Source organism: Oncorhynchus mykiss, chromosome 13 (assembly GCF_013265735.2).
Source record: "Oncorhynchus mykiss isolate Arlee chromosome 13, USDA_OmykA_1.1, whole genome shotgun sequence".
NCBI classification, from domain to species: domain Eukaryota; kingdom Metazoa; phylum Chordata; class Actinopteri; order Salmoniformes; family Salmonidae; genus Oncorhynchus; species Oncorhynchus mykiss.
This window is the reverse complement of record NC_048577.1, coordinates 8,000,517-8,144,695: the sequence shown is the minus strand read 5'-3', so window position 1 is coordinate 8,144,695 and position 144,179 is coordinate 8,000,517. Positions and strand designations below refer to the sequence as shown.

At 44.1% G+C, this 144,179-nt stretch overlaps 5 protein-coding genes across 7 annotated transcripts in view; 3 read left to right on the top strand and 2 right to left on the bottom strand.

Annotated features, from left to right (window-relative positions):
• Positions 1–25,552: 25,552 nt before the first annotated feature.
• LOC110518530 (aspartate aminotransferase, cytoplasmic-like) lies at positions 25,553–46,187 on the top strand. Its single transcript, XM_036940101.1, has 9 exons — positions 25,553–25,786; positions 30,547–30,728; positions 31,491–31,614; positions 32,636–32,748; positions 35,697–35,801; positions 36,781–36,931; positions 37,264–37,429; positions 40,613–40,755; positions 45,010–46,187. Exons 1-9 carry the CDS (start codon positions 25,678–25,680, stop codon positions 45,147–45,149), a joined length of 1,233 nt encoding a protein of 410 aa, XP_036795996.1. The 5' UTR covers positions 25,553–25,677; the 3' UTR covers positions 45,150–46,187.
• A 1,657-nt stretch (positions 46,188–47,844) lies between these two features.
• LOC110511650 (metal transporter CNNM1-like) lies at positions 47,845–63,316 on the bottom strand. Of its 2 annotated transcripts, XM_036940098.1 has the most exons (10): positions 60,392–63,315; positions 56,870–57,013; positions 54,671–54,811; positions 53,881–54,050; positions 52,989–53,079; positions 52,621–52,766; positions 51,793–52,033; positions 50,720–50,824; positions 50,459–50,566; positions 47,845–49,189 (listed from the first exon to the last, which is right to left on the bottom strand). In XM_036940098.1, exons 1-10 carry the CDS (start codon positions 61,824–61,826, stop codon positions 49,110–49,112), a joined length of 2,661 nt encoding a protein of 886 aa, XP_036795993.1. In that variant the 5' UTR covers positions 61,827–63,315; the 3' UTR covers positions 47,845–49,109. The 2 variants fall into 2 exon arrangements, with proteins under 2 accessions (XP_036795993.1, XP_036795994.1); XM_036940099.1 differs by lacking the exons at positions 47,845–49,189; positions 50,459–50,566; positions 50,720–50,824 and adding an exon at positions 51,519–51,734 and having other exon boundaries at positions 60,392–63,316.
• Positions 63,317–64,348: 1,032 nt separating this feature from the next.
• Positions 64,349–85,755, top strand: LOC110485610 (4-hydroxy-2-oxoglutarate aldolase, mitochondrial). Its single transcript, XM_036940100.1, has 7 exons — positions 64,349–64,583; positions 65,929–66,057; positions 66,941–67,068; positions 77,979–78,113; positions 78,745–78,841; positions 84,173–84,306; positions 84,886–85,755. Exons 1-7 carry the CDS (start codon positions 64,349–64,351, stop codon positions 85,033–85,035), a joined length of 1,008 nt encoding a protein of 335 aa, XP_036795995.1. The 3' UTR covers positions 85,036–85,755.
• Positions 85,756–111,775: 26,020 nt separating this feature from the next.
• On the bottom strand, positions 111,776–136,882 carry LOC110485612 (MORN repeat-containing protein 4). Of its 2 annotated transcripts, XM_036940096.1 has the most exons (5): positions 136,673–136,882; positions 134,297–134,375; positions 122,790–122,904; positions 114,389–114,498; positions 111,776–113,656 (listed from the first exon to the last, which is right to left on the bottom strand). In XM_036940096.1, the coding sequence occupies exons 2-5, from the start codon at positions 134,361–134,363 to the stop codon at positions 113,466–113,468; spliced, it is 483 nt and encodes a 160-aa protein (XP_036795991.1). In that variant the 5' UTR covers positions 134,364–134,375; positions 136,673–136,882; the 3' UTR covers positions 111,776–113,465. The 2 variants fall into 2 exon arrangements, with proteins under 2 accessions (XP_036795991.1, XP_036795990.1); XM_036940095.1 differs by lacking the exons at positions 134,297–134,375; positions 136,673–136,882 and adding an exon at positions 125,797–127,215.
• Positions 136,883–138,222: 1,340 nt separating this feature from the next.
• The window catches only part of LOC118938183 (ligand-dependent corepressor-like), an 80,541-nt gene continuing 74,584 nt past the window's right edge, over positions 138,223–144,179 (top strand). The window contains exon 1 of the mRNA XM_036940094.1: positions 138,223–138,351. Within this exon, the coding sequence (XP_036795989.1) occupies positions 138,255–138,351 (97 nt within the window). The 5' untranslated portion in view covers positions 138,223–138,254. The remainder of the gene's footprint in view (positions 138,352–144,179) is intronic.

Genomic DNA, 144,179 nt, shown 5'->3' with positions numbered 1-144,179 from the left:
AACGCAGCCTAAAACCCCAAACAGCAAGCAATGCAGATGTAGAAGCACGGTGGCTAGGAAAAACTCCCTAGAAAGGTCAGAACCTAGGAAGAAACCTAGAGAGGAACCAGGATCTGAGGGGTGGCCAGTCTTCTTCTGGGTGTGTCGTGTGGAGATTATAACAGTACATGGTCATTAAGGCTAGATTGTTCTTCAAAATGTTCAAGCGTTCACAGATGACCAGCAGGGTCAATAATAATCATATCGGTTGTAGAGGCTGCAACAGGTCAGCACCTCAGGAGTAAATGTCAGTTGGCTTTTCATAACCGAGCATCCAGAGGTCGAGACAGCAGGTGTGGTAGAGAGAGAGAGAGAGGAGGGGAGACAGAGGGAGAGGGAGGGGAGACAGAGGGAGAGGGAGGGAGGGTATAAAAGCTCCATCTGAATCACTGCAGGAATGCCAGGATGTGGCCACCATTTTGTTTTTGACTGAACACACACAGCTATGTTTTACTATACTTGTTGGGACCAACAATTGATTACCATTCAACATCCTGTTTTCCTTTACCACTAATCCTAAACCTAATTCCGTGCCCTAACCCTACCTCCTAAACCTAACCACTAACCCAAATTCTAACCATAAACTTAACCCCTAAGACTTAAATAGCCTTTTTGCCAGTGAGGACTGGCAAAATGAACCACAAGTATAGTTAAACATGTGCATACACACACACACACACACACACAGTTTTTTATTGCTATCCTTGTGGGGACAAATGTGTTCCCATCCAAAATCTTATTTACCCTAACCTTGACCCTTAACCCCAACCCCAACCCCAAACACCTAACCCTAAAACTATACCTAACCATAACTCCTAAACCTAACCATAACTCCTAAACCTAACCATAGCTCCTAAACCTAAACCTAACCATAACTCCTATACCTAAACCTAACCATAACTCCTATACCTAAACCTAATCGTAACTCCTAAACCAAATCGTAACTCCTAAACCAAATCGTAACTCCTAAACCAAATCGTAACTCCTAAACCTAAACAGTAACTCCTAAACCAAATCGTAACTCTTAAACCTAAACCTAATTGTAACTCCTAAACCAAATTGTAACTCCTAAACCGAAACAGTAACTCATAAACCTAAACAGTAACTCATAAACCTAAACAGTAACTCATAAACCTAAACAGTAACTCATAAACCTAAACAGTAACTCCTAAACCAAATCGTAACTCTTAAACCTAAACCTAATTGTAACTCCTAAACCAAATTGTAACTCCTAAACCTAATTGTAACTCCTAACCTAATTGTAACTCCTAACCTAATTGTAACTCCTAAACCAAATCGTAACTCCTAAACCTAAACAGTAACTCCTAAACCAAATCGTAACTCTTAAACCTAAACCTAATTGTAACTCCTAAACCAAATTGTAACTCCTAAACCGAAACAGTAACTCATAAACCTAAACAGTAACTCATAAACCTAAACAGTAACTCATAAACCTAAACAGTAACTCATAAACCTAAACAGTAACTCCTAAACCAAATCGTAACTCTTAAACCTAAACCTAATTGTAACTCCTAAACCAAATTGTAACTCCTAAACCTAATTGTAACTCCTAACCTAATTGTAACTCCTAACCTTATTTCTAACCCTAATTGGAACCCTAACCCTAAACCTAAGCCCTGAGCCTAAAATAGCATTTTTTTCTCATGTGGATCTTCAAATTATTTTTTGGATGTCTAGTACCCACAAGGATAGTTAAACAAAAACACACACAGAGGAAGGGCTGTACAGTGAACACACACATTTCATATAGAGAGACATTCCGTTGGGGTCACTTGGCAACCAGGCATACATCCCTGACCTCTCCTTCCACATCACACTGCATCGTGTCCTACGCTAGAGAATAGAATAGGATAATGTCATTTCATTATAACTGATTGCTTGTTTAATTAGTTTGCCATTTGAGTGAAATTGGAATACCTGGTTTTGGATGCTGATGTGGGCTTATCTAAAGGAAGAAAGGGAGAGCTGAGTGGAGGTCTTTATGATAAGATAGGGAGAACAGTGTGATCTTTATGTAAAGGAAGGGAGAGCTGAGTGGAGGTCTTTATGATAAGACAGGGAGAACAGTGTGATCTTTATGTAAAGGAAGGGAGAGCTGAGCGGTTGGCTGAGTCCCTCAATAGAGTGTTGATCTACCAGCGCTGAGTCCCTCAATACAGCAGGTGTAGATCTACCAGCGCTGAGTCCCTCAATACAGCAGGTGTAGATCTACCAGCGCTGAGTCCCTCAATACAACAGGTGTAGATCTACCAGCGCTGAGTCCCTCAATACAGCAGGTGTAGATCTACCAGCGCTGAGTCCCTCAATACAGCAGGTGTAGATCTACCAGCGCTGAGTCCCTCAATACAGCAGGTATAGATCTACCAGCGATGAGTCCCACAATACAGCAGGTGTAGATCTACCAGCGCTGAGTCCCTCAATACAACAGGTGTAGATCTACCAGCGCTGAGTCCCTCAATAGAGTGTTGATCTACCAGCGCTGAGTCCCTCAATACAGCAGGTGTAGATCTACCAGCGCTGAGTCCCTCAATACAACAGGTGTAGATCTACCAGCGCTGAGTCCCTCAATAGAGTGTTGATCTACCAGCGCTGAGTCCCTCAATACAGCAGGTGTAGATCTACCAGCGCTGAGTCCCTCAATACAGCAGGTATAGATCTACCAGCGATGAGTCCCACAATACAGCAGGTGTAGATCTGCCAGAGCTGAGTCCCTCTGTCATGTTGTCTTGTCTCTGTCCTTTCCCTTCACCCTGTCTCCCTCTGCTGGTCGTGTCAGGTTACCTTTTCTCCCCTTCTTTCCCCCAGCTGTTCCCTGTCTCCTCCTAACTACCCATTCACCCCGTTCCCCACCTGTTCCCTTTTTCCCTCTGATTAGGTCCCTATATCTCCCTCTGTTTCTGCTCCTGTCCTTGTCGGATTCTTGTTTGTTTGTGTTTCATGCCTGAGCCAGACTATCGTCATGTTTGCTGTAACCTTGTCCTGTCCTGTCGGAATCTGCCGGTCTATCTGAGCCTACTTATGTTTTGTTATTAAAGAAGCTCTGTTTAAGTTAGTTCGCTTTTGGGTCCTCATTCACTCACCATAACAGAAGAATCCGACCAAGAATGGACCCAGCGACTTCGGATCCTCTCCACTCAGCCGTCGGGATCCAGGGAGCGATGCTAGGCAGACACGAGCAGGAAGTGTCTGCTGCTCGACATGCCGTTGAGACCCTGGCCACCCAAGTCTCCAACCTCACAGAACAGGTTCACCATCTCCGCCTCGATCCACCGGCCACTTCCAGGGCTTTCGAATCTCCGGAGCCCAGAATCAATAACCCGCCGTGTTACTCTGGGGAGCCCACTGAATGCCGCTCGTTCCTCACCCAGTGTGATATTGTGTTTTCTCTCCAGCCCAACACTTACTCCAGGAGCACTGCTCGTGTCGCCTACGTCATATCTCTCCTTATTGGACGGGCTCGTGAGTGGGGCACGGCAATCTGGGAGGCAAGGGCTGAGTGTACTAACCAGTATCAGGACTTTAAGGAGGAGATGATACGGGTTTTTGATCGATCTGTTTTTGGGGAGGAGGCTTCCAGGGCCCTGTCTTCCCTATGTCAAGGTAATCGATCCATAACAGACTACTCTATTGAGTTTCGCACTCTTGCTGCCTCCAGTGGCTGGAACGAGCCGGCTTTGCTCGCTCGTTTTCTGGAGGGTCTCCGCGCAGAGGTAAAGGATGAGATTCTCTCCCGGGAGGTCCCTTCCAGCGTGGATTCCCTGATTGAACTCGCTATTCGCATTGAGCGACGGGTTGATCTGCGTCACCGAGCTCGTGGAAAGGAGCTCGCGTTCTCCGTTGCCCCCCTCTCCGCATCACTACCATCTTCCTCTGCCGGCTCGGGAGCTGAGCCTATGCAGCTGGGAGGTATCCGCATCTCGACTAAGGAGAGGGAACGGAGAATCACCAACCGCCTCTGTCTCTATTGCGGTTCTGCTGGTCATTTTGTCACTTCATGTCCAGTAAAAGCCAGAGCTCATCAGTAAGCGGAGGGCTACTGGTGAGCGCTACTACTCCTGTCTCTCCTTCAAGATCCTGCACTACCTTGTCGGTCCATCTACGCTGGACCGGTTCGTCAGCTTCCTGCAGTGCCTTAATAGACTCTGGGGCGGAGGGCTGTTTTATGGACGAGACCTGGGCTCGGGAACATGACATTCCTCTCAGACAGTTAAGGGAGTCCACGGCCTTGTTCGCCCTGGATGGTAGTCCTCTCCCCAGGATTCAGCGTGAGACGCTACCTTTAACCCTCACTGTTTCTGGTAATCATAGCGAAACCATTTCTTTTTTGATTTTTCGTTCACCTTTTACACCTGTTGTTTTGGGCCATCCCTGGCTAGTTTGTCATAATCCTTCCATTAATTGGTCTAGTAATTCTATCCTCTCCTGGAACGTCTCTTGTCATGTGAAATGTTTAATGTCTGCTATCCCTCCTGTTTCCTCTGTCTCTTCTTCACAGGAGGAGCCTGGTGATTTGACAGGGGTGCCGGAGGAATATCACGATCTGCGCACGGTGTTCAGTCGGTCCAGGGCCACCTCTCTTCCTCCACACCGGTCGTATGATTGTAGTATTGATCTCCTTCCGGGAACCACTCCCCCCCGGGGTAGACTATACTCTCTGTCGGCTCCCGAACGTAAGGCTCTCGAGGATTATTTGTCTGTAGCTCTTGACGCCGGTACCATAGTCCCCTCCTCCTCTCCCGCCGGAGCGGGGTTTTTTTTTGTCAAGAAGAAGGACGGGTCTCTGCGCCCCTGCATAGATTATCGAGGGCTGAATGACATAACAGTTAAGAATCGTTATCCGCTTCCTCTTATGTCTTCAGCCTTCGAGATCCTGCAGGGAGCCAGGTTTTTCACTAAGTTGGACCTTCGTAACGCTTACCATCTCGTGCGCATCAGGGAGGGGGACGAGTGGAAGACGGCGTTTAACACTCCGTTAGGGCACTTTGAATACCGGGTTCTTCCTTTCGGCCTCGCTAACGCTCCAGCTGTCTTTCAGGCATTAGTCAATGATGTCCTGAGAGACATGCTGAACATCTTTGTTTTCGTTTACCTTGACGATATCCTGATTTTTTCACCGTCACTCCAGATTCATGTTCAGCACGTTCGACGTGTCCTCCAGCGCCTTTTAGAGAATTGTCTTTTTGTGAAGGCTGAGAAGTGCACTTTTCATGCCTCCTCCGTCACATTTCTCGGTTCTGTTATTTCCGCTGAAGGCATTAAGATGGATCCCGCTAAAGTCCAAGCTGTCATTGATTGGCCCGTCCCTAAGTCACGCGTCGAGCTGCAGCGCTTTCTCGGCTTCGCGAACTTCTATCGTCGTTTCATCCGTAATTTCGGTCAGGTGGCCGCTCCTCTCACAGCCCTTACTTCTGTCAAGACGTGCTTTAAGTGGTCCGTTTCCGCCCAGGGAGCTTTTGATCTCCTCAAGAATCGTTTTACATCCGCTCCTATCCTTGTTACACCTGACGTCTCTAGACAGTTCGTTGTCGAGGTTGACGCGTCAGAGGTGGGCGTGGGAGCCATTCTTTCTCAGCGCTCCCTCTCTGACGACAAGGTCCACCCATGCGCGTATTTTTCTCATCGCCTGTCGCCGTCGGAACGTAACTATGATGTGGGTAACCGCGAACTGCTCGCCATCCGGTTAGCCCTAGGCGAATGGCGACAGTGGTTGGAGGGGGCGACCGTTCCTTTTGTCGTTTGGACTGACCATAGGAACCTTGAGTACATCCGTTCTGCCAAACGACTTAATGCGCGTCAGGCGCGTTGGGCGCTGTTTTTCGCTCGTTTCGAGTTCGTGATTTCTTATCGTCCGGGCTCTAAGAACACCAAGCCTGATGCTTTGTCTCGTCTCTTCAGTTCTTCAGTAGCCTCCACTGACCCCGAGGGGATTCTCCCTGAGGGGCGTGTTGTCGGGTTGACTGTCTGGGGAATTGAGAGGCAGGTAAAACAAGCGCTCACTCACACTCCGTCGCCGCGCGCTTGTCCTAGGAACCTTCTTTTCGTTCCCGTTCCTACTCGTCTGGCCGTTCTTCAGTGGGCTCACTCTGCCAAGTTAGCCGGCCACCCTGGCGTTCGGGGTACGCTTGCTTCCATTCGCCAGCGTTTTTGGTGGCCCACCCGGGAGCATGACACGCGTCGTTTCGTGGCTGCTTGTTCGGTCTGCGCGCAGACTAAGTCCGGTAACTCTCCTCCTGCCGGCCGTCTCAGGCCGCTTCCTATTCCCTCTCGACCGTGGTCTCACATCGCCTTAGATTTTGTCACCGGACTGCCTTCGTCAGCGGGGAAGACTGTTATTCTTACGGTTGTCGATAGGTTCTCTAAGGCGGCCCATTTCATTCCCCTTGCTAAGCTTCCTTCTGCTAAAGAGACGGCACAAATCATCATCGAGAATGTTTTCAGAATTCATAGCCTTCCGTCAGACGTCGTTTCGGACAGAGGTCCGCAATTCACGTCTCAATTTTGGAGGGAGTTTTGCCGTTTGATTGGGGCTTCCGTCAGTCTCTCTTCCGGCTTTCACCCCCAGTCTAACGGTCAAGCAGAACGGGCCAATCAGACTATTGGTCGCATCTTACGCAGTCTTTCTTTTCGCAACCCTGCGTCTTGGTCAGAACAGCTCCCCTGGGCAGAATACGCCCACAACTCGCTTCCTTCGTCTGCGACCGGGCTATCTCCTTTTCAGAGTAGCCTCGGGTACCAGCCTCCGCTGTTCTCATCTCAGTTCGCCGAGTCCAGCGTCCCCTCCGCTCAGGCTTTTGTCCAACGTTGCGAGCGCACCTGGAAGAGGGTCAGGTCTGCACTTTGCCGTTATAGGACGCAGACTGTGAGGGCTGCTAATAAGCGTAGAACTAAGAGTCCTAGATATTGTCGCGGTCAGAGAGTTTGGCTCTCCACTCAGAACCTTCCCCTTAAGACGGCTTCTCGCAAGTTGACCCCGCGGTTCATTGGTCCGTTCCGTATTTCTCGGGTCATTAATCCTGTCGCAGTTCGACTTCTTCTTCCGCGATACCTTCGTCGCGTCCACCCGGTCTTCCACGTCTCCTGCATTAAGCCCGTTCTTCGCGCCCCCGCTCGTCTTCCCCCCCCCCCCCCCCCATCCTTGTCGAGGGCGCACCCATCTACAGGGTCCGCAGGATTTTGGACATGCGTCCTCGGGGCCGTGGTCACCAGTACCTTGTCGATTGGGAGGGGTACGGTCCTGAGGAGAGGAGTTGGGTTCCCTCTCGGGACGTGCTGGACCGTGCGCTGATCGAGGATTTCCTCCGTTGCCGCCAGGTTTCCTCCTCGAGTGCGCCAGGAGGCGCTCGGTGAGTGGGGGGGTACTGTCATGTTGTCTTGTCTCTGTCCTTTCCCTTCACCCTGTCTCCCTCTGCTGGTCGTGTCAGGTTACCTTTTCTCCCCTTCTTTCCCCCAGCTGTTCCCTGTCTCCTCCTAACTACCCATTCACCCCGTTCCCCACCTGTTCCCTTTTTCCCTCTGATTAGGTCCCTATATCTCCCTCTGTTTCTGCTCCTGTCCTTGTCGGATTCTTGTTTGTTTGTGTTTCATGCCTGAGCCAGACTATCGTCATGTTTGCTGTAACCTTGTCCTGTCCTGTCGGAATCTGCCGGTCTATCTGAGCCTACTTATGTTTTGTTATTAAAGAAGCTCTGTTTAAGTTAGTTCGCTTTTGGGTCCTCATTCACTCACCATAACACCCTCAATACAACAGGTGTAGATCTACCAGCGCTGAGTCCCTCAATACAGCAGGTGTTGATCTACCAGAGCTGAGTCCCTCAATACAGCAGGTATAGATCTACCAGTGTTTCGATATAAGTCATGACTCATGAATGACGTATAAGAGGAAGTAGCAACCTAAATATAGCTCTCTTGTAACGAACCTCGTCCTCCTCTTCTGAGGAGGAGTAGTGAGAAGGATCGGAGGACCAAAACGCAGCGTGGTAAGGGTCCATAATGTTTATTTAAAAAAATAAACTGAACACTACATAATACAAAACAATAAACGTGACATTAACGAAACAGTCCCGTGTGGCGACTGACACGGAAGACAAACACCACCACCCAAAACTGAAACCCAGGCTACCTAAGTATGATTCTCAATCAGGGACAACAATTGACAGCTGCCGCTGATTGAGAACCATACTAGGCTGAACTCAAAAACCAACATAGAAAAACAAACAGACAACCCACCCCAACTCACACCCTGACCATACTAAAACAAAGATAAAATAACAGAACTATGGTCAGAACGTGACATCTCTAGCCTTCATATAGTTCCCTGTCTTAATATACCTCTCTAGCCTTCATGTAGTTCCCTGTCTTAATATACCTCTTTAGCCTTCATATAGTTAGTTCCCTGTCTTCATATACATCTCTAGCCTTCATATAGTTCCCTGTCTTAATATACCTCTTTAGCCTTCATATAGTTAGTTCCCTGTCTTAATATACATCTCTAGCCTTCATATAGTTCCCTGTCTTAATATGCCTCTTTAGCCTTCATATAGTTAGTTCCCTGTCTTAATATACATCTCTAGCCTTCATATAGTTCCCTGTCTTAATATACCTCTTTAGCCTTCATATAGTTAGTTCCCTGTCTTAATATACCTCTCTAGCCTTCATATAGTTCCCTGTCTTAATATACCTCTCTAGCCTTCATATAGTTCCCTGTCTTAATATACCTCTCTAGCCTTCATATAGTTCCCTGTCTTAATATACCTCTCTAGCCTTCATATAGTTCCCTGTCTTAATATACCCCTCTGGCCTTCATATAGTTAGTTCACTGTCTTACTATACCTCTCTAGCCTTCATATAGTTAGTTCCCATTCTTAATATACCTCTCTGGCCTTCATATAGTTAGTTCTCTGTCTTAATATACCTCTCTAGCCTTCATGTAGTTCCCTGTCTTAATATACCTATCTAGCCTTCATATAGTTCCCTGTCTTAATATACCTCTCTAGCTTTCATATAGTTCCCTGTCTTAATATACCTCTCGGGCCTTCATATACTTCCCTGTCTTACTCTGTACCCTGCCTCTCTCATGTTCTCAGTGGCCCTGAGGTGAGGACAACATGTTTTTGTTGGGTGGCGTTTGGACTAACTGAGCACGGAAAAGAACAGGTGGTGAGGTGTTGAGCAAGAAGTCTGATCAACCATGGTTACAAACACTTTGTGTGTTTCTCTTAAAACATCCTTTCGTGTTTATTTCATTTACTGATCATTTGGTTTTGAGCTTAATACAAAATGCCTGCCAGTAACAAGAGGAAAGGTTGATGCAAGTTCACAGCTTTGTATCCATGGCGATGGAGACTATTGTGTCTTTGCTGTCCATATAACTAAGCCATTCAGGCTTAGCCGTTGTGTTTGGGGGTGTGTGTGTGTTCATAGTGTGTGTGTGTGTGTGTGTGCATATACTATGTGTATCTCTGTGTGTATGTGTGTGTATCTTATTTGAAATGCTGACTGCATGACCTCTGTAGGGGTAAACATTTCAGCGGGAGAGAGACAGGCTGTTCCTCTCCCCCTGTGGCGTCCCAAATCAAAATGATGACTTGTTTTCGGAAGAGACCAGACTTCTCGTACATCAACCGCCAACGCTGTAAATAACAGACTCACTCACTCACGCTCAGGGCTCGTTTTTGGTTTCGGTCAAGGAAGGATTTCTTGAGAATGTTTTTGTGTATATGTATGTACACTGTGTGTGTATATGTGTATATATATATATGTGTATGAGAGAGAGAGGGGGGGGGGGGGGGGGGTCAGAGCGTGTCCACTGACCCACTGACCTTGGCCATGGGAGGGAGGGGGGCATCCAGCATGTAAAGGTGTACTGCCACCTAGTGGAGGAAATGCTCTTAGGACGTTCCCTCATGTACCTCTCTCTCTCTCCCTCTCTGTCCCTCATCCAGACCCCAGACACCCCAGGTCCCAGGGGCGGCTCGCTGGCAGAGAAAGAAATCATCTCTGTCGCTCTACTCTGGTCTGGACAGAGCTGCTCCTCTGCTACACATTGGCCTGGAAGTGGAGGAGGAGGAAGCCTTGCTGGTTCCCAAGAGAAAGTGACCCTCATGGCCTAGAAATCTAAATAACCGGTGGCCATGTTAGCCTTCACTGCAGCTGGCACGGAACACAACAATGAACCAATCCATCACGGGGTAGAGGTCTGCTGGTACAGCTCAGGGACCAACGTATCCTACTATCCTACCTTATATCCTGGCCTATGGTAAACTATCCTAACTTATTATATATCCTACCTTATATCCTGGCCTATGGTAAACTATCCTAACTTATTATATATCCTACCTTATATCCTGGCCTATGGTAAACTATCCTACCTTATATCCTGGCCTATGGTAAACTATCCTAACTTATTAAATATCCTACCTTATATCCTGGCCTCGCTACATTTATAGCCTCACTACTGTATATACCCTGGCTTTTTACTGTTGTTTTATTTCTTTACCTACCTATTGTTCACATAACACCTTTTTTGCACTATTGGTTAGAGCCTGTACAGTGCCTTGCGAAAGTATTCGGCCCCCTTGAGCTTTGCGACCTTTTGCCACATTTCAGGCTTCAAACATAAAGATATGAAACTGTATTTTTTTGTGAAGAATCAACAACAAGTGGGACACAATCATGAAGTGGAACGACATTTATTGGATATTTCAAACTTTTTTAACAAATCAAAAACTGAAAAATTGGGCGTGCAAAATTATTCAGCCCCCTTAAGTTAATACTTTGTAGCGCCACCTTTTGCTGCGATTACAGCTGTAAGTCGCTTGGGGTATGTCTCTATCAGTTTTGCACATTGAGAGACTGACATTTTTTCCCATTCCTCCTTGCAAAACAGCTCGAGCTCAGTGAGTTTAGATGGAGAGCATTTGTGAACAGCAGTTTTCAGTTCTTTCCACAGATTCTCGATTGGATTCAGGTCTGGACTTTGACTTGGCCATTCTAACACCTGGATATGTTTATTTTTGAACCATTCCATTGTAGATCTTGCTTTATGTTTTGGATCATTGTCTTGTTGGAAGACAAATCTCCGTCCCAGTCTCAGGTCTTTTGCAGACTCCATCAGGTTTTCTTCCAGAATGGTCCTGTATTTGGCTCCATCCATCTTCCCATCAATTTTAACCATCTTCCCTGTCCCTGCTGAAGAAAAGCAGGCCCAAACCATGATGCTGCCACCACCATGTTTGACAGTGGGGATGGTGTGTTCTTTTACGCCAAACATAACGTTTTGCATTGTTGCCAAAAAGTTCAATTTTGGTTTCATCTGACCAGAGCACCTTCTTCCGCATGTTTGGTGTGTCTCCCAGGTGGCTTGTGGCAAACTTTAAACGACACTTTTTATGGATTTCTTTAAGAAATGTCTTTCTTCATGCCACTCTTCCATAAAGGCCAGATTTGTGCAATATACGACTGATTGTTGTCCTATGGACAGAGTCTCCCACCTCAGCTGTAGATCTCTGCAGTTCATCCAGAGTGATCATGGGCCTCTTGGCTGCATCTCTGATCAGTCTTCTCCTTGTATGAGCTGAAAGTTTAGAGGGTCTTGGTAGATTTGCAGTGGTCTGATACTCCTTCCATTTCAATATTATCGCTTGCACAGTGCTCCTTGGGATGTTTAAAGCTTGGGAAACCTTTTTGTATCCAAATCCGGCTTTAAACTTCTTCACAACAGTATCTCGGACCTGCCTGATGTGTTCCTTGTTCTTCATGATGCTCTCTGCGCTTTTAACGGACCTCTGAGACTATCACAGTGCAGGTGCATTTATACGGAGACTTGATTACACACAGGTGGATTGTATTTATCATCATTAGTCATTTAGGTCAACATTGGATCATTCAGAGATCCTCACTGAACTTCTGGAGAGAGTTTGCTGCACTGAAAGTAAAGGGGCTGAACAATTTTGCACGCCCAATTTTTCAGTTTTTGATTTGTTAAAAAAGTTTGAAATGTCCAATAAATGTTGTTCCACTTCATGATTGTGTCCCACTTGTTGTTGATTCTTCACAAAAAAAGACAGTTTTATATCTTTATGTTTGAAGCCTGAAATGTGGCAAAAGGTCGCAAAGTTCAAGGGGGCCGAATACTTTCGCAAGGCACTGTATCCCTGTGTTTCCTGTCTCTCTGTACCAGTGTATTAATCCCTGTGTTTCCTGTCTCTCTGTGCCAGTTCATCTTGTATGTTCCCAGTCAACCAGTGTGTTTTTCCCGTGCTCCTGCATTTGCTGTTCTGCTTTTTCTAGTCCTCCGGGTTTTGACCCTTGCCTGTTCTGGACTCTGTACCCGCCTGCCTGACCATTCTGCCTGCCTTGACCACGAGCCTGTCTGCCACTCGGTACCTCCTGAACTCTGATCTGGTTTTGACCTTTGACCTGTCCACGACCATTCTCTTGCCGACCCCTTTTGGATTATTAAACATCTTAAACTCCAACCATCTGCCTCCTGTGTCTGCATCTGGGTCTCACCTTGTGTCATGATGATCCTAGCCTGTGGTAAACTATCCTAGCTTATGGTAAACTATCCTAGCCTATGGTAAACTATCCTAGCTTATGGTAAACTATCCTAGCTTATGGTAAACTATCCTAGCTTATGGTAAACTATCCTAGCCTATGGTAAACTATCCTAGCTTATGGTAAACTATCCTAGCCTATGGTAAACTATCCTAGCCTATGGTAAACTATCCTAGCTTATGGTAAACTATCCTAGCCTATGGTAAACTATCCTAGCTTATGGTAAACTATCCTAGCCTATGGTAAACTATCCTAGCCTGTGGTAAACTATCCTAGCCTATGGTAAACTATCCTAGCCTGTGGTAAACTATCCTAGCTTATGGTAAACTATCCTAGCCTATGGTAAACTATCCTAGCCTATGGTAAACTATCCTAGCCTGTGGTAAACTATCCTAGCCTATGGTAAACTATCCTAGCCTATGGTAAACTATCCTAGCCTATGGTAAACTATCCTAGCCTATGGTAAACTATCCTAGCTTATGGTAAACTATCCTAGCTTATGGTAAACTATCCTAGCCTATGGTAAACTATCCTAGCCTGTGGTAAACTATCCTAGCTTATGGTAAACTATCCTAGCCTATGGTAAACTATCCTAGCTTATGGTAAACTATCCTAGCCTGTGGTAAACTATCCTAGCCTATGGTAAACTATCCTAGCTTATGGTAAACTATCCTAGCCTGTGGTAAACTATCCTAGCCTGTGGTAAACTATCCTAGCCTGTGGTAAACTATCCTAGCTTATGGTAAACTATCCTAGCCTGTGGTAAACTATCCTAGCCTATGGTAAACTATCCTAGCTTATGGTAAACTATCCTAGCCTATGGTAAACTATCCTAGCCTGTGGTAAACTATCCTAGCCTGTGGTAAACTATCCTAGCTTATGGTAAACTATCCTAGCCTATGGTAAACTATCCTAGCCTATGGTAAACTATCCTAGCCTATGGTAAACTATCCTAGCCTATGGTAAACTATCCTAGCCTGTGGTAAACTATCCTAGCTTATGGTAAACTATCCTAGCCTATGGTAAACTATCCTAGCTTATGGTAAACTATCCTAGCCTGTGGTAAACTATCCTAGCCTATGGTAAACTATCCTAGCCTATGGTAAACTATCCTAGCCTATGGTAAACTATCCTAGCCTATGGTAAACTATCCTAGCTTATGGTAAACTATCCTAGCCTATGGTAAACTATCCTAGCCTGTGGTAAACTATCCTAGCCTATGGTAAACTATCCTAGCCTATGGTAAACTATCCTAGCTTATGGTAAACTATCCTAGCCTATGGTAAACTATCCTAGCTTATGGTAAACTATCCTAGCTTATGGTAAACTATCCTAGCCTGTGGTAAACTATCCTAGCTTATGGTAAACTATCCTAGCCTATGGTAAACTATCCTAGCCTATGGTAAACTATCCTAGCTTATGGTAAACTATCCTAGCCTATGGTAAACTATCCTAGCTTATGGTAAACTATCCTAGCCTGTGGTAAACTATCCTAGCTTATGGTAAACTATCCTAGCCTATGGTAAACTATCCTAGCTTATGGTAAACTATCCTAGCCTATGGTAAACTATCCTAGCTTGTGGTAAACTATCCTAGCTTATGGTAAACTATCCTAGCTTATGGTAAACTATCCTAGCCTATGGTAAACTATCCTAGCCTATGGTAAACTATCCTAGCTTATGGTAAACTATCCTAGCCTATGGTAAACTATCTTAGCCTATGGTAAACTATCCTAGCTTATGGTAAACTATCCTAGCTTATGGTAAACTATCCTAGCCTATGGTAAACTATCCTAGCTTATGGTAAACTATCCTAGCCTATGGTAAACTATCCTAGCCTATGGTAAACTATCCTAGCTTATGGTAAACTATCCTAGCCTATGGTAAACTATCTTAGCCTATGGTAAACTATCCTAGCCTATGGTAAACTATCCTAGCCTATGGTAAACTATCCTAGCCTATGGTAAACTATCTTAGCCTATGGTAAACTATCCTAGCTTATGGTAAACTATCCTAGCTTATGGTAAACTATCCTAGCCTATGGTAAACTATCCTAGCTTATGGTAAACTATCCTAGCCTATGGTAAACTATCCTAGCCTGTGGTAAACTATCCTAGCCTATGGTAAACTATCCTAGCCTATGGTAAACTATCCTAGCCTATGGTAAACTATCCTAGCCTATGGTAAACTATCCTAGCCTATGGTAAACTATCCAAACGTATTATATATCCTACCTTATATCCTAGCCTAACTTATTATATATTCTACCTTGTATCCTAGCCTATGGTAAACTATCCTACATTGTATCTTAGCCTATGGTAAACTATCCTACCTTATATCCTAGCCTATGGTAAACTATCCTAAATTATTATATATCCTATTATCCTACCTTATATCCTAGTCTATGGTAAACTATCCTACCTTATATCCTAGCCTATGGTAAACTATCCTACCTTATATCCTAGCCTATGGTAAACTATCCTACCTTGTATCCTAGCCTATGGTAAACTATCCTACCTTATATCCTAGCCTATGGTAAACTATCCTAAATTATTATATATCCTATTATCCTACCTTACATCCTAGCCTATGGTAAACTATCCTACCTTGTATCCTAGCCTATGGTAAACTATCCTAAATTATTATATATCCTATTATCCTACCTTATATCCTAGCCTATGGTAAACTATCCTACCTTACATACTAACCTATCCTTCCCTACACTACACTATCTTCTCTTGTCCTACGTTGCTATACCATTCCTCCACCTTACTTCAGCCATCCCCTGTTGAGCCTGGTGGAGGATTGATGACACGGTCCGTATTGAAAACAACCAGCAGACATGCTGCTTCTAAAGGTTGTCACTCAGCTCAGCAACCCTGACCCCTGACCTCTGACCCTTAACACACACAGACGCAGCTCTGTTTGTTGATGTGTACCTACCCACACGGGTCACTTCCTACAGGCATCCTCCTTGCCAGGCTAGACTCAACACAGACCGTCACACACACACGCACGCGCATGCACGCACACACACAGACATGCGCACACACACACACACTCACCGTCTAAGTATGCAAATGAGAGATGACAAGGTGTTGTGAGGTGTGGGTTTGGAAGAGGAGGGACAGAAACTTAGTCCAGTGTCATGAATATAGGAAAGACAAACACTGTTTTTTTTTCTCTCCAATTTCGACAAAGGACAATAAAGTGTTTTGGAAATGCTTTGAGCCAGAATCTTTGAATGTTACTCACCGTAACCAATTTAACTTTGTCAACTATTTAAAAAGTAAAAAAAAAACCCTGACCACAATCTAACAAGTGTTGAGCAACTACTGTATTTAGATAGAACCCAGGCAGAGTGACCACTGTTTAGATTCAGTGTAATCAATCTCCACTGGCTGACTATCTAACTGTGGAGGAGGAGGGGGTTATCATGACGAAGGTTATTTTCCCAGGAAGTTGGCACTGTGTGAAGTGTGTGTGTGTGTGTATGAGGGTGTGAGAGAGTGTGTGTGTGTGTGTGTGTGAGAGAGAGAGGGAGTGAGACAGCTTGTGTTGAGCCTTGTAAGGAACAAGAAGGGGGTGATGGAGGCAGGGGAGTAGAGGGGCTGCAACATTTCTTTTCTAAGCAGCTGTCAGTGTCAGCCCTGGCCATCGTCTCCCCAGGGGGCCGTCCTGTCAACCTGTCCCCAGTGATGGCTTCCCTCTCTGGCCGCGGCTGACCCGGAGGCCCCCTGCCTCCACCCGGCTCATGGAGCTCCCCTCACAAAGCTGATAATTACTGATCTGACAAGAGAACTTTCGTAATCTGCCCTCCGAGCCCCTCAGATCTCCACTATAGACCTACCTGGATCACCACTACACACACACACACACACACACACACACATAGATACACATAGATAGATAGATACACACACATAGATACACACACTTCGATAGACAAACAAAATGAAGATATTCATAGACACACTCACATGTAAAGACACACACCCTGCCTTGCCCTCTACTCCTCCCAGTGAGTCAAGAATGAAAACATCTACTGTAGGAGGGGTACCTGGTCGGGTGAGGAAGTGTGTGTGTGCGTGTGTCTGTGTGTGTGTAATGAGAGTGTAACCATGTAAGTGCAAGGCCCCCTGTCTGCCACCTCTCCCCCTTTCCCTCCCCTCTACTCCTATCTCCCCTCTCCCCCCATCTCTCATTTCCTCCCCCATCTCCCCTCTCCTCTCCCATCTCCCCTCTCCATCTCCCCTTTCCTCCCCATCTCCCCTCTCCTCTCCCATCTCCCACTTCCTCCCCCATCTCCCCTCTCCTGCCCCATCTCCCCTTTCCTCCCACCTCTCCCATCTCCTCCCCAATCTCCCATCTCCTCACAATCTCCCCTCTCCTCCCCAATCTCCCCTCTCCACCCCATCTCCCCTCTCCTCCCCATCTCCCCTTTCCTCCCCTATCCCCTATTCTCCCATCTCCTCCCCCATCTCCCCTCTCCTCTCCCATCTCCCATTTCCTCCCCCATCTCCCCTCTCCTCCCCCATATCCCCTCTGACCAGGGAGGTTGTCCTGGTATGAGGGTGCTGATCGAGAACAAACAGTATGGCCAGAAACAATGCAATCACCATGGAAACATGGGAAGTAGAACTTCAATAACAGACAGTGTATGTATAACATGTACAGTATGTATAACATGTACAGTGTGTATAACATGTACAGTATGTATAACATGTACAGTATGTATAACATGTACAGTATGTATAACATGTACAGTATGTATAACATGTACAGTGTGTATAACATGTACAGTATGTATAACATGTACAGTGTGTATAACATGTACAGTATGTATAACATGTACAGTATGTATAACATGTACAGTATGTATAACATGTACAGTGTGTATAACATGTACAGTGTGTATAACATGTACAGTATGTATAACATGTACAGTATGTATAACATGTACAGTATGTATAACATGTACAGTATGTATAACATGTACAGTGTGTATAACATGTACAGTATGTATAACATGTACAGTATGTATAACATGTACAGTGTGTATAACATGTACAGTGTGTATAACATGTACAGTATGTATAACATGTACAGTGTGTATAACATGTACAGTATGTATAACATGTACAGTGTGTATAACATGTACAGTGTGTATAACATGTACAGTATGTATAACATGTACAGTATGTATAACATGTACAGTATGTATAACACTGTTTGATTTTTAACAGGAGAGACATTTAAGCTCAGAAATTCTTGGACATCTGTCCTAGAGACAGAGAGAGGACACACACACACACACACACACACACACACACACACACACACACACACACACACACACACACACACACACACACACACACACAAACACACAAGACGTCCATCAGTTTGACAAATTGACTCAATAGTCTTCGTCCTCTCGGCAGCTTCTTGCCCTTTGAAATACAACACTGTTGATGGTTCAGTGGCAGCTTTTCTTCAGGGCCTGAAAAAGAGAGAGAGCGATAGAGGCCCCATATCAGACGAATGACAGAGTGGAAGAGGAAGTTGGAGATGAGTGTGAAGAGGTGTATGTGTGTACATGTCTTTTTGTGCATGAGTGTGTGTGTGTGTACATGTCTTTGTGTGTGTGTGTGTGTGCATATGTGTGTGTGTGTGTGTGCGTATGTGTGTGTGTGTGCGTGTGTGTGTTTGTGTGTGTGTGCGTATATGTGTGTGTGTGTGTGCATATATGTGTGTGTGTGTGTGTGTGTGTGCGTATATGTGTGTGTGTGTGCGTATATGTGTGTTTGTGTGTGTGTGTGTGTGTGTGTGCGTATATGTGTGTGCGTATATGTGCGTATATGTGTGTGTGTGTGTGTGCGTATATGTGTGTGTGTGTGTGTGTGTGTGTGTGTGTGTGTGTGTGTGTGTGTGCGTATATGTGTGTGCGTGTGCGTATATGTGTGTGTGTGTGTGTGTGTGTGTGTGTGTGTGCGTATATGTGTGTGTGTGTGTGTGTGTGTGTGTGTGTGTGTGTGCGTATATGTGTGTGTGTTTGTGTGTGCGTATATGTGTGTGTGTGTGTGTGTGTGTGTGTGTGTGTGTATATGTGTGTGTGTATACAGTGCCTTGCGAAAGTATTCGGCCCCCTTGAACTTTGCGACCTTTTGCCACATTTCAGGCTTCAAACATAAAGATATAAAACTGTATTTTTTTGTGAAGAATCAACAACAAGTGGGACACAATCAACATTTATTGGATATTTCAAACTTTTTTAACAAATCAAAAACTGAAAAATTGGGCGTGCAAAATTATTCAGCCGCCTTAAGTTAATACTTTGTAGCGCCACCTTTTGCTGCGATTACAGCTGCAAGTCGCTTGGGGTATGTCTCTATCAGTTTTGCACATCGAGAGACTGAAGTTTTTTCCCATTCCTCCTTGCAAAACAGCTCGAGCTCAGTGAGGTTGGATGGAGAGCATTTGTGAACAGCAGTTTTCAGTTCTTTCCACAGATTCTCGATTGGATTCAGGTCTGGACTTTGACTTGGCCATTCTAACACCTGGATATGTTTATTTTTGAACCCTTCCAGACTCCATCAGGTTTTCTTCCAGAATGGTCCTGTATTTGGCTCCATCCATCTTCCCATCAATTTTAACCATCTTCCCTTTCCCTGCTGAAGAAAAGCAGGCCCAAACCATGATGCTGCCACCACCATGTTTGACAGTGGGGATGGTGTGTTCAGGGTGATGAGCTGTGTTGCTTTTACGCCAAACATAACGTTTTGCATTATTGCCAAAAAGTTCAATTTTGGTTTCATCTGACCAGAGCACCTTCTTCCACATGTTTGGTGTGTCGCCCAGGTGGCTTGTGGCAAACTTTAAACAACACTTTTTATGGATATCTTTAAGAAATGGCTTTCTTCTTGCCACTCTTCCATAAAGGCCAGATTTGTGCAATATACGACTGATTGTTGTCCTATGGACAGAGTCTCCCACCTCAGCTGTAGATCTCTGCAGTTCATCCAGAGTGATCATGGGCCTCTTGGCTGCATCTCTGATCAGTCTTCTCCTTGTATGAGCTGAAAGTTTAGAGGGACGGCCAGGTCTTGGTAGAAATTTCCATTTCAATATTATCGCTTGCACAGTGCTCCTTGGGATGTTTAAAGCTTGGGAAATCTTTTTGTATTCAAATACGGCTTTAAACTTCTTCACAACAGTATCTCGGACCTGCCTGGTGTGGTCCTTGTTCTTCATGATGCTCTCTGCGCTTTCAACGGACCTCTGAGACGATCACAGTGGAGGTGCATTTATACGGAGACTTGATTACACACAGGTGGATTGTATTTATCATCATTAGTCATTTAGGTCAACATTGGATCATTCAGAGATCCTCACTGAACTTCTGGAGAGAGTTTGCTGCACTGAAAGTAAAGGGGCTGAATAATTTTGCACGCCCAATTTTTCAGTTTTTGATTTGTTAAAAAAGTTTGAAATATCCAATAAATGTCGTTCCACTTCATGATTGTGTCCCACTTGTTGTTGATTCTTCACAAAAAAATACAGTTTTATATCTTTATGTTTGAAGCCTGAAATGTGGCAAAAGGTCGCAAAGTTCAAGGGGGCCGAATACTTTCGCAAGGCACTGTATGTGTGTGTGTGTGTGTGTATATGTGTGTACTCGTGTGAAGCGGTAAGTGTGTGGCAAAGAAGCCAAATAAGTGGAGCTACACAGAGAGTAAAGAGTAAATGAGAGAGATAGGAAGAATAAAAGGAGAGAGAGAGGGGAGAAAGAGAGGAAGAGTAAAGGAGAGAGAGGGGGAGAAAGAGAGGAAGAGTAAAGGAGAGAGAGGGGGAGAAAGAGAGGAAGAGTAAAGGAGAGAGAGAGGGGAGAAAGAGAGGAAGAGTAAAGGAGAGAGAGAGGGGAGAAAGAGAGGAAGAGTAAAGGAGAGAGAGGGGGAGAAAGAGAGGAAGAGTAAAGGAGAGAGAGGGGGAGAAAGAGAGGAAGAGTAAAGGAGAGAGAGAGGGGAGAAAGAGAGGAAGAGTAAAGGAGAGAGAGGGGGAGAAAGAGAGGAAGAGTAAAGGAGAGAGAGAGGGGAGAAAGAGAGGAAGAGTAAAGGAGAGAGAGAGGGGAGAAAGAGAGGAAGAGTAAAGGAGAGAGAGAGGGGAGAAAGAGAGGAAGAGTAAAGGAGAGAGAGAGGGGAGAAAGAGAGGAAGAGTAAAGGAGAGAGAGGGGGGAGAAAGAGAGGAAGAGTAAAGGAGAGAGAGAGGGGAGAAAGAGAGGAAGAGTAAAGGAGAGAGAGAGGGGAGAAAGAGAGGAAGAGTAAAGGAGAGAGAGAGGGGAGAAAGAGAGGAAGAGTAAAGGAGAGAGAGGGGGGAGAAAGAGAGGAAGAGTAAAGGAGAGAGAGGGGGAGAAAGAGAGGAAGAGTAAAGGAGAGAGAGAGGGGAGAAAGAGAGGAAGAGTAAAGGAGAGAGAGAGGGGAGAAAGAGAGGAAGAGTAAAGGAGAGAGAGGGGGAGAAAGAGAGGAAGAGTAAAGGAGAGAGAGGGGGAGAAAGAGAGGAAGAGTAAAGGAGAGAGAGAGGGGAGAAAGAGAGGAAGAGTAAAGGAGAGAGAGGGAGAGTAAAGGAGCGAGAGGGGGAGAAAGAGAGGAAGAGTAAAGGAGAGAGAGGGAGAGTAAAGGAGAGAGAGGGGGAGAAAGAGAGGAAGAGTAAAGGAGAGAGAGGGGGGGAGAAAGAGAGGAAGAGTAAAGGAGAGAGAGGGGGAGAAAGAGAGGAAGAGTAAAGGAGAGAGAGAGGAAGAGTAAAGGAGAGAGAGGGGGGAGAAAGAGAGGAAGAGGAAAGGAGAGAGAGAGGGAGAAAGAGAGGAAGAGTAAAGGAAAGAGAGGAAGAGTAAAGGAGAGAGAGGGGGAGAAAGAGAGGAAGAGTAAAGGAGAGAGAGAGGGGAGAAAGAGAGGAAGAGTAAAGGAGAGAGAGAGGGGAGAAAGAGAGGAAGAGTAAAGGAGAGAGAGGGGGGAGAAAGAGAGGAAGAGTAAAGGAGAGAGAGGGGGGAGAAAGAGAGGAAGAGTAAAGGAGAGAGAGAGGGGAGAAAGAGAGGAAGAGTAAAGGAGAGAGAGGGGGGAGAAAGAGAGGAAGAGTAAAGGAGAGAGAGGGGGAGAAAGAGAGGAAGAGTAAAGGAGAGAGAGGGGGGAGAAAGAGAGGAAGAGTAAAGGAGAGAGAGGGGGAGAAAGAGAGGAAGAGTAAAGGAGAGAGAGGGGGGAGAAAGAGAGGAAGAGTAAAGGAGAGAGAGGGGGAGAAAGAGAGGAAGAGTAAAGGAGAGAGAGGGGAGAAAGAGAGGAAGAGTAAATGAGAGAGAGAGGAAGAGTAAAGGAGAGAGAGGGGGAGAAAGAGAGGAAGAATAAAGGAGAGAGAGGGGGGAGAAAGAGAGGAAGAGTAAAGGAGAGAGAGGGGGGAGAAAGAGAGGAAGAGTAAAGGAGAGAGAGGGGGGAGAAAGAGAGGAAGAGTAAAGGAGAGAGAGGGGGAGAAAGAGAGGAAGAATAAAGGAGAAAGAGAGGGGAGACAGAGAGGAAGCGTAAAGGAGAGAGAGAGGGGAGAAAGAGAGGAAGAGTAAAGGAGAGAGAGGAAGAGTAAAGGAGAGAGAGGGGGGAGAAAGAGAGGAAGAGTAAAGGAGAGAGAGGGGGAGAAAGAGAGGAAGAATAAAGGAGAAAGAGAGGGGAGACAGAGAGGAAGAGTAAAGGAGAGAGAGAGGGTGAAAGAGAGGAAGAGTAAAGGAGAGAGAGGGGAGAAAGAGAGGAAGAGTAGAGGAGAGAGAGAGGGGAGAAAGAGAGGAAGAGTAAAGGAGAGAGAGGGGGAGAAAGAGAGGAAGAGTAAAGGAGAGAGAGGGGGGAGAAAGAGAGGAAGAGTAAAGGAGAGAGAGGGGGGAGAAAGAGAGGAAGAGTAAAGGAGAGAGAGGGTGAGAAAGAGAGGAAGAGTAAAGGAGAGAGAGGGGGGGAGAAAGAGAGGAAGAGTAAATGAGAGAGAGGGGGGAGAAAGAGAGGAAGAGTAAAGGAGAGAGAGAGGGAGAAAGAGAGGAAGAGTAAAGGAGAGAGAGGGGGGAGAAAGAGAGGAAGAGTAAAGGAGAGAGAGGGGGAGAAAGAGAGGAAGAGTAAATGAGAGAGAGGGGGAGAAAGAGAGGAAGAGTAAAGGAGAGACAGGGGGAGAAAGAGAGGGAGAGTAAAGGAGAGAGAGGGGGAGAAAGAGAGGAAGAGTAAAGGAGAGAGAGGGAGGAGAAAGAGAGGAAGAGTAAAGGAGAGAGAGGGGGAGAAAGAGAGGAAGAGTAAAGGAGAGAGAGGGGGGAGAAAGAGAGGAAGAGTAAATGAGAGAGAGGGGGGAGAAAGAGAGGAAGAGTAAAGGAGAGAGAGGGGGGAGAAAGAGAGGAAGAGTAAAGGAGAGAGAGAGGGGAGAAAGAGAGGAAGAGTAAAGGAGAGAGAGGGGGGAGAAAGAGAGGAAGAGTAAAGGAGAGAGAGGGGGAGAAAGAGAGGAAGAGTAAAGGAGAGAGAGGGGGGAGAAAGAGAGGAAGAGTAAAGGAGAGAGAGGGGGGAGAAAGAGAGGAAGAGTAAAGGAGAGAGAGAGGGAGAAAGAGAGGAAGAGTAAAGGAGAGAGAGGGAGGAGAAAGAGAGGAAGAGTAAAGGAGAGAGAGGGGGGAGAAAGAGAGGAAGAGTAAATGAGAGAGAGGGGGGAGAAAGAGAGGAAGAGTAAAGGAGAGAGAGGGGAGAAAGAGAGGAAGAGTAAAGGAGAGAGAGGGGGGAGAAAGAGAGGAAGAGTAAAGGAGAGAGAGGGGGAGGAAGAGAGGAAGAGTAAAGGAGAGAGAGGGTTGAGAAATAGAGGAAGAGTAAATGAGAGAGAGGGGGGAGAAAGAGAGGAAGAGTAAAGGAGAGAGAGCGGAGAAAGAGAGGAAGAGTAAAGGAGAGAGAGGGGGGAGAAAGAGAGGAAGAGTAAAGGAGAGAGAGGGGGAGGAAGAGAGGAAGAGTAAAGGAAAGAGAGGGGGAGAAAGAGAGGAAGAGTAAAGGAGAGAGAGAGGGGAGAAAGAGAGGAAGAGTAAAGGAGAGAGAGGAAGAGTAAAGGAGAGAGAGGGGGGAGAAAGAGAGGAAGCGTAAAGGAGAGAGAGAGGGGAGAAAGAGAGGAAGAGTAAAGGAGAGAGAGGAAGAGTAAAGGAGAGAGAGGGGGGAGAAAGAGAGGAAGAGTAAAGGAGAAAGAGAGGAAGAGTAAAGGAGAGAGAGAGGAAGAGTAAAGGAGAGAGAGGGGGAGAAAGAGAGGAAGAGTAAAGGAGAGAGAGGGGAGAAAGAGAGGAAGAGTAAAGGAGAGAGAGGGGGAGAAAGAGAGGAAGAGTAAAGGAGAGAGAGAGGGGAGAAAGAGAGGAAGAGTAAAGGAGAGAGAGGGGAGAAAGAGAGGAAGAGTAAAGGAGAGAGAGAGGGGAGAAAGAGAGGAAGAGTAAAGGAGAGAGAGGGGAGAAAGAGAGGAAGAGTAAAGGAGAGAGAGGGGGAGAAAGAGAGGAAGAGTAAAGGAGAGAGAGAGGGGAGAAAGAGAGGAAGAGTAAAGGAGAGAGAGGGGAGAAAGAGAGGATGAGTAAAGGAGAGAGAGGGGGGAGAAAGAGAGGAAGAGTAAAGGAGAGAGAGGGGGGAGAAAGAGAGGAAGAGTAAATGAGAGAGAGGGGGGAGAAAGAGAGGAAGAGTAAAGGAGAGAGAGGGGGGAGAAAGAGAGGAAGAGTAAAGGAGAGAGAGGGGGGAGAAAGAGAGGAAGAGTAAAGGAGAGAGAGGAAGAGTAAAGGAGAGAGAGGGGGAGAAAGAGAGGAAAAGTAAATGAGAGAGAGGGGGGAGATAGAGAGGAAGAGTAAAGGAGAGAGAGGGGGGGATGTTGTTCAAATTCATTATTACATAATCAAAATGTGTTGTCGACAAAATAAAGAAACGGGTTGTCTGGTAGCATCAATAAATACACACAGACTTGTAGTTGAACAAGTCATTGTATGTATAGATTTTTGTTTACTTGACTTGAAAAATCTTGTGACTGAATTCAACTTGACAGGCTCTTAGAATGAAAAACTTAGACTTGACTGGCTCTTAGAATGTACGACTTGGACTTGACTGGCTCTTAGAATGAATAACTTGGAATTTGCATATTTATTAAATGCAAAGACAGGGTTGGGAAACCCTGGGATAAAATGACAGCATATCTTGCTTTGCTAGCTAAGGCTGACATCTAGTGGCGCAAAGAGTAATTGCATATGTTTAATAGCCCGTAATCAAACATTCAGAACTATGTTTACTCATTATGCTATTTATTTTGATGTAATTTAATCTTTATTAATCTATTCATAATCTCCTGTATAGTCACTTGCAGACAGTGTTTAATTTGCTCTCGGGACTTAAAGCCACAATTATGATATTTTCCTAAAATGTCAGATACAATACGTTTGATAAGTACAGTAGCTAAAATATATATCAACATACAGGATGTAAAATTATATCCAGTTGCTTTGACATCACCTACTCAAACAACCTAATCATTTCCATGTGTACAGCCATAGAGCTGCACTAGCCCTTGACCTTTCAGATGCTTGGCTCTCATTGGCTGTCTCGCAGCCCCGGTCAGTATTCCATGCTATCTCATTGGTCATTGGGTTGACGCCCGTTCCAGACATTGGTTCCAGTTTGCCTTGTAGACCTCCGTTCCGCCAGAAAGAATAAGCGATACGTAGCAAGAAAGGGGCAGGGCGCTCCTCTGGGTGTAAACTCTGTAGATTTGGAAACTAGAAGTCTGAGTAAAATGGACCCCCCTTTCAATGCAACACAACGTACAGTGCAATAAATGATATGAGAACACACACAAAACAATTGTTGACCAGGTAGGCTTTGCACTGTCTCTTTATTCTGACCCGGAAGTACTTAGTTATTCTTTCCTGCTTCACATTGGTACCTTGTAGCGCTTTGAAGGTGAAGCTCAATCGCCTGTCTCACCGCTGCAGCCTACCGGTGAGGTACTGAACAAGAACGAGTCTCTCTCCTGCTCTGTACCGGGATCCGTTATAATCATGTCTATATTCGCCGAAGTACCTCAAGCCCCTCCAGTGGCCGTTTTTAAACTGACTGCCGATTTCAGAGAGGACACTCACGCGCAGAAGGTGAATTTGGGAGTCGGAGGTAAGAGAGAGAAGCTCCAACAAGCTATGCTAACTTACGTTTAGAATGTGCAACACAGACGGGTAAACTGCTCGGACCACGGGCACTAGTCTGAGTAGCATGACATTAGAATGCTTGCCAACTAACATGGCTTTGACCTTCCTCGTTAGCATGCAGGCTCACAGACTAGTCGAAGTTTGACAGCAAGTGCAACCAGACTGCCGCATATATCAGCCATAGTTTTCTGCTAATACATGGGCATCTAGCTAGTATCTATCATGAAAGCATTTATAAAACGCTGCTCATTCTGGAGTTTGACATTTGGTGGACACTGGAAAGCAATGTGAGCTCAAGATTGTTTCTACGAGAACCCGTGCGGTCCATACAGAACAGATCAGGCAGTCCGCAATAGAAGTGTATTATAAACTGTTAACTTATCACCAGTCGTAGGGTGACACACCTTCCAAAAGGTCTGGGTCTGTGGTCATTCCTAAACATTGGAGATGAGGTCTGAATACCATTGTCATAGAATTAGGAATTGGATCTCTATGACCAGTGGGCTCTGTAGCTGATGGAAAGAAAATGATTCTGGATGCAGTACAGAACAGATAGTTATGCATGTGTTGGGTTTGGAATAGATCACTCTGCCTTCACTACTAGGTTATATTGTTACCCTTCCATTTCATTCATCAGTCTTCCAATGCCAAGGCTGTAGGGAATACATGATTGTATCTTCTCACTCACTGAGGGAGAACAGCAGGACTCATGAACTAGATTCTACACCGGGACCATTGTTTTTCTTGAGCCGATGGTCATTAGATGACAGCAAATTTATGGCAAGAAGCCCAAACAGATATAATATTTGACTAGAACATAATCACATATTTTCATATGATCACATATCTCACTATTGTGTAGTGCGTGGGAATACTTTGGAACAGATTTCCAAAATCATCAAAAAAAAAACAGCCTGCGGGCCAAATTCGGCCAGTTGGGGAACCTAGGAGTACAGCTATGACTGGAAGTGACTTTTTCATAGCAGGTAAGAAGAATTTACTCAGCAGGGTGGGAAAATGTACGTAGCAGGTTAGAAGACTTAGGTTAAGGTTAGGAAAAGGGATGGGGTTAGCGCAACCTGCTAGGGAAAGGGGATGGGGTTAGCTCAACCTGCTAGGGAAAAGGGATGGGGTTAGCTCAACCTGCTAGGGAAAAGGAATGGGGTTAGCTCAACCTGCTAGGGAAAAGGGATGGGGTTAGCTCAACCTGCTAGTGAAAAGGAATGGGGTTAGCTCAACCTGCTAGGGAAAAGGAATGGGGTTAGCTCAACCTGCTAGGGAAAAGGAATGGGGTTAGCTCAACCTGCTAGGAAAAGGGATGGGGTTAGCTCAACCTGCCAGGGAAAAGGGATGGGGTTAGCTCAACCTGCTAGGAAAAGGGATGGTGTTAGCTCAACCTGCTTGGGAAAAGGGATGGGGTTAGCTCAACCTGCTAGGAAAAGGGATGGGGTTAGCTCAACCTGCTAGGGAAAGGGGATGGGGTTAGCTCAACCTGCTAGGAAAAGGGATGGTGTTAGCTCAACCTGCTAGGAAAAGGGATGGTGTTAGCTCAACCTGCTAGGGAAAGGGGATGGGGTTAGCTCAACCTGCTAGGAAAAGGGATGGGGTTAGCTCAACCTGCTAGGGAAAGGGGATGGGGTTAGCTCAACCTGCTAGGAAAAGGGATGGGGTTAGCTCAACCTGCTAGGGAAAGGGGATGGGGTTAGCTCAACCTGCTAGGAAAAGGGATGGGGTTAGCTCAACCTGTTAGGGAAAAGGGATGGGGTTAGCTCAACCTGCTAGGGAAAAGGGATGGGGTTAGCTCAACCTGCCAGGGAAAAGGGATGTGGTTAGCTCAACCTGCCAGGGAAAAGGGATGGGGTTAGCTCAACCTGCTAGGGAAAAGGGATGGGGTTAGCTCAACCTGCTAGGGAAATGGGATGGGGTTAGCTCAACCTGCCAGGGAAAGGGGATGGGGTTAGCTCCACCTGCTAGGGAAAGTCACTTCCGGTCGTACTCCCTCGGTAGTAGCTACAGAACCCAGAGCCAAGGGCCTCATAACACCACACAGGACAATATCGACTGATTCTCGTAGAAACAGGGTGTGTTGAGGAACTGTTATAAAAAAACTAGTTGGGCTTGTTTTGTGACCTTGATGAATCAGTATTTGGTATTAATGAACTGCAGGAAGGGGGGAAAACAACAAAGAAAAGTAGCTTCTAACCAGCTAGCCTACATGTCTGTAGTTTCTCCTTAGACTAGACCAGGGCCTGGTGTAGGCCAGCCAGCTAGGCTACATGTCTGTAGTTTCTCCTTAGACTAGACCAGGGCCTGGTGTAGGCCAGCCAGCTAGGCTACATGTCTGTAGTTTCTCCTTAGACTAGACCAGGGCCTGGTGTAGGCCAGCCAGCTAGGCTACATGTCTGTAGTTTCTCCTTAGACTAGACCAGGGCCTGGTGTAGGCCAGCCAGCTAGCCTACATGTCTGTAGTTTCTCCTTAGACTAGACCAGGGCCTGGTGTAGGCCAGCCAGCTAGGCTACATGTCTGTAGTTTCTCCTTAGACTAGACCAGGGCCTGGTGTAGGCCAGCCAGCTAGTCTACATGTCTGTAGTTTCTCCTTAGACTAGACCAGGGCCTGGTGTAGGCCAGCCAGCTAGGCTACATGTCTGTAGTTTCTCCTTAGACTAGACCAGGGCCTGGTGTAGGCCAGCCAGCTAGTCTACATGTCTGTAGTTTCTCCTTAGACTAGACCAGGGCCTGGTGTAGGCCAGCCAGCTAGTCTACATGTCTGTAGTTTCTCCTTAGACTAGACCAGGGCCTGGTGTAGGCCAGCCAGCTAGTCTACATGTCTGTAGTTTCTCCTTAGACTAGACCAGGGCCTGGTGTAGGCCAGCCAGCTAGTCTACATGTCTGTAGTTTCCCCTTAGACTAGACCAGGGCCTGGTGTAGGCCAGCCAGCTAGTCTACATGTCTGTAGTTTCTCCTTAGACTAGACCAGGGCCTGGTGTAGGCCAGCCAGCTAGTCTACATGTCTGTAGTTTCTCCTTAGACTAGACCAGGGCCTGGTGTAGGCCAGCCAGCTAGTCTACATGTCTGTAGTTTCTCCTTAGACTAGACCAGGGCCTGGTGTAGGCCAGCCAGCTAGTCTACATGTCTGTAGTTTCTCCTTAGACCAGACCAGGGCCTGGTGTAGGCCAGCCAGCTAGTCTACATGTCTGTAGTTTCTCCTTAGACTAGACCAGGGCCTGGTGTAGGCCAGCCAGCTAGTCTACATGTCTGTAGTTTCTCCTTAGACTAGACCAGGGCCTGGTGTAGGCCAGCCAGCTAGTCTACATGTCTGTAGTTTCTCCTTAGACTAGACCAGGGCCTGGTGTAGGCCAGCCAGCTAGGCTACATGTCTGTAGTTTCTCCTTAGACTAGACCAGGGCCTGGTGTAGGCCAGCCAGCTAGTCTACATGTCTGTAGTTTCTCCTTAGACTAGACCAGGGCCTGGTGTAGGCCAGCCAGCTAGTCTACATGTCTGTAGTTTCTCCTTAGACTAGACCAGGGCCTGGTGTAGGCCAGCCAGCTAGTCTACATGTCTGTAGTTTCTCCTTAGACCAGACCAGGGCCTGGTGTAGGCCAGCCAGCTAGTCTACATGTCTGTAGTTTCTCCTTAGACTAGACCAGGGCCTGGTGTAGGCCAGCCAGCTAGTCTACATGTCTGTAGTTTCTCCTTAGACTAGACCAGGGCCTGGTGTAGGCCAGCCAGCTAGTCTACATGTCTGTAGTTTCTCCTTAGACCAGACCAGGGCCTGGTGTAGACCAGCCAGCTAGTCTAGCTATTTGTTGTGAACTTTGGTAACTGAATACATGTCATTTGATCCTCAATGGTAGAGCACACTGGCCTGGACAGGAAAGGAGAGACCTTGAAAGGCTTTCCTTAGAGAGGGAAATGAAGCTCCTCGGAAGTCACATGCACAGGATTGTGCCCCCCCCCCACACACACACACACTTATTCTTCAGGCCAGGGTGACCTCCAGCAGAGCAGGGTGTGACAGCAGACTGCATGCAGTGAACATACTGCTGCACTATGGCTGTGTTGCAGCCTGCTAGTGGTCATTATGAAAGGTTGTTTTAGTATCAACCATTAACATTTTTAACTAGGCTATTGTACTCTGTAATGCTTGTTTGTCTCTCCAGCCTACAGTAAATGACTGCCTGGTGCCTGCTATTGGTCCTGCCCACGCAGGCAGGCTGACAGACATGTACAGTGTGTATTATACAACATTTTATTTAACTGGGCAAGTCAGTTAAGAACAAATTGTTATTTCCAATGACGGCCAAACCCATACCCGGGTGACGCTGGGCCAATTGTGTGCCACTCTATGGTACTCCCAATCATGTCCCGTTTTGATACAGCCTGGAATCGAACCAGGGTCTGTAGTGACGCCTCTAGCACTGAGATGCAGTGCCTTAGACCGCTGCGCCACTCTGGAGTCCTGTATACAGATGGTGTATAGATGACTGTCTACCATGGGTCCTGCCTAGATAGTTAGATACAGTATATAATGTCTCCTCTCTCTCTCTCCTCAGCCTACCGTACAGATGACTGTCTACCGTGGGTCCTGTCTAGATAGTTAGATACAGTATATAATGTCTCCTCTCTCTCTCTCCTCAGCCTACCGTACAGATGACTGTCTACCGTGGGTCCTGTCTAGATAGTTAGATACAGTATATAATGTCTCCTCTCTCTCTCTCCTCAGCCTACCGTACAGATGACTGTCTACCGTGGGTCCTGCCCGTAGTGAAGAAGGTAGAGCAGATGATAGTGGAGGACAACAGTCTGAACCACGAGTATCTTCCCATCCTGGGTCTCCCTGAGCTCCGCTCTGCTGCCTCCAAGGTGGCCCTGGGCGATGACAGCCCCGCCATCAAGGACGGGAGGGTAGGTAGGAGGGAGGGACACATGTATATACATAGATACATACCAGAGTTGGGCAGAATTGAATTGCCTCATAAATTCCCATAGAATTATTGAATTGAAGTTGTTAGGAGAATACAGAATTACCATTTTTACTTAAAGGAAATAGAATTGAGTGAAATTCTATTCATTTCAAATGGCTCTTCTATTCTACATTAGGTCTAGTCTATACAAGTATACACCTTGTGCCTGAAACATCAAACATGTCATTATATACATGCATATAAAACAATCCATTTTCAGGACAAAATCTTGACATGTATGATGAAAGAAAACAAAACCTGTATGTGAATATTCAGTTATTATATTATATCACCTCCATTTAGTTAAATATGGAGGAAATACTACATTTCCCAGCATTAGTTCAACCCTCAAGTTGACCCTGAGGCCTTCAAAAAGAAGCCAATGAGACGGTTGGTGGAAATATAATGGGCTCTTCTAAGGTTAAGAGTTGATGAACATTGTTTCCAGGGAAAAGTGATGTATTATTTGGTATCTGGAAGTGTGACCTGTCAGATTCAATAGAACTCGTTCCATGACTCAGTCGCATCTCTTTGAATTGCACTGAATTAAATTCTACTTCCTGTAACTCAAATTCTACACCGTGGGGTGGAAGTCAACATAAACACACGCACATCCTGGGGGATGAGTAGTAGGACTGGGAAACACACACACAGTCTTCTGCCTTGCCCTGCCCAAATGTTGACGTTTTCTCTCTCTTTCCAGGTGGGAGCTGTCCAGGCGTTGGGAGGTACCGGTGCGTTGAGGATCGGGGCGGAGTTTCTGAGGCGCTGGTACAACGGCACCAACAACACGGCCACGCCCGTCTACGTCTCCGCGCCAACCTGGGGTCAGTGGGCAGGGCTACAACCAACTCATTTACATGGAATTGATTTAGCCAGGGAGTCCTGGGTTCCATAGAACCAATAAGGACTGTTTTAGACAACAAGATAACCGTAGAGCCAATAAGGACTGTTTAGACAACAAGATAACCGTAGGGCCAATAAGGACTGTTTAGACAACAAGATAACCGTAGGGCCAATAAGGACTGTTTAGACAACAAGATAACCGTAGAGCCAATAAGGACTGTTTAGACAACAAGATAACCGTAGGGCCAATAAGGACTGTTTAGACAACAAGATAACCGTAGAGCCAATAAGGACTGTTTAGACAACAAGATAACCGTAGAGCCAATAAGGACGGTTTAGACAACAAGATAACCGTAGAGCCAATAAGGACTGTTTAGACAACAAGATAACCGTAGAGCCAATAAGGACTGTTTAGACAACAAGATAACCGTAGAGCCAATAAGGACTGTTTAGACAACAAGATAACCGTAGAGCCAATAAGGACTGTTTAGACAACAAGATAACCGTAGAGCCAATAAGGACTGTTTAGACAACAAGATAACCGTAGAGCCAATAAGGACTGTTTAGACAACAAGATAACCGTAGAGCCAATAAGGACTGTTTAGACAACAAGATAACCGTAGAGCCAATAAGGACTGTTTAGACAACAAGATAACCGTAGAGCCAATAAGGGCTGTTTAGACAACAAGATAACCGTAGAGCCAATAAGGACTGTTTAGACAACAAGATAACCGTAGAGCCAATAAGGACGGTTTAGACAACAAGATAACCGTAGAGCCAATAAGGACTGTTTAGACAACAAGATAACCGTAGAGCCAATAAGGATGGTTTAGACAAGAAAACTGAGACACAGCAGCAGACACACAGAGCCCAATCAACATATTCTACTTCTATTGAGTCATCATCCCCTTAAGAGCGCAAACATACTGAACAAATACCCTCTTCTCCACCGCCTCACCATCTTCTTCATCTTCTCCTTCTTCTGCTTCTCTCGCCCTATAGAGAACCACAATGCAGTGTTTTCTGATGCTGGGTTTAAAGATATCCGCCCCTACCACTACTGGGACGGAGAAAAGAAAGGCCTGGACGTGACCGGTATAATGGATGACCTGGAGGTGAGAGAGAGAGAGGGATGGAGGGAGGGGTAGGGAGGGAGGGTGGGGTAGGGATGGAGGGAGGGGTAGGGAGGGTGGGGTAGGGTTGGAGGGAGGGGTAGGGATGGAGGGAGGGGCAGGGATGGATGGATGGAGGGTGGGGTAGGGATGGAGGGTGGGGTAGGGTTGGAGGGGCAGGGATGGAGGGAGGGTGGGGTAGGGAGGGAGGGGTAGGGAGGGTGGGGTAGGGTTGGAGGGATGGAGGGGTAGGGATGGAGGGGTGGGGTAGGGATGGAGGGAGGGGTAGGGAGGGTGGGGTAGGGATGGAGGGGTAGGGATGGAGGGTGGGGTAGGGATGGAGGGAGGGGTAGGGAGGGTGGGGTAGGGATGGAGGGAGGGGTAGGGAGGGTGAGGTAGGGTTGTAGGGATGGAGGGTGGGGTAGGGTTGGAGGGGTAGGGATGGAGGGAGGGGCAGGGAGGGAGGGGTAGGGATGGAGGGAGGGGTAGGGTAGGGATGGAGGGAGTGGTAGGGTTGGATGGAGGGAGGGGTAGGGTTGGATGGAGGGAGGGGCAGGGATGGAGGGAAGGGCAGGGATTGTGGGGTAGGGTTGGAGGGAGGGGTAGGGATGTGTAGGGATGTGTAGGGATGGAGGGAGGGAGGGGCAGGGATGGAGGGAGGGAGGGGTAGGGATATGGAGGGTGGGGTAGGGTTGAAGGGAGGGGTAGGGATGGAGGGAGGGGTAAGGATGGAGGGAGGGGTAGGGATGGAGGGGTAGGGAAGGTGGGGTAGGGATGGAGGGAGGGGTAGGGAGGGTGGGGTAGGGAGGGGTAGGGATGGAGGGAGGGGCAGGGATGGATGGATGGAGGGTGGGGTAGGGATGGAGGGTGGGGTAGGGATGGAGGGTGGGGTAGGGATGGAGGGAGGGGCAGGGATGGAGGTAGGGAGGGGTAGGGTTGGAGGGTGGGGTAGGGATGGAGGGAGGGGTAGGGAGGGTGGGGTAGGGTTGGAGGGATGGAGGGGTAGGGATGGAGGGTGGGGTAGGGTTGGAGGGGTAGGGATGGAGGGAGGGAGGGGTAGGGAGGGAGGGAGGGGTAGGGATGGAGGGAGGGGTAGGGTTGGATGGAGGGAGGGGTATGGTTGGATGGAGGGAGGGGCAGGGATGGAGGGAGGGGCAGGGAGGGTGGGGTAGGGTTGGAGGGAGGGGTAGGGATGTGTAGGGATATGGAGGGAGGGAGGGGCAGGGATGGAGGGAGGGAGGGGTAGGGATGTGTAGGGATGGAGGGTGGGGTAGGGTTGAAGGGAGGGGTAGGGATGGAGGGAGGGGTAAGGATGGAGGGAGGGGTAGGGATGGAGGGGTAGGGAAGGTGGGGTAGGGATGGAGGGAGGGGTAGGGAGGGTGGGGTAGGGTTGGAGGGAGGGGTAGGGATGGAGGGAGGGGCAGGGATGGAGGGAGGGGTAGGGATGGAGGGAGGGGCAGGGATGGAGGTAGGGAGGGGTAGGGTTGGATGGAGGGAGGGGTAGGGATGGAGGGAGGGGCAGGGAGGGAGGGGTAGGGATGGAGGGAGGGGTAGGGTTGGGATGGAGGGAGGGGTAGGGTTGGGATGGAGGGAGGGGTAGGGTTGGATGGAGGGAAGGGTAGGGTTGGATGGAGGGAGGGGCAGGGATGGAGGTAGGGAGGGAGGGGTAGGGTTGGATGGAGGGAGGGGTAGGGTTGGATGGATGGAGGGAGGGGCAGGGATGGAGGGAAGGGCAGGGAGGGTGGGGTAGGGTTGGAGGGAGGGGTAGGGATGTGTAGGGATGTGTAGGGAGGGAGGGGCAGGGATGGAGGGAGGGAGGGGTAGGGATGTGTAGGGATGGAGGGAGGGGTAGGGTTGGAGGGAGGGGCAGGGATGGAGGGAGGGGTAGGGTTGGATGGAAGGAGGGTTAGGGAGGGGCAGGGAGGGTGGGGTAGGGTTGGAGGGAGGGGTAGGGTTGGAGGGAGGGGTAGGGATGTGTAGGGAGGGAGGGGTAGGGATGGAGGGAGGGGTAGGGATGGAGGGTGGGGTAGGGATGGAGGGTGGGGTAGGGATGTGGGGTGGGGTAGGGTTGAAGGGAGGGGTAGGGTGGGAGGGAGGGAGGGGGAGGGGTAGGGATGGAGGGAGGGGTAGTTTTGGAGGGAGGGGCAGGGAGGGAGGGGTAGGGTTGGAGGGAGGGGCAGGGAGGGAGGGAGGGGTAGGGTTGGAGGGAGGGGTAGGGTTGGAGGGAGGGGCAGGGTTGGAGGGAGGGGCAGGGAGGGAGGGAGGGGTAGGGTTGGAGGGAGGGGTAGGGTTGGAGGGATGGATGGAGGGAGGGAGGGGTAGGAATGGAAGGTTGAGTAGGGATGGAGGGACTTGAGTTAGAGCGACATCATGCACGATTTAGTCTACAACAAGGTATGGATGATCGTCTTGCGTTAATATTTCAGCTTGGTTTTCAGTTGTGTATCAAAACAACCAGTAATCTGAACAACTGATAACACCCTGCAAACTGTTTTGTTTTCAGTTGTGTATCAAAACAACCAGTAATCTGAACAACTGATAACACCCTGCAAACTGTTTTGTTTTCAGTTGTGTATCAAAACAACCAGTAATCTGAACAACTGATAACACCCTGCAAACTGTTTTGTTTTCAGTTGTGTATCAAAACAACCAGTAATCTGAACAACTGATAACACCCTGCAAACTGTTTTGTTTTCAGTTGTGTATCAAAACAACCAGTAATCTGAACAACTGATAACACCCTGCAAACTGTTTTGTTTTCAGTTGTGTATCAAAACAACCAGTAATCTGAACAACTGATAACACCCTGCAAACTGTTTTGCCGTCAGCCCCGTTTCACACTAACATTTGACGACTCAAAATCATTTTCATGAGATTACTTGACATTCTTTCAAATGCACATCCCTAATCCTGTCCTTGATAATTGATGTGGGTCTGTGTTATTTTGTCAGAACGCTCCAGAACATTCTATCTTTGTGCTCCATGCCTGTGCCCACAACCCCACGGGGACAGACCCCACACCTGACGAATGGAAGACGATCTCTGAGGTCATGAAGGTGAGACAGGGGAGACAGCAGGAGTGTATTCACTAGGAACCAAACGGAACCAAACGGGTAGGGACCTACCTGAGTCTGTTCAATACAAACTCTAGTTTTCAATGCAAAAAGTTTTCCATTTGGATGAAATTGTTTCTGTTCTGTGACGACAGTCTGAGACTAATGAATACTCCCCAGGAGAACAGACATCTCATAATCACAACCATTATCCATCAGGCTCATTTATATTTTGGGATAACTTTTTTTGTTTTTCCTTTCTTCCCTCTCAATTCAATTCTCTCTCTTTCCCTTCTCCTCCCTCCTCTCTCTGTGTCCCTTCTCCTCCCTCCTCTCTCTGTGTCCCTTCTCCTCCCTCCTCTCTCTGTGTCCCTTCTCCTCCCTCCTCTTTCTGTGTCCCTTCTCCTCCCTCCTCTCTCTGTGTTCCTTCTCCTCCCTCCTCTCTCTGTGTTCCTTCTCCTCCCTCCTCTCTCTGTGTTCCTTCTCCTCCCTCCTCTCTCTGTGTTCCTTTTCCTCCATCCTCTCTGTGTTCCTTTTCCTCCATCCTCTCTGTGTTCCTTCTCCTCCCTCCTCTCTGTGTTCCTTCTCCTCCCTCCTCTCTCTGTGTTCCTTCTCCTCCCTCCTCTCTCTGTGTTCCTTCTCCTCCCTCCTCTCTCTGTGTTCCTTCTCCCCCCTCCTCTCTCTGTTCCTTCTCCCCCCTCCTCCCTCTGTGTTCCTTCTCCTCCCTCTGTGTTCCTTCTCCCCCCTCCTCCCTCTGTGTTCCTCCTCCTCCCTCTGTGTTCCTCCTCCTCCCTCTGTGTTCCTTCTCCTCCCTCCTCTCTCTGTGTTCCTTCTCCTCCCTCCTCTCTCTGTGTTCCTTCTCCTCCCTCCTCTCTCTGTGTTCCTTCTCTCTCTGTGTTCCTTCTCCTCCCTCCCTCCTCTCTCTCTGTGTTCTTTCTCCTCCCTCCTCTCTCTGTGTCCCTTCTCCTCCCTCCTCCTCCAGAGGAGGAAGCTGTTTGTGTTCTTTGACTCAGCCTACCAGGGTTTTGCATCAGGCAGTCTGGATAAAGATGCCTGGGCCATCCGCTACTTTGTCTCTGAAGGATTTGAGCTGCTCTGTGCCCAGTCCTTCTCCAAGAACTTTGGCCTCTACAGTGAGTCTATAGACAGACACGTGCATCGTGGTCCTCTGTGTCTCCGGTGGTAGAGCATGGTGCTTGTAACGCCAGGATAGTGGGTTCAATTCCCGGGACCACCCATACGTAAAGTGGATAAAAATGTCTGTTAAATGGCATATATTATACATAGACATGAACACCAACATGTAACACACATACACACACACACACACACACACACACACACACACACACAGTCTGCTGCTGTGTTCCAATGGCCACAGTTTTTGCTTACATTTTTCATCTCTGTCTCACAAACGCTCAGCCAGTCTGACGCTAATCCTCCATTTTGTTCCTTCCTCCTCCAGATGAGCGTGTTGGTAACCTGACGGTAGTGGCCCAGGATAAAGACAACCTGGCCCGTGTTCTGTCCCAGATGGAGAAGATCGTCAGGACCACCTGGTCCAACCCTCCCTCCCAGGGAGCGCGCATCGTAGCCATCACACTCAACAACCCCGATCTGTTCATAGAATGGTACGGTCAAAAATATAACCCTTTATACTCAACAACCCAATTCTCTTCACAGAATGGTACAGTCCAACAACACACCCTTCTAAGTTAACCCTGAGGAGTTCACTGAATGGTACAGTCCAACAACACACCCTTCTAAGTTAACCCTGAGGAGTTCACTGAATGGTACAGTCCAAGTTTTGGTACAGTCCAACTCCTCCATTGTTAGACTTTAATAACTGTGCTTCCTAATTGGGGATTGTTGGACTTTAATAACTGTGCTTCCTAATTGGGGATTGTTGGACTTTAATAACTGTGCTTCCTTATTGGGGATTGTTAGACTTTAATAACTGTGCTTCCTAATTGGGGGATTGTTGGACTTTAATAACTGTGCTTCCTTATTGGGGGATTGTTAGACTTTAATAACTGTGCTTCCTTATTGGTGATTGTTGGACTTTAATAACTGTGCTTCCTAATTGGGGATTGTTAGACTTTAATAACTGTGCTTCCTAATTGGGGGATTGTTGGACTTTAATAACTGTGCTTCCTTATTGGGGATTGTTAGACTTTAATAACTGTGCTTCCTTATTGGGGATTGTTAGACTTTAATAACTGTGCTTCCTAATTGGGGGATTGTTGGACTTTAATAACTGTGCTTCCTTATTGGTGATTGTTGGACTTTAATAACTGTGCTTCCTAATTGGGGATTGTTAGACTTTAATAACTGTGCTTCCTAATTGGGGGATTGTTGGACTTTAATAACTGTGCTTCCTTATTGGTGATTGTTGGACTTTAATAACTGTGCTTCCTAATTGGGGATTGTTAGACTTTAATAACTGTGCTTCCTAATTGGGGGATTGTTGGACTTTAATAACTGTGCTTCCTTATTGGGGATTGTTGGACTTTAATAACTGTGCTTCCTTATTGGGGATTGTTAGACTTTAATAACTGTGCTTCCTAATTGGGGGATTGTTGGACTTTAATAACTGTGCTTCCTTATTGGTGATTGTTGGACTTTAATAACTGTGCTTCCTAATTGGGGATTGTTAGACTTTAATAACTGTGCTTCCTAATTGGGGGATTGTTGGACTTTAATAACTGTGCTTCCTTATTGGTGATTGTTGGACTTTAATAACTGTGCTTCCTAATTGGGGATTGTTAGACTTTAATAACTGTGCTTCCTAATTGGGGGATTGTTGGACTTTAATAACTGTGCTTCCTTATTGGGGATTGTTGGACTTTAATAACTGTGCTTCCTTATTGGTGATTGATGGACTTTAATAACTGTGCTTCCTTATTGGTGATTGTTGGACTTTAATAACTGTGCTTCCTTATTGGTGATTGTTGGACTTTAATAACTGTGCTTCCTTATTGGGGATTGTTGGACTTTAATAACTGTGCTTCCTAATTGGGGATTGTTGGACTTTAATAACTGTGCTTCCTTATTGGTGATTGTTGGACTTTAATAACTGTGCTTCCTAATTGGGGGATTGTTGGACTTTAATAACTGTGCTTCCTAATTGGGGATTGTTGGACTTTAATAACTGTGCTTCCTAATTGGGGGATTGTTGGACTTTAATAACTGTGCTTCCTTATTGGTGATTGTTGGACTTTAATAACTGTGCTTCCTAATTGGGGATTGTTAGACTTTAATAACTGTGCTTCCTAATTGGGGGATTGTTGGACTTTAATAACTGTGCTTCCTTATTGGGGATTGTTGGACTTTAATAACTGTGCTTCCTTATTGGGGGATTGTTGGACTTTAATAACTGTGCTTCCTTATTGGTGATTGATGGACTTTAATAACTGTGCTTCCTTATTGGGGGATTGTTGGACTTTAATAACTGTGCTTCCTTATTGGTGATTGATGGACTTTAATAACTGTGCTTCCTTATTGGTGATTGATGGACTTTAATAACTGTGCTTCCTTATTGGGGATTGTTAGACTTTAATAACTGTGCTTCCTTATTGGGGGATTGTTGGACTTTAATAACTGTGCTTCCTTATTGGGGGATTGTTAGACTTTAATAACTGTGCTTCCTTATTGGGGGATTGTTAGACTTTAATAACTGTGCTTCCTTATTGGGGGATTGTTGGACTTTAATAACTGTGCTTCCTTATTGGGGGATTGTTGGACTTTAATAACTGTGCTTCCTTATTGGGGGATTGTTGGACTTTAATAACTGTGCTTCCTTATTGGGGTATTGCTGGACTTTAATAACTGTGCTTCCTTATTGGGGATTGTTGGACTTTAATAACTGTGCTTACTTATTGGGGGATTGTTGGACTTTAATAACTGTGCTTCCTTATTGGGGGATTGTTGGACTTTAATATAATAACTGTGCTTCCTTATTGGGGGATTGTTGGACTTTAATAACTGTGCTTCCTTATTGGGGATTGTTGGACTTTAATATAATAACTGTGCTTCCTTATTGGGGGATTGTTGGACTTTAATAACTGTGCTTCCTTATTGGGGATTGTTGGACTTTAATATAATAACTGTGCTTCCTTATTGGGGGATTGTTGGACTTTAATAACTGTGCTTCCTTATTGGGGATTGTTGGACTTTAATATAATAACTGTGCTTCCTTATTGGGGGATTGTTGGACTTTAATAACTGTGCTTCCTTATTGGGGGATTGTTGGACTTTAATAACTGTGCTTCCTTATTGGGGATTGTTGGACTTTAATATAATAACTGTGCTTCCTTATTGGGGGATTGTTGGACTTTAATAACTGTGCTTCCTTATTGGGGATTGTTGGACTTTAATAACTGTGCTTCCTTATTGGGGATTGTTGGACTTTAATAACTGTGCTTCCTTATTGGGGGATTGTTGGACTTTAATAACTGTGCTTCCTTATTGGGGATTGTTAGACTTTAATAACTATGCTTCCTTATTGGGGGATTGTTGGACTTTAATAACTGTGCTTCCTTATTGGGGGATTGTTGTAAGCCACGTTCTGTTGGTGGCAGATTTTTCTAAGACTGCCGTTCTCATTCAGATCAGTGATATAGAGTGTTGAAGCTGTCCCACTCCCCGTGGCTGTAGAAAGGGTAACGTCCTGTTGATGAGACCAGCTGAAGGCTGAACTAACCAACTCTATCTTCTCCCTCCTCCCCCTGTAGGAAGGGTAACGTCCTGTTGATGAGACCAGCTGAAGGCTGAACTAACCAACTCTCTCTCTCTTCTCCCTCCTCCCCCTGTAGGAAGGGTAATGTAAAGACCATGGCTGACCGTGTATTGTTGATGAGAGACCAGTTGAAGGCTAAGCTCATTGCTCTGGGGACGCCTGGCACCTGGGACCACATCACTCAGCAGATCGGCATGTTCAGCTTCACAGGACTGAACCGTAAGAGTTTCCCAAACACACAGACATGTACCCAGGCACCTCCAAGCAGACCGGCATGTTCAGCTTCACCAGACTGAACCGTAAGAGTTCCCCAAACACACAGACATGTACCCAGGCACCTCCTAGCAGACCGGCATGTTCAGCTTCACCAGACTGAACCGTAAGAGTTTCCCAGACACACAGACATGTATCCAGGCACCTCCAAGCAGACCGGCATGTTCAGCTTCACCAGACTGAACCGTAAGAGTTCCCCAAACACACAGACATGTACCCAGGCACCTCCAAGCAGACCGGCATGTTCAGCTTCACCAGACTGAACCGTAAGAGTTCCCCAAACACACAGACATGTACCCAGGCACCTCCTAGCAGACCGGCATGTTCAGCTTCACCAGACTGAACCGTAAGAGTTCCCCAAACACACAGACATGTACCCAGGCACCTCCAAGCAGACCGGCATGTTCAGCTTCACCAGACTGAACCGTAAGAGTTTCCCAGACACACAGACATGTACCCAGGCACCTCCAAGCAGACCGGCATGTTCAGCTTCACCAGACTGAACCGTAAGAGTTTCCCAAACACACAGACATGTACCCAGGCACCTCCTAGCAGACCGGCATGTTCAGCTTCACCAGACTGAACCGTAAGAGTTTCCCAAACACACAGACATGTACCCAGGCACCTCCTAGCAGACCGGCATGTTCAGCTTCACCAGACTGAACCGTAAGAGTTTCCCAAACACACAGACATGTACCCAGGCACCTCCAAGCAGACCGGCATGTTCAGCTTCACCAGACTGAACCGTAAGAGTTTCCCAAACACACAGACATGTACCCAGGCACCTCCTAGCAGACCGGCATGTTCAGCTTCACCAGACTGAACCGTAAGAGTTTCCCAGACACACAGACATGTATCCAGGCACCTCCAAGCAGACCGGCATGTTCAGCTTCACCAGACTGAACCGTAAGAGTTCCCCAAACACACAGACATGTACCCAGGCACCTCCAAGCAGACCGGCATGTTCAGCTTCACCAGACTGAACCGTAAGAGTTCCCCAAACACACAGACATGTACCCAGGCACCTCCTAGCAGACCGGCATGTTCAGCTTCACCAGACTGAACCGTAAGAGTTTCCCAGACACACAGACATGTACCCAGACACCTCCTAGCAGACCGGCATGTTCAGCTTCACCAGACTGAACCGTAAGAGTTTCCCAAACACACAGACATGTACCCAGACACCTCCAAGCAGACCGGCATGTTCAGCTTCACCAGACTGAACCGTAAGAGTTTCCCAGACACACAGACATGTACCCAGACACCTCCAAGCAGACCGGCATGTTCAGCTTCACCAGACTGAACCGTAAGAGTTTCCCAAACACACAGACATGTACCCAGACACCTCCAAGCAGACCGGCATGTTCAGCTTCACCAGACTGAACCGTAAGAGTTTCCCAGACACACAGACATGTACCCAGACACCTCCAAGCAGACCGGCATGTTCAGCTTCACCAGACTGAACCGTAAGAGTTTCCCAGACACACAGACATGTACCCAGGCACCTCCAAGCAGACCGGCATGTTCAGCTTCACCAGACTGAACCGTAAGAGTTCCCCAAACACACAGACATGTACCCAGGCACCTCCAAGCAGACCGGCATGTTCAGCTTCACCAGACTGAACCGTAAGAGTTTCCCAAACACACAGACATGTACCCAGGCACCTCCAAGCAGACCGGCATGTTCAGCTTCACCAGACTGAACCGTAAGAGTTTCCCAAACACACAGACATGTACCCAGACACCTCCAAGCAGACCGGCATGTTCAGCTTCACCAGACTGAACCGTAAGAGTTTCCCAGACACACAGACATGTACCCAGACACCTCCTAGCAGACCGGCATGTTCAGCTTCACCAGACTGAACCGTAAGAGTTTCCCAGACACACAGACATGTACCCAGACACCTCCTAGCAGACCGGTCATAACCTGTAATCACACTTCTTTTTGACCTGTGTTTTTGTTGTTACTAAAATATGAAACGATGCCCCGGGCAGAATGAGACTGGCGCTTGTCGGACACGACTGAGTTTTAAATGGAATTTTCCCAGTAAGTTACAGAAACATCCACGCTCAACTACACACACAGATCCTCACACACAGATACAATTCTACAAGTTAGATATTTTTCCTCTCTCTCTCTCCCTACAGTCTACAGCTAAGCAGATTGATTACATGATCAACATAGACAGTTGACTGTAAATTTTAATAACATTCCCTCTCTTTCTCCCTCTCCTGTCTCCCTCCTCCCTCTCCTGTCTCTCTCTCCTTCCTCCCTCTCCTTCCTTTCTCCCTCTCCTTCCTTTCTCCCTCTCCTTCCTTTCTCCCTCTCCTTCCTTCCTTTCTCCCTCTCCTTCCTTCCTTCCTTTCTCCCTCCTTCCTTTCTCCCTCTCCTTCCTTCCTTTCTCCCTCCTTCCTTTCTCCCTCCTTCCTTTCTCCCTCTCCTTCCTTCCTTTCTCCCTCTCCTTCCTTTCTCCCTCCTTCCTTTCTCCCTCTCTTCTTCCTCTCGTTCTCCCTCTCCTTTCTCCCTCTCCTTCCTCCCTCCCTCTCGTTCTCCCTCTCCTTTCTCCCTCTCCTTCCTTCCTCCTCTCGTTCTCCCTCTCCTTCCTCCCTCCCTCTCGTTCTCCCTCTCCTTTCTCCCTCTCCTTCCTTCCTCCTCTCGTTCTCCCTCTCCTTTCTCCCTCTCCTTCCTTCCTCCTCTCGTTCTCCCTCTCCTTCCTCCCTCCCTCTCGTTCTCCCTCTCCTTTCTCCCTCTCCTTCCTTCCTCCTCTCGTTCTCCCTCTCCTTCCTCCCTCTCCTTTCTCCCTCTCCTTTCTCCCTCTCCTTCCTTCCTCCTCTCGTTCTCCCTCTCCTTTCTCCCTCTCCTTCCTTCCTCCTCTCGTTCTCCCTCTCCTTTCTCCCTCTCCTTCCTTCCTCCTCTCCTTCCTCCCTCTTCTTTCTCCCTCTCCTTCCTTCCTCCTCTCGTTCTCCCTCTCCTTTCTCCCTCTCTTCCTCCTCTCGTTCTCCCTCTTCTTTCTCCCTCTCCTTCCTTCCTCCTCTCGTTCTCCCTCTCCTTTCTCCCTCTCCTTCCTTCCTCCTCTCGTTCTCCCTCTCCTTTCTCCCTCTCTTCCTCCTCTCGTTCTCCCTCTTCTTTCTCCCTCTCCTTCCTTCCTCCTCTCGTTCTCCCTCCCCTTCCTCCCTCCCTCTCGTTCTCCCTCTCCTTTCTCCCTCTCCTTCCTTCCTCCTCTCGTTCTCCCTCTCCTTTCTCCCTCTCCTTCCTTCCTCCTCTCGTTCTCCCTCTCCTTTCTCCCTCTCCTTCCTTCCTCCTCTCGTTCTCCCTCTCCTTCCTCCCTCTCCTTCCTTCCTCCTCTCGTTCTCCCTCCCCTTCCTCCCTCCCTCTCGTTCTCCCTCTCCTTTCTCCCTCTCCTTCCTTCCTCCTCTCGTTCTCCCTCTCCTTTCTCCCTCTCCTTCCTTCCTCCTCTCGTTCTCCCTCTCCTTTCTCCCTCTCCCTCTCTTCCTCCTCTCGTTCTCCCTCTTCTTTCTCCCTCTCCTTCCTTCCTCCTCTCGTTCTCCCTCCCCTTCCTCCCTCCCTCTCGTTCTCCCTCTCCTTTCTCCCTCTCCTTCCTTCCTCCTCTCGTTCTCCCTCTCCTTTCTCCCTCTCCTTCCTTCCTCCTCTCGTTCTCCCTCTTCTTTCTCCCTCTCCTTCCTTCCTCCTCTCGTTCTCCCTCCCCTTCCTCCCTCCCTCTCGTTCTCCCTCTCCTTTCTCCCTCTCCTTCCTTCCTCCTCTCGTTCTCCCTCTCCTTTCTCCCTCTCCTTCCTTCCTCCTCTCGTTCTCCCTCCCCTTCCTCCCTCCCTCTCGTTCTCCCTCTCCTTTCTCCCTCTCCTTCCTTCCTCCTCTCGTTCTCCCTCTCCTTTCTCCCTCTCCTTCCTTCCTCCTCTCGTTCTCCCTCTCCTTTCTCCCTCTCTTCCTCCTCTCGTTCTCCCTCTTCTTTCTCCCTCTCCTTCCTTCCTCCTCTCGTTCTCCCTCCCCTTCCTCCCTCCCTCTCGTTCTCCCTCTCCTTTCTCCCTCTCCTTCCTTCCTCCTCTCGTTCTCCCTCTCCTTTCTCCCTCTCCTTCCTCCCTCCCTCTCGTTCTCCCTCTCCTTCCTTCCTCCTCTCGTTCTCCCTCTCCTTTCTCCCTCTCCTTCCTTCCTCCTCTCGTTCTCCCTCTCCTTCCTCCCTACAGCTAAGCAGGTGCAGTACATGATTAAGGAGAAGCATGTCTACCTGATGGCCAGCGGTCGTATCAACATGTGTGGCCTCACCTCCAAGAACATCGACTATGTCGCAGAGTCCATCCACGAGACAGTGTCCAAGGTCCAGTAAGGCCCCGCCCTCCGCATCCAGCTGCTTCCTGTCCACCACAGGAAGTACTGTTAATTGTCACGTGTGGTCTCGTCAAGCACCCCCTTCTGTGACAACACACCCTTTCTCTATAAGCAGTGCTCTAACCGTCTATTGGTTGTCAAATTTAGAAGAGCGACGATATGACACGTGTTCACGGCAATCAATGTTAATGATCAACAGTATAACTGGTTTCTGTCCATCTTCTCTCCTCCTCAGATTACTGAGACATCTTTAAACAATCTGAACGCAGACCTCTAGTCGAAGTATTTCACTCTTCTGGCGATCGTTCTGTTGCCTTTTATTTATTTTATTGTGCCATTTCCGGTTTTGAAAATGTAGAAAAGATGACTGTGTGCACTTTGGTTTTAAAAAAATGTTTCAGAGCACTTGAAAGTGAAGCATTGCCAGAAGTTGAGTGAAAAGTTTGTGTAAAATGAATTCTACATACGAGCCCCCAGACCTCCTATCTACAGACGACCACAATGCTTCTGAACGTCTTTTATAATAGAACTGGTTCCATTTAACAATCGCAACATTCTAGAACGTGTGAAATGATGCATTGTGGATCAAATGCTCTGTGATGTCATGTGACAGGCTTGAAAGGTTCTTCACAGTTCATGCATGTGCCTATAGGTCAAACGTTAACAGGAAATGCCCTCTGATAGGGTAATATGACCTTTTCTCAACCTTTGAGCAGCTATATGCAGATATGTCCTATAGGAAAAGCACATACCACTACTGTGGTAATAGTTGAACCACTTAAATGTCTGTGGCTTAGGTTCTGTGTTCGGCATGTACTTGGTGTTAAAAGACTCGTATTCATAATAATGCTGCTTATGAAGGAGTGTTATAACCTCTGCCTTTAACGGTGATGTTTGTTTTGATGTTTTGTTCACTGTACACATACAGTTGGTCTTCCAACACACAGCCTCACGCCGTTATATTGCCATGGTTATATTGACATCCTGTCTGTACATTTCAGACAGCTAATAAAAAAATGATGAATCGTGTGCTAAACTGAATGTAATTTCTCCTTTTTTCTCTACCTGTGTACATGGCTGTTTTTTAATATAGTTTTAAAAGATTAAACACTGCCGACGAACGGTTCAACGCACCGGTCGGCTGACTGGTCGACCTACTGCCTCTGACCACAGAATATCAGCTGCCATTTTCTGTTTTAATTTCCTAAAAGATTCTCCATGTTGAATTGCCACCGTTCATCTACATCCAGCAGGTCATTTACTGAGCACAGATGTGTTTTGAGTATTTTATTAGGATCCCCATTACCTGTTGTGAAAGCAGCAGCGCCTCTTCCTGGGGGACACTGTGGGGGACACTGTGGGGGGGACACTGTGGGGGACACACTGTGGGGGACACTGTGGGGGGGACACTGTGTGGGGGACTCTGTGGGGGACTCTGTGGGGGACACTGTGGGGGACTCTGTGGGGGACTCTGTGGGGGACACTGTGGGGGACACAATCCCAGACACCCCGAATCCCTTCACCAACTATTGAAACATTGTTAATGATAATATTTTGTGCAAATTGTTATATGAGAGTTGACTTGGAATTCCCCAGAAATACACCAAGGGATTTTTGCCACGGAGTCCCACAGTGGTGATGTTCCTTATGGTGTGATATGTCCTTAAGACATTAGTAATAACTATGGCCCAGAGTTTTTCCTAACCCGACAAGAAGAAAACTCCGGGCCCTGCATAATAACTGTCAGCAACTGGAATAAACAAACATTATTGTTCAAAGTCTGAACACTAAAAAGTCAGACAGCTGAAACTTGTGAATCTTTTTAATTCTGTACATTTTTCTAATGCAAAAATCCTAGGGTTTTTCCCCTGTTAAAATGCCCAGAGTTCATTTACCCATAAAGTCATTATAAACTCTATCTACAATACATCGCTCATATATGCATTTCTCTTCTATAAAAAGATATATCTCTGTATTACGTTCTGTGTAGGTGTCACTCTCCCCATACACCAGTGGTCTCCAGTCCTGACGATCTGTCCAATTTATCCATTTCAGTTTAGGACCTTTTTTGAGACAAATAGCACTTTAAAAATGCATTGTGTTAAAATACCTCCATATAGATGTTGCTGACAAGCACAGATTTAGAATCAGCTTCCCCTCCCCAAATCCTAGCCCAAACCATTGAGGTGAAAAACAAGAAAATCAAGTCTCATCCTACTCCAGTTAAATACAGGGCCATTGTGTCTGAGAAGAGGATGAGGGTTCTGATTGGCTGTTGCCTCTACTCCCATGCAGCATAGTGAGTCAGCACTTTTTCCTGTTTTCCAAGGAAGGATGCTCTTCTCTCCTCCTCACTGACCAATGACAGGAGCCACAGAGCATCACTCCCCCTTTACCCTTTCTCTCCATCCCTCACGTTTCCCTTTTCTCCCAGCCCCCCGTCCTCTGTCTCTCCCTCCCTCCTCTCTCTCCCTCTAGCCCCCCCCCCGTCCTCTATGCCTCTCCTCCTCTCCCTCCTCTCTCCTCCCCTCCCTCTTCTCTCTCCCTCTAGCCTCCCGTCCTCTATGCCTCTCCTCCCCTCCCTCTCTCCTCCCCTCCCTCCTCTCTCTCTCTCTCTCTCTCTCTCACTCACTCTAACCCCCCATCTTCTATGCCTCCCCTCCCATCCCTCCTCCCTCTACCCCTCTCCCCTTCGTCCTCCCCCCTTTCTCTCCTCCCCCATCTTTCTCCCCCCACTGTGGTGCAGTGGCACAAACCTGAATCGGCACAAACCCAGTCAGAGCAGAGACACGTGGTCTTAACCCAGAGAGAGAGAGAAACATGGGTCTTATGGTACAGCTTGTCAGATCAAATAAGAAATGTATTCTCTACAACAAGATGTTTCCTAATGGCATATCCTACATTAGTAGTGTCTTTTGGATGTGTCCCGTTCACAACTGTGTAAAAGAGTTTCAGTATTGCTCATATACATCATTTGGAAGAGACTGGTCCGTTCTTGTGACTGGTCAGTTCTCATACCCACCGTTTGAGGAAGTTGTGATAACAGTCGGGCTGAGAGAATAGAGGTCTACATGGTGCTCAGCCAGTACCTAAAACATGCAGATTGAAGACTTTCTCTTTAGTAAGGCATTCAAACCCCAAACCATCTCAAGTCCTTTTAAACCCCTTACACCACTATAGCATGAGCCCATTCTGACAAGTCAACTTCTGGGTGAATCCTAAATAGAATTTTCACTTAGTCTCCCATTGATATCAATGCATGAAAATCCACTCAAGTGAACGTTAGGATTCACCCGTTAGACAGTAGAGAGGAACGAGGACAGAAGAGAATAGTAATAAACATTCACTATCAAATAACACAAGTGATACAGCATCCATAAAACCACCTGAAGAAGGAATGGATGAGCTCTTTATAATGGCGCATGGTGAATATTCTTCTGTGCATTGATGATATCTACATAGTCTTTGGTTTCCTTGTCACAGCTCCAACAGGGCCAATTCAATTATTTTGTAAGGAGGGGAGGGGGGGGGGGGGGGGGGTGAATTAAATTGTGACAGTGGCTTAAACCAAAAACCTCCTCTTCTCCTGACATCCTTTGTCTTCAAATCCATTAGCCACTTCGACATGAAACATTCAAGAAAAAAAGAAAAAACCCCAGGTTCATGATGACATGGTAGCTTCCGTCCCGCTGGTTCAGGTAGTTCCTCCCATTTGGTTCGGTCTAAGATCAGAGACTGTGGGGGTGTTAGGGGGAGATGAGGTCTATCTTTTCTATGTGCTGTTATCTCCTTCTGTTTCCCTTTAGAATGTCTGTTGGTGGGGACATCTGAGAGTGGTCAACTAGTGACTGGAACGTCTGACAAACGTTGCAGAAACGTCTGACAAACGATCAAAAAGAGGAAGGAAATAGGCTGTTGATGATAGTGTGAGTTAGTCCATATACACACACACACACTGCTAGGTCTTGACCAGCGGCTGCTCTGATGTCTCCTCAGGTGTCTTGTCTCCTTCCCGAGACTTTTTCCTCTTCTTGTGACCTGAGGAGAAATAAATGTGCATTTCATTGAAAAACATATATACATTTACAAATATATATATATTGACACATATAGATATTAAATTGAAAAAAATCAATGTGAATCAATGAAATGGACAATGACAATGTCATTACAACTACTTTGTAAATGGCATTTAGGTCACTACTTCTGCCCGGGCTTTTATTGCTTATTTCCAGCAATGTGTTGTGATTTTGGTCCAGTTTCAGCCTTTTACTGAAATGAGAGAGACCATTCTGCTGCTCTTTGGCTCAGAGAGGGACCATGTGGGGTGGGGTGGGGGGGGGTGGGGGGGGGGGGGGGTGTTTAGGACAGTCATTTAGTTAAAGTAGCTCTGTGATTCTGAGCAGAGAAACACTCAGTCTACATCCCAACTGGCACACTGTTCCCTGTTAAGTGCACTACTTTTGAACAGGACCCACAGAGCTTTGGGAATGGGGTGCCACTTGGGAGGCTCACTTAACATTCATTCTCCATAGCTCATTCAGCAGTGGGCCAGTCGAGAGAGAAGAGAGGAACACACTAGTTGGCTCTCCTATGTGAGTGTTAGAGAGAGTGAGAGGGAGAGTGGTAGAGAGAGAGAGAGAGGGAGAGAGAGAGAGGGGGGAGAGAGAGAGAGAAAGAGAGGGAGAGTGAGAGAGAGAGAGGGAGAGAGAGGGGGGAGAGGGAGAGAGAGAGAAGGGGGAGAGGGAGGGAGAGAGGGAGAGTGGTAGAGAGAGAGGGAGAGAGAGAGGGAGATTTTGTGGAGGTCAGAGTGATGGGCCAGAGTGGTACACACACACTGGGAGGGACCAGGGTTTCCGTTAGGGGGCCTCCAGAGAAAATACTCTTGGCAGGGGGAGGCAGGGACAATGAATGACTGGTTGCTAGGACACAGCTGTTCATGGAGCAGAGGTGCAGGGAAAGAGAAAGGCTCAGGATTTAGACTGTTACTAAGGTTGCATCCCAAATGGCACTCTACTCCCTATTTAGTGCACTACTTTTGACCAGGACCCATGGGAATGAAGTGCCATTTGGGACGTATCCTAACATGACAAAGTGACCGGTGGAGGGGACTCACGGCGTGGAGTTGTTGGGTTTGTGTCTTCACAGTGGCTGGGTTGAGATTTAAATGGTTGTATGTGTGTGTGGGCAATTGGATGGTCACACAGGTGTTAGAATGCAAGAGAGTAAAGGTGTGTGTGTATTTGTGTGTATGCATGCTTGTGTGCGTGTGTACTGGATGTTGTGTATGTTGTGTGTGTGACTCACTGAGTTTGAGCAGTAGTTTCTTGCCCAGTGTGTCCTCTGATCCACTCAGAGACAGAGTACTGATGAAAGAGGAGGGGGCGTCCGTTTCTATAGCAACAGAGGCTGTGTCTGAGAGAGAGAGAGAGAGAGAGAGAGAGTTATCAATCTCCATAGTAAACTGTGGATGTTGTTTCTGTGTTAAATGTCTTCCCTCATCACCAACATCCTCCTTATTCTCCAGTCTTCCATCCCACTCCTTTGTTCCTCCCTGTATTCTCTTACCGTTGGTGCCGTCCCTCTCTGAGTGCTCCTCTCTGATGTACGAGATCTCATCCATCCTGAGGAAAACGGAGTCACTGGGGCTGTTCTGACCGTCTGATTTACTGCCTGTATGGAGAGACAGGACAGTTATGATACACACAGTCACTGGGGCTGTTCTGACCGTCTGATTTACTGCCTGTAGGGAGAGACAGGACAGTTATGATACACACAGTCACTGGGGCTGTTCTGACCGTCTGATTTACTGCCTGTAGGGAGAGACAGGACAGTTATGATACACACAGTCACTGGGGCTGTTCTGACCGTCTGATTTACTGTCTGTAGGGAGAGACAGGACAGTTATGATACACACAGTCACTGGGGCTGTTCTGACCGTCTGATTTACTGCCTGTAGGGAGAGACAGGACAGTTATGATACACACAGTCACTGGGGCTGTTCTGACCGTCTGATTTACTGCCTGTATGGAGAGACAGGACAGTTATGATACACACAGTCACTGGGGCTGTTCTGACCGTCTGATTTACTGCCTGTAGGGAGAGACAGGACAGTTATGATACACACAGTCACTGGGGCTGTTCTGACCGTCTGATTTACTGTCTGTAGGGAGAGACAGGACAGTTATGATACACACAGTCACTGGGGCTGTTCTGACCGTCTGATTTACTGTCTGTAGGGAGAGACAGGACAGGTATGATACACACAGTCACTGGGGCTGTTCTGACCGTCTGATTTACTGCCTGTAGGGAGAGACAGGACAGTTATGATACACACAGTCACTGGGGCTGTTCTGACTGTCTGATTTACTGCCTGTAGGGAGAGACAGGACAGTTATGATACACACAGTCACTGGGGCTGTTCTGACCGTCTGATTTACTGCCTGTAGGGAGAGACAGGACAGTTATGATACACACAGTCACTGGGGCTGTTCTGACCGTCTGATTTACTGCCTGTAGGGAGAGACAGGACAGTTATGATACACACAGTCACTGGGGCTGTTCTGACCGTCTGATTTACTGCCTGTAGGGGAGTAAGTCTATTCTCTCTCCACCTCCCTCCTCCAGTATGGTTGACTTACGGACGATACGGTTCTTCTCGTTGAGCAGAGAGGTGCTGTGTGGGACGGAGGACTGCTGTCCTCTGGTTCTGGCCGAGCTGGGCCGGGTCTCTCTGGGGGGGAGGAGGTGGTCTCCACTCTGCTCCGGGACAGGGAGGTCGGGAGTGTTCCCGTCTGTGGGCCGGGCGTCTGTGTCGGGGGTCTGGGGGGAGCTGTCCATCAGAGTGGCTGTCAGGGCATTCTGGTAGTGGCTACGGGTGATCTGGGGTTTAGAAGTCGAAGGTCAAAGAAAGGTCGTAGGTCATAAATAGTCATAGGTCGGAGTTAGAGGCTGTACTGTACCACAGCTCTGACTAAGCTACTAGGTTGAATCACAAATTACACACTTTTTCCTATGAAGTGCACTACTTTTGACCAAGGACCATAGGACTATGTATAAAGTAGTGCACTGTATAAAGAATAGGGTGCTATTTGGGACCTTTATTATTCATTTATTTTATTTGACCTCCTTTCTCTCCCAAATTCAATTACGATCTTGTCTCATCACTGCAACTCCCCAACGGGCTCGGTAGAGGCGAAGGTCAAGTCATGTGTCCTCGAAAAAATGACCCGCCAAACCGTGTTCCTTAACGCTCGCCCACTTAACCCGGAAGCCAGTCGCGCCAATGTGTCGGAGGAAACACCGTTCAACTGACGGCCGTAGTCAGCCTGCAGGCGCCCGGCCCGCCACATGGAGTCGCTAGAGCGCAATGAGCCAAGTAAAGGTCTCCCAAATGGTGTTGGAGCAGGTGTATCCAGGTAACGTGAGGTGGGCGGGGCTGTACTGTACCGTAGTCTAGGTAGGCCTACCTTAATGACCTGCAGGTGTGTGAGCTGCCTAACAGAGTAGTCAGGCAGGTAGACGCTCCCCCCTCCGTTGAGTTGGCCCAGACTGCCCCCATACAGCATAGAGTCAGACCGGTCCAGACCACTGCTACGGGAGGGGGATCTGTGGACTGAATCGAACAGGATGGTAATGAGTCAGACAGGGATGAGATAGTGTTCTGCCCCTCTCTGGTCTATGCAATGGGACAGTCCAGATAATGTATGTGTAATCTGTTATGTTTCTCATGAAACGTTTTGCTTTCTTTGAGCTTGTAATGTGCACAGGCTGTTTCTCAATATTCACGTGTTAATGTTTGTGAGTGAGTGAGTGAGTGAGTGAGCCAGTCAGTTACCTGTGGGCATGATGGCAGGCACCCCGTAGTAGGCGAACGCTCCGTTCTCAAACCTCAGAGCCTCTTTACCAAACTCCACCTCCACACGACCCTGAACACACAGGACAGAGAAATGGTCAAGTTCCCTGATTTGTGTCTAAGCCACATTCTAGATATTCCAAGCTATATATAAAACCAGGGTTGTTGTAGCAGTCAGCACCTCCACCTGCAGCACATGATATACTGAGTATACAAAACATTAGGAACACCTCTTTCCATGACATAGACTGACCAGGTGAATCCAGGTTAAAGCTATAATCCTTTATTGATGTCACTTGTTAAATCCACTTCAATCAGTGTAGATGAACGGGAGGAGACAGGTTAAAGAAGGATTTTTAAGCTTTGAGACAATTGGGACATGGACTGTGTGTGCCGTTCAGAGGGTGAATGGACAAGACAAGATAGTTAAGTGCCTTTGAACGGGTAGTACAGTAGGCGCCAGGCGCACCGGTTTGAGTAAGTCAAGAACTGCAACGCTGCTGGGTTTTTCACGCTCAACAGTTCCGGTGTGTTTCAAGAATGTTCCACCACCAAAAGGACGTCCAGCCAACATGACGCAACTGTGGGAAGCACTGGAGTCAACATGGACCAGCATCCCTGTGGAACGCTTTCCACACCTGGTACATGCCTCAATGAATTGAGGCTGTTCTGATGGCAAAAGGAGGTGTAACTCAATATTAGCAAGGTGTTCCTAATGTTTTGTCCACTCGGTGTCTCTCTGTGTGGGATCGAATCCTCTGCTTTGACACACGTATCTCCTAACTGTCCTGTCGGTTCTCTACTCTCCTATCAATAACATACATCAAATCAATTTGATTTATCGCTAAGGGACAATTATTGCGGGCGTTTATACCTGTAGTAACAGGATGAAGTAGTCAACAGGTTTGTTTCTCTGAAACAGGAAGTGCTGTGGGGCCAGTTTGTTCTTGTCATCGTAGCTCAGCTCCTGGACCACACTGGGGTGTTTAATGAGACGCAGTAAGATCTTCTCTGATAGGTGGGCTGGCTTGAAGGGCTCCACCTCTACGGGAGGGAGGGAGGGAGGGAGGGAGGGAGGGAGGGAGGGAGGGAGGGAGGGAGGGAGGGAGGGAGAGAGAGAGAGAGAGAGAGAGAGAGAGAGAGAGAGAGAGAGAGAGAGAGAGAGAGAGAGAGAGAGAGAGAGAGAGAGAGAGAGAGAGAGAGAGAGAGAGAGAGAGAGAGAGAGAGAGAGAGAGAGAGAGAGAGAGAGAGAGAGAGAGAGAGAGAGAGAGAGGTAGGAGGAGAGGGCAGTAAAAGGGGAGAGATGAAAGAGGGATAGAAGAAGTAGGAGGAGAGGGCAGTAAAAGGGGAGAGATGAAAGAGGGATAGAAGAGGTAGGAGGAGAGGGTAGTAAAAGGGGAGAGATGAAAGAGGGATAGAAGAGGTAGGAGGAGAGGGTAGTAAAAGGGGAGAGATGAAAGAGGGATTGAGAGAGTCAGTGGAAAAGTAATAAGAAAAAGGTAATTTGTAATAACTGGTAAACACTTCTTTACTATTCAATGGGTTGTTTTTTACCAGGCCTCAAATTGAGAACAACTTACTTCCACGGAGATTATATATTTCCTTATTTAACACTCAGGAAGTGACCTCACATTGGACAGGAAGTGACATCACAGTGGGCCTACCTGTGGAGAGGAAGCGGTGCGTGGCGAGGAGGAGCTGGGGAGAGATCTTCACCTTCATCTCGTTCTCCGACAGCTTAAAGATGGAGAAGTCCTGCTGCTTCCTCTCATGGTGAGAAACACGACGCTTAGAGCGGTTATCAGCTGTAGAGGAAGACACTTAGAGAGGTTATCAGCTGTAGAGGAAGACAACACTTAGAGAGGTTATCAGCTGTAGAGGGAGACAACACTTAGAGTGGTTATCAGCTGTAGAGGAAGACAACACTTAGAGAGGTTATCAGCTGTAGAGGGAGACAACACTTAGAGAGGTTATCAGCTGTAGAGGGAGACACAACACTTAGAGAGGTTATCAGCTGTAGAGGGAGACAACACTTAGAGAGGTTATCAGCTGTAGAGGGAGACAACACTTAGAGAGGTTATCAGCTGTAGAGGGAGACAACACTTAGAGAGGTTATCAGCTGTAGAGGGAGACAACACTTAGAGACGTTATCAGCTGTAGAGGAAGACACTTAGAGAGGTTATCAGCTGTAGAGGAAGACAACACTTAGAGCGGTTATCAGCTGTAGAGGAAGACACTTAGAGAGGTTATCAGCTGTAGAGGAAGACAACACTTAGAGAGGTTATCAGCTGTAGAGGAAGACACTTAGAGAGGTTATCAGTTGTAGAGGAAGACAACACTTAGAGAGGTTATCAGCTGTAGAGGGAGACAACACTTAGAGAGGTTATCAGCTGTAGAGGAAGACAACACTTAGAGAGGTTATCAGCTGTAGAGGAAGACAACACTTAGAGAGGTTATCGGCTGTAGAGGGAGACACAACACTTAGAGAGGTAATCAGCTGTAGAGGAGACAGAGTTGTTATCAGCTGTAGAGGAAGACAACACTTAGAGAGGTTATCAGCTGTAGAGGAAGACACTTAGAGAGGTTATCAGCTGTAGAGGAAGACAACACTTAGAGCGGTTATCAGCTGTAGAGGAAGACACTTAGAGAGGTTATCAGCTGTAGAGGAAGACAACACTTAGAGAGGTTATCAGCTGTAGAGGGAGACAACACTTAGAGCGGTTATCAGCTGTAGAGGAAGACACTTAGAGAGGTTATCAGCTGTAGAGGAAGACAACACTTAGAGAGGTTATCAGCTGTAGAGGAAGACAACACTTAGAGAGGTTATCAGCTGTAGAGGAAGACAACACTTAGAGAGGTTATCAGCTGTAGAGGAAGACAACACTTAGAGAGGTTATCAGCTGTAGAGGAAGACAACACTTAGAGAGGTTATCGGCTGTAGAGGGAGACAACACTTAGAGAGGTTGTCAGCTGTAGAGGGAGACACAACACTTAGAGAGGTAATCAGCTGTAGAGGAGACAGAGTTGTTATCAGGTGTGGAGGAGACACTTAGAGAGGTTATCAGTTGTAGAGGAAGACAACACTTAGAGAGGTTATCAGCTGTAGAGGGAGACAACACTTAGAGAGGTTATCAGCTGTAGAGGAAGACAACACTTAGAGAGGTTATCAGCTGTAGAGGAAGACAACACTTAGAGAGGTTATCAGCTGTAGAGGAAGACACTTAGAGAGGTTATCAGCTGTAGAGGAAGACAACACTTAGAGGTTATCAGCTGTAGAGGAAGACACTTAGAGAGGTTATCAGCTGTAGAGGAAGACAACACTTAGAGCGGTTATCAGCTGTAGGGGAAGACACTTAGAGAGGTTATCAGCTGTAGAGGAAGACAACACTTAGAGAGGTTATCAGCTGTAGAGGGAGACAACACTTAGAGCGGTTATCAGCTGTAGAGGAAGACACTTAGAGAGGTTATCAGCTGTAGAGGAAGACAACACTTAGAGAGGTTATCAGCTGTAGAGGAAGACAACACTTAGAGAGGTTATCAGCTGTAGAGGAAGACAACACTTAGAGAGGTTATCAGCTGTAGAGGAAGACAACACTTAGAGAGGTTATCAGCTGTAGAGGAAGACAACACTTAGAGAGGTTATCAGCTGTAGAGGAAGACAACACTTAGAGAGGTTATCGGCTGTAGAGGGAGACAACACTTAGAGAAGTTGTCAGCTGTAGAGGGAGACACAACACTTAGAGAGGTAATCAGCTGTAGAGGAGACAGAGTTGTTATCAGGTGTGGAGGAGACACTTAGAGAGAGATTATCAGCTGTGTGTGTGTGTGTGTGTGTGTGTGTGTGTGTGTGTGTGTGTACGTACTGTAGAGGTCAGTCTCGTCCAGTATCTCTGACTTGATGATCTCCTCTATAACGTCCTCCAGGGTCACGATGCCCATGACCTCATAAAAGGGGTCACCCTCACCCTCGTTGTTGACCCGCTGGACGATGGCCAGGTGGGACTTGCCTGGAGAGAGACAGGATATGACATCATAATACTACCCTAACCTGTGAGACTTAGCTAACAAACATGGAGGGGATAGACTATGTGGGAGGTGAAACTCCAACATAAAACAATGTCATTTTTTAGTATACAAAAGCATGTATGTATTTAAACATATTTATTCTGGCTGTGTAAAGGGATCTAACTACGTGAATGGGGTCTGAGGTAAGGGGAATAGCAAGAGAGGAAAACCAATTGGTGGAGACAACAGATCTCCCTTGACATGTTCCTGAGGAGATAAATAAACAAACAAAGAAAGGCACTTGTCTTTTCCTACTAACACTGACTTTACTGATAAATACTTTGTTGAGGGAAATGTACTTACTATGACTGTGATGTGGTTGTCTCACCTAGCTGTCATAAGATGAATGCACTAACTGTAAGTCTCTCTGGATCAGAGTGTCTGCTAAATGACTCACTAACTGTAAGTCTCTCTGGATCAGAGTGTCTGCTAAATGACTCACTAACTGTAAGTCTCTCTGGATCAGAGTGTCTGCTAAATGACTCACTAACTGTAAGTCTCTCTGGATCAGAGTGTCTGCTAAATGACTCACTAACTGTAAGTCTCTCTGGATCAGAGTGTCTGCTAAATGACTCTCTAACTGTAAGTCTCTCTGGATCAGAGTGTCTGCTAAATGACTCACTAACTGTAAGTCTCTCTGGATCAGAGTGTCTGCTAAATGACTCACTAACTGTAAGTCTCTCTGGATCAGAGTGTCTGCTAAATGACTCTCTAACTGTAAGTCTCTCTGGATCAGAGTGTCTGCTAAATGACTCACTAACTGTAAGTCTCTCTGGATCAGAGTGTCTGCTAAATGACTCACTAACTGTAAGTCTCTCTGGATCAGAGTATCACTGAAACACAAACACACAGACTACATCTACCATGAGGCCACAGGAATAGAAGCAGTAGGCGATCTAGTAGAAACACAAACAGGGGGGTGTATTCATTAGAGCACACCATAGCAACCCATTGCACAACATTTGGAAACGGAATAAAGAACCCTCCCCGTTTTGTTCAGTGTGCTTCCGTTTGGTTTCTAGAGAATACACATCCCTGGGTCATCGCCCAGTGACACACCAATACCCAGGAGGCCCTAGTGACGCCAATCTTCCCAGCAGAGGGATGATGCACAGCTGCACCATATTTCCTATTTAGTGCACCAGGGCCCACAGAGAACGAGAGAGGGAAACAATCAAACTGGGTGCCATTTGGGATGCACAAATGGGGGAGGGGTAACCTCCATGGTAACAGGGGGGTATTATTAGAGACACTGCCAGAGTAAATGGGGAATCGTTTCAGATAAACAGTCTAGTTGATTTGTTAGTTAGACATGGTCTATTTCTCCTACTGTTTGTTGATGTTAAAGGTTCTGTGAGATGGTGATTTAGATGGAAGGAATGGGAGGCTGGTTCATTGTGCTTGTTTGTGAATGAGTGAGGAGAGGAGAAGAAGAGGGAGGAGGAGAATAGAGGGGAGGTAGGGGTTGGAGGGAGTAGGGGGTGGGAGGGGGCGTGCAAGGTGATTGAGTTGTACACTGCTCAGGGCTCCCCCTGGAGAGAGAGGGAGGGGACAGAGAGACTGAGAGAGAGGAAGAGTGAGAGAGACTGCACTGCAGACACCAGCAGCTGAAGATTACATCATCAGCCATTATGTAACACAGTCAACACTTAACACACATCCTTGAACACAGCTGCAGCTACCCTCTCTTTCTCTCACACACACACAGCTGCAGCTTCCCCCCCCCCCAACAGCGTCCACAAGAGATCGCCTTGCTGTTCCTACTGTGCTCCCCTCTCTTCGCCCACTCTGGCTGTGTCTCACTCTGACTGTGTCTCACTCTGACTGGGGGAGAGAGTGAGAAAGAGGGAGAGAGAAAGAAAGAGAGAGAGAAAGTGAGCGAGGGGAAAAGAGAGAGAGAGAGAGAGAATGAGAGAGAAAGGAAAAGAGAGAGAGAAAGGTCTAGCAGCACATTAACAGCTCTTACACACATGCTATTTCAATGTTTGGTTTGATGTGATACTCAGCTCCCACACCTAGTGTCTCTAGGCTTTAGCTCAGCTCCCACACCTAGTGTCTCTAGGCTTTAGCTCAGTGTTGGAATACACTCTTGTGCACTTGCTTATAAAGGCTACAGACACTGTGGTAGGGAGGGAGGGAGTAGTCTGTTGTACTGGCGCTTTGCTGATTTCTGTTTTCACACACACACACACACACACACACACACACACTGTGGCTGTGTTGAATGCAGCATCACAGAGGACAGATGAAGAGAGCGAGAGGGAGGGAGGGAGGGAAAGAGGTTGAAAGTGTTCTCTGAATATTTAATGTCTTCTCTCTGGGTGGCGGAGCGATGGATGGGTGGAGGGAGAGAGGGGAGGGGGTGTCATGACAGGAAAGGACATTCGAAAGATAACAGCCTTTTATGTCTCTCTCTCTGTCTCTCTGTCACCATGACATTCTCATCCCTCTGTCTCTCTGTCAAGCTTGTGCTCTCAATTCAATTCAATTCAAAACGCTCTCTCTTAAACACACACTGTTTTGTTATCTATTCATTTGTGTGGATTATACTGAGTGCTGATCTAGGATCAGGTCCCTCTTGTCCATGTAATCTAATTCATCATGTGATCTAAAAGGAGAAACTGACCCAAGATCAGCACTACTTCTCTGAGATGCTTTATGAATACGGGTCGAGACAGTGTAAACACATACATCTACTGAAGGTGTCCTTCATGTGTTTCTCTAGCACAGCCTCTGCTCGCAACAACATGAGAAACGCTGACACTGCCTTCTTCCCCCATAAACAGACACAGACCACATGGCAACATGGCGCCCTGCTATTGGTCAACAGGAGACACACCCACCAAGCCACCTTACCTGCCCATATCATCATAAATTGCTCATAAGGAATAGGCTATATCCAAGGCGGTATTCCAAACGCCACCATATTCCCTGTGTAGTAGACTATCACTGGGATGGGATGTCCCTGTTAGTCACGCTATGGTACAGCGCCTCTTACCGTTGTCTCCACAGAGAGAATCTCACTGAAGTTACTTTATATCACTACATTGACACTGGTTGGCCCGACATGTAAACTGGTGTAGTTTACGGAAATGAACAATAGGAGCTTAAACCAGTGACTCCGCCAAGAAGGGAGAGAGAGGAGGGGGGAGGGGGGGCGAGAGAAACGGGGAGAAAGAGAAAGAGTGAGGGGGGGAGTGGGATGGAGCGAAAGAGAGGGGAGGGAGAAAAGGAAAGATAGAGAGTGAGAGGGGAGACACACGATCATCATACTATCTTTTCTAGAGTTTCTTGGGTGATCTTACTTCCCCCCTCCTTACCCTTCTTGAACTCCTCCAGCATGGCGTCCAGTTTGGTGTCGTTGAACACACAGTGCATGGGGTGTTTATAGAACTGTGTTATGGTCTTCAGATGGGTACAGTCATCCGGGTCAACGAACGCCAAGTCCTTCACGAACAGAATATCCACAATGTTCGACCGCAGGTTTTCGAACACCGGGATGCGCGTGTAGCCGCTCTGCATAATCTCCGACATGGTGTTGAAGTCTAGCACCGCTTCCGAGGTGAGCATGAAGCAGTCGGATAGCGGAGTCAGAACATCTTCTACGGTCTTGGTCCGGAGCTCGAGCGCGCCCTGTATTATGTTGAGCTCCTCTTTAACCAGGTCGTGGTACGGGTCGGTCACGCGCAGCATCTCAAGGAGTTTTTCCCGCGTATAAAAGTTACTGATCTCCTGGTGGAGGATGAAGTCCAGGAGTTTACTGATGGGGTAGGAGATGGGGAAGGAGAGAACCATGAGAAGACGGGTGACCCAGATGGTTTTGGACGCGATGGCCAGGCCGTGCCGCGACGCAACAGAGTGTGGCAGGATCTCCCCAATGAAAAAGATCCCAAACGCGCAGATAATGGTGGACAACCAGGTCATCCCCAGGATCTGACACATCCACACTGCGAGCGCCGCGTTGATCAGCGCGTTGCCCAGCAGCAAAGTGCACAGGACGTAGTTACCGTGCCGCCGCACGGACTCGATTTTCCTCGCGTATTTCTGCTCCTTGTCCGTGCCGCTGTTCTGCAGAACCTGGAGTTCCACCGGGTCCAACGCGAGCAGACTGAGGTTCAGGCCACTGAAGAGCGCCGAGAGGGCCAGTAACAGAACCGATACTAACACTTGAAGCCAGAGGTCCGGTTCGGCCCCGCGCTCCACCACGGCGACCCAGAAATCCCGGGTCCGGTAGTGCTCCCATTTGGACCCGTCGAAGGCACAAATCGAATAGTACTTAATCTTCTCTCCCCTGCGCAGGTTCTTAGCCAATACTTCCACCAACACGGAGTTCTGACTCGAAGCGGACTTGAAAGAGCCCAAGATCTCAATATCCGAGCTCCTGGCGTTTTTATCCATGCACATATTCCGCTTCGGGTGGACCTGCCCCTCTCTCCCCGGCCTCGGCTCCTCGATGAATGCTATCCAGGGAGCGGCGTTGGCTCTGGCCCCAGCGGTCCGGTTGAGCCTCTGTGGGGATGAGGCGTAGTAGACCCGCAGCATGAAGCGGGTTCCCTCCGTGGCTTTCAGCACCCCGTCGTCCACGGACAGCTCTCCCCCGGTCTCCTCCGGACGGAAGCCGAGCAGGGCGAGGGACGGGGAGGGGATGAGGCAGAGGGAGAGGAGAGAGAGGAACAGCAGCCGGGCTGGGGAGAAGGGTACCCTGGGGAAGAGGGGGGCGGTTCGGGACCGGGCAGCTACATCTTCCGCAGCCATGATGCAGAGTGAGATTCTCCGCCACACTACAGATGCGAACCGACCGAGTCACGTGGCGGTGGCGCGCTCACACTCCATCTGCCGGTGGTGGGTGGGGGACCAGTTCCTTTACAGCAGCTGCATTTCCCAGTGTTGTTGTTGTTGATGCTGATGATGCTTCTCTACTCTACTACACCATGCAGCTAACGGAGCGGCTGGCTGGACGCCTGTAGTCAAGTCCTTGTTTTGGTGGGCGAGAGAATTCACCAGAATTATGTAGTGACGTAATGCAATTTTGCACGAAGATGCCGGCAACGAATGCCAATAGGCACACGTACTGAGGCACACGTACTGAGACACACAGAAATAGAACACGGGAAGTTTCCATTCCAGATTGCTTCCCCAGTAATTGTCCAGTGGTAAATATAATAAGACTTCATTATCAGATTCCTTATCAATCCCCCCACTCTGTCTAGCTGTTCTCGCTACACCCAAACTGAATCTGTTTTTGCGCACGGACAAATAGCAGCCTATGCTACTACCTGCACTGCACCTACAAAAACATCATTCCAAAGATGTCTATGTTTTTGTTCAGTGGGTTTATAATTACGTAAACAGCGTAGTCATCCTACTGGTATGTCTGTCTGTCTCTCTGTTATATTCCCATAACAACACTTTCTGGGCAGACGGAATGGAAACAAAAATAACTGCTGAAAGAATGTCGTGGATCGGATGTGGCTTTTATGAAACTATTATCTCTCTCCCTCTCACCCTTCTCTCTCTCTCTCTCTGTCTCCCACTCTGCATCTCTTTCTCGCTCGCGCTCTGCCTGTTTCTCTCCCAATTCTCTCTTTATCCTACCTATCTCCCTCATTCGCCCCCCCCCCCCCCTTCTCTCATACATGAACAAAAGGCTGAGGAGCAGTATATTGTTGTGTAGAGTTGGCCGAGACACAGCCTGGCTCAGTAAACAGCTCTCCCTGATCAGCGCCAAGGCCAGGACTCTTTCAGACACACAGACCATGCTCAGAATGGTGATTATGCCTCCAGACTACACAAAGGTTCTATATAGAACCAAAAAGGGTTATATCGTTTGCTTCATGTATGGAACCCCTAAAAGTTCCATAGAGAACCCCAAATAACCCCTTTTTCTAAGAGCATACCTAGAACCAGTACCTGGTATAGTTTGAGGATAACATTAATAATATGTATATTTTTAATGACATTATGCAAAGTAATCTGATGTGAAGCAATATCATTTGTGAATTAGGACTATTGGGATTTCAACGTGGATCACGTGTGAGTTGTCTTGTGTGTCGTCATAATATCATGATTGTAATATATCGGCCATAATCTCCAGAAGACGGCGGTATTGTACAACATATATGTGTGCTAACAATAATTAATGATAATCTATCCATCTTTACCTATAACTGATTGAAGCCCTGGTCATAGCTGTAGTAACATCACATATTCTATAGACTCATGATCCATTGTCCTCATAATAAATGACATCACCCAGGTTCCAAAGAAACGTTATGATTTGCATATGGATATAGTATGCGAGATTTGGTCATTTAACAAAAACATTATCACTCATATCGGTAAGTAGCCTACTTTCGGAGGTTTGTTTTTCTAAACATCAAAAATACTAATCTTTCTTTAGATTAGTGGATGGCTACATCTCATTATTTTAATACTCTTTTGAATATTCGATGATGGTTGTTGACGTCAACCGCCTGTGTTCAATGGAAGGACTCTATGCCACTTGCCTCATATCATGAATATGCATAGCCATCTCGAGACAACTGCGATATAAAGTGTTTTTTCTCTAAATTGCGGTGATGTCACGTGTGCTACTTATATCAGCACACTCTAACAACCTAAGCGTTTCAAAATGTCTATTCAATCATATAAACCTCGCGTAGCACACGGGAGGTTAATAAGCCATTCATTGTTTGTTGTTGACCAAATTCGACACTCATTGACCGACAAAAACAAAAACTCCTTGCTTGTTGTGCGAAAAAACGTCACCTGCTGGAGGGAGACCGACTTTCCGCCGAGTCTGGCCTCTCCTTACCGCTTCATCTCTGCCAAAACTGAAGCAAGCCTGCGCTGCAGCCTAACCAGCTTGAAAGTTGCTTAGGTCCTACACCCCACTGAAATGCACACATTTTATTCACTGGTATGACTTAATTCAATGTGCAAATGAGAATGTCCGAATAGTGATATTGAACTGAAAGTGTATAGAGATCGGCAACTTTGGAGAGTTTAGGCCTATATTCTTGGGAGCCCACAACTCGCCTAGCGCATAGAATAAACATGGGTAACGTACTTGTATTACTAGACTCGCTGAGGAAGGCCACCTGATTTCCAAAGCTGGGAAAATGTCAACCCCCCTGAACTTTTTGTCAATATTTAGAGAGCGTCGTTGCATATTAACTGGGCTGGCATAGTCTGTGCAACATCTGTTGGTGTCGGCCACCGTACCTTGTCAACCCACCCGCTTCTGCAGCCAAAATACAGCCGTTCCATTTGACACAATGTTCGGTGTCAAAACTCTCCGAACTGTCGGTCCAGCAGTGTGTAGACGTGGTGCCTCTGTGCTGTGGAAGCCAACTAGGACCCAGAGCCGAACCCAAAGCGCGGCGGCTGGACAGAGAGTGGACATCGGGGGGATCTACCCGCCAATAGCCACGCCGTTTACTCAGAAAGAGGACGTGGACTATCAGAAACTGGATGAAAACCTGCAGAAGTATGCAAAGATTTCTTTCAAAGGTAATTACAATTTACAAAGTATTTTCTGCAATGACTGACTGGTTTGTCCTGGTTCAAGTTGTTGTATTGTCTGTCTTCTTTGCAAATCGAAATTAATTATGAAAATGAAGACGACATGATCAGAAGATAATACATTATTTTGTATGCATATTAGTCCATGTAGTCTAAAAATATTGCGTTTCCCGACGAAAGTGTCCTAACAGTAGCCTATAGTCTAATTGTGACAATTAAACCTATATATTGCGTTGAGAAGGTAGTACCGTGGTCGTGTCGGTGGCCTCGTTTGTCATATAGATTGTCAGCCACTAAATTTGGTTAGGGGCCAGGCCCAGGGGCAAGGTCCGACAGAGGTGCACGTTTGCAGGCGAGGTACAATATATTGGTATAGTCCCCAGTGGAGGGTGTTTGGTGCCCTCTGGCCGATTCCCACGGTCAGTCGCGTTTTCCTGTATACTGACGTTTCAGGGCTAGGCGCTGTTCTTTCACGACTTGGCTCAAATCAAAGTTTATTTGTCACGTGCACCGAATACAACAGGTGTAGTAGACCTTACAGTGAAATGCTTACTTATAGGCTCTAACCAATAGTGCGAGAAAGGTATGTATGTAGGTAAGTAAAGAAATAAAACAACAGTAAAAAGACATTTGAAAATAAGAGTAGCGAGGGTTTAACAGTAGCGAGGCTATATACAGACACCGGTTAGTCAGGCTGATTGAGGTAGTATGTACATGTAGATATGGTTAAAGTGACTATGCATATATGATGAACAGAGAGTAGCAGTAGCGTAGAGGGGTTGGCGGGTGGTGGGACACAATGCAGATAGATAGCCCGGTTAGCCATTTGAATACCTGTTCAGGAGTCTTATGGCTTGGAGGTAAAAACTGTTGAGAAGCATTTTTGTCCTAGACTTGGCACTCCGGTACCTCTTGCCATGCGGTAGTAGAGATGGCAGGCAGCTTTGCCCCAGGGATGTACTGGGCCATACACACAACCCACTGTAGTGCCTTGCAGTCGGAGGCCGAGCAATTGCTGTACCAGGGAGTGATGCTCGGCCTCTGACCGCAAGGCACTTACAGAGGTTAGTGCGAACAGCCCAGTACATCACTGGGGCTAAGCTGCCTGCCATCCACGACCTCTATACCAGGCGGTATCAGAGGAAGGCCCTAAAAATTGTCAAAGACCCCAGTCACCCCAGTCATAGACTGTTCTCTCTACTACCACATGGCAAGAGGTACCGGAGTGCCAAGTCTAGGACAAAAAGGCTTCTCGACAGTTTTCACCCCAGTTTTTACCCCCAAGCCATAAGATTGATTGGTGCAAACATGATGAAGATGTTCTGTGTTCCAGGTCTGGTGGTGCAGGGCTCTAATGGAGAGTACCCGTACCTGACGGAGGAGGAGAGGGTAGAGGTGGTGAGGAGGGTCAGACTGGCACTGCCCACAGACAAGCTGGTCATGGCAGGATCCGGATGTGAATGTAAGGCCCTGTGTGAGTGTGTGACCGAGAAGGAGACCATGTGACTCTCATTAATGTAACTGACCGATGACCACCTATAGGAACCATATGAAAGATGTCTAACAAATTGTACAGCAAAAATGTGTTCATGTGCGAAGTGTGAATACTGTGATTTTGACTATTTCAGGAGACACTTTACCTCTCAGCCCAGCTATAGAGTTTTAATATCATGCGGTTTTATTGGCTGATAATGGTTGTCCAATAAACCCAATAACACAATATTTTATTGGGCTGTATAGTCATTGCTACCACATCATGCCCCTGTAATGCCCCAGTGTTAACTACTGAAAAGGATGGCCACTTTCCTATATTGTATAGGTTACAACATGACATTAACCTGGTGCACTTAGCCTACCTAGAGATGTTACAACACAGTACATAGCCAGTAATATAACATTTGAAATGTCTATGTTCTTTTAAAACTTTTAGAGCGTAAAGTTTCCCTCGTTTATTTCCCTTTTGTTTATTATCTACTTCACTTGCTTTGGCGATGTAATGATATGTTTCCCATGCCAATAAAGGCCTTTAATGGGATTGAATAGTGTTGTAAACATGGATCTGAATAAATCTCTTTCTCTCTCTTTTTCTTTTTCTCCCTTTTCTTTCTCTCTCCCATCTCGCTCTCTCCGTCTTTATTCTTTCTTCTCCTTTCTTTCCCTCATTCCTTCTGATCCCTCCCTCCCTCTCTCCCTCCCTCCCTCCCTCCCTCCCTCCCTCTCTCTTTCTTTCTTTCTTTTTCTCTCTCTCTGTCTCCCCCTTATCTCTCCTCTCTAACCTTTCCCTCACTCCGATCTCCCCCCCCCCCCCCTCGCTTTCTCCCCCTCTCTCACCTGCCCCCCCTCAGCCACCAAAGCTACAGTAGTGATGACAGAGAGGATGGCGGGGGCGGGGGCAGACCTGGTTCTCGTGGTAACGCCATGCTTCTACAAGGGCATGATGGACAGCAGGGCGCTGGTTCACCACTTCACACAGGTCAGCTGATTTTTCTACTACTTCTACTACTTCTTCTACTACTACTTCTGCTACTTCTACCTCTACTACTACTACTTCTACTACTACTTCTGCTACTTCTACCTCTACTTCTACTACTACTTCTACTTCTTCTACTACTTCTTCTTCTACTACTACTTCTTCTACTACTTCTTCTTCTACTACTACTTCTTCTTCTTCTACTACTACTACTTCTACTACTACTTCTACTTCTTCTTCTACTACTTCTTCTACTGCTACTTCTTCTTCTTCTACTACTACTACTTCTACTACTACTTCTACTACTACTTCTTCTACTACTACTACTTCTACTACTACTTCTTCTACTGCTACTACTACTGCTACTACTACTACTTTTACTTCTACTGCTACTTCTTCTTCTTCTTCTACTACTACTACTACTACTACTTCTACTACTACTTCTACTACTACTTCTTCTACTGCTACTACTACTACTTTTGCTACTTATTCTACTGCTACTTCTTCTTCTACTACTACTACTACTACTTCTACTACTACTACTACTACTTCTACTACTACTTCTACTACTACTTCTTCTACTGCTACTACTACTACTTCTACTACTTCTACTACTACTTCTTCTACTGCTACTACTACTACTTCTACTACTACTACTACTACTACTTCTACTACTACTTCTACTACTACTTCTTCTACTGCTACTACTACTGCTACTACTACTACTTCTACTTCTTCTACTACTACTTCTGCTACTACTACTACTTCTGCTACTTCTGCTACTACTACTACTTCTACTACTACTTCTACTACTACTACTACTTTTGCTACTTCTACTACTACTTCTACTTCTACTACTACTTCTGCTACTTCTACTTCTGCTACTTCTACTACTTTTACTATACTTCTGTTACTTCTGCTACTTCTACTACTACTACTACTACTACTACTTCTACTACTACTACTTCTGCTACTACTACTTCTTCTGCTACTTCTACTTCTACTACTACTACTACTTTTGCTACTTCTACTACTACTTCTACTTCTACTACTACTTCTGCTACTTCTACTTCTGCTACTTCTACTACTTTTACTATACTTCTGTTACTTCTGCTACTTCTACTACTACTACTACTACTACTACTTCTACTACTACTACTACTACTACTACTTCTACTACTACTACTTGTACTTCTACTACTTCTTCTTCTCCTCTTCTTATTCTTCACACAAAACAGCTGTCCTCTCTAATAGAGGTCGACCGATTAATAGGCATGGCCGATTAATTAGGGCCGATTTCAAGTTTTCATAACAACCGGTAATCAGCATTTTTGGATGCCGATTATGGCCAATTACATTGCATTCCACGAGGAAACTGTGTGGCAGGCTGATCACCTGTTACGCGAGTGCAGCAAGGAGCCAAGGTAAGTTGCTAGCTAGCATTAAACTTATCTTATAAAAAACAATCAATCTTAACATAATCACTAGTTAACTACAGATGGTTGATGATATTACTAGGTTAACTAGCTTGTCCTGCGTTGCATATAATCAATGCGGTGCCTGTTAATTTAACATTGAATCACAGCCTACTTCGCCAAACGGGGGATGAATTAACAAAAGCGCATTCGTGGCAAAAAAGCACAATCGTTGCACAAATGTACCTAACCATAAACATCCATGCCTTTGTGTCACTTCTCTTGCGTTCATTGCACACAGAATCAGGGTAGATGCAACAGTTTGGGCCGCTTGGCAAGTCCTCAACTGGCAGCTTCATTAAAAAGTACCCGCAAAACACCAGTCTCAACGTCAACAGTGAAGAGGTGACTCTGGGATGCTGGCCTTCTAGGCAGAGTTGCAAAGAAAAAGCCATATCTTAGACTGGCGAAATAAAATAAAAGATTAAGATGGGCAAAATAACACAGACACTGGACAGAGGAACTCTGCCTAGAAGGCCAGCATCCCGGAGTCGCCTCTTCACTGTTGACATTGAGACTGGTGTTTTGCGGGTTCTTTTTAATGAAGCTGCCAGTTGAGGACTTGTGAGGCGTCTGTTTCTCAAACTAGACACTCTAATGTACTTGTCCTCTTGCTCAGTTGTGCACCGGGGCCTCCCACTCCTCTTTCTATTCTGGTTAGAGTCAGTTTGCGCTGTTTTGTGAAGGGAGTGGTTGTACGTTGTATCAGTTTCTTGGGAATTTCTCACATTCAATGGGCTTCATTTCTCAGAACAAGATTAGACTGACGAGTTTCAGAAGAAAGTTTCTAGCCATTTTGAGCCTGTAATCGAACCCACATGCTGATGCTCCAGACACTCAAATAGTCTAATGAAGGCCATTTTTATTGCTTCTGTAATCAGGACAACAGTTTTCAGCTGTGCTAACATAATTGAAAAAAAGTTTTCTAATGATCAACTAGCCTTTTAAAATGATAACTTGGATTAGCTAACACAACATGCCATTGGAACACAGGAGTGATGGTTGCTGATAATGGGCCTCTGTACGCCTATGTAGATATTCCATAAAACATCGGCCATTTCCAGCTACAATAGTCATTTACAAAGTTGCATCTCTAGGGGCGCTATTTCATTTTTGGATAAAAAACGTTCCCGTTTTAAGCGCGATATTTTGTCACGAAAAGATGCTCGACTATGCATATAAGAAAACAATCTGAAGTTTCAGAATCTGCAAAGATTTTGTCTGTAAGTGCCCCAGAACTCATTCTACAGGCGAAACCAAGATGATACGTGAAACAGGAAATGAGCAGAATTTCTGAAGCTCTGTTTTCTAATGTCTCCTTATATGGCTGTGAATGCAACAGGAATAAGCTTAGACCTTCTGCCGTTTCCCCAAGATGTCGGCAGCATTGTGACGTATTTGTAGGCATATCATTGGAAGATTGGCCATAAGAGACTACATTTTCCAGGGGTCCGCCCGGTGTCCTTTGTCTAAATTTGTGCGTAATCTTCAGGTGCGGGCATTTTCTCCTGGGATTCAGGAGAGAAAGCACACTTCCACGAACGATATATCATCGAAGAGATATGTGAAAAACACCTTGAGGATTGATTCTAAACAACGTTTGCCATGTTTTCAGTCGATATTATGGAGTTAATTTGAAAAAAGTTCGCGTTTTGAGGACTGAATTTTCAGGTTTTTTTGGTAGCCAAATGTGATGTACAAAACGGAGCTATTTCTAATACACAAAGAATCTTTTTGGAAAAACTGAGCATCTGCTATCTAACTGAGAGTCTCCTCATTGAAAACATCTGAAGTTCTTCAAAGGTAAATGATTTTATTTGAAGGCTTTTATGTTTTTGTTGAAATGTTGCGTGCTGGATGCTAACGCTAATGCTAACGCTAAATGCTAACGCTAAATGCTAACGCTAAATGCTAACGCTAAATGCTAACGCTAAATGCTAACGCTAAATGCTAACGCTAAATGCTAACGCTAAATGCTAACGCTAGCTAGCTAGCTACTTTTACACAAATGATTGTTTTCCTATGGTTGAGAAGCATATTTTGAAAATCTGAGATGACAGTGTTGTTTACAAAAGGCTAAGCTTGAGAGATGGCATATTTATTTCATTTCATTTGCGATTTTCATGAATAGTTAACGTTGTGTTATGCTAATGAGCTTGCTGATAGATTTACACAATCCTGGAAACAGGGTTTTTTTCATAGCTAAACGTGACGCAGAAAACGGAGCGATTTGTCCTAAACAAATAATCTTTCAGGAAAAACTGAACATTTGCTATCTGAGAGTCTCCTCATTGAAAACATCTGAAGTTCTTCAAAGGTAAATGATTTTATTTGAATGCTTTTCTGTTTTTTTGTGTAAATGTTGCCAGCTGAATGCTAATGCTAAATGCTACGTTAGCCATCAATACTGTTACACAAATGCTTGTTTTGCAATGGTTGAGAAGCATATTTTGAAAATCTGAGATGACAGTGTTGTTAACAAAAGGCTAAGCTTGAGAGCTAGCATATTTATTTCATTTCATTTGCGATTTTCATGAATAGTTAACGTTGCGTTATGGTAATGAGCTTGAGTCTGTATTCACGATCCCGGATCCGGGATGGGGAGATCAGAAAGGTTAACAATGTCTACACTGTATTTCTGATCAATTTGATGTTATTTTAATGGACAAAAAATGTGCTTTTCTTTCAAAAACAAGGACATTTATAAGTGACCCCAAACTTTTGAACGGTAGTGTATACCATATGTCTTAATATTGTAATGAAACAGCAGAGAGCAGGTCTCGAACCTTCGACCTTCTAGCCCGAGGTCCGGCGCGCTATCGACTGTGCCGCAAAAGCATGCTCCAGTGGCAGAGTCGATATCTGCGCTTATAAACCCAGGGTCATTACAAAATATACCATATGTCTTAATATATAATATATACCATATGTCTTAATATATACCACATGTCTTAATATATACCACATGTCTTAATATATAATATATACCATATGTCTTAATATATACCATATGTCTTAATATATACCATATGTCTTAATATATAATATATACCATATGTCTTAATATATACCATATGTCTTAATATATACCACATGTCTTAATATATAATATATACCATATGTCTTAATATATAATATATACCATATGTCTTAATATATAATATATACCATATGTCTTAATATATAATATATACCATATGTCTTAATATATAATATATACCACATGTCTTAATATATAATATATACCATATGTCTTAATATATAATATATAGCACATGTCTTAATATATAATATATACCATATGTCTTAATATATAATATATACCATATGTCTTAATATATAATATATACCATATGTCTTAATATATAATATATACCATATGTCTTAATATATAATATATACCATATGTCTTAATATATAATATATAGCACATGTCTTAATATATAATATATACCATATGTCTTAATTTATACCATATGTCTTAATATATAATATATACCATATGTCTTAATATATAATATATACCATATGTCTTAATATATAATATATACCATATGTCTTAATATATAATATATACCACATGTCTTAATATATAATATATACCATATGTCTTAATATATAATATATACCATATGTCTTAATATATAATATATACCATATGTCTTAATATATAATATATACCATATGTCTTAATATATAATATATACCACATGTCTTAATATATAATATATACCATATGTCTTAATATATAATATATACCATATGTATTAATATATAATATATACCACATGTCTTAATATATAATATATACCATATGTCTTAATATATAATATATACCAGATGTCTTAATATATAATATATACCATATGTCTTAATATATAATATATACCATATGTCTTAATATATAATATATACCATATGTCTTAATATATACCACATGTCTTAATATATAATATATACCATATGTCTTAATATATAATATATACCATATGTCTTAATATATAATATATACCATATGTCTTAATATATAATATATACCATATGTCTTAATATATAATATATACCATATGTCTTAATATATAATATATACCATATGTCTTAATATATAATATATACCACATGTCTTAATATATAATATATACCATATGTCTTAATATATAATATATACCATATGTCTTAATATATAATATATACCATATGTCTTAATATATAATATATACCATATGTCTTAATATATACCACATGTCTTAATATATAATATATACCATATGTCTTAATATATAATATATACCATATGTCTTAATATATAATATATACCATATGTCTTAATATATAATATATACCATATGTCTTAATATATAATATATACCATATGTCTTAATATATACCACATGTCTTAATATATAATATATACCATATGTCTTAATATATACCATATGTCTTAATATATACCATATGTCTTAATATATACCACATGTCTTAATATATAATATATACCATATGTCTTAATATATAATATATACCACATGTCTTAATATATAATATATACCATATGTCTTAATATATAATATATACCATATGTCTTAATATATAATATATACCATATGTCTTAATATATACCATATGTCTTAATATATAATATATACCACATGTCTTAATATATAATATATACCACATGTCTTAATATATACCACATGTCTTAATATATACCATATGTCTTAATATATAATATATACCATATGTCTTAATATATAATATATACCACATGTCTTAATATATAATATATACCATATGTCTTAATATATAATATATACCACATGTCTTAATATATACCATATGTCTTAATATATACCATATGTCTTAATATATAATATATACCATATGTCTTAATATATAATATATACCACATGTCTTAATATATACCACATGTCTTAATATATAATATATACCATATGTCTTAATATATAATATATACCACATGTCTTAATATATAATATATACCATATGTCTTAATATATACCATATGTCTTAATATATACCACATGTCTTAATATATAATATATACCATATGTCTTAATATATAATATATACCATATGTCTTAATATATAATATATACCACATGTCTTAATATATAATATATACCATATGTCTTAATATATACCATATGTCTTAATATATAATATATACCATATGTCTTAATATATAATATATACCATATGTCTTAATATATAATATATACCACATGTCTTAATATATAATATATACCATATGTCTTAATATATAATATATACCATATGTCTTAATATATAATATATACCATATGTCTTAATATATAATATATACCACATGTCTTAATATATAATATATACCATATGTCTTAATATATAATATATACCACATGTCTTAATATATAATATATACCATATGTCTTAATATATAATATATACCATATGTCTTAATATATAATATATACCACATGTCTTAATATATAATATATACCATATGTCTTAATATATACCACATGTCTTAATATATAATATATACCACATGTCTTAATATATAATATATACCACATGTCTTAATATATACCACATGTCTTAATATATAATATATACCATATGTCTTAATATATACCACATACCTTAATATATAATATATACCATATGTCTTAATATATAATATATACCATATGTCTTAATATATAATATATACCATATGTCTTAATATATAATATATAGCACATGTCTTAATATATAATATATACCATATGTCTTAATATATAATATATACCACATGTCTTAATATATAATATATACCATATGTCTTAATATATACCACATACCTTAATATATAATATATACCATATGTCTTAATATATAATATATACCATGTCTTAATATATAATATATACCATATGTCTTAATATATAATATATACCATATGTCTTAATATATACCACATGTCTTAATATATAATATATACCATATGTCTTAATATATAATATATACCACATGTCTTAATATATAATATATACCATATGTCTTAATATATACCACATACCTTAATATATAATATATACCATATGTCTTAATATATACCACATGTCTTAATATATAATATATACCATATGTCTTAATATATACCACATACCTTAATATATAATATATACCATATGTCTTAATATATAATATATACCATATGTCTTAATATATACCATATGTCTTAATATATACCATATTTCTTAATATATACCATATGTCTTAATATATACCACATACCTTAATATATAATATATACCATATGTCTTAATATATAATATATACCATATTACTTAATATATACCATATGTCTTAATATATACCATATTTCTTAATATATACCATATGTCTTAATATAGACCACATACCTTAATATATAATATATACCATATGTCTTAATATATAATATATACCATATGTCTTAATATATAATATATACCATATGTCTTAATATGTAATATATACCATATGTCTTAATATATAATATATACCATATGTCTTAATATATAATATATACCATATGTCTTAATATATAATATATACCATATGTCTTAATATATAATATATACCATATGTCTTAATATATAATATATACCACATGTCTTAATATATAATATATACCACATGTCTTAATATATAATATATACCATATGTCTTAATATATAATATATACCATATGTCTTAATATATAATATATACCATATGTCTTAATATATAATATATACCACATGTCTTAATATATAATATATACCATATGTCTTAATATATAATATATACCATATGTCTTAATATATAATATATAGCACATGTCTTAATATATAATATATACCATATGTCTTAATATATAATATATAGCACATGTCTTAATATATAATATATACCATATGTCTTAATATATAATATATACCATATGTCTTAATATATAATATATACCACATGTCTTAATATATAATATATACCATATGTCTTAATATATAATATATACCATATGTCTTAATATATAATATATACCACATGTCTTAATATGTAATATATACCATATGTCTTAATATATAATATATACCACATGTCTTAATATATAATATATACCACATGTCTTAATATGTAATATATACCAGATGTCTTAATATATAATATATACCACATGTCTTCATTTATACCACATGTCTTAATATATAATATAGACCATATGTCTTAATATATAATATATACCATATGTCTTCATTTATAATATATACCATATGTCTTAATATATAATATATAGCACATGTCTTAATATATAATATATACCATATGTCTTAATATATAATATATAGCACATGTCTTAATATATAATATATACCATATGTCTTAATATATAATATATACCATATGTCTTAATATATAATATATACCACATATCTTAATATATAATATATACCATATGTCTTAATATATAATATATACCATATGTCTTAATATATAATATATACCACATGTCTTAATATGTAATATATACCATATGTCTTAATATATAATATATACCACATGTCTTAATATATAATATATACCACATGTCTTAATATATAATATATACCATATGTCTTAATATATACCATATGTCTTAATATATACCACATGTCTTAATATATAATATATACCATATGTCTTAATATATACCATATGTCTTAATATATAATATATACCACATGTCTTAATATATAATATAGACCACATGTCTTAATATATAATATATACCATATGTCTTAATATATAATATATACCACATGTCTTAATATATAATATAGACCACATGTCTTAATATATAATATATACCACATGTCTTAATATATAATATATACCATATGTCTTAATATATACCACATGTCTTAATATATAATATATACCATATGTCTTAATATATACCACATGTCTTAATATATAATATATACCATATGTCTTAATATATACCATATGTCTTAATATATAATATATACCACATGTCTTAATATATAATATATACCACATGTCTTAATATATAATATATACCACATGTCTTAATATATAATATATACCACATGTCTTAATATATACCATATGTCTTAATATATAATATATACCACATGTCTTAATATATAATATATACCACATGTCTTAATATATACCATATGCTAATTCGTTTGAGGCTATGATTACGCTCCCGCATGCAGGGTGGGTAGTATCAAGAAGTTTATATATAATACATACCTTATGTCTTAATATATACCATATGTCTTAAAACCTCTAGTGACTCCCCGTCCCTCATGCGGGAGCGTAATCATCGACTGACACTAATTAGCATAACGCAACGGACATAAATATTCCTAGAAAATATTCCTATTCATGAAAATCACAAGTGAAATATATTGAGACACAGCTTAGCCTTTTGTTAATCACCCTGTCATCTCAGATTTTCAAAATATGCTTTACAGCCAAAGCTAGACAAGGATTTGTGTAAGTTTATCGATAGCCTAGCATAGCATTTTGTCCAGCTAGCAGCAGGTAACTTGGTCACGGAAATCAGAAAAGCAATCAACTTAAATCGTTTACCTTTGATGAGCTTCGGATGTTTTCACTCACGAGACTCCCAGTTAGATAGCCAATTCCAAAAATATAATTTTTGTAGGCGAAATAGCTCCGTTTGTTCTTCACATTTGGCTGAGAAAAATATTCCAAATTAGCTCCATAATATCGACAGAAACATGGCAAACGTTGTTTAGAATCAATCCTCAAGGTGTTTTTCAAATATCTATTCGATAATATATCTACCGGGACAATTAGTTTTTCAGTAGGACCGATTGGAATAATGGCTACCTCTGTATTTTACTCGAGAGTCACCCTGGGAGCCATCAGGTGACCACTTGCGCAATGTAGCCGCTTACGGGTATTCTTCAACATAAATGCGTAAAACTACGTCACAATGCTGTAGACACCTTGGGGAATACGGAGAAAAAGTCATCTGGTTGATAGTCCATTCACTGCTCAATAGGGACACATTGGAACGCAGCGCTTTCAAAACATGAGGCACCTCCGGATTGGATTTTTCTCAGGCTTTCGCCTGCAACATCAGTTCTGTTATACTCACAGACAATATTTTAACAGTTCTGGAAACTTTAGAGTGTTTTCTATCCTAAGCTGTCAATTATATGCATATTCTAGCATCTGGTCCTGACAACATATCCTGTTTACTACGGGAACGTTATTTTTCCAAAAATGAAAATACTGTCCCCTAGTCACAAAAGGTTCATATATTCCACATGTCTTTAATATACAGTCTGTACCATAGAAATAGAATTCAATAGATACATAATTATTCTGATTCTATGGCCTGGGCCGGGGGGTTGTGTTTGGACCCGGTGTTGTCTCTGTCTCCCCCTGCAGGTGGCAGACAGTAGTCCAGTACCAGTAGTTCTGTACAGTGTCCCGGCTAACACAGGTCTTGACCTCCCTGTTGATGCTGTGGTGAGACTGGCCCAACACCCTAACATACTGGGACTCAAGGACAGCGGAGGAGACGTGAGTCCTCACACACACACGCACACACACAATTTATTTATTTGATTGATTGATGGATCAGTTACCGACCGTGCTGACTTGTTGCAAGTGATTTGACTGACTGATGGTTGCTAAAAACGTTTTCAGATTTCCCCTGTGGGTTTTCCCACTGTGTGTGTGTGTCGTTCTCTGTTTTTTCTATCCTTTGAACATCGCAGCATTTCAGGTTTATTTGGAAACGGTGGTTCATGTCTTGACTGACAAGAGAATAAAACAAAAACAGAGAGGGATGAATATTGCATAGAAAACTCCCTTCATCTCCTCTTTTGAAGTATCTCTTCTCACCTGTCAAAACTCGTTCCTCGTTCCATTCTCTCTCTCTCTCTCTCTCTCTCTCTCTCTCTCTCTCTGTTTATTTATCAGTAGTTAGTTAGTGATGAGAGTTGTTTGGTACTACTGGCCTACTGCTCCTCCTGACAACAGTCCTCATCCTGACAGCAGGGAGGAGTGATGGGGAGAACATGCTGGCGGCATCCCAAAAGCCACCCTATTCCCTATATAGTGCACTACAGTTGACCAGGGCCTATAGGGACGCACCCCACTGTGTTTCTCTCCTTTTACATCCCTGGGTTTTTCTCCTGTCGTTCCTCAGATCACCAGGATCGCTCTGATCGTTCACAAAACGAAGCCGCAGGATTTTCAGGTTCTGGCGGGTTCCGCTGGGTTCCTTATGGCGGCGTATTCCGTGGGTAAGAACTTAGAACCTGGCACACAGACCCTATAGCTTAGAATCTAGAACCTACGACATAGAATGTAGAATTTAAGAACCACAAACATAGAACCTAGAACTTGGAACTGACATTGACCATCTCAATTCCCTCTCTGGTAATCACTTAGCGTTACATCACATGGTGTAGGGTACTAAACATCACTTCTCTCCTACGCTAGCTAGAACCAACCCACTTTGTACTGCAGACAGGTATGACTATCTGAAAACCTTAGGGGATAGAGATAATAGAGTATGAACGACTAATGAGTCGTTCTCTTTGTCAGATTATACTGTCTCTGTATTATACAGTATCTGTCCTACAGAGCTCTCTCTCTCTCTCTGTCTCTCTCTGTCTCTCTGTCTCTCTCTGTCTCTCTCTCTGTCTCTCTCTCTGTCTCTCTGTCTCTGTCTCTCTCTCTGTCTCTCTCTAGCTCTCTCTCTCTCTCTGTCTCTCTCTAGCTCTCTCTGTCTCTGTCTCTCTCTGTCTCTCTCTGTCTCTCTCTCTGTCTCTGTCTCTCTGTCTCTCTCTCTCTCTCTATGTATGTCTCTCTGTGTCTCTCTCTGTGTCAGTAATATAGATTATTTTATTTAACTAGGTAGGTCAGTTGAGAACAAATTCTTATTTACAATGACCTACCAAAAGGCCTCCTGTGGGCACAGGGGGCTGGGATTTACATTTTTTAAATAAATTAAATAAAAATATAGGACAAAACACATCCCGACAAGAGAGACAACACAACACTACATAAAGACAGACCTAAGACAGCAACACATGACAACACAGCATGATACCAATACAACATGGCAGCAGCACAAAACGGTGTACAAACATTGGTCACAATTCATCACACAAAGCAGCCGTAACTGTCAGTAAGAGTGTCCATGATTGAGTCTTTGAATGAAGAGATTGAGATAAAACTGTCCAGTTTCAGTGTTTGTTGCAGCTCGTTCCAGTCGCTAGCTGCAGCGAACTGAAAAGAGGAGCGACGCAGGGATGTGTGTGCTTTGGGGACCTTTAACAGAATGTGACTGGCTGAACGGGTGTTTTATGTGGAGGATAAGGGCTGAAGTAGATATCTCAGATAGGGGGGAGTGAGGCCTAAGAGGGTTTTATAAATAAGCATCAACCAGTGGGTCTTGCAACGGGTATATAGAGATGACCAGTTTACAGAGGAGTATAGAGTGCAGTGATGTGTCCTATAAGGAGCAGTAATATAGTACAGAGTGTAGTGATGTGTCCTATAAGGAGCAGTAATATAGTGCAGAGTGTAGTGATGTGTCCTATAAGGAGCAGTAATATAGTACAGAGTGTAGTGATGTGTCCTATAAGGAGCAGTAATATAGTGTAGTGATGTGTCCTATAAGGAGCAGTAATATAGTACAGAGTGTAGTGATGTGTCCTATAAGGAGCAGTAATATAGTGCAGTGATGTGTCCTATAAGGAGCAGTAATATAGTGTAGTGATGTGTCCTATAAGGAGCAGTAATATAGTACAGAGTGTAGTGATGTGTCCTATAAGGAGCAGTAATATAGTGTAGTGATGTGTCCTATAAGGAGCAGTAATATAGTACAGAGTGTAGTGATGTGTCCTATAAGGAGCAGTAATATAGTACAGTGTAGTGATGTGTCCTATAAGGAGCAGTAATATAGTGTAGTGATGTGTCCTATAAGGAGCGGTAATATAGTACAGTGATGTGTCCTATAAGAAGCGGTAATATAGTGCAGAGTGTAGGGATGTGTCCTATAAGGAGCAGTAATATAGTGTAGTGATGTGTCCTATAAGGAGCAGTAATATAATACAGAGTGCAGTGATGTGTCCTATAAGGAGCAGTAATATAGTGTAGTGATGTGTCCTATAAGGAGCAGTAATATAGTACAGAGTGTAGTGATGTGTCCTATAAGGAGCAGTAATATAGTACAGTGATGTGTCCTATAAGGAGCAGTAAATAGTACAGAGTGTAGTGATGTGTCCTATAAGGAGCAGTAATATAGTAGAGAGTGTAGTGATGTGTCCTATAAGGAGCAGTAATATAGTACAGAGTCTAGTGATGTGTCCTATAAGGAGCAGTAATATAGTACAGAGTCTAGTGATGTGTCCTATAAGGAGCAGTAATATAGTACAGAGTGTAGTGATGTGTCCTATAAGGAGCATTAATATAGTGTAGTGATGTGTCCTATAAGGAGCAGTAATATAGTGTAGTGATGTGTCCTATAAGGAGCAGTAATATAGTACAGAGTCTAGTGATGTGTCCTATAAGGAGCAGTAATATAGTACAGAGTCTAGTGATGTGTCCTATAAGGAGCAGTAATATAGTACAGTGATGTGTCCTATAAGGCGCAGTAATATAGTGTAGTGATGTGTCCTATAAGGAGCAGTAATATAGTGCAGAGTGTAGTGATGTGTCCTATAAGGAGCAGTAATATAGTGTAGTGATGTGTCCTATAAGGAGCAGTAATATAGTACAGTGATGTGTCCTAAAAGGTGCAGTAATATAGTGTAGTGATGTGTCCTATAAGGAGCAGTAATATAGTGTAGTGATGTGTCCTATAAGGAGCAGTAATATAGTACAGAGTGTAGTGATGTGTCCTATAAGGAGCAGTAATATAGTGTAGTGATGTGTCCTATAAGGTGCAGTAATATAGTGTAGTGATGTGTCCTATAAGGATCAGTAATATAGTATAGAGTGTAGTGATGTGTCCTATAAGGAGCAGTAATATAGTACAGTGATGTGTCCTATAAGGTGCAGTAATATAGTGTAGTGATGTGTCCTATAAGGAGCAGTAATATAGTGTAGTGATGTGTCCTATAAGGAGCAGTAATATAGTACAGAGTCTAGTGATGTGTCCTATAAGGAGCAGTAATATAGTGTAGTGATGTGTCCTATAAGGAGCAGTAATATAGTACAGAGTGTAGTGATGTGTCCTATAAGGAGCAGTAATATAGTGTAGTGATGTGTCCTATAAGGAGCAGTAATATAGTACAGTGATGTGTCCTATAAGGCGCAGTAATATAGTGTAGTGATGTGTCCTATAAGGAGCAGTAATATAGTGTAGTGATGTGTCCTATAAGGAGCAGTAATATAGTATAGAGTGTAGTGATGTGTCCTATAAGGAGCAGTAATATAGTGTAGTGATGTGTCCTATAAGGAGCAGTAATATAGTGTAGTGATGTGTCCTATAAGGAGCAGTAATATAGTACAGAGTGTAGTGATGTGTCCTATAAGGAGCAGTAATATAGTGTAGTGATGTGTCCTATAAGGATCAGTAATATAGTACAGAGTGCAGTGATGTGTCCTATAAGGATCAGTAATATAGTGTAGTGATGTGTCCTATAAGGAGCAGTAATATAGTCTAGTGATGTGTCCTATAAGGAGCAGTAATATAGTGTAGTGATGTGTCCTATAAGGAGCAGTAATATAGTGTAGTGATGTGTCCTATAAGGAGCAGTAATATAGTACAGAGTCTAGTGATGTGTCCTATAAGGAGCAGTAATATAGTCTAGTGATGTGTCCTATAAGGAGCAGTAATATAGTGTAGTGATGTGTCCTATAAGGAGCAGTAATATAGTACAGAGTGTAGTGATGTGTCCTATAAGGAGCAGTAATATAGTCTAGTGATGTGTCCTATAAGGAGCAGTAATATAGTGTAGTGATGTGTCCTATAAGGAGCAGTAATATAGTGCAGAGTGTAGTGATGTGTCCTATAAGGAGCAGTAATATAGTGTAGTGATGTGTCCTATAAGGAGCAGTAATATAGTGTAGTGATGTGTCCTATAAGGAGCAGTAATATAGTGTAGTGATGTGTCCTATAAGGAGCAGTAATATAGTGTAGTAATGTGTCCTATAAGGAGCAGTAATATAGTGCAGAGTGTAGTGATGTGTCCTATAAGGAGCAGTAATATAGTGTAGTGATGTGTCCTATAAGGAGCAGTAATATAGTACAGAGTCTAGTGATGTGTCCTATAAGGAGCAGTAATATAGTCTAGTGATGTGTCCTATAAGGAGCAGTAATATAGTACAGAGTCTAGTGATGTGTCCTATAAGGAGCAGTAATATAGTACAGAGTCTAGTGATGTGTCCTATAAGGAGCAGTAATATAGTACAGTGATGTGTCCTATAAGGCGCAGTAATATAGTGTAGTGATGTGTCCTATAAGGAGCAGTAATATAGTGCAGAGTGTAGTGATGTGTCCTATAAGGAGCAGTAATATAGTACAGAGTCTAGTGATGTGTCCTATAAGGAGCAGTAATATAGTACAGTGATGTGTCCTATAAGGTGCAGTAATATAGTGTAGTGATGTGTCCTATAAGGAGCAGTAATATAGTGCAGAGTGTAGTGATGTGTCCTATAAGGAGCAGTAATATAGTGTAGTGATGTGTCCTATAAGGAGCAGTAATATAGTCTAGTGATGTGTCCTATAAGGAGCAGTAATATAGTGTAGTGATGTGTCCTATAAGGAGCAGTAATATAGTCTAGTGATGTGTCCTATAAGGAGCAGTAATATAGTGTAGTGATGTGTCCTATAAGGAGCAGTAATATAGTGTAGTGATGTGTCCTATAAGGAGCAGTAATATAGTACAGAGTGTAGTGATGTGTCCTATAAGGAGCAGTAATATAGTGTAGTGATGTGTCCTATAAGGAGCAGTAATATAGATGATCTGCAGAGAGGAGGAGCTCAAGTACAGGATGTCTAATGGCATGTGACTGGGATCTGGTGGGTGTGTTTGTACCGTGTGTCTGTACTTTGTGAGTGTGTCTGTATTGTGTGTCTGTACTGTATGTCTGTACTGTGTGGGTGTGTCTGTACTGCGTGTGTGTACTGTGTGGGTGTGTATGCACCGTGTGTCTGTACTGTGTGTCTGTACTGTGTGGGTGTGTCTGTACTGCGGATGTGTACAGTACGTATTGTGCATGCGTGTATGTGTTATCTGGTGTGTGTGTGTGTGTGTGTGTGTGTGTGTGTGTGTGTCTGCGTTGTTGAGATCCAGAGCTCCTTCATCGACCTCAGGATGCTGAAGGAAGGGGTGTGTCATATGGCTGTCAATCAAAATGCATATTTGAGGAAATTATAACGGATGTCAGTCACACACACACACACACACACACACACACACACCGCAAGGGTCCAGGGCCCAACTGCCAATCATTACAGTTAGATATGCTTCCATAACCTGTCAATCAAATTGTAGGAATATGAAGGAGCAGGTCACATGTGAGTGTTAAAGCTGTTTCAGATCAATAATACTGACAAGAGTCCCTTTGTGTGTGTGTGTGTGTGTGTGTGTGTGTGTGTGTGTGTGTGTGTGTTGCAGGTTGTGTGGGCGGTGTGTGTGCGCTTGCCAACGTGCTGGGGCGTGAGGTGTGTGAGCTGGAGCAGCTGTGTGTGTCGGGACGGTGGGAAGAAGCCACTGCTCTGCAGCAGCGCCTCATAGAGCCCAACACTGCTGTAAGTCAAGCTGCATAAACCCTATGTAACCCTACATAAGAGTTGACATAGAGCCCAACACTGCTGTAAGTCAAGCTGCATAAACCCTATGTAACCCTACATAAGAGTTGACATAGAGCCCAACACTGCTTTAAGTCAAGCTGCATAAACCCTATGTAACCCTACATAAGAGTTGACATAGAGCCCAACACTGCTGTAAGTCAAGCTGCATAAACCCTATGTAACCCTACATAAGAGTTGACATAGAGCCCAACACTGCTGTAAGTCAAGCTGCATAAACCCTATGTAACCCTAAATAAGAGTTGACATAGAGCCCAACACTGCTGTAAGTCAAGCTGCATAAACACTATGTAACCCTACATAAGAGTTGACATAGAGCCCAACACTGCTTTAAGTCAAGCTACATAAACCCTATGTAACCCTACATAAGAGTTGACATAGAGCCCAACACTGCTGTAAGTCAAGCTACATAAACCCTATGTAACCCTACATAAGAGTTGACATAGAGTCCAGCACACCTTTGAGTGAACCTACATAGCCCTAAATAACCCCCCCATCCACTCCTCTCTTTGTTGCTAGGTGACCAGGAAGTTTGGCGTTCCCGCTCTCAAGCAGGCGATGGAGTGGTTTGGTTACCACGGTGGCACCTGTCGCTCTCCTCTTCAACCGCTCTCAGAGGCCCAATCACAGCAGCTTAGACTGGACTTCTCCACCAACGGCTGGCTCTGAAGGGGACAGGGGGCGGGACTGAGTAGAAGACAGGGGACTGGGCTTGCTCCAGGTTGAAGTTGGCGTCATAGAATAGAATGCGTAGAACATTATGGCATCATTGACTTAAATGTGGATTTCCTTTCTACTCATTCTAAATATATGGTTGTCTCTAACCACAGATCTAGGATCAGGTGACTCTACACCCAGTCCTAACCTTAATCATTAGGGAGTTGAGAAAAGATGTGACCCTGTATCAGTTGTTAGGGGCAACATCAACCTACTGTGACTGTTTCATACATGCATAGCTTCCTTCCCTTCCTGGCCTTAAATCTAAGAGGACTTGATAGTTGGAAGCAATAACCAATCCAGTCCTTTCACCTATCAGTGGTCTTGCTGCCTTGCTATATAGGAGGCCGTTGTGAGGGTGTTGTGTGTTAGAGACGTCAACACTGTAGGACTACCCCAAGGCTTCCCACCTGTAATGGCCATAGGGGTTTTCAATGTGTCCCACATCACACCCTATTCACTACATAGTGCACTGCGGTTGACCAGAGCCCTATGGGTCCTGGTTAAATAGTAGTGCACTGTATAGGGGAATGGGTTGCCATTTTGGGACGCACCCTTTGACATGAATTAAATACAGCAGGAAATAAAAAGACATGTACGGAATCAGTTTGTTTATATTCCCGAAGGATGTTTTTCAAATAAAGAGAAAGACCACCTACCCAGCAACAGTCACTTACCGTTGTCCTGCTATTTCTGTTGAAACAAGATGAGCTCGTTCCATTCTATAGCTAACCTAGATCTATAGGTAACATTCCACAGAGCCAGGTGTAATGCCACTGTCCTGCACTAACCTAGATCTAAAGGTAACATTCCACAGAGCGAGGTGTAATGCCACTGTCCTGCACTAACCTAGATCTAAAGGTAACATTCCACAGAGCCAGGTGTAATGCCACTGTCCTGCACTAACCTAGATCTAAAGGTAACATTCCACAGAGCCAGGTGTAATGCCACTGTCCTGCACTAACCTAGATCTATAGGTAACATTCCACAGAGCCAGGTGTAATGCCACTGTCCTGCACTAACCTAGATCTAAAGGTAACATTCCACAGAGCCAGGTGTAATGCCACTGTCCTGCACTAACCTAGATCTAAAGGTAACATTCCACAGAGCCAGGTGTAATGCCACTGTCCTGCACTAACCTAGATATATTGGTAACATTCCACAGAGCCAGGTGTAATGCCACTGTCCTGCACTAACCTAGATCTATAGGTAACATTTTTCAGAGCCAGGTGTAATGCCACTGTCCTGCACTAACCTAGATCTATTGGTGACATTCCACAGAGCCAGGTGTAATGCCACTGTCCTGCACTAACCTAGATCTAAAGGTAACATTCCACAGAGCCAGGTGTAATGCCACTGTCCTGCACTAACCTAGATCTAAAGGTAACATTCCACAGAGCCAGGTGTAATGCCACTGTCCTGCACTAACCTAGATCTAAAGGTAACATTCCACAGAGCCAGGTGTAATGCCACTGTCCTGCACTAACCTAGATCTATTGGTAACATTCCACAGAGCCAGGTGTAATGCCACTGTCCTGCACTAACCTAGATCTATAGGTAACATTCCACAGAGCCAGGTGTAATGCCACTGTCCTGCACTAACCTAGATCTATAGGTAACATTCCACAGAGCCAGGTGTAATGCCACTGTCCTGCACTAACCTAGATCTATAGGTAACATTCCACAGAGCCAGGTGTAATGCCACTGTCCTGCACTAACCTAGATCTATAGGTAACATTCCACAGAGCCAGGTGTAATGCCACTGTCCTGCACTAACCTAGATCTATAGGTAACATTCCACAGAGCCAGGTGTAATGCCACTGTCCTGCACTAACCTAGATCTATAGGTAACATTCCACAGAGCCAGGTGTAATGCCACTGTCCTGCACTAACCTAGATCTATAGGTAACATTCCACAGAGCCAGGTGTAATGCCACTGTCCTGCACTAACCTAGATCTAAAGGTAACATTCCACAGAGCCAGGTGTAATGCCACTGTCCTGCACTAACCTAGATCTAAAGGTAACATTCCACAGAGCCAGGTGTAATGCCACTGTCCTGCACTAACCTAGATCTATTGGTAACATTCCACAGAGCCAGGTGTAATGCCACTGTCCTGCACTAACCTAGATCTATTGGTAACATTCCACAGAGCCAGGTGTAATGCCACTGTCCTGCACTAACCTAGATCTATTGGTAACATTCCACAGAGCCAGGTGTAATGCCACTGTCCTGCACTAACCTAGATCTATTGGTAACATTCCACAGAGCCAGGTGTAATGCCACTGTCCTGCACTAACCTAGATCTAATGGTAACATTCCACAGAGCCAGGTGTAATGGTTAAGTTTAGGATTGGGGGAGGTGAATCTGTACCCAGGTGGAAACTTCACTACCCATTGTTGGCCACTCGAGGGTGCTGTGGCCCACTGTAAACAGCGAGGCGACGCTGGGATGGTTCAGCATCAAGGGCATCTGTCTAATCTCCATTAAGGAGGATGTAAACCCTTGGCATGTGATTCTCTGCCCCCGACACGAGCATGGGGTCAATGGGGGAGGAAGGAGGGAGGGTGAGGGGGTAGAAATCCACTCCTCTAGCCAGCGCAAAGCAATGGCCAGTCAGCAAACCTGCTTCACCTGCCCTCTCTTCCTCCCCTCCCTCCTACTGCTCAGCACTTGTCAGGGGGCAATGATGACACATGGAGAAATGTCTCTACCTCCCTCCCTCCCTCATCTCTCTTTCTCCCTCAATTTCTCTATTTCCCCTTTCAACCATTTCTCATTCCACTCCTCCTCTCTGTTTTACGTTCTCTCTGTCTCTCTCTCTCTCTCTCTCCGTCTGTCTGTCTGTCTGTCTCTGTCTGTCTGTCGGTCTCTCTCACGCTCTTTCTCTCTCGCTCTTTCGCTCTTTCTCTCTCTCCCACTCTAGATTAAGAGCATGCTCAAAATACTCCCAGAGACCTCTCTCTAGCCTTTCCTCCCTCCCTCCCTCCCTCCCTCCCTCCCTCCCTCCCTCCCTCACTCACTCACTCACTCACTCACTCACTCACTCACTCACTCACTCACTCACTCACTCACTCACTCACTCACTCACTCACTCACTCCCTCCCTCCCCTATCCCTCTTTCCCTGTCTTCTTCCATCCCCCTACTGTGTTGAGATGCCTGACTGACTGTTCAGTTCTCAGTGGGTGCAGAGCTGTTTTCCCTCACTCTTAGGTCTGCATCCCAAATGGCACCCTATTCTCTATATAGGGCACTACTTTAGACCAGAGCCCTATGGGGGCTCCAGCCCACCCAGACCCTGTACACTGTATCCATACAGATTGTATATGAATATACTCAAACCCCTGAAGGATCTTTTCCTTGCTCACAGAGACAGATTTTACAGAATAAGGGTCAAACACACTCAAACATAGAGCCCTGAACAACCTTGCATATTTTGATCATGTCTTTGTATCCCTTGGTACTCCTCTCAGCTAGTCTCCCATCCCTCCTACCCTCCCTCCATCCCTCCTACCCTCCCTCCATCCCTCCTACCCTCCCTCCATCCCTCCTACCCTCTCTCCATCCCTCCTACCCTCCCTCCATCCCTCCTACCCTCCCTCCATCCCTCCTACCCTCTCTCCATCCCTCCTACCCTCCCTCCATCCCTCCTACCCTCCCTCCATCCCTCCATCCCTCCTACCCTCCCTCCATCCCTCTTTCTTTATTTCCTTCCAGTTGAGCTATAATTTCCCTCGCTCATACCGCAGTCAGCTACATTCCTCTCGTTCTACTCCTTTATTCACTCCTCTCATTCCTTCACTCCATTTATTTCTATCTTTCTCTCTGTCTGTCACTGTCTCTCACTCGTTCCTTCTCTCTCGCTCTGATTCTCTCTCTCTCTCTCTGTCTGTCTCTCTTTCTTGGAAGCCAAAAGAGTTTCGGTGGTAACTCTTAGCCTGTCAAAATACAACCAATAAACCTAATAGACTGTGGCTTTAACATCAGCCTTCTAGTGAAACATGGAGGATTCTACCCTGGTAGACTGTGGCATTAACATCAGCCTTCTAGTGAAACATGGAGGATTTGACCCTGGTAGACTGTGGCATTAACATCATCCTTCTAGTGAAACATGGAGGATTCTACCCTGGTAGACTGGCATTAACATCAGCCTTCTAGTGAAACATGGAGGATTCTACCCTGGTAGACTGTGGCATTAACATCAGCCTTCTAGTGAAACATGGAGGATTCTACCCTGGTAGACTGTGGCATTAACATCAGCCTTCTAGTGAAACATGGAGGATTCTACCCTGGTAGACTGTGGCATTAACATCAGCCTTCTAGTGAAACATGGAGGATTTGACCCTGGTAGACTGTGGCTTTAACATCAGCCGTCTACTTAAACATGGAGAATTTGACCCTGGAGGAGAGGAAGGCTGGAAGCTTGTCTTCTAACACAGAATACATCATAGCAGAGCAAACAACATGGCTACACAGACTATCTGAGTTAACCCTGGTATTTTTTATTTTTTTTGTATTGTTGTACTGTCTCTATGCACACACACACACACACACACACACACACACAGACACTCAGCCCTACACACACACACACACACACACACACACACACACACACACACACACACACACAGACACACACACACACACACACACACACACACACACACACACTTCACACACAAACAAAATATGCACATACATTTATACTGACTCTACACACACACACACACACACACACTCACATACAAGCTGCTGCTACTCTGTTTATCATATATCCTGATGCCTCGTCACCTTACCACTATACATATCTACCTCTATAGATCCAGTATCCCTGTACATTATAATATGGAACTGACCCTGTATATAGTATGTTTACCCCTATACATATCTACCTCTATAGATCCAGTATCCCTGTACATTATAATATGGTACTGACCCTGTATATAGTATGTTTACCCCTATACATATCTACCTCTATGGATCCAGTATCCCTGTACATTATAATATGGTACTGACCCTGTATATAGTATGTTTACCCCTATACATATCTACCTCTATGGATCCAGTATCTCTGTACAGTTGGCTTTTCATAGCCGATCATTAAGAGTATCTCTACCGCTCCTGCTGTCTCTAGAGTGTTGAAAACAGCAGGTCTGGGACAGGTAGCACGTCCGGTGAACAGGTCAGGGTTCCATAGCCGCAGGCAGAACAATTGAAACTGGAGCAGCAGCACGGCCAGGTGGACTGGGGACAGCAAGGAGTCATCATGCCAGGTAGTCCTGAGGCATGATCCTCCGAGAGAGAGAAAGAGAGAATTAGAGAGAGCATACTTAAATTCACACAGGACACCGGATAAGACAGGTGAAGTACTCCAGATATAACAAACTGACCCTAGCCACCCGACACAAACTACTGCAGCATAAATACTGGAGGCTGAGACAGGAGGGGTCAGGAGACACTGTGGCCCCATCCAATGATACCCCCGGATAGGACCAAACAGGAAGGATATAACCCCACCCACTTTGCCAAAGCACAGCCCCCACACCACTAGAGGGATATCTTCAACCACCAACTTACCATCCTGAGAAAAGGCAGAGTACAGCCCACAAAGATCTCCGCCACGGCACAACCCAAGGGGGGGCACCAACCCAGACAGGAAGATCACATCAGTGACTCAACCCACTCTAGTGACGCCCCCCTCCTAGGGACGGCATGGAAGAGCACCAGTAAGCGACTCAGCCCCTGTAATAGGGTTAGAGGCAGAGAATCCCAGTGGAGAGAGGGGAACCGGCCAAGTAGAGACAGCAAGGGCAGTTCGTTGCTCTAGAGCCTTTCCGTTCACCTTCACACTCCTGGGCCAGACTACACTCAATCATATGACCCACTGAAGTGATGAGTCTTCAGTAAAGACTTAAAGGTTGAGACCGAGTCTGCGTCTCTCACATGGGTAGGCAGACCGTTCCATAAAAATGGAGCTCTATAGGAGAAAGCCCTGCCTCGAGCTGTTTGCTTAAAAATTCTAGGCACAATTAGGAGGCCTGCGTCTTGTGACCGTAGCGTACGTGTAGGTATGTACGGCAGGACCAAATCAGAAAGATAGGTAGGAGCAAGCCCATGTAATGCTTTGTAGGTTAGCAGTAAAACCTTGAAATCAGCCCTTGCTTTGACAGGAAGCCAGTGTAGGGAGGCTAGCACTGGAGTAATATGATAAAACATTTTGGTTCTAGTCAGGATTCTAGCAGCCGTATTTAGCACTGACTGGAGTTTATTTAGTTCTTTATCCGGGTAGTCGGAAAGTAAAGCATTGCAGTAGTCTAACCTAGAAGTAACAAAAGCATGGATACATTTTTCTGCATCATTTTTGGACAGAAAGTTTCTGATTTTTGCAATGTTACGTAGATGGAAAAAAGCTGTCCTTGAAACAGTCCTGATATGTTCGTCAAAAGAGAGATTAGGGTCCAGAGTAACGCAGAGGTCCTTCACAGTTTTATTTGAGACGACTGTACAACCATCAAGATTAATTGTCCGATTCAACAGAAGATCTCTTTGTTTCTTGGGACCTAAAACAAGCATCTCTGTTTTGTCCGAGTTTAAAAGTAGAAAGTTTGCAGCCATCCACTTCCTTATGTCTGAAAGGCTTCTAGTGAGGGCAATTTTGGGGCTTCACCATGTTTCATTGAAATGTACAGCTGTGTGTCATCCGCATAGCAGTGAAAGTTAACATTATGTTTTCGAATGACATCCCCAAGAGGTAAAATGTATATAGTGAAAACAATAGTGGTCCTAAAACGGAACCTTGAGGAACACCGAAATTTACAGTTGATTTGTCAGAGGACAAACCATTCACAGAGACAAACTGATATCTTTCCGACAGATAAGATCTAAACCAGGCCAGAAGTTGTCCGTGTTGACCAATTTGGGTTTCCAATCTCTCCAAAAGAATGTGGTGATCGATGGTATCAAAAGCAGCACTAAGGTCTGGGAGCACGAGGACAGATGCAGAGCCTCGGTCTGACGCCATTAAAAAGTTTTTACCACTTTCACAAGTGCAGTCTCAGTGCTATGATGGGGTCTAAAACCAGACTGAAGCATTTCATATACATTGTTTGTCTTCAGGAAGGCAGTGAGTTGCTGCGCAACAGCTTTTTCTAACATTTTTGAGAGGAATGGAAGATTCGATATAGGCCAATAGTTTTTTATATTTTCTGGGTCAAGGTTTGGCTTTTTCAAGAGAGGCTTTATTACTGCCACTTTTAGTGAGTTTGGTTCACATCCGGTGGATAGAGAGACGTTTATTATGTTCAACATAGGAGGGCCAAGCACAGGAAGCAGCTCTTTCAGTAGTGTAGTTAGAATAGGGTCCAGTATGCAGCTTGAAGGTTTAAAGGCAATGATTATTTTCATCATTGTGTCAAGAGATATAGTACTAAAACACTTGAGTGTCTCTCTTGATCCTAGATCCTGACAGAGTTGTGCACTCAGGACAACTGAGCTTTGGAGGAATACGCAGATTTAAAGAGGAGTCTGTAATTTGCTTTCTAATGATCATGATCTTTTTCTCAAAGAAGTTCATTAATTTATTACTGCTGAAGTTAAAGCCATCCTCTCTTGGGGAATGCTGCTTTTTAGTTAGCTTTGCAACAGTACCAAAAATAAATTTCTGATTGTTCTTATTTTCCTCAATTAAATCTTCACTTGAGGCCGCCGCATCCCAAATGACACCCTATTCCCTACACCCAATTCCCATATGGGCCCTGGTCAAAATAGTCCACTATGTAGGAAATAGGGTCCCATTCAGCCATAGGCTACTGTTTTGTTACACTCTACATGTACCTACAGTAGTCTGTCTGTAGGTTCAGCTCCTTCAGGGATGATATGTGTCCCAAGTGGCACCCTCTTCTCTTCATAGTTCACTACTTTTGACCTGAGCCCTATGCAAAAGTAGTGCACTATATAGGGATTGGGGTGCCATTTGGGATTCAGACCTTCTAAAGACTTTTTTTATTTAACCTTTATTTAACTAGGGAAGTCAGTTAAGAATAAATTCTTATTTTACAATGACGGTCTACCCCGGCAAAACCCTCCCCTAACCCGGACGATGCTGGGCCAATTGTGTGCTGCCCTATGGGATTCCCGATCACGGCCGGTTGTGATACAGCCCGGGATCGAACCAGGATCTATAGTGATGCCTCTAGCACTGAGATGCAGTGCCTTAGACCGCTGCACCACTCGGGAGCCCGAAAGGAAACGTTAAAGTCCTCGAGCGTCTCAACAGGTGGCTGTTCTCTCTTTCTACTCATGTGATATACTTCAACACCCTGAACCCGTCAGACGTGCATGTGTGAACTGGGAACTGCATCCATATCCTACATACGCTGCCCTCCACCCCCATGTTGGAAATGCTTAGGGCCTGATTCACCAGAAACAGACAGGAAAAGAGGATCACTCCCAAATGTATGTTTGTTTTTTAATGTATTAAACCAGGCAACACAGGCTGATTTTGTATTCGTATAGTCAAGTTTATTGGTGCCATTCTCTGCTCGGTAACAGTGTTTCTCTGTGTGTCTCTGCAGTAGCAGGGTCCTATCAATCTGTGGTTCGCAGTTCCACACTAACACGCTTCAAAGCTTTTGGGAGTCTGTGAAGGGTGTGTGTGTGGTGTGTGTGTGTGAGAGGGTGCTTGCCGTGAAGCTTGGCTGATAAGATAACAAAGAGCTTTCTTTAAAACACACACAAGTGTGAAATAGACTGAAGGGGTAAATCTGTCCCAATGGAAGAAAAAACAATAACCACCAAGAAAATGAATAAACTAACCCCCCCCCCCCCCCCCCCCCACACACACACACACACACATTCTAGTGTTGAAGGATTCATTTATTTCAGTCAGGGAACAAAAGACAACACACACGCACACAGACATGCACACGCACACAGACATGCACACGCACACAGACATGCACACGCACACAGACACGCACACGCACACAGACATGCACACGCACACAGACATGCACAACCGTGTTTCTTCCTTCAACTGACACTTCTGCACTTGTCAGGTAAAGACGTCTGTAGTGAACGGCCGAAAAGCAGAGTAAACAATATTTAAATATTTTGCCATGGCAACAAGCTGTATGATTATGGTGGCAGGCAGGCAGGCAGCACTTGGGATTCAGATGATACAAATTAAGGGAACTCTGAACGGTTGCCAAGGAGACGGAACAGGCGGGGGGTTAAAGTCCAACCTAAACACACCTTAAAGCTATTTTAGTTGACAGGAGGGGGAGAGAGAGAACGAGAAGGAGGAGGGGTGTAGGGCTGTCTGTCAGCAAGGGGGAGAGAGAGAGAACCGGAGGGGAAGGATGAGGATGGCTGTAGGGCTGTCTGTCAGCAAGGGGGAGAGAGAGAGAACCGGAGGGGAAGGATGAGGATGGCTGTAGGGCTGTCTGTCAGGAAGGGGGAGGGAGAGAGAACCGGAGGAAAAGGAGGAGGTATGTAGGGCTGTCTGTCAGGAAGGGGGAGAGAGAGAGAACCGGAGGGGAAGGAGGATGGCTGTAGGGCTGTCTGTCAGGAAGGGGGAGGGAGAGAGAACCGGAGGGAAGGATGATGGCTGTAGGGCTGTCTGTCAGGAAGGAGGAGGGCGAGAACCGGAGGAGAAGGAGGAAGGGTGTAGGTCTGTCTGTCAGGAAGGGGGAGGGAGGGAGAGAACCAGAGGAGAAGGAGGATGGCTGTAGGGCTGACTGTCAGATAGCTACTCCTGGGAATTATGGGATCAGAGTCCAAAATACTGCTCATAGTGTGTGGGTGTGTTTTGGTTTAGGGTGTGTGCGTGTGTGTATTTTGGTTTAGGGTGTGTGTGTGTGTGTGAGCGAGAGAGAGAGTCTTTTGGTTTAGGGCATGCAAGTGTGTGTGTGTGTGTGTGTGTGCATGTATGTGTGTATTTTGGTTTAGGGACGTGTGTGTGTGTGGGGTGGTTGTGTTTTGCTGACATACCATCCAGAGGTTTCTAACCCAGTCTATTAAGGACCACACAAAGAGACACAACTACACTTAATTAAAATCAATGCTCTTTTCAACTCCTAACATTTGTTCTACTAAAAAAAATGTAATTAGCAAGTCAAAAATCGTTTTCTCTTTAATTAATGATCTTAAATGTTCATTTTAATGCCAAATACTTTTGTCTTCAAATACATATATGTAGAATATGCCTTTTGAATTCCCCATAGAGAACACAACGATCAATTGGCTCCGATGACATCACAGTTTTTCAGTTTCCCTGAAATCGCAACACGTTTATCTCCGGATTTATTTGTTTGTTTCTTTCTCTCTGTCGCTCTCCTCCCTATCTCCCATCTCTCTCTGTCACTCTCCTCCCTATCTCCCATCTCTCTCTGTCGCTCTCCTCCCTATCTCCCATCTCTCTCTGTCGCTCTCCTCCCTATCTCCCATCTCTCTCTGTCGCTCTCCTCCCTATCTCCCATCTCTCTCTGTCGCTCTCCTCCCTATCTCCCATCTCTCTCTGTCGCTCTCCTCCCTATCTCCCATCTCTCTCTGTCGCTCTCCTCCCTATCTCCCATCTCTCTCTGTCGCTCTCCTCCCTATCTCCCATCTCTCTCTGTCGCTCTCCTCCCTATCACCCATCTCTCTCTGTCGCTCTCCTCCCTATCTCCCATCTCTCTCTGTCGCCCTCCTCCCTATCTCCCATCTCTCTCTGTCGCTCTCCTCCCTATCTCCCATCTCTCTCTGTCGCTCTCCTCCCTATCTCCCATCTCTCTCTGTCGCTCTCCTCCCTATCTCCCATCTCTCTCTGTCGCTCTCCTCCCTATCTCCCATCTCTCTCTGTCGCTCTCCTCCCTATCTCCCATCGCTCTCTGTCGCTCTCCTCCCTATCTCCCATCTCTCTCTGTCGCTCTCTGTCGCTCTCCTCCCTATCTCCCATCTCTCTCTCTCTGTCGCTCTCCTCCATATCTCCCATCTCTCTCTGTCGCTCTCCTCCCTATCTCCCATCTCTCTCTCTGTCGCTCTCCTCCCTATCTCCCATCTCTCTCTCTCTGTCGCTCTCCTCCATAACTCCCATCTCTCTCTCTGTCGCTCTCCTCCCTATCTCCCATCTCTCTATCTGTCGCTCTCCTCCCTATCTCCCATCTCTCTCTCTGTCGCTCTCCTCCCTATCTCCCATCTCTCTCACACACACACACACACACACACTCCCAAGACCCCAAACAGAGAACAACAGCACAGGAAACCTATTCTGAGAAGGCCTTCGTGATTAGCTTTAATAGACTATCTCCCTGTACACTATAACACTGGTGGTGCCCACTGTGTACAGTTGAACTCCAACAGGGTCAAATTCATTAGTGCACACTGTAGCACAACAGTGCAAAAACACTTTGCAACAGGAAACAAAAACAAGCTTTTCTTTTCAGGTTAGTCCGTTTCTGCCCCTTGCTGCCGTTTGGTGCCAAGTGAACATGACCCCAGGCCTCTGGTTGACTGGCTCTTTCCTTCATTAGCAGGGAAAAGATAAACAAACAAGCCAACCTGAAAAACCCCTCAAACTGTAATAGTCATTATGGATGGATTCAAAGCACAGTGTTCCATGGGTTCAATGCAGGCACACAGATGTTCTGTCCCTTTGATTGGTGTGTTTTCGGTGTGTGTGTTTTCTTAGACATGGTGGCTATAGTAAGTAAGTAGCCTTGCGGGTGCCAAGGCTTCATAGGAGCCGTGAGGCGGCTGGTTGTAGGAGTACACCCCCCGGACAGGAGTCTCTCAGGGCCTGGTATGATGGACCAATAGACTTTCTGTACTTATGAGGACAATAGTTCAACAGTTTGTCTGCGTCGTGTCTGTTATGACGACGCGCGACAAAACGGTGTGTGTAAGTGTCCATGCAATGAAAGCATTGTGTTGACTTTTTATAGTTCTGCTAAATGTGGATTACACAAGAGTCTCTAGTACAGCACCACAACACTTAAGATACAACAGTAAAAACAATGGAGAACAGCGTTGTGTTTCAGCTCCCAGAGATATCACTACAATACAACGTGGAGAAGTGAAACATACATTCAACTCAGGACTTCCACTATATAGAACCAGGAACCTGGTCTATTGTCAAGTAAACAGTCATATAGTCTCAATTGAAATATATCAGACACAGATTAAACAAAATACCTCTGCACCAAACCAAGCACCTTGACATGAGCTTCTTCTGTTCCTGTAACTAACGGGTCATGTAATAAAGACATTAGGTTGTTACTGTAACTAACTGGTCATGTAATAAAGACATTAGGTTGTTACTGTAACTAACTGGTCATGTAATAAAGACATTAGGTTGTTACTGTAACTAACTGGTCATGTAATAAAGACATTAGGTTGTTACTGTAACTAACTGGTCATGTAATAAAGACATTAGGTTGTTACTGTAACTAACTGGTCATGTAATAAAGACATTAGGTTGTTACTGTAACTAACGGGTCATGTAATAAAGACATTAGGTTGTTCTGTTACTGTAACTAACTGGTCATGTAATAAAGACATTAGGTTGTTACTGTAACTAACTGGTCATGTAATAAAGACATTAGGTTGTTACTGTAACTAACTGGTCATGTAATAAAGACATTAGGTTGTTACTGTAACTAACTGGTCATGTAATAAAGACATTAGGTTGTTACTGTAACTAACTGGTCATGTAATAAAGACATTAGGTTGTTACTGTAACTAACTGGTCATGTAATAAAGACATTAGGTTGTTACTGTAACTAACTGGTCATGTAATAAAGACATTAGGTTGTTACTGTAACTAACTGGTCATGTAATAAAGACATTAGGTTGTTCGGTTACTAACTGGTCATGTAATAAAGACATTAGGTTGTTCTGTTACTGTAACTAACTGGTCATGTAATAAAGACATTAGGTTGTTACTGTAACTAACTGGTCATGTAATAAAGACATTAGGTTGTTCTGTTACTAACGGGTCATGTAATAAAGACATTAGCTTCTTCTGTTACTGTAACTAACTGGTAATGTAACAAAGACATTAGGTTGTTACTGTAACTAACTGGTCATGTAATAAAGACATTAGGTTGTTACTGTAACTAACTGGTCATGTAATAAAGACATTAGGTTGTTACTGTAACTAACTGGTCATGTAATAAAGACATTAGGTTGTTACTGTAACTAACTGGTCATGTAATAAAGACATTAGGTTGTTCTGTTACTAACGGGTCATGTAATAAAGACATTAGCTTCTTCTGTTACTGTAACTAACTGGTAATGTAACAAAGACATTAGGTTGTTACTGTAACTAACTGGTCATGTAATAAAGACATTAGGTTGTTACTGTAACTAACAGGTCATGTAATAAAGACATTAGGTTGTTACTGTAACTAACTGGTCATGTAATAAAGACATTAGGTTGTTACTGTAACTAACTGGTCATGTAATAAAGACATTAGGTTGTTCTGTTACTGTAACTAACGGGTCATGTAATAAAGACATTAGGTTGTTACTGTAACTAACTGGTCATGTAATAAAGACATTAGGTTGTTACTGCAACTAACTGGTCATGTAAGAAAGACATTAGGTTGTTCTGTTACTGTAACTAACGGGTCATGTAATAAAGACATTAGGTTGTTCTGTTACTGTAACTAACTGGTCATGTAATAAAGACATTAGGTTGTTCTGTTACTGTAACTAACTGGTCATGTAATAAAGACATTAGGTTGTTACTGTAACTAACAGGTCATGTAATAAAGACATTAGGTTGTTACTGTAACTAACGGGTCATGTAATAAAGACATTAGGTTGTTCTGTTACTGTAACTAACTGGTCATGTAATAAAGACATTAGGTTGTTACTGTAACTAACTGGTCATGTAATAAAGACATTAGGTTGTTACTGTAACTAACTGGTCATGTAATAAAGACATTAGGTTGTTCTGTTACTGTAACTAACTGGTCATGTAATAAAGACATTAGGTTGTTACTGTAACTAATTGGTCATGTAATAAAGAAATGAGGTTGTTCTGTTACTGTAAATACCTGGTCATGTAATAAAGAAATTAGGTTGTTCTCAGAATGGTTACAGTTTTGTAAAGGGTTGTAAAATACCGGTAACTTTCCCAAAATTCCCAGGTTTTTCCAGAAATCCCGATTGGATGTGTCCATGAATCATAAGGGTATACGCAGGAAATCCGAAATCCTCCAACCAGGATTTCTGGAAAACCTTGGAATTTCAGAAACGTTAATGGAGTTTTGCAAACCCTGTAAAGGGTTCAACCCCAGTTCCAAACACCTGTCAGTATTCCTCAATCCATTCCTAGGGGATCCTCAGGGGGTGCGTGTTTTTGTTCTACTCCAGCACTAGCACATTCAGATGCTGAGCCAGAACAACACTCAAGTGACGCAGCAGGCACTAACAAACCGGATTAGAAATGATTAGTGTTGGGCTAGAACAAAAACCAGTACCCCCAGGAATGGCTTGAGCAACACTGTCAGACACATCTAACCTTTAAGACTAAAATGTGTCTCATGATTCAATACACAAAAGTGAAAGGATAAGTCATAATTCAAAAAGATAAGTCATTCTGGAGTGTCATATTTTCAAATGGAGACGGAACAGGTGTTCAGTGATTACAGCGTGATACTAAGGCAGGAGCCATGATTTCATACAGCAACAACGGTGGATGCCTAACAAGGCCAGCTCAGTACAGCTTGGTTTGGATCGGCTCTGTTCGGCCCAGTTGTGTAAAAATCCCTCTAGAGCCACATAAATGAATGACAGGTGTAAGACAGACCCCCCCCCCCCCCCCCCCCCCACACACTAGAAATAAGCTGCACCCCATTTTTTTCTATTGAATATTGATAAAAATCCACCTTGTAAATATATACTTGAATAGGCAAGTTTGAGGTGAAACACAGCTTCCCTCAGTTTCAATGGGTATGACACCTCTCCCCTAATGCCCCCTCCCCCTGCACACTACATATACACACAGACAACTCTCCCCTAATGCCCCCTCCCCCTGCACACTACATATACACACAGACAACTCTCCCCTAATGCCCCCTCCCCCTGCACACTACATATACACACAGACAACTCTCCCCTAATGCCCCCTCCCCCTGCACACTACATATACACACAGACAACTCTCCCCTAATGCCCCCTCCCCCTGCACACTACATATACACACAGACAACTCTCCCCTAATGCCCCCTCCCCCTGCACACTACATATACACACAGACAACTCTCCCCTAATGCCCCCTCCCCCTGCACACTACATATACACACAGACAACTCTCCTCTAATGCCCCCTCCCCCTGCACACTACATATACACACAGACACCTCTCCCCTAATGCCCCCTCCCCCTGCACACTACATATACACACAGACAACTCTCCCCTAATGCCCCCTCCCCCTGCACACTACATATACACACAGACAACTCTCCTCTAATGCCCCCTCCCCCTGCACACTACATATACACACAGACAACTCTCCTCTAATGCCCCCTCCCCCTGCACACTACATATACACACAGACAACTCTCCCCTAATGCCCCCTCCCCCTGCACACTACATATACACACAGACAACTCTCCTCTAATGCCCCCTCCCCCTGCACACTACATATACACACAGACACCTCTCCCCTAATGCCCCCTCACCCTGCACACTACATATACACACAGACAACTCTCCTCTAATGCCCCCTCCCCCTGCACACTACATATACACACAGACAACTCTCCCCTAATGCCCCCTCCCCCTGCACACTACATATACACACAGACAACTCTCCCCTAATGCCCCCTCCCCCTGCACACTACATATACACACAGACAACTCTCCTCTAATGCCCCCTCCCCCTGCACACTACATATACACACAGACAACTCTCCCCTAATGCCCCCTCCCCCTGCACACTACATATACACACAGACAACTCTCCTCTAATGCCCCCTCCCCCTGCACACTACATATACACACAGACAACTCTCCTCTAATGCCCCCTCCCCCTGCACACTACATATACACACAGACAACTCTCCCCTAATGCCCCCTCCCCCTGCACACTACATATACACACAGACAACTCTCCTCTAATGCCCCCTCCCCCTGCACACTACATATACACACAGACAACTCTCCCCTAATGCCCCCTCCCCCTGCACACTACATATACACACAGACAACTCCCCCTTAACAGGCACAATGTCACATCATCATACCACGTGTGAAATGTGTGTTAGTCACTAGCACGACTGTTCACAAAACTTGAGGTTAGTTTTTTTCTGTTAAAACACATACTGACATTAAACATTTAATCTTATTTATCGTAAAAAATAGATTACATATTTGTCAGATACTGGAAGGGAACAGCTATACAGGAAGTTCATCTGTGTGTTCTTGTAATGGTGGTTTTCTTCTGTGTGATGAAGTTGTTGACAAATCAAAACGTGTGCTCCACTGTCCGACTTTATCCCCATGGCACCCTATTCCCTATATAGTGCACTACATTTGACCAGGGCCCATAACCCTATGACAGACACAGCAGTAGTTTAGTATTCTCTTCTCTGTATCTAAACCCTTATTTAAGGACGATTGCACCCCCAAAGATAAATTGCTAAATATCTTTATCAAATTGCACTAGTGTCATCTTAATGCAGACATACTTGTCATTTGTCCCAACATGGCCACCATCCCTTACCACCCAATGAAAATACCCCCCCCCCCCCCCTACCATCATCCCTACCTACACATCAATAGTCCTTCCCAACCTCCCAACACAGTAGCTATAACCAGGGACAGGAGCTTTCCCTAACCATGTGACCGGACCAGTAAGGACTTAGACAACAATAATTAAAGCCTGGAGATTTTGGGCAGATCACATGATCAGGGAAAATCTTCTGTCCTGCTTGCTACCAGGGGAATACTCCAGTCCCTAGTGAGGCATCTATTGAGATCCACTGATCTGGAATCAGCTCCAGGTCCTGCTCCAGTCTCTTGGCACAGTATGGTTGGTTGGCATTAAGGTAATGGCGTTTCAGTCAGCTGACCCCAGAACAGATTGAGCCATGTTATGTGGCACAGAGTATGAATTATTCTAATGCTGGCCTCTAATACTGAGCCTCTGGCCTCTTAATACTGAGTCTCTGGCCTCTTATGCTGCTTTTCCACAGGGACACCGGTGTAAAGTGTGAGTCTTTAGGCCAAGCACCGGTGTAAAGTCTGAGTCTTTAGGCCAAGCACCCGTGGTGGAAATGTGACAGATCCAAATATGGTCTCTGCCTGCTTGGACACTAGTTTCAACTCCTGAGTAGTTGCGGTTGGTGTCGGTTAGAGCTGATCTGGGAACATATTTAGCAGTAGGTAGGTAGCACCGTATGTTGAATGAATGGTTAGGAACGAGGAGGAGGTGTGGGTTTTTGGCTCAGCAGATCCTGGATCAGATTCAGTAGCTCGTTGGTTGACTGTGATGTGGAGGGTAAAGTCTAATGACATGTAGCGCACCAAGCAGGCACAACCAGAGGGGAAAACACATGATAGACGTAGAGAGGAATGGAAAGACGTGGATAGAGGAGGATGTGGATACAAAGAGGGGTGAGAAAAAAAACCCAGATCAAGATAAAGAAAGAAAAGAGAGAGAAACAACAGAAGGGAATATACACTGAGTGTACATAGGGCTGTGGCGGTCATCACATTTCGTCAGCTGGTGATTGTCATGCAGATAACTGCCGATCTCACGGTAATTGACCGCTGATTAGCATAAACATGTTTAGCATCTCCGGCTTCAATGCACAGCCTACAAGCCACTGATGCGAACCTTTTGGAAAATCTACATTTATAAAGTCTAATCCATCCACGTAATATAGCCATCACAATACATCTATTATTCATTTTAGGTCTAAAGAAACATGTTGACATGAAGAACATGTTGCCTATTTTAGAAGAACTGAATAACACTCTGAGTTCTCCTTATGATAAGGCTCTGATCTGGCTATGCCATATGGCTGTGGGCGACACTAGTTCATTTAGCAGACTGGATTAGTTTATAATTCCCGTGGCATTATTTTGTATTGTTTTACATGAAGAACAATACAATTGAACACAGCTAAATAAAATAGAAAGGATATTTTTTGGTTTAGGGTGTGTGCGTGTGTGTATTTTGGTTTAGGGTGTGTGTGTGTGTGTGTGAGCGAGAGAGAGAGTCTTTTGGTTTAGGGCATGCAAGTGTGTGTGTGTGTGTGCATGTATGTGTGTATTTTGGTTTAGGGACGTGTGTGTGTGTGGGGTGGTTGTGTTTTGCTGACATACCATCCAGAGGTTTCTAACCCAGTCTATTAAGGACCACACAAAGAGACACAACTACACTTAATTAAAATCAATGCTCTTTTCACCTCCTAACATTTGTTCTACTAAAAAAAATGTAATTAGCAAGTCAAAAATCGTTTTCTCTTTAATTAATGATCTTAAATGTTCATTTTAATGCCAAATACTTTTGTCTTCAAATACATATATGTAGAATATGCCTTTTGAATTCCCCATAGAGAACACAACGATCAATTGGCTCCGATGACATCACAGTTTTTCAGTTTCCCTGAAATCGCAACACGTTTATCTCCGGATTTATTTGTTTGTTTCTTTCTCTCTGTCGCTCTCCTCCCTATCTCCCATCTCTCTCTGTCGCTCTCCTCCCTATCTCCCATCTCTCTCTGTCGCTCTCCTCCCTATCTCCCATCTCTCTCTGTCGCTCTCCTCCCTATCTCCCATCTCTCTCTGTCGCTCTCCTCCCTATCACCCATCTCTCTCTGTCGCTCTCCTCCCTATCTCCCATCTCTCTCTGTCGCCCTCCTCCCTATCTCCCATCTCTCTCTGTCGCTCTCCTCCCTATCTCCCATCTCTCTCTGTCGCTCTCCTCCCTATCTCCCATCTCTCTCTGTCGCTCTCCTCCCTATCTCCCATCTCTCTCTGTCGCTCTCCTCCCTATCTCCCATCTCTCTCTGTCGCTCTCCTCCCTATTTCCCATCTCTCTCTGTCGCTCTCCTCCCTATCTCCCATCTCTCTCTGTCGCCCTCCTCCCTATCTCCCATCTCTCTCTGTCGCTCTCCTCCCTATCTCCCATCTCTCTCTGTCGCTCTCCTCCCTATCTCCCATCTCTCTCTGTCGCTCTCCTCCCTATCTCCCATCTCTCTCTGTCGCTCTCCTCCCTATCTCCCATCTCTCTCTGTCGCTCTCCTCCCTATTTCCCATCTCTCTCTGTCGCTCTCCTCCCTATCTCCCATCTCTCTCTGTCGCTCTCCTCCCTATCTCCCATCTCTCTCTGTCGCTCTCTGTCGCTCTCCTCCCTATCTCCCATCTCTCTCTCTCTGTCGCTCTCCTCCATATCTCCCATCTCTCTCTGTCGCTCTCCTCCCTATCTCCCATCTCTCTCTCTGTCGCTCTCCTCCATATCTCCCATCTCTCTCTCTGTCGCTCTCCTCCCTATCTCCCATCTCTCTCTCTGTCGCTCTCCTCCCTTTCTCCCATCTCTCTCACACACACACACACACACACTCCCAAGACCCCAAACAGAGAACAACAGCACAGGAAACCTATTCTGAGAAGGCCTTTGTGATTAGCTTTAATAGACTATCTCCCTGTACACTATAACACTGGTGGTGCCCACTGTGTACAGTTGAACTCCAACAGGGTCAAATTCATTAGTGCACACTGTAGCACAACAGTGCAAAAACACTTTGCAACAGGAAACAAAAACAAGCTTTTCTTTTCAGGTTAGTCCGTTTCTGCCCCTTGCTGCCGTTTGGTGCCAAGTGAACACGACCCCAGGCCTCTGGTTGACTGGCTCTTTCCTTCATTAGCAGGGAAAATATAAACAAACAAGCCAACCTGAAAAACCCCTCAAACTGTAATAGTCATTATGGATGGATTCAAAGCACAGTGTTCCATGGGTTCAATGCAGGCACACAGATGTTCTGTCCCTTTGATTGGTGTGTTTTCGGTGTGTGTGTTTTCTTAGACATGGTGGCTATAGTAAGTAAGTAGCCTTGCGGGTGCCAAGGCTTCATAGGAGCCGTGAGGCGGCTGGTTGTAGGAGTACACCCCCCGGACAGGAGTCTCTCAGGGCCTGGTATGATGGACCAATAGACTTTCTGTACTTATGAGGACAATAGTTCAACAGTTTGTCTGCGTGGTGTCTGTTATGACGACGCGCGACAAAACGGTGTGTGTAAGTGTCCATGCAATGAAAGCATTGTGTTGACTTTTTATAGTTCTGCTAAATGTGGATTACACAAGAGTCTCTAGTACAGCACCACAACACTTAAGATACAACAGTAAAAACAATGGAGAACAGCGTTGTGTTTCAGCTCCCAGAGATATCACTACAATACAACGTGGAGAAGTGAAACATACATTCAACTCAGGACTTCCACTATATAGAACCAGGAACCTGGTCTATTGTCAAGTAAACAGTCATATAGTCTCAATTGAAATATATCAGACACAGATTAAACAAAATACCTCTGCACCAAACCAAGCACCTTGACATGAGCTTCTTCTGTTCCTGTAACTAACGGGTCATGTAATAAAGACATTAGGTTGTTACTGTAACTAACTGGTCATGTAATAAAGACATTAGGTTGTTACTGTAACTAACTGGTCATGTAATAATTAGGTTGTTCTGTTACTAACGGGTCATGTAATAAAGACATTAGCTTCTTCTGTTACTGTAACTAACTGGTAATGTAACAAAGACATTAGGTTGTTACTGTAACTAACTGGTCATGTAATAAAGACATTAGGCTGTTACTGTAACTAACTGGTCATGTAATAAAGACATTAGGTTGTTACTGTAACTAACTGGTCATGTAATAAAGACATTAGGTTGTTCTGTTACTGTAACTAACTGGTCATGTAATAAAGACATTAGGTTGTTCTGTTACTAACGGGTCATGTAATAAAGACATTAGCTTCTTCTGTTACTGTAACTAACTGGTAATGTAACAAAGACATTAGGTTGTTACTGTAACTAACTGGTCATGTAATAAAGACATTAGGTTGTTACTGTAACTAACTGGTAATGTAATAAAGACATTAGGTTGTTACTGTAACTAACTGGTCATGTAATAAAGACATTAGGTTGTTACTGTAACTAACTGGTCATGTAATAAAGACATTAGGTTGTTACTGTAACTAACTGGTCATGTAATAAAGACATTAGGTTGTTCTGTTACTGTAACTAACTGGTCATGTAATAAAGACATTAGGTTGTTACTGTAACTAACTGGTCATGTAATAAAGACATTAGGTTGTTCTGTTACTGTAACTAACTGGTCATGTAATAAAGACATTAGGTTGTTACTGTAACTAACTGGTCATGTAATAAAGACATTAGGTTGTTCGGTTACTAACTGGTCATGTAATAAAGACATTAGGTTGTTACTGTAACTAACTGGTCATGTAATGAAGACATTAGGTTGTTACTGTAACTAACTGGTCATGTAATAAAGACATTAGGTTGTTCTGTTACTGTAACTAACGGGTCATGTAATAAAGACATTAGGTTGTTCTGTTACTGTAACTAACTGGTCATGTAATAAAGACATTAGGTTGTTACTGTAACTAACGGGTCATGTAATAAAGACATTAGGTTGTTACTGTAACTAACTGGTCATGTAATAAAGACATTAGGTTGTTCTGTTACTGTAACTAACTGGTCATGTAATAAAGACATTAGGTTGTTACTGTAACTAACTGGTCATGTAATAAAGACATTAGGTTGTTACTGTAACTAACTGGTCATGTAATAAAGACATTAGGTTGTTCTGTTACTGTAACTAACTGGTCATGTAATAAAGACATTAGGTTGTTACTGTAACTAACGGGTCATGTAATAAAGACATTAGGTTGTTCTGTTACTGTAACTAACTGGTCATGTAATAAAGACATTAGGTTGTTCTGTTACTGTAACTAACTGGTCATGTAATAAAGACATTAGGTTGTTACTGTAACTAACAGGTCATGTAATAAAGACATTAGGTTGTTACTGTAACTAACGGGTCATGTAATAAAGACATTAGGTTGTTCTGTTACTGTAACTAACGGGTCATGTAATAAAGACATTAGGTTGTTCTGTTACTGTAACTAACTGGTCATGTAATAAAGACATTAGGTTGTTCTGTTACTGTAACTAACTGGTCATGTAATAAAGACATTAGGTTGTTACTGTAACTAACGGGTCATGTAATAAAGACATTAGGTTGTTCTGTTACTGTAACTAACGGGTCATGTAATAAAGACATTAGGTTGTTCTGTTACTGTAACTAACTGGTCATGTAATAAAGACATTAGGTTGTTCTGTTACTGTAACTAACGGGTCATGTAATAAAGACATTAGGTTGTTACTGTAACTAACTGGTCATGTAATAAAGACATTAGGTTGTTCTGTTACTGTAACTAACTGGTCATGTAATAAAGACATTAGGTTGTTACTGTAACTAACGGGTCATGTAATAAAGACATTAGGTTGTTCTGTTACTGTAACTAACTGGTCATGTAATAAAGACATTAGGTTGTTACTGTAACTAACGGGTCATGTAATAAAGACATTAGGTTGTTCTGTTACTGTAACTAACTGGTCATGTAATAAAGACATTAGGTTGTTACTGTAACTAACTGGTCATGTAATAAAGACATTAGGTTGTTACTGTAACTAACTGGTCATGTAATAAAGACATTAGGTTGTTACTGTAACTAACTGGTCATGTAATAAAGACATTAGGTTGTTCTGTTACTAACGGGTCATGTAATAAAGACATTAGCTTCTTCTGTTACTGTAACTAACTGGTAATGTAACAAAGACATTAGGTTGTTACTGTAACTAACTGGTCATGTAATAAAGACATTAGGTTGTTACTGTAACTAACAGGTCATGTAATAAAGATATTAGGTTGTTACTGTAACTAACTGGTCATGTAATAAAGACATTAGGTTGTTACTGTAACTAACTGGTCATGTAATAAAGACATTAGGTTGTTCTGTTACTGTAACTAACGGGTCATGTAATAAAGACATTAGGTTGTTACTGTAACTAACTGGTCATGTAATAAAGACATTAGGTTGTTACTGTAACTAACTGGTCATGTAAGAAAGACATTAGGTTGTTCTGTTACTGTAACTAACGGGTCATGTAATAAAGACATTAGGTTGTTCTGTTACTGTAACTAACTGGTCATGTAATAAAGACATTAGGTTGTTCTGTTACTGTAACTAACTGGTCATGTAATAAAGACATTAGGTTGTTACTGTAACTAACAGGTCATGTAATAAAGACATTAGGTTGTTACTGTAACTAACGGGTCATGTAATAAAGACATTAGGTTGTTCTGTTACTGTAACTAACTGGTCATGTAATAAAGACATTAGGTTGTTACTGTAACTAACTGGTCATGTAATAAAGACATTAGGTTGTTACTGTAACTAACTGGTCATGTAATAAAGACATTAGGTTGTTCTGTTACTGTAACTAACTGGTCATGTAATAAAGACATTAGGTTGTTACTGTAACTAATTGGTCATGTAATAAAGAAATTAGGTTGTTCTGTTACTGTAAATACCTGGTCATGTAATAAAGAAATTAGGTTGTTCTCAGAATGGTTACAGTTTTGTAAAGGGTTGTAAAATACCGGTAACTTTCCCAAAATTCCCAGGTTTTTCCAGAAATCCCGATTGGATGTGTCCATGAATCATAAGGGTATACGCAGGAAATCCGAAATCCTCCAACCAGGATTTCTGGAAAACCTTGGAATTTCAGAAACGTTAATGGAGTTTTGCAAACCCTGTAAAGGGTTCAACCCCAGTTCCAAACACCTGTCAGTATTCCTCAATCCATTCCTAGGGGATCCTCATGGGGTGCATGTTTTTGTTCTACCCCAGCACTAGCACATTCAGGTGCTGAGCCAGAACAACACTCAAGTGACGCAGCAGGCGCTAACAAACCGGATTAGAAATGATTAGTGTTGGGCTAGAACAAAAACCAGTACCCCCAGGAATGGCTTGAGCAACACTGTCAGACACATCTAACCTTTAAGACTAAAATGTGTCTCATGATTCAATAAAACAAAAGTGAAAGGATAAGTCATAATTCAAAAAGATAAGTCATTCTGGAGTGTCATATTTTCAAATGGAGACGGAACAGGTGTTCAGTGATTACAGCGTGATACTAAGGCAGGAGCCATGATTTCATACAGCAACAACGGTGGATGCCTAACAAGGCCAGCTCAGTACAGCTTGGTTTGGATCGGCTCTGTTCGGCCCAGTTGTGTAAAAAAAACCTTTAGAGCCACATAAATGAATGACAGGTGTAAGACAGACCCCCCCCCCCCCCCCCCCCCCACACACCAGAAATAAGCTGCACCCCATTTTTTTGTATTGAATATTGATAAAAATCCACCTTGTAAATATATACTTAGGCAAGTTTGAGGTGAAACACAGCTTCCCTCAGTTTCAATGGGTATGACAACTCTCCCCTAATGCCCCCTCCCCCTGCACACTACATATACACACAGACAACTCTCCCCTAATGCCCCCTCCCCCTGCACACTACATATACACACAGACAACTCTCCCCTAATGCCCCCTCCCCCTGCACACTACATATACACACAGACAACTCTCCTCTAATGCCCCCTCCCCCTGCACACTACATATACACACAGACACCTCTCCCCTAATGCCCCCTCCCCCTGCACACTACATATACACACAGACAACTCTCCTCTAATGCCCCCTCCCCCTGCACACTACATATACACACAGACAACTCTCCTCTAATGCCCCCTCCCCCTGCACACTACATATACACACAGACAACTCTCCCCTAATGCCCCCTCCCCCTGCACACTACATATACACACAGACAACTCTCCCTTATCAGGCACAATGTCACATCATCAAACCACGTGTGAAATGTGTGTTAGTCACTAGCACGACTGTTCACAAAACTTGAGGTTAGTTAGTTCAAAACTTTTTTTCTGTAAAAACACATACTGACATTAAACATTTAATCTTATTTATCGTAAAAAATAGATGACATATTTGTCAGATACAGGAAGGGAACAGCTATACAGGAAGTTCATCTGTGTGTTCTTGTAATGGTGGTTTTCTTCTGTGTGATGAAGTTGTTGACAAATCAAAACGTGTGCTCCACTGTCCGACTTTATCCCCATGGCACCCTATTCCCTATATAGTGCACTACATTTGACCAGGGCCCATAACCCTATGACAGACACAGCAGTAGTTTAGTATTCTCTTCTCTGTATCTAAACCCTTATTTAAGGACGATTGCACCCCAAAGATAAATTGCTAAATATCTTTATCAAATTGCACTAGTGTCATCTTAATGCAGACATACTTGTCATTTGTCCCAACAGGGCCACCATCCCTTAATACCCAATGAAAATACCCCCTACCATCATCACTACCTACACATCAATAGTCCTTCCCAACCTCCCAACACAGTAGCTATAACCAGGGACGGGAGCTTTCCCTAATCATGTGACCGGAGCAGTAGGGACTTAGACAACAATAATTAAAGCCTGGAGATTGTGTTCTGGGCAGATCATATGATCAGGGAAAATCTTCTGTCCTGCTTGCTACCAGGGGAATACTCCAGTCCCTAGTGAGGCATCAATTGAGATCCACTGATCTGGAATCAGCTCCAGGTCCTGCTCCAGTCTCTTGGCACAGTATGGTTGGTTGGCATTAAGGTAATGGCGTTTCAGTCAGCTGACCCCAGAACAGATTGAGCCATGTTATGTGGCACAGAGTATGAATTATTCTAATGCTGGCCTCTAATACTGAGCCTCTGGCCTCTTAATACTGAGTCTCTGGCCTCTTATGCTGCTTTTCCACAGGGACACCGGTGTAAAGTGTGAGTCTTTAGGCCAAGCACCGGTGTAAAGTCTGAGTCTTTAGGCCAAGCACCCGTGGTGGAAATGTGACAGATCCAAATAGGGTCTCTGCCTGCTTGGACACTAGTTTCAACTCCTGAGTAGTTGCGGTTGGTGTCGGTTAGAGCTGATCTGGGAACATATTTAGCAGTAGGTAGGTAGCACCGTATGTTGAATGAATGGTTAGGAACGAGGAGGAGGTGTGGGTTTTTGGCTCAGCAGATCCTGGATCAGATTCAGTAGCTCGTTGGTTGACTGTGATGTGGAGGGTAAAGTCTAATGACATGTAGCGCACCAAGCAGGCACAACCAGAGGGGAAAACACACGATAGACATAGAGAGAGATAGAAAGACATGGATAGAGGAGGATGTGGATACAAAGAGGGGTGAGACAAAAAACACAGATCAAGATAAAGAAAGAAAAGAGAGAGAAACAAAAGAAGGGAATATACACTGAGTGTACATAGGGCTGTGGCGGTCATCACATTTCGTCAGCTGGTGATTGTCATGCAGATAACTGCCGATCTCACGGTGATTGACCGCTGATTAGCATAAACATGTTTAGCATCTCCGGCTTCAATGCACAGCCTACAAGCCACTGATGCGAACCTTTTGGAAAATCTACATTTATAAAGTCTAATCCATCCACGTAATATAGCCATCACAATACATCTATTATTCATTTTAGGTCTAAAGAAACATGTTGACATGAAGAACATGTTGCCTATTTTAGAAGAACTGAATAACACTCTGAGTTCTCCTTATGATAAGGCTCTGATCTGGCTATGCCATATGGCTGTGGGCGACACTAGTTCATTTAGCAGACTGGATTAGTTTATAATTCCCGTGGCATTATTTTGTATTGTTTTACATGAAGAACAATACAATTGAACAAAGCTAAATAAAATAGAAAGGATATTTTTTCCAAACGATTTCCGAGGGACTGCGCCCATACGGCTATTCTGTGTTGAGCGGTTAACAAAGGAACAGGTCTTCCTATCTGCTTCATTTATTTATTCATGCAACTTTAGCTGTGATACAAACGTTGGGCTATATGTTTAGAATTTGAATACATTCTAAGGCCGTATGATGCGACAAATGATGATTTGAAAAAAGCTGAATGAAAGGGAATCACTCTGCTGTGTTTCTTACGCAGGCTGCACACACTTCATCAGTCTCTCATTCCCTATTTGACAAGCGCTGGATAATATTCTCACCCATCAGACTATTCTCAATTTAATCTGGTCTTTACATATAGCCTATTAATATATGTGTGGAATTATTTTTTATGAATAAAAAAATTAAAAAACACGTCATCCGTAGCCTTTACTGGAAAAGCGAATGGAGGTTTTGTGTGGTTACGTGTTTAAAATGCCAAGTAGGGAACAACGTTTATAAAGCGGATTCATGAATATATATAGCAGTAAGAGAAAGCTGGGATCTTCTTTTAAATTATGTCCAGTCAAAACTGTTTTCACATGCGATCGCACAATGTTGGCTTATAAGAACAGGTTTCACTAGGCTCTGTAGGCTATGGGCACTACAACCATGTTCCAGGGGTCTTGGGCTTAGAAGCTACGTTTGGAGTTATTTGGCCACTTTAGTTGTGATTACAAACCTTATCAAAACATATAGGCCTATGGGCTAGACCACACAATGCACGCGACTATGATCTAATAAAAGTCCTCAAGAAAATGCATGTGCTGTTTCTTGCCTTAGATTGCACACACTGGGCATCATTCACAAGGGATAATATTGTCACCCATCAGACTATTCTCAATTTAATCTTGTCTTTCCATATGCTAAATAATATTTGTGTGAGATTAATGTTGGTTTAGAATGGGCCATTATCATGTACCTCTCAGCCATATGCACTTGAATAGCGACCGGAAGGCACTTTTCCCACGGTTCATTTTCATGCCAGCTAGGTAGGCTACTCCGATTGTAAAGCGAAGCAATATGCTTAATGTTAGGAGTGTTGAGAAATAAATATAGTTAGCCTACAGATAGCTGATGGGATCCTCCTCTTTTTAATAGAGACAATCAAAAGTCTGAGTTTGCCAGACGCACCGGTTTGCGTGTGTCAAGAACTGTATCGCTGCTGGGGTTTTCACGCTCAACAGTTTCCTGTGTGTATCAAGAATGGTCCACCACCCAAAGGACATCCAGTCAACTTGACACAACTGTGGGAAGCGTTTGGAGTCAACATGGGCCAGCATCCCTGTGGAACGCTTTCGACACCTTGTAGAGTCCAGGCCCCCGACGAACTGAGGCTGTTCTGAGAGCAAAGGTGTTCTTAATGTTTTGTACGCTGTGTACAGAGGAGTACAGCCGTAAAGACAGAGAACAGAATGAAATGAATGAAGAAAAAGAAGGGTGTGAGTATGATAGTGAAGTGCTCCCTGAGTAGCGCACCCTAGCTGCAGGTCACATGGAGAGCGCCCGTGCCTTGGCGGCTGCCCCCTGTGCCCGCTGCACCGTGCCCTGGCACCCCTCTCTGCCCACCAGCTGGCCTCTCTCAAACAGACCCTCGTGGCTCGTCCCTCCTCTTCCTCCTCCTCTTCCTCCTCCTCCTCCTCCCCCTCTTTCCAGACCTCCGTCAGCGAACGTCAGCATACCTGCAAAGGTCATGTTTAAGTTCAAGTCTTAAGGATCCGCCCATTTTTCTCAATTTTTGCCTAAAATGACATACCCAAATCTAACTGCCTGTAGCTCAGGACCTGAAGCAAGGATATGCATATTTTTGATACCATTTGAAAGGAAACACTTGGAAGGTTGTGTAAATGTGAAATTCTTTCGTAAAATAATATAACACATTAGATCTGGTAAAAGATAATACGAAGAAAAAAACATGCATTTTTTTGTATTTGTTTTGTACAATCATATTTGAAATGCAAGAGAAAGGCCATATTGTATTATTCCAGCCCAGGCGCAATTTAGGTTTTGGCCACTAGATGGCAGCAGTGTATTTTCAAAGTTTTAGACTGAATCAATGAACCATTGCATTTCTGTTCAAAATGTTGTAGATTAACAAGAATTTCGGCTTTCTGCCAATATCAGATATGTCTATGACCTGGGAAATGTTCTTGTTACTTACAACTTAATGCTAATCGCATTAGCCTATGTTAGCTCCACCGATCCCATAGAGGTTTTAAACCGAAATCTAACCTTACTGCTACACATTAAACCCCCCTCTAAATATACAGAATAATTGAAAAAGACCCTGCTACAGATTCCTTTTACAAAGTGAGTTGTGTCATTTAACAGTGAGAGAGAGAGAGAATGAACTTGTTTAGTTCAACCTTATAAGATAAGTATAAAGAGAGTGTTGCTGAGATTCTACTGTTTACCGTATCCCTGCACACATCCACTCTTGAACTCTCCCTCGAACTTCATCCCGTCGAAACGACTGAAGACGCCTGCGCCTTGGAACTTCCCCTGAATGAAGTCTCCTTCGTACCTGCAAGAGACACACAGATGCACAAACAGTGGGGTGTGTTCATTAGGCACCAAACGGAAGAACACAGATGGAAACAGGGAGGAACTAACTGGGTTTGTCCAATAAGAAATTATCAGGTCTGTGGACAATGCTGTCAACATTTACATTTTAGTCATTTAACAGACCCTCTTATCGAGAGCGACTTACAGGAGCAAGTGCCTTGCTCACCTAGTCGGCTCAGGGATATGAACCAGAGACCTTTTGGTTACTGGCCAAGCGATGTTAAATCTTCTTGACGCACCCATCCCGTTAGCGGGATCATTTCCGGCATCATCCGCTGAATTGCAGAGTGCCAAATTCAAATTAAATTACTAAAAATATTTAATTTTCATGAAATCACAAGTGCAATATAGCAAAACACAGCTTAGCTTGTTGTTAGTCCACCTGGCGTGTTCGATTTCAAAAAAGCTTTTCGGCGAAAGCATACCAAGCATTTATGTAAGGACATCTCTCTCAGCAGACAAAACATTACAAACAGCTAGCAGCAAAGAAGATTGGTCACGAAAGTCAGAAAAGCAATAAAATTAATCGCTTACCTTTGATGATCTTTGGATGTTTGCACTCACGAGACTCCCAGTTACACAATAAATGTTCCTTTTGTTCCATAAAGATTATTTTTATATCCAAAATACCTACATTTGATTGGCGCGTTATGTTCAGAAATCCACAGGCTCGAGCGGTCATGACGGGGCAGATGAAAATTCCAAATAGTATCCGTAAAGTTCGTTGAAACATGTCCAACGTTTTTTATAATCAATCCTCAGGTTGTTTTTACAATATATAATCGATAATATTTCAACCGGACTGTAGCTTCTTCAATAGGAGAGAGAGAGAAAATGTCTGCTCCACTCTGTTGGCGCATTCAAAACGCTGCTGGCACCCAGCTATCCAATAACGCGATGTGATCATTCTCACTCATTTTTCAGAATAAAAGCCTGAAACTATGTCTAAAAACTGTTCACACCATGTGGAAGCCATAGAGAAAGGAATCTGGTTGATATCCCTTTAAATGGCGGGAAGGCATGCAATGAAACAGGGAGATTAGTTTCTCTTAGGCACTTCCTTGTTGGATTTTCCTCAGGTTTTCACCTGCAATATCAGTTCTGTTATACTCACAGACAATATTTAGACAGTTTTGGAAACTTTAGAGTGTTTTCTATCCTAATCTGATTATATGCATATTCTAGATTCTGGGCCTGAGAAATAGGCAGATTCATTTGGGTACGTTTTTCATCCAAACATCAAAATACTGCCCCCTACACTCAACAAGTTAACCGCTAGGATACCTCACACAACATGAACCTACGCTACATCATCAAACACCTGGATAACCCAAAGACATATGCAGTGATTTTGTTTGTGGATTTTAGTTCAGCATTCAATAGCATCATCCCAGAACTGTTACAAGACACTCCTAGCTGAACGTGTCCAGTTCCATCTGTCAGTGGGACACTGACTTGCTGTCCAACTGGAGCGCCACAAGGATGCGTGCTCTCGCCTCTACTCACTCTACACCAATGACTGCACCTCCAACAACGCATTTGTCAAACTACTCAATTTTGCAGATGACACAGCTCTAGTCATCACCGAAGGCGATGAGTCCATGTACCATGGAGAGGTCGACCGGTTAATGGCACGGTGCAGTCGCAATATCCTGGAACTCAACACAGAGAAAACCGTGAAAATGGTGGTTGACTTTAGAAAATGCCCCCCACAATCTCTCCGCCTCTAGATTGATGGCTCAGCTGTTAACACAGTTGAATCACTCAAATTCCTGGGCACCATCATCTCCCACAACCTCAAATGGGAGGACAGCATCACGGAGGTCGCCAAGAAGGCACAGCAGCAGATGTATGACTTGCGACAGGTGAAAAAACTCAATCTCCCAGTCAATCCTGAGACGGTTTTACGCATTAACCATCGAGTCCATCCTCACCTCTATAACCGTCTGCTTTGGGCCTGGATCTGCGCGCCGCAAGGGAAAACTGCAATGCATTGTCCGATCTGCAGAGAGGGTCATCGGCTGCCACCTGCCCTCCATCGAGGTCCTGCTCGACTCCAGGACAAGGAAGTGTGCAGGAAAGATCATTGCCAACACCTCCCACCCGGTCACCCCCTTCTCCAAAAATGCCCCTCTGGCAGGCGGTTCAGGTCACTCATGACAAAAACTGCCACCTGAAAAGTTTATTCCCCCGGGCCGTGGCCCTCACCGTGGCCCTCACCGTGGCCCGCACCGTGGCCCTCACCGTGGCCCTCACCGTGGCCCTCACCGTGGCCCGCACCGTGGCCCTCACCGTGGCCCTCACCGTGGCCCTCACCGTGGCCCGCACCGTGGCCCTCACCGTGGCCCTCACCGTGGCCCTCACCGTGGCCCGCACCGTGGCCCTCACCAACCAGCTATCTGGCCAATAGAGACTGAAGGACTATGGACTCGATGCTGCACACCGCATCAAGCCATCTCTGAACTGTAATCTAAATAACTGTACTATACTGCATTGCACTCTGTTCATCTCTGAAAATAGACATATTTATACTGAAACTATACAGCCACTGTGTATCAAACGTAACCTTTGTTTTAACTTGTCTGTATTCTGTATCTAAATGTTGTCGTTCACTAGCAGCACCATATCACCAGGTAACATTCTGATTATGTTGTCGTTCACTAGCAGCACCATATCACCAGGTAACATTCTGACTATGTTGTCTTTTACTAGCAGCACCATATCACCAAGTAACATTCTGACTATGTTGTCTTTTACTAGCAGCACCATATCACCAAGTAACATTCTGACTATGTTGTCGTTCACTAGCAGCACCATATCACCAGGTAACATTCTGACTATGTTGTCTTTTACTAGCAGCACCATATCACCAGGTAACATTCTGACTATGTTGTCTTTTACTAGCAGCACCATATCACCAGGTAACATTCTGAATATGTTGTCGTTCACTAGCAGCACCATATCACCAGGTATCATTCTGACTATGTTGTCGTTCACTAGCAGCACCATATCACCAAGTAACATTCTGACTATGTTGTCTTTTACTAGCAGCACCATATCACCAGGGACCATTCTGACTAGGTTGTCTTTTACTAGCAGCACCATATCACCAGGTAACATTCTGACTATGGTGTCTTTCACTAGCAGAACAATATCAACAAGTAACATTCTGTAACGGTTTTCTATATGAGAAGGAGAGTCGGACCAAAATGCAGCGTGTAGATTGCGATTCATGTTTAATGAAACAAACGTAAAACACGAATCAATGCAAACACTACAAAATAAAGAACGTGATGAACGTAACGAAAACCTAAAACAGCCTATCTGGTGAAAAACACATAGACAGGAACAATCACCCACAAACACACAGTGAAACCCAGGCTACCTAAATATGGTTCCCAATCAGAGACAATGACAAACACCTGCCTCTGATTGAGAACCATATCAGGCCGAACATAGAACTAGACAAACTAGACATGTAACATAGAATGCCCACTCAGATCACACCCTGACCAATCAAAACATAGAAAATACAAAGTAAACTATGGTCAGGGCGTGACAGTACCCCCCCCCCAAGGTGCGGACTCCGGCCGCAAAACCTGAACCTATAGGGGAGGGTCTGGGTGGGCATCTGTCCGCGGTGGCGGCTCTGGCGCTGGACGTGGACCCCACTCCATGACAGTTTTAATCCCCCTCCTAAACGTCCCTAAATAGGTTACCCACCACAATGATAACATGGGACAGAGGGACAGCTCGGGACAGAGGTAACTCGGGACAGATGGGTAGCTCAGCCCTGAGAGGAAGCTCAGCACTGAGAAGAAGCTCAGCACTGAGAAGAAGCTCAGGCAGGTGGTTAGATCCGGCAGATCCTGGCTGGCTGGCGGTTCTGGAAGATCCTGGCTGACTGGCGGATCTGGGAGAATCTGGACGACTGGCAGATCTGGGAGAATCTGGACGACTGGCAGATCTGGGAGAATCTGGACGACTGGCAGATCTGGAAGAGTCTGGACGACTGGCAGATCTGGAAGAGTCTGGTCGACTGGCAGATCTGGAAGAGTCTGGACGACTGGCAGATCTGGAAGAGTCTGGACGACTGGCAGATCTGGAAGAGTCTGGACGACTGGCAGATCTGGAAGAGTCTGGACGACTGGCAGATCTGGAAGAGTCTGGACGACTGGCAGATCTGGAAGAGTCTGGACGACGGGCAGATCTGGAAGAGTCTGGTCGACTGGCAGATCTGGAAGAGTCTGGTCGACTGGCAGATCTGGAAGAGTCTGGACGACTGGCAGATCTGGAAGAGTCTGGACGACTGGCAGATCTGGAAGAGTCTGGACGACTGGCAGATCTGGAAGAGACTGGTCGACACAGACTGGCTGCTCTGGCTGCTCCATGCTGACTGACAGCTCTGGCTGCTCCATGCTGGCAGACTGCTCTGGCTGCTCCATGATGACTGGTAGCTCTGGCTGCTCCATGCTGACTGGCTGCTCCATACTGACTGGCAGCTCTGGCTGCTCCATGCTGACTGGCTGCTCCATGCTGACTGGCAGCTCTGGCCGCTCCATGCTGACTGGTTGCTCTGGCTGCTCCATGCTGACTGGCTGCTCCATGCTGACTGGCTGCTCCATGCTGACTGGCGGCCCTGGCTGCTCCATGCTGACTGGCGGCCCTGGCTGCTCCATGCTGACTGGCGGCCCTGTCTGCTCCATGCTGACTGGCGGCCCTGGCTGCTCCATGCTAACTGGCAGCTCTGGCGGCTCCTTGCAGACTGGCAGCTCTGGCGGCTCCTTGCAGACTGGCAGCTTTGGCGGCATCCTGCAGACTGGCAGCTCTGGCGGCTCCTTGCAGACTGGCAGCTCCATGCAGACTGGCAGCTCCTTGCTAACTGGCAGCTCCTTGCTAACTGGCAGCTCTATGCTAACTGGCAGCTCTATGCTAACTGGCAGCTCTATGCTAACTGGCAGCTCTATGCTAACTGGCAGCTCTATGCTAACTGGCAGTTCTGAACAGGCGGGAGACTCCGGCAGCGCTGTAGAGAAGGCAGGCTCTAACAGCGCTAAACAGGCGGGAGACTCCGACAGCGCTGGAGAGGTAGAGGGCTCCGACAGCGCTGGACAGGCGAGGCGCACTGTAGGCCTGATGCGTGGTGCTGGCACTGGTGGTACTGGGCCGAGGACACGCACAGGAAGCCTGGTGCGGGGAGCTGCTACCGGAGGGCTGGGGTGTGGAGGTGGTACTGGAAAAACCGGACCGTGCAGGCGCACTGGAGCTCTTGAGCACCGAGCCTGCCCAACCTTCCCTGGTTGAATGCTCACGGTCGCCCTGCCAGTGCGGCGAGGTGGAATAGCCCGCACTGGACTATGCAGGCGAACCGGAGACACCGAGTGCAAGGCTGGTGCCATGTAAACCGGCCCAAGGAGACGCACTGGGGACCAGCTGCGTAGAGCCGGCTTCATGGCATTAGGCTCGACGCTCAATCTAGCCCGGCAGACACGCGGAGCTGGAATATACCGCACCGGGCTATGCACCCGCACTGGAGACACCGTGCGCACCACTGCATAACACGGTGCCTGTCCGGTCTCTCTAGCCCCCCGGTAAGCACAGGGAGTCTGCCCAGGTCTCCTACCTGGCATAGCCATACTCCCTGTTAGCCCCCCCCCAAGAAATTTTTGGGGCTGCCTCTCAAGCTTCCATCCGCGTCGCCGAGCTGCCTTCTCATACCAGCGCCTCTCTGCTTTCACCGCCTCCATTCTACGGTAACCTTCCTCGCACTGCTCCAGCGAATCCCAGGCGGGCTCCGGCACTCTCCCTGGGTCGGCCGCCCACCTGTCGATCTCCTCCCAAGTAGTATACTCCATACTGTACTCCTCTTTGGGCTGTTCCTGTTGTTTCTTCTCCCGCTGCACCTTAGTGCGGCTACACTCCCCTGGTTTAGCCCAGGGTCCTCTCCCGTCGAGGATTTCCTCCCATGTCCAGAAATCCTTATTGCGCTTCTCCTCGCGCTGCTCCTGCCTGTTGACACGCTGCTTGGTCCTTTTGTGGTGGGTGATTCTGTAACGGTTTTCTATATGAGAAGGAGAGTCGGACCAAAATGCAGCGTGTAGATTGCGATTCATGTTTAATGAAACAAACGTAAAACACAAATCAATGCAAACACTACAAAATAAAGAACGTGATGAACGTAACGAAAACCTAAAACAGCCTATCTGGTGAAAAACACATAGACAGGAACAATCACCCACAAACACACAGTGAAACCCAGGCTACCTAAATATGGTTCCCAATCAGAGACAATGACAAACACCTGCCTCTGATTGAGAACCATATCAGGCCGAACATAGAACTAGACAAACTAGACATGTAACATAGAATGCCCACTCAGATCACACCCTGACCAATCAAAACATAGAAAATACAAAGTAAACTATGGTCAGGGCGTGACACATTCTAACTATGTTGTCTTTCACTAGCAGCACCATATCACCAGGTAACAATCTGACTATGTTGTCTTTTACTAGCAGCACCATATCACCAGGTATCATTCTGAATATGTTATCTTTTACTAGCAGCACCATATCACCAGGTAACATTCTGACTATGGTGTCTTTCACTAGCAGCACCATATCACCAGGTAACATTCTGACTATGTTATCTTTTACTAGCAGCACCATATCACCAGGTAACATTCTGACTATGTTGTCATTCAAAAGCAGCACCATATCACCAAGTAACATTCTGACTATGTTGTCTTTTACTAGCAGCACCATATCACCAGGAACCATTCTGACTATCTTGTCTTTCACTAGCAGCACCATATCACCAGGGACCATTCTGACTATGTTGTCTTTTACTAGCAGCACCATATCACCAGGTAACATTCTGACTATGTTGTCTTTCACTAGCAGCACCATATCACCAAGTAACATTCTGACTAGGTTGTCTTTCACTAGCAGCACCATATCACCAGGTAACATTCTGACTATGTTGTCTTTCACTAGCAGCACCATATCACCAGGTAACATTCTGACTATGTTGTCGTTCACTAGCAGCACCATATCACCAGGTAACATTCTGACTATGTTGTCTTTCACTAGCAGCACCATATCACCAGGTAACATTCTGACTATGTTGTCTTTCACTAGCAGCACCATATCACCAGGTAACATTCTGACTATGTTGTCTTTCACTAGCAGCACCATATCACCAGGTAACATTCTGACTATGTTGTCGTTCACTAGCAGCACCATATCACCAGGTAACATTCTGACTATGTTGTCTTTTACTAGCAGCACCATATCACCAAGTAACATTCTGACCTTGTTTCTTTTCACTAGCAGCACCATATCACCAAGGAACACTATGATTCTGATTTTAGTTTTCTGTAGCAAAGCATTTAAAAGTGTTTTTCACTGCTTACCATAATGAATAGGACCCCAATGTCAAGGAGTTTGTTTCTGCACACTGATTGTGTTAACTTTGTTTTGAGTGGATTTAAAAAAAAATGTATTTGTTAGGCAGTTGTCTGGTGAATAACTATTTAGTGAGCTATGCTGTCATATAATAGATATCATTCAGCTGAGAGATGTCACCAAGAAGTCTCGAACAAGAACAGAATGCTGTCAGAACACAGACAAATATAAGCAGAGAACCTTGACCTGAGGTGGGTGGAATCTTCACTGATGGACTGATCCATTCTCCTGTTCTCACAACCCAGGTCTGCTACGTGCTCTGTGACACGGAATACAATACACAGCAATAAAAAAGTCCATTTGTGCAGCGATTCCTTTTACTTTAGCCGCGCAGTGGGTGACGTTGCCGAGATCCTCGTTAAAGCAACTGACACTTAATTATCTCAATCAAGCTCTGCTCTCAAGGTGAAGGAGGTTGGTTATAATTGCGATGCAAGCAACACAAATTGCATCCCCGCGTGACTTTGTGTGACATCGGAGTAGAGTTGGATCTAGAGGAAAGCGGTGCCTGTTGCTTCTAAAATCACAACACTAAGAGAACATCTGTTTGCAAAACCACATGGGCGCGGTAAGGAAGTCTTCTCCAGTTAGAAGTAACACGAATGAAGACAATGAACAGGGGAGATATCTAAATGCAACACGTTGCCTCAGGGCATCGGTCAATATAAATGTGCTGTAAGGGGGAATAAGGTCGTTTGAGACACAGCCGGCGTTTTAGACGTCAGACAGTTTTAATGTCATTAGCAGGGTCAAAGGTGAAATAGGAATGGTGAGACATTGTTACCTGGATCCATCAGGGAAGACCAGCATCCCACAGCCGTTGAAGAGTCCGTTCTCGAACTGACCCGTGTAACACGTCCCGTCACTTAAAGTCAGCTGGCCTAGACCATGTCTCAGACCTGGGGGACAGACAAACCAGTTAGTTACTGGTCTAGACCCTGTCTCAGACCTGGGGGACAGACAAACCAGTTAGTTACTGGCCTAGACCATGCCTCAGACCTGGGGGACAGACAAACCAGTTAGTTACTGGCCTAGACCATGTCTCAGACCTGGGGGACAGACAAACCAGTTAGTTACTGGCCTAGACCATGCCTCAGACCTGGGGGACAGACAAACCAGTTAGTTGCTGGCCTAGACCATGTCTCAGACCTGGGGGACAGACAAACCAGTTAGTTACTGGTCTAGACCCTGTCTCAGACCTGGGGGACAGACAAACCAGTTAGTTACTGGTCTAGACCCTGTCTCAGACCTGGGGGACAGACAAACCAGTTAGTTACTGGCCTAGACCATGTCTCAGACCTGGGGGACAGACAAACCGGTTAGTTACTGGTCTAGACCCTGTCTCAGACCTGGGGGACAGACAAACCAGTTAGTTACTGGCCTAGACCATGTCTCAGACCTGGGGGACAGACAAACCAGTTAGTTACTGGTCTAGACCATGTCTCAGACCTGGGGGACAGACAAACCAGTTAGTTACTGGCCTAGACCCTGTCTCAGACCTGGGGGACAGACAAACCAGTTAGTTACTGGTCTAGACCATGTCTCAGACCTGGGGGACAGACAAACCAGTTAGTTAATGGTCTAGACCATGTCTCAGACCTGGGGGACAGACAAACCAGTTAGTTACTGGTCTAGACCATGTCTCAGACCTGGGGGACAGACAAACCAGTTAGTTACTGGTCTAGACCATGTCTCAGACCTGGGGGACAGACAAACCAGTTAGTTACTGGCCTAGACCATGTCTCAGACCTGGGGGACAGACAATACCAGTTAGTTAGTTAGTTACCAGTTAGCTAGACCATCATTGTAAATAAGAATTTGTTCTTAATTATTTAACATTTATTGAATAAATAAAGGTTAAATAAAATACACAAATAAGTCAGTTAGTAGTTAGTTAGTTACACGTTTATTCGTTATCAGCTAGTTAGTCACAAGTTAGTTAGTTATGTTAGTTATCAGTTAGTTAGCGAGCAGGCAAGTTAGTGCAAAATTAAATTGCAATAGACCGAACTGGACAAAAATAAAAAAATGTCAAATTCACTCTGAAACATGAATGAAAGAAATCAAAAGACCACCTTCTTTTTCATAATAATTGTTCGTAAATCACCATGTGGATAAAGGATGGAGATGTGTCATGTGGAAGAGGTTAATGCAAGGTGAAGAGCTTATTGGACCATATGAAACCACCAGCTCTATAGTACAGCTGCTATATAGACTCTCTGGGTTTCGGCCTGTACCTAGAACTTTAAAAAAGCCTGTCTGTCTCGCCTTTATCCGTACAGACTATACAGTACATGAAGGCCTTTGTTGGTCAAATCTGCATGGCTATTCTTCAGGTAGTTGGGTCGTGAAGTAATTGTGAAGTAATATTATTATAATAGGGCCAGAACACTCAATTGCTCCAAATACCTTACAACCGGAGTCAGGCTCTTTGTCAGTACTTAGAGCTTCAAAATAGTCTGTCTAGCTGTCTGTCTAGCTGTCTGTCTAGCTGTCTGTCTAGCTGTCTGTCTAGCTGTCTGACTAGCTGTCTGTCTAGCTGTCTGACTAGCTGTCTATCTAGCTGTATGTCTATCTAGCTGTCTGACTAGCTGTCTGTCTATCTAGCTGCTGTCTAGCTGTCTATCTAGCTGTCTGTCTATCTGTCTGTCTATCTATCTATCAATCTGTATATCTAGATGTCTATATCTGTCTGTCTGTCTGTCTGTCTGTCTGTCTGTCTGTCTGTCTGTCTGTCTGTCTGTCTGTCTGTCTGTCTGTCTGTCTGTCTGTCTGTCTGTCTGTCTGTCTGTCTGTCTGTCTGTCTGTCTGTCTGTCTGTCTGTCTGTCTAGCTGTCCGTCTTTCTCACTTTTGTCCTTGTTCTTTAGACTATACATGCAGCTTATTTAGAAGTGCCAGGTCTGTCTACTCAAACCCACATCACTTGTCATGGGGTGGTTGGGTCAGGAAAAAAAATGTATTGCTCCAAATACACCTCTCAGGGCTTCCAAATACACCTCTCAAGGCTTCCAAATACACCTCTCAGGGCTTCCAAATACACCTCTCAGGGCTTCCAAATACACCTCTCAAGGCTTCCAAATACACCTCTCAGGGCTTCCAAATACACCTTTCAGGGCTTCCAAATACACCTCTCAAGGCTTCCAAATACACCTCTCAGGGCTTCCAAATACACCTCTCAGGGCTTCCAAATACACCTCTCAGGGCTTCCAAATACACCTCTCAGGGCTTCCAAATACACCTCTCAGGGCTTCCAAATACACCTCTCAGGGCTTCCAAATACACCTCTCAGGGCTTCCAAATACACCTCTCAGGGCTTCCAAATACAACTCTCAGGGCTTCCAAATACAACTCTCAGGGCTTCCAAATACAACTCTCAGGGCTTCTTCCAAATACAACTCTCAGGGCTTCCAAATACAACTCTCGGGGCTTCCAAATTTTCTTGGAAGTTGAAAAGAGGCTGCCTGTCTTTCCTTGGTCCTTGTTAACGTCTATACTGTTGTTTCTTTGGGAGACCTGGGCATGTTCTATTCAAACATACATCTCAGGGTCTCTGTAACCTATATAGTTAAAGAAAATTACACTTTTCGTGGGCAGTTGGATCGAAAGTAATTTAACAGTGAAGTGGGACTAAAAGATTGTCTTGCTCTAAGACATACCAATCTCAGGGTCTCTGAATGTTCTTGGAACTTAACAAACAGGCTGCCTTGTCACTTCTAGTAAAGAATGTGAGTAAAAAAAAGAAAAAATTCTAATGTTTTGTCCTGTCAGTCGACGTAGATTTAACACATACCCTCTAGGAGGCATTCAAGCCATGTCTCAACACACTGCATTTTACAACTGTGCGTATTGTAGGCTACAGCATTCTCCCAATTGTAGCCTACTGAATGAGGTCCACTGCATGGAGTCCACTGAATGAGGTCCACTGCATGGAGTCCACTGCATGGAGTCCACTGAATGAGGTCCACTGCATGGAGTCCACTGCATGGAGTCCACTGAATGAGGTCCACTGCATGGAGTCCACTGAATGAGGTCCACTGCATGGAGTCCACTGCATGGAGTCCACTGAATGAGGTCCACTGAATGAGGTCCACTGCATGGAGTCCACTGCATGGAGTCCACTGAATGAGGTCCACTGCATGGAGTCCACTGCATGGAGTCCACTGAATGAGGTCCACTGAATGAGGTCCACTGAATGAGGTCCACTGCATGGGGTCCACTGAATGAGGTCCACTGAATGAGGTCCACTGAATGGGGTCCACTGAATGAGGTCCACTGCATGGGGTCCACTGAATGGGGTCCACTGAATGAGGTCCACTGAATGGGGTCCACTGAATGAGGTCCACTGAATGAGGTCCACTGAATGGGGTCCACTGAATGAGGTCCACTGCATGGGGTCCACTGAATGGGGTCCACTGCATGGGGTCCACTGAACGGAGTCCACTGAATAGGGTCCACTGAATGGGGTCCACTGAACGGAGTCCACTGAATGGGGTCCACTGAATGAGGTCCACTGAATGAGGTCCACTGAATGGGGTCCACTGAATGAGGTCCACTGAATGGGGTCCACTGAATGAGGTCCACTGAATGGAGTCCACTGAATGAGGTCCACTGAATGAGGTCCACTGAATGGGGTCCACTGAATGAGGTCCACTGAATGAGGTCCACTGAATGAGGTCCACTGAATGGAGTCCACTGAATGAGGTCCACTGAATGGAGTCCACTGAATGGAGTCCACTGAATGAGGTCCACTGAATGGAGTCCACTGAATGGGGTCCACTGAATGGAGTCCACTGAATGGGGTCAGGTGAAATGTTCTGAGCTTCTCGTTGCTCCGTAGGTATTTGGGCAGCAAGACGTTTGAACGTAAAGTATCGGAGCACACAAGTGAACACAGTGGATTAGGATTTAGGAAGGGGGAGGTGAGAGTGAGAGAGAGAGAGGAAGGGGGAGGGTGGAGGGAGGGGGAGGTGAGAGTGAGAGAAGAGGGGGAGGGTGGAGGGAGGGAGGGGGAGGTGAGGTGAGGGTGAAAGAGGGAGAGGAAGGGGGAGGGTGGAGGGAGGTGAGGGTGAGTGAGAGAGATGAGGGTGGTTTTCTGCTGCCAGATACTAGTGTACTAAATTAGTATAACACATTATTAGGATTTAGGAAGGGGGTGAGAGAGGAGGGGTGAGAGGAGTGGAGGGAGGAGGGGTGAGAGGAGTGGAGGGAGGAGGGGTGAGAGGAGTCGAGGGAGGAGGGTTGAGAGGAGTGGAGGGAGGAGGGGTGAGAGGAGTGGAGGGAGGAGGGGTGAGAGGACTGGAGGGAGGAGGGGTGAGAAGACTGGAGGGAGGAGGGGTGAGAGGACTGGAGGGAGGAGGGGTGAGAGAGGGGTGAGGGAGGAGGGATGAGAGAGGGAGAGGAAAGGGTGAGGGAGGGAGGGGTGAGAGAGGGAGAGGAAAGGGTGAGGGAGGGAGGGAGGGGTGAGAGAGGGAGAGGAAAGGGTGAGGTAGGAGGGGTGAGAGAGGGAGAGGAAAGGGGGAGGGAGGGGTGAGAGAGGGAGAGGAAAGGGTGAGGGACAGAGAGGTGAGAGAGGGAGAGGAAAGGGTGAGGGAGGGAGGGGTGAGAGAGGGAGAGGAAAGGGTGAGGGAGGGAGGGGATGAAAGAGCACAGGGCTGCCAGCTAGTGGTGTAGATTGACTAAATTAGATGTGCCATCTGTCACTATGACTACACAAACCTCCTCTCTCTAATCTCAGTTCAGTTTTTTTTTATTTTTATGAGATTTGGACGGCGAGGTAAAACTAAACTGGCTGTTAGACGAAATACAGTCAAGAGCCTTCCGGAATCAAATCAAATTGTATTCGTCACATGCACCGAATACAACAGGTGCTTACTTATAAGCCCTTAATGTGTGTGTCTGCACGTGCGTGTGTATGTGTGTGTGTGGGCCGTACGGTGTTGACATGGGATTTGTGTCCCCCAAATCTCAGTGTCGAAGCCAGCCAAGTAGAGTTAAGTAAGAGGCGGTGGCTGAGATTTCACAAGGCTTCCTTCCACTGACTGAGGTCCACTGAATGTTGGTTAGATAGTAGGTTTTGTTGTGGAATTGTTAGATATTACCTGTTAGATACTGCCTCGCTGTCGGATCTAGAAGCATAAGCATTTCGCTACACTCGCAATAAGATCTGCTAACCATGTGTATGTGACCAATAACATTTGATTTGATTTGTCAAGCAGGGACGTCAGTCGTCTTACACGAGGCAAGAGGGTTGAAATAGCAACCATTTAAAACCTAAAGGACACAAGAAAGTGCATTTCTATCCCATGTTTCTCTAGCTCACGTGATCAAGGTCAAATTCCTGAACTGTCAAAAACATTCTGAATGAAAATGTTTGGGAAATGACTTCACAGTTTGACAGAACTATTATCAATGCCGCAAGTTGTTTCCAAGCAAGATATGTATAACACACAAACATCTCCCCATACTACTACAACTAATTCATTTCCCCCAGTATTACAACTAATTCATTTCCCCCAGTATTACAACTAATTCATTTCCCCCAGTATTACAACTAATTCATTTCCCCCTAGTATTACAACTAATTAATTTCCCCCTAGTATTACAACTAATTAATTTCCCCCCAGTATTACAACTAATTAATTTCCCCTATTGTACAGAGTAATTAGCCTTACCAGTTTAGCTAAAGCAGTCATGTTACTGGATCAAATCAAATCCAATTAAAATTGTATTTAAAGTGCATTAAAAAATAGCAACACACTTAACATTAAAACAATACAATGAAAATAATTATAAGCAAACAAGAAGCCGTAAAATGTAGAAAATAAAAAGTACACAGTCTAAAACAATAAAAGCACTAATTAAAGGCCAAGCTTCGGACCAGCTAATAGATTGTGTACACTACTGTACTTACAAGCTGCCCGTCTCTCCTTTCGTCTAGTTTGATTCCAGAAATCAGTCCAGTTTAATCTGGTGAACGGTTCTTAGCATCGCGTCGTTGGGGCCAATCTTGTTGTTAGGTCACGGTTGCCAAGGTTGCCATGCTAATTTAGCTTTAGCTGAATTTGTCGGCTTTTATATCAATCAATAGTCCTAGTGCACTGACCCCCCCCCCCCCCCCCCCACACACACACACACACACAAACAAACACACGCACACACACACACACACACACAAACACACACACACACACAAACACACACACACACAAACACACACACACACACACACAAACACACACACACACACACAAACACACACACACACACGCACACACACACAAACATCTCTGTCAAAGTTGTCTTTCTTAGCTAATAACAGACTTGAACGGTGGATAATAAAATATATGCCATCAGTCAGCCTGTCTCCTGGGTGTCCCACTTCAACCTGTTAGCTATACCTGTCAATACAAACAATCACCCTTACAACAAGGGAACTAAACAACACACCAGACACACCAAATGACCTCTGACCTCTCTGAAGCCACCATATGTTATCAGTTAAACAGAACGGTTTTCTAAAATAGCTCCAAACTTGTTCTCTAGTTATTGTGGCATCCTTTATCTCTGGGGCTACCGTGACGTCTCGTGTTTTTGTCAAACTGCAAATACTGGTTTGGTCAGTGTAGCGTTAATGTGGATATTACGCGGCTGTGTGTGTGTGTGTGTGTATTTGTTTGCTTGTGTATTTGTATGTGTGTTGTCGCTATGACAGCAGAGGGTATATAGTCTGTAGAGAATTGCCGGTGGATACAGATTCTGTTTTTGACCTAGAATTAGTACAGACGACACACCCTTAGGCTCCAGCCTACCACTCCTCTCTGCTGTTTACTCAGAAGCAACAATCTGGACTGAGTTGAGACTTTTGATTCGTTTGAAACCTCCAGACACCTGCGGCTGACACAGTGAGAAATACATCCAGAGGGGGAATGGAGCATGTAAAGTACCTGCTAACTTTACTTTCATGTCTGACGTGTACTGTTGGAGTACATACATGTTGTATTTATACCGAGTAAAAATAGAAACGCAACATGCAAAGTGTTGGTCCCATGTTTCATGAGCTGAAATAAAATATCCCAGAAATGTTCCATACACACAAAAAGCTTATTTCTCTCTCATTAAACAGGTGCTACACAGGGCGCCCTGTGCTAGGGACAATAAAAGGCCACTCTAAAATGTGCCTTTTTGTCAAACAACACAACATCATAGATGTTAGTCTCAAGTTTTGAGGGAGTGTGCAATTGGCATGCTGACTTCAGGAATGTCCACCAGAGCTATTGCCAGAGGATTTAATGTTAATTTCTCTACCATAAGCCGCCTCCAACATCCTTTTAGAGAATTTGGCAGTACGTGTAACCGTGTAACAACGCCAGCCCAGGACCCCCACACCGGCTTCTTCACCTGCAGGATTGTCTGAGACCAGCTATAAGTGATAAAGGGATGAGTAAAGTGATAGAGGGATGAGTAGAGGGATAGAGGGATGAGTAAAGTGATAAATGGATGAGTAAACTGATAGAGGGATGAGTAAAGTGATAGAGGGATGAGTAAAGTGATAGAGGGATTAGTAAAGTGATAGAGGGATTAGTAAAGTGATAGAGGGATGAGTAAAGTGATAGAGGGATGAGTAGTGATAGAGGGATTAGTAAACTGATAGAGGGATGAGTAAAGTGATAGAGGGATTAGTAAAGTGATAGAGGGATTAGTAAAGTCATAGAGAGATGAGTAAAGTGATAGAGGGATTAGTAAAGTGATAGAGGGATAGAGGATAGAGGGATTAGTAAAGTGATAGAGGGATAGAGGGATTAGTAAAGTGATAGAGAATAGAGGGATGAGTAAAGTGATAGAGGGATGAGTAAAGTGATAGAGGGATAGAGGGATGAGTAAAGTGATAGAGGGATAAAGGGATAGAGGGATTAGTAAAGTGATAGAGGGATAGAGGGATTAGTAAAGTGATAGAGGGATTAGTAAAGTGGTAGAGGGATAGAGAGATGAGTAAAGTGATAGAGGGATAGAGGGATGAGTAAAGTGATAGAGGGATAAAGGGATAGAGGGATTAGTAAAGTGATAGAGGGATAGAGGGATTAGTAAAGTGATAGAGGGATTAGTAAAGTGGTAGAGGGATAGAGGGATGAGTAAAGTGATAGAGGGATGAGTAAAGTGATAGAGGGATAGAGGGATTAGTAAAGTGATAGAGGATAGAGGGATGAGTAAAGTGATAGAGGGATGAGTAAAGTGATAGAGGGATTAGTAAAGTGATAGAGGGATGAGTAAAGTGATAGAGGGATTAGTAAAGTGATAGAGGGATAGAGGGATTAGTAAAGTGATAGAGGGATTAGTAAAGTGAGAGAGGGATTAGTAAAGTGATAGAGGGATGAGTAAAGTGATAGAGGGATGAGTAAAGTGATAGAGGGATGAGTAAAGTGATAGAGGGATTAGTAAAGTGATAGAGGGATACAGGGATGAGTAAAGTGATAGAGGGATTAGTAAAGTGATAGAGGGATTAGTAAAGTGATAGAGGGATGAGTAAAGTGATAGAGGGATGAGTAGTGATAGAGGGATTAGTAAAGTGATAGAGAGATGAGTAAAGTGATAGAGGGATTAGTAAAGTGATAGAGAGATGAGTAAAGTGATAGAGGGATTAGTAAAGTGATAGAGGGATAGAGGATAGAGGGATTAGTAAAGTGATAGAGGGATAGAAGGATTAGTAAAGTGATAGAGAATAGAGGGATGAGTAAAGTGATAGAGGGATGAGTAAAGTGATAGAGGGATAGAGGGATGAGTAAAGTGATAGAGGGATAAAGGGATAGAGGGATTAGTAAAGTGATAGAGGGATAGGGGGATTAGTAAAGTGATAGAGGGATTAGTAAAGTGGTAGAGGGATAGAGGGATGAGTAAAGTGATAGAGGGATAAAGGGATAGAGGGATTAGTAAAGTGATAGAGGGATAGAGGGATTAGTAAAGTGATAGAGGGATTAGTAAAGTGGTAGAGGGATAGAGGGATGAGTAAAGTGATAGAGGGATAGAGGGATTAGTAAAGTGATAGAGGGATAGAGGGATGAGTAAAGTGATAGAGAGATGAGTAAAGTGATAGAGGGATGAGTAAAGTGATATAGGAATTAGTAAAGTGATAGAGGGATGAGAAAATTGATAGAGGGATTAGTAAAGTGATAAAGGGATAAGTAACATGAAAAAGGGATGAGTAAAGTGATAAAGGGATGAGTAACATGATAAAGGGATGAGTAAAGTGATAGAGGGATAGAGGGATTAGTAAAGTGATAGAGGGATAGAGGGATTAGTAAAGTGATAGAGGATAGAGGGATGAGTAAAGTGATAAAGGGATGAGTAACATGATGAAGTGATGAGTAAAGTGATAGAGGGATGAGTAAAGTGATAGAGGGATTAGTAAAGTGATAGAGGGATAGATGGATTAGTAAAGTGATAGAGGGATAGAGGGATGAGTAAAGTGATAGAGAGATGAGTAAAGTGATAGAGGGATGAGTAAAGTGATATAGGAATTAGTAAAGTGATAGAGGGATGAGAAAATTGATAGAGGGATTAGTAAAGTGATAAAGGGATAAGTAACATGAAAAAGGGATGAGTAAAGTGATAAAGGGATGAGTAACATGATAAAGGGATGAGTAAAGTGATAGAGGGATAGAGGGATTAGTAAAGTGATAGAGGGATAGAGGGATTAGTAAAGTGATAGAGGATAGAGGGATGAGTAAAGTGATAAAGGGATGAGTAACATGATGAAGTGATGAGTAAAGTGATAGAGGGATGAGTAAAGTGATAGAGGGATTAGTAAAGTGATAGAGGGATAGAGGGATTAGTAAAGTGATAAAGGGATGAGTAAAGTGATAGAGGGATTAGTAAAGTGAGAGAGGGATTAGTAAAGTGATAGAGGGATGAGTAAAGTGATAGAGGGATTAGTGAAGTGATAGAGGGATACAGGGATTAGTAAAGTGATAGAGGGATTAGTAAAGTGATAGAGGGATGAGTAAAGTGATAGAGGGATGAGTAGAGTGATAGAGGGATACAGGGATTAGTAAAGTGATAGAGGAATGAGTAAAGTGATAGAGGGATAAAGGGATTAGTAAAGTGATAGAGGGATGAGTAAAGTGATAGAGGGATGAGAAAAGTTATAGAGGGATGAGTAAATTGATAAAGGGATGAGTAAAGTGATAGAGGGATGAGTAAAGTGATAGAGGGACAAGTAAAGTGATATTGGGATGAGTAAAGTGATAGAGGGATTAGTAAAGTGATAGAGGGATGAGTAAAGTGATAGAGGGATGAGTAAAGTGATAGAGGGATGAGTAGAGTGATAGAGGGATTAGTAAAGTGATAAAGGGATGAGTAAAGTGATAGAGGGATGATTAAGTGATAGAGGGATGAGTAAAGTGATAGAGGGATGAGTAAAGTGATAGAGGGATGAGTAAAGTGATAGAGGGTTTAGTAATGTGATAGAGGGATAGAGGGATTAGTAAAGTGATAGAGGGATGAGTAAAGTGATAGAGGGATTAGTAAAGTGATAGAGGGATTAGTAAAGTGATAGAGGGATTAGTAAAGTGATAGAGGGATAAGTAAAGTGATAGAGGGATGAGTAAAGTGATAGAGGGATGAGTAAAATGATAGAGGGATTAGTAAAGTGATAGAGGGATTAGTAAAGTGATAGAGGGATAGAGGGATTAGTAAAGGGATAGAGGGATTAGTAAAGTGATAGAGGGATGAGTAAAGTGATAGAGGGATGAGTAAAGTGATAGAGGGATTAGTAAAGTGATAGAGGGATTAGTAAAGTGATAGAGGGATAAGTAAAGTGATAGAGGGATGAGTAAAGTGATAGAGGGATAGAGGGATTAGTAAAGGGATAGAGGGATTAGTAAAGTGATAGAGGGATGAGTAAAGTGATAGAGGGATGAGTAAAGTGATAGAGGGATTAGTAAAGTGATAGAGGGATTAGTAAAGTGATGGAGGGATAAGTAAAGTGATAGAGGGATGAGTAAAGTGATAGAGGGATGAGTAAAGTGATAGAGGGATTAGTAAAGTGATAGAGGGATGAGTAAAGTGATAGAGGGATGAGTAAAGTGATAGAGGGAATAGTAATGTGATAGAGGGATAGAGGGATTAGTAAAGTGATAGAGGGATGAGTAAAGTGATAGAGGGATTAGTAAAGTGATGAGGGATAAATAAAGTGATAGAGGGATGAGTAAAGTGATAGAGGGATGAGTAAAGTGATAGAGGGATGAGTAAAGTGATAGAGGGATGAGTAAAGTGATAGAGGGATAGAGGGATCTTGCCTTCCCTCCACTCCCCATGGTACTCTTCACCGTTGGAATAGGTGAAGGATCCTCTTGTCAGGGTCATATCACACAGGTCCTGTTGTACACACACACACACACACACACACACACACACACACACACACACACACACACACACACACAAACACACACACACACACACACCAATTATTATTGGGTTATGATACTACATACCATGATGGGTTATGATACTACATACCATGATGGGTTATGATACTATATACCATAGTACCATGATGTGTTATGATACTATATACCATGATGAGTTATGATACTATTTACCATGATGGGTTATGACACTATATACCATGATGGGTTATGATACTATATACCATGATGGGTTATGATACTATATACCATGATGAGTTATGATACTATATACCATGATGGGTTATGACACTATATACCATGATGGGTTATGATACTATATACCATGATGGGTTATGATACTACATACCATGATGGGTTATGATACTATATACCATAGTACCATGATGGGTTATGATACTATATACCATGATGAGTTATGATACTATATACCATGATGGGTTATGATACTATATACCATGATGGGTTATGATACTATATACCATGATGGGTTATGATACTATATACCATGATGGGTTATGATACTATATACCATGATGAGTTATGATACTATATACCATGATGGGTTATGACACTATATACCATGATGGGTTATGATACTATATACCATGATGAGTTATGATACTATATACCATGATGGGTTATGATACTATATACCATGATGGGTTATGATACTATATACCATGATGGGTTATGATACTATATACCATGATGAGTTATGATACTATATACCATGATGGGTTATGATACTATATACCATGTTGGGTTATGATAAACTATATGCCATGATGTGTTATGATACTATATACCATGATGTGTTATGATACTATATACCATGATGGGTTATGATACTATATACCATGATGGGTTATATAACCATGATGTGTTATGATACTATATACCATAGTACCATGATGTGTTATGATACTATATACCATGATGGGTTATGATACTATATACCATGATGGGTTATGATACTATATACCATGATGGATTATGATACTATATACCATGATGGGTTATATAACCATGATGGGTTATGATACTATATACCATGATGGGTTATGATACTATATACCATGATGGGTTATGATACTATATACCATGATGGATTATGATACTATATACCATGATGGGTTATGATACTATATACCATGATGGGTTATGATACTATATACCATGATGGGTTATGATACTATATACCATGATGGGTTATGATACTATATACCATGATGGGTTATGATACTATATACCATGTTGGGTTATGATAAACTATATGCCATGATGTGTTATGATACTATATACCATGATGTGTTATGATACTATATACCATGATGGATTATGATACTATATACCATGATGGGTTATGATACTATATACCATGATGGGTTATGATACTATATACCATGATGGGTTATGATACTATATACCATGATGGATTATGATACTATATACCATGATGGGTTATGATACTATATACCATGATGGGTTATGATACTATAAACCTCCATCCCAAAGTACTTCGTGCCCCTCTAAATGAATGGGTGCATGACTCTTCTGCAAACACCCACAGAGCGCTAACCTGACTGAGACACATTTTGGCGCACAGTTTGGAGCGCTCGCCCAGACAACCCGTGGTTTAACTCACACAGAGAACTGATCTCTGCATTATTTTTGCGGTAGGCAGTACAGAGACCGTAAAATATTCATATGAGCGCCATGACGTTAGGCTTTTTAATGATGTGGTCTTTATTCTATTTGCAACTAATGAAAATGAATTATCAGCCTATAGCCTACTGAACGAACGAATGGCCTACCCGAACTATAGCTGTGATGGCAGGTCAGGGCGAAATAATATGATCAAGAACACAGTTATAGCCTAAGAATGGAAAGTCCATCGAGATATTCCATTGCTCATTGTTGTAAACTAGGCTGTGTCTCTGACACAGGGACGTTTGAAGGATTCTCATCCTATTTTTTCTCCTCTGGATATAATGATGTTACATCAGTACATGTGAATAAAACCAAAACACTTTTATATATTTAACAATAAGAAAAGGAATCCAGTAATTCATAGATATTGTTATTCTCTTAATGCAGCCTATGAATCAATACAATAGAGGATGTATATGCCCCGTCTAAAATGTTGCCACAGTAACGGTGCGATTTTCCCTTTCACGTTGCCGGCAGATAGCATTGAGAAAATCATCATTGCCACGGCGATTAAACAATCAAATTATTTACCTGCTAGGTATTTTACACCAAGAGAATCCACCTTCCCTACATCACTGACAGAAAACCGGTTAGTGGATGATTCTACACCTTCCAGTGAAAATTAGCTTTCCGTATTCTCGCATCTCCTGGCAAGAGGCTTCAGCATTATTCCAAGGTGGCGCGGTCCTATTGAGCATCTTTCACTTGACCTTGATTCAAACACTCATCCGATTGGCTGTCTGCTCCTCGTCCAGTGCATCTATGGAAGACATGTTTGTGAAGGGCAACCCCTCATTCAACAGAGTTCGCGGATATAATTAGCCGGAGTGCTCCTTGTTAAACCGTTTGCCCTTGCCTTTTATGTGCCGTCCACGTCTCTGAAGAGGTATAAACCGCCACTGAGGCTGCTTTTTAATGATATTATGTAACTTTGGTGATCAATTTGGTGATTATACTTTGGTGGCGGGTTTCATTGAAAACTCTGATTTATTTGACCCTATATCGCAAAAGAACAGCTGCGAGGGATGGCGAGGGTTTTGTCACCAAGCAGATGATATCTAAACCAATATGGCAAAGTAGAGGGGACATTCTTTTATTCCTGAAACATACCACATGGCAAACAGGAAGTCATAAAGATCGCAATTGAATTAATGTGATTAAGTTGTAGGAAACCTGATGAAGAAAAAAAACACGGTTGTGAAAATGGACCCGTCTTTGTAAAGAAGCTGTAACAGACGGGTTTTGATAAACTCCTTCTGTGTTTAGAACTGAGAACCCCCCTTTCTTTCCCCTTTGACTGAGGTCGAATACTATTACAGTAATATAGAATTATAAATAATATACTAAATTGGAATCAAATATAATTGAAATATAATTGGAATCAAATGTAATTGAATAGAATGTTAAAGAATTGAAATAGATTAGAATAGGATTGAAAGAACAGAATAGAACCAAAGCCAAGCAGTCTCTCAAATATCGGTAGGAACAGTGTAATTTCGATTCAGTATAAAGTTGATTATGCTTATCATACAACAACACACACAGCCAGAAATATGAATAATAATCTCTGTTCATACCGTCATACAAAGGTCTCTTCCCTGTAAATCCCTTGTATGTGTTCATGCTGAATTATCATTATCTCCTGTTTACATGTATTAAATATATGGTAATCATTGACCTTTCTTTTATTATGACGGTTCTATGGAAAAACATTGGCTGTACATTATCTATCTAAATACCACGGCAATGTATAGGCTACCCACTGCGCATTATTAAAACTCATAACGCACTGATGCCCTTTAACACAGATTTGAGAACATTTGGACCATAGCCTACACACTGTACATTCAATCTATACGTTTCTTTATTGATCCATATGCCTTTGTTGCGGGTTTAAATTCCATCACTGACGTTCATTCTCTCAACAGAACTGAGATGTTGGGGGGTCTATCGGGTGGGTGGTGGTGGTGGTGGGTGGGACCGTGAGCGGATGCTGCAGCTATAAGTCCCCCCTACATTTTGTACTCCACCCATAACCCTCAAAAAGTATTGGTGACGTATGCGCACAAGCACCTAGCAGAATGTGCGCGTCCGCGGGAGGGCCCGGTAGAAAATGGCGAGTCTGTGCAAAAGGCAGCAATGCACGATCGAGAGGCGCGGCTTTCGGCAGGAACTTGACTCGTGGCGACACAAACTCATTCACTGTGTAGGTAAGCTCGTTTCGCCTTGCATGGAGGTTCGGCTGGAGAGCCAGGGTGCGCGTGGTTTGGGGAGAAAACACTTAAATGGCTTGGCTGTTGTGTCCTGGGGAAAAACTGACGCTGCTGCTGAGGTCCGCAAGCCAAGGGTGCTGAGCGGAGCGAGCTGTCATTTTTTTGTTGCCTCGCGTCTCAACACCGACCGCCTCCCCCGGATCTGCCCAAATATATAGTTAAAGTTTTTTAAAGCTTTGGATCTTATTGCCATGTGTTTCAGCGATATGGACGTTATGTTGTTATTAAATGTGGATGTGATAAATGTGTTTTTCTCGGGTATTAGTGATTTGAAAGTGAGGAAACTATTTTTGTCATTTTTTGTGCTGTTTATTTATTGTAAAGCAGGGCGTGTCACGTGTCCAGATGGAATTGTAGCTCGGCAAATGAGAAAGGGTTTTCTGTGCCTGTGTGCGCGCTGCTCATTTTATTGTAGGCCTACTATAATATTGTTGGGGGAGGGCAGTGCGCGTTCCACCTTCAGAATTGAAACCGGGATTGGTGTTGCGCGTTACCTTGTTGCCCTGGACGTCGGCACCAGGGAACGCGCATTGCTGCATTGGGGAAATGTCACAGAAAATAATTTTAGTATTTTAGGGAAGGTGGGGGATGACAAAGAAAATGACACTGCGTTTCATGTCGCTGGCCACGGTTGAAAACATGGACTGTTCGTTCTTGTTGTTGTAGTACTTGTTGAAATCATTCGTTACAATGTAACTGATGCTGTACAACTCTGCAGTTTAGATTTTGTTTTGTAGCAGTTTACAGCAAACGATTGTTTAGGGAAAATGTTTTTTCTCATTTAGGTATAGCTTGTTGTTGTAATGTAAACCGATGCAGTGGACATTCCGTTGTTTTGGAAAGCTGCGTTATCCCACTCAATGAAATGTATTCTATTGTAATCTTTGTTAATCGGTCCAACGTTTCTTCAATAGACTAACATTAATTGGCAACAGCATAATGACAGTATTTTAATAACAATATGGATATTTTGGATTTCCCCTCCCCCAATATTCTCTCGTTTCATTAGCTTTGTTTTATCGGGTTAAATCGGTAGATCCGGTGTCATTGGGAGATTATGATCAACTTCGTTCTGATCTTTAAAACTACAGGTTTCCTATTTTTCAAACCCCAGTTTGTAATCTCCCTTTTATCAGTAGAATATATCTATATATCTATCCCTCTGCAACACTCCTGCCCTTGGCAGTATACTGTATCAGGTGTTAGGCTACAGACATACCTACAGCTTGATCTTGTTCTGTGTGAAAATCTTCCTGGCCCCTGCCCTGCTGCCTGGCTAACCGGACTGACCCGCGCTACCCGCGCTAACCGGACTGACCCGACTGACCGGCGCTAACCGGACTGACCCGCGCTAACCGGACTGACCCGCGCCTTGACGACGGTTTCATCTCAATTTAGGATCTTTTTTTCCAAAATAATAATTGAACCAGTAGGTACCATCGAAAGACACATCTAGACACATTTTCTCTTGCCGGGCTCACTTGAGAAACAAGAACAAACGTTTATTTTCAACTTCAGAGTAGGCCTAAGTGTTTTATTATCTCCTCTCCAAATAATAGTTGAACATTTCACTGTGGACATTTAACCATGTCTGCTTCTGTCACAACAGACATGTTCTTCAGGGATGTCAGGCAGCGTATCTATTGAGGCTTTCTATCGTGTTGTTGCATGTCAATAAACTCATTGGACTGTTTTTAGGAGGTTGGATTGGGTGTAGGGATCTTTATCCCACATAGCCCTGTATGTAATGTAGGTTTCATGCAGTATGTTCAATATCAGCCTCCCACCACGTTTCCATGGTGAATCTAACTGTATGCATATTCGCCTTAGGGCTTATTGATGTCAGTGAACAGCATAGGCCTTCTGTATCCTAGAGCACAAAGGTTGATGTTATTAACTGCTGTGTCTTTTTTCTGGCCCACTGTAATTGATTTGTGCACATGTGTAATAGTGTCTATATAACCGCTTGGCTGAGAAAGGGAGAGACTTGGAGACTTAAAGACTTCATAGATAATGGGGATTTTTCTACAGTTGGTCAGAGGAATACGTTTAGTCTCTAACACTTTAAAATCCATCTCTGTCTCTCTCTCTCTTTCCCATTCCATCCCTCAGTGTTTCTCTCCCTCTATCCCTCTCTCTAGTTTCCAGATATCTGGTCATTCAGTATCACAGATGGGTTCCCCAGAGATTTGCCTCCTACTTTCTCATCTAGTTAATTCTCTCGTGGGGGTTTTGAAAAACATGTGTTGTCATTTATCAGGTGTACCTTCGCCCCGCAGTCTGCCTCCACTAACCCGAGCGCACACACACACACACACACACACACACACACACACACACACATACATTCAGGGTTAAGTTGAGAACAGACTGTACAGAGTTTAGATGTAGGGATTTAAAGGACTATAGACACACACACACACACACACACAGACTGCTGAGATTGATAAGCACAATGTGTGTGTGGGCAGTTGTGTGTCTGAGGTGCCACTAGCTAGAACCTGCCCTTTGACTGCACTGACTAGTAATCCCCTGTCCTTTCTGCAGAGACACTGAGCCTCTTCGCCCATCTGTGCTGTACACACACACACACACACACACACACTCCCTAAAACAAGAGCAAATTACATTTTAAATCTCATTTTTACTCACTTAAAAAAAAAACTCTAGACAGACACTATTTAGGAAGATATTTTCCAAAGTTGTATTTGGAGATGCTGTGCTGCTGTTAAGGTGCTGCTGTTAAGGTGCTGCTGTTAAGGTGCTACTGTTAAGGTGCTGCTGTTAAGGTGTGTTAACTCAGCTCAGTAAAGCAGTACTAAAGGGTTTGACAAATATGATGTCATCAATGTATTTGAACTTTGGGTTAAAAATGCCAGTCTTCCTCTCCTCCCTGTTTCAGATCAAAGTCCTTTAAATCTCTAAATCTAAGCTACACTGTACTCAACTTAACCCTACATTTATATAACCCTTTTCTCTGTGTGGTGTGGGTCAAGATAACAGCCTTACATAAGAACCAGCCATTAAACAATCTGGTTGGGCAGGTTAAAAGAGATCAGTATATGGGCCCATTCTGGTCTGTGCTTTCTTAATGTACTGTTAAAGAGAATTTGACACACAGAGAGACGTTGCGAGGATTGATGCATCCGCAACTCCTTTTTTTGTGAAAATAATGTTGACTTTGACACAGCTAGAAATCATATTCAAATCCCACAAAGTTGTTCAGTCATTTGTTATTTTGTGTGAAAGGTGACATTTGAGCAAAAATGTAGTTTGTGTATGTTTGACTAGCAGCGACGAAGAGAGGGAATTGTTTTGGTTTGGTGTGTTTGACTAACAGCGTAGAAGAGAGGGAATGGTTTGGTGTGTTTGACTAACAGCGACGAAGAGAGGGAATGGTTTGGTGTGTTTGACTAACAGCGTAGAAGAGAGGGAATTGTTTTGGTTTGGTGTGTTTGACTAACAGCGTAGAAGAGAGGGAATTGTTTTGGTTTGGTGTGTTTGACTAGCAGCGACGAAGAGAGGGAATTGTTTTGGTTTGGTGTGTTTGACTAGCAGCGTAGAAGAGGGAATGGTTTGGTGTGTTTGACTAACAGCGACGAAGAGAGGGAATGGTTTGGTGTGTTTGACTAACAGCGTAGAAGAGAGGGAATTGTTTTGGTTTGGTGTGTTTGACTAGCAGCGTAGAAGAGAGGGAATTGTTTTGGTTTGGTGTGTTTGACTAGCAGCGTAGAAGAGAGGGAATGGTTTGGTGTGTTTGACTAACAGCGACGAAGAGAGGGAATGGTTTGGTGTGTTTGACTAGCAGCAACGAAGAGAGGGAATTGTTTTGGTTTGGTATGTTTGACTAGCAGCATCGAAGAGAGGGAATGGTTTGGTGTGTTTGACTAGCAGCAACGAAGAGAGGGAATGGTTTGGTGTGTTTGACTAGCAGCAACGAAGAGAGGGAATGGTTTGGTGTGTTTGACTAACAGCGTAGAAGAGACGGAATGGTTTGGTGTGTTTGACTAGCAGCGACGAAGAGAGGGAATGGTTTGGTGTGTGACTAGCAGCGACGAAGAGAGGGAATGGTTTGGTGTGTGTGACTAGCAGCAACGAAGAGAGGGAATGGTTTGGTGTGTTTGACTAACAGCGACAAAGGGAGGGAATTGTTTTGGTTTGGTGTGTTTGACTAACAGCGTAGAAGAGAGGGAATGGTTTGGTGTGTTTGACTAGCAGCGACGAAGAGAGGGAATTGTTTTGGTTTGGTGTGTTTGACTAGCAGCGTAGAAGAGAGGGAATGGTTTGGTGTGTTTGACTAACAGTGTAGAAGAGAGGGAATTGTTTTGGTTTGGTGTGTTTGACTAACAGCGTAGAAGAGAGGGAATTGTTTTGGTTTGGTGTGTTTGACTAACAGCGTAGAAGAGAGGGAATGGTTTGGTGTGTTTGACTAACAGCGTAGAAGAGAGGGAATTGTTTTGGTTTGGTGTGTTTGACTAACAGCGTAGAAGAGAGGGAATTGTTTTGGTTTGGTGTGTTTGACTAACAGCGTAGAAGAGAGGGAATTGTTTTGGTTTGGTGTGTTTGACTAACAGCGTAGAAGAGAGGGAATTGTTTTGGTTTGGTGTGTTTGACTAACAGCGTAGAAGAGAGGGAATTGTTTTGGTTTGGTGTGTTTGACTAGCAGCGTAGAACAGAGGGAATTGTTTTGGTTTGGTGTGTTTGACTAACAGCCAAGAAGAGAGGGAAGGGTTTTGGTTTGGTGTGTGTTTAGTTGTGGAATTAATATTTGACTGTGTGTTTGAGGGAATGCTTTTGTGTTTGTGTATTTGAAGGAATGCATGTGTGTGTGTCTAGCTGTGTATTGGATCAATATTGTAAACCTCAAAAAGTGCTACCAAGGGATGCATAAATGTGTAGTTTATTGGAGCGTGCTGTTCACCTACCCCCTACCGCTCCCCGCCTTTCATTTTAGAAACCCCTGTATGATTCTCAGACCAAAACAGCACATTCCAGCACCACACAGTAGGGGATCTAAACCCCAGATACAAAACCATGACTAGATCTTAAAGTGTGTGTGTGTGTGTGTGTGTGTGTGTGTGTGTGTGTGTGTGTGTGTGTGTGTGTGTGTGTGTGTGTGTGTGTGTGTGTGTGTGTGTGTGTGTGTGTGTGTGTGTGTGTGTGTGTGTGTGTCTTTTTCAAATGTCCAAAATCAACGGCTGTTTCTAGTAGAGGTCGACTGATTATGATTTTTCAACACCGATACCGATTATTGGAGGACCAAAATAAGCCGATACCGATTAATCGGACGATTTTTATATATACAGTGGGCAGAACATGTATTTGATACACTGCCGATTTTGCAGGTTTTCCTACTTACAAAGCATGTAGAGGTCTGTAATTTTTTAAAATCATAGGTACACTTCAACTGTGAGAGACGGAATCTAAAACAAAAATCCAGAAAATCACATTGTATGATTTTTAAGTAATTAATTTGCATTTTATTGCATGACATAAGTATTTGATCACCTACCAACCAGTAAGAATTCCAGCTCTCACAGACCTGTTAGGTTTTCTTTAAGAAGCCCTCCTGTTCTCCACTCATTACCTGTATTAACTGCACCTGTTTGAACTCGTTACCTGTATAAAAGACACCTGTACACACACTCAATCAAACAGACTCCAACCTCTCCACAATGGCCAAGACCAGTGGGCTGTGTAAGGACATCAGGGATAAAATTGTAGACCTGCACAAGAATGGGATGGGCTACAGGATAATAGGCAAG

Bases quoted from the DNA above. Each gene is read 5' to 3' on its own strand.
- LOC110518530 (XM_036940101.1), top strand. From the start codon at position 25,678: ATGTCTATATTCGCCGAAGTACCTCAAGCCCCTCCAGTGGCCGTTTTT. The intron at 32,749-35,696 runs GTGAGAGAGAGA...TTATTTTGTCAG, and splicing joins GTATAATGGATGACCTGGAG to AACGCTCCAGAACATTCTAT. The intron at 40,756-45,009 runs GTAAGAGTTTCC...TCCTCCCTACAG, and splicing joins CAGCTTCACAGGACTGAACC to CTAAGCAGGTGCAGTACATG.
- LOC110485610 (XM_036940100.1), top strand. From the start codon at position 64,349: ATGTTCGGTGTCAAAACTCTCCGAACTGTCGGTCCAGCAGTGTGTAGA. The intron at 64,584-65,928 runs GTAATTACAATT...TCTGTGTTCCAG, and splicing joins TGCAAAGATTTCTTTCAAAG to GTCTGGTGGTGCAGGGCTCT. The intron at 66,058-66,940 runs GTAAGGCCCTGT...GCCCCCCCTCAG, and splicing joins GGCAGGATCCGGATGTGAAT to CCACCAAAGCTACAGTAGTG.
- LOC110485612 (XM_036940095.1), bottom strand. From the start codon at position 126,424: ATGCAGTGGACCCCATTCAGTGGACCCCATGCAGTGGACCTCATTCAG. The intron at 114,499-122,789 runs GTAACAATGTCT...TGTCTCTTGCAG, and splicing joins GTCTTCCCTGATGGATCCAG to GTACGAAGGAGACTTCATTC. The intron at 113,657-114,388 runs GTAAACAGTAGA...TGACCTTTGCAG, and splicing joins TGGATGTGTGCAGGGATACG to GTATGCTGACGTTCGCTGAC.
- LOC110511650 (XM_036940098.1), bottom strand. From the start codon at position 61,826: ATGGCTGCGGAAGATGTAGCTGCCCGGTCCCGAACCGCCCCCCTCTTC. The intron at 57,014-60,391 runs GTAAGGAGGGGG...GTCTCTCTCCAG, and splicing joins GCTGGAGGAGTTCAAGAAGG to GCAAGTCCCACCTGGCCATC. The intron at 52,767-52,988 runs GTAACTGACTGG...TGTTCGATTCAG, and splicing joins GCCTGCCATCATGCCCACAG to TCCACAGATCCCCCTCCCGT.